The sequence below is a fragment of the Pinus tabuliformis genome, chromosome 8 (genome assembly GCF_031772625.1).
Source record: "Pinus tabuliformis cultivar Carrire ecotype Pingquan chromosome 8, CPIR1, whole genome shotgun sequence".
NCBI classification, from domain to species: domain Eukaryota; kingdom Viridiplantae; phylum Streptophyta; class Pinopsida; order Pinales; family Pinaceae; genus Pinus; species Pinus tabuliformis.
Window position 1 is genome coordinate 1,732,437,709 of NC_142294.1, and position 144,179 is coordinate 1,732,581,887.

A 144,179-nucleotide genomic window follows, 5' to 3' on the forward strand; every position below is an offset into this window, starting at 1 on the left:
ATTGATAATGAGCTGGGAGAAACGAGTGACTAAAGGTTGCGCTACGAAACTGCTGTAGGTGCAGTTTTTAATTTCCTGTTTTACACATCTTCTTCAAGGATCGATTCTGGGCAGCTGGAGTAAGGTTCCTTAAAACTAAAAGAGGTTTTTGTTCAGAACGGAATGGTTCACAAAAGCCTCCTTCAGTTATTTCAAATACGTTTTCTGTGTGAAGTTATGAGCTCTGTCCCAAGAGCTATTTTTTCAGGTAGAACAACAGTTTCGTAGCTGTAATGAAAGGTAGCAAAAGCTTTGCTAGTCAGGTAGATGCAGTGGCTGAGGTGTACACCTGGACGGTTTCAGCCATCAAACAAGCCAAACATGTCAGAAAGATGAACATAACCCTGAGAGCTAGAAACAAGGCTTTAAAGGAAGAAGTTAGCAGTTTAAAGAGGAAGCTAGGCAAACTAGCTGATTAATCCAAGGGGAAATTTGCTTTTCAAGTTTTGATAAATTTTGGCTGTCATCATTTCGAAACTTTTTGGAGCCCTTACACCTGTACAAAATAGCTGAAGAAATCACGGAGTTAAGTCATCAGTGCTTTAAGATTCATATGCTTTGTTTTGATTACCTACAGCAGTTTCGTAGCGCGCTACGAAACTGCTGTAGATGACTGTTTATGTGAAAAAATGAAATTGATGCTGAGGTCAGCAAATCTTAAAGGGATGACTCGAGGCCAGCATGGAGATTATACAAAGCTATTTAGATATTCAAAAGGTGACAGGTGTGAGTATTTAAGGAAAAGGTGAAATTTTTGTCTTTTGTTAAAGTCTTCCTAAAGTCACTTTATGACCGAATTATTAGGGTTTTGGTTATAGTCTTCGGTGATTTGGTTTGAACACATGTTCAGCTCAGAAGGCTTCCATCTCATTGAATAAGTATGATGATATGCGTTGTTTGGGAAGAATTAAAGAGCAGGGGACATGTGATTAAAGTGATGAAGAATAATGGGAGACAGAGACCGTAAAAATAGAGCACTTCTCTTGGTTAATTAAATGAGCCATCTACGCAACTAGAATCCAAAGCTAGCTCGTGCAGTATATTCTCCTTCAAGATACCTCAACCAAAACAGAAAGAGGACATGTGGCAGCATTCACAAAGGAATCAAGCATACGAGGAGAATGGAATTAGTGTTTTAGTTTGATTAGGATTGTGTGCAATTACAGTTCAGCACTTTGTAATTAATGCATTAGTTAAATAGCATGTAGGAGTAGTTAATAGGGCCTTCGAGCTCCCTCTAGAAAGGGAGGAATGTATTCCTATAAATGGATGAAATTAGGATGTAATAGGGGTTGGACATTTTATAGAAAAACAGAGTTGTTTTGGGCCATTGTAAGACTTTTTTGACAGTAATAGTAAAACAGTGTTGTTCTCTACTCAAGATTCTCGATGGATTGTTGTGTTCAAATATAATGATGGTGTTTTATATTTTATGTTCTTTTGTAGCCTTGTTGTAACACAATCACTCAGAATTCATAATCTTATGCTCTGACTTCCTGTGTGTTTGGCAAGCTATGTTTTGATGGAGTATGTTTGACATGTGATGCAAAGAGCCTTGACTTCCATGAGATGATTATGTTTTCCTTGTTTACTTAATATATGAGACTCCATAGCCCAATGAGAACCAGTTTGACATGTTTCCAACCAGCTTTGCTTTCATAAATGAATAAAGAGTTAGCCATCTATTGTAGTGAAGGATTTAATCAAGAGTTTGTGAGAGAGCCCTCTCTGATCAAAGAGGCTAATCTTTGGTCTAAAGATAGGTTGAAAGAGTTACATGAAATCTTGCTTAGTTGCAGCCCTCAGTAGTGATTTTGTGATAACACATGGGTTCCAAACTTAGTTCTTATCATAAAGAAGTTTGAGGATATTTTCCTATGCATTGATTTCTGAAATCTGAATCATGCCTCGGACAAAGGCAATCACCCTGCGTCGTCCATGGAACACATCTTGTAGACGGTATTTGGATTAGAAATGTTTTCTCTACTAGATGATTTTTCAATATATAATAGGGTTTTGGTAGCATAGCCTAATAGACTAAAAACAACTTTCCGTACCAAGTGGGGTACGTTCACTTATCAAAGAATGCCATTTGGGCTGGTAAACACAGGTGCAAATTTTAAGCGCGCAATGGACATCACCTTTTGTGGGCTCATCGAACAGAGCATGGTGGTTCACCTTGATGACGTAACATTTCTTTTTAAGAAAATGGTTAGACCACCTACGCCATCTCAAGAATATCTTTGAGCCATGTCACAAGTATGGGATATCCTTGAATCCCAAGAAGAGTGTCTTCACAGTATCTAAGGGGAACCTACTTGGGCACATCATTGCCAAGAGTAGGATCAAGGTAGATCCGGACCGAGTGTGGACCATCACATGGATTCCTCATCCCGTGAACAAGAAATTCATGCAATCCTTCCTAGGAAAGATCAACTTCCTTAGAAAGTTCATCTCTGATTATGCACAGATTTTCAAACCCATACAAAAGATGATCAAGAAGGATGCAGTTTACAAAAGGGGGAAGAAGGAAAAGCATGTATTCACCCATATTAATAAATAAATAACAGAAGCACCTGTTTTGTACAACCCATATTTTAATAAATATTTATTTCTCTACACATTCACTCCCGACACTTCACTCATTGCAGTGCTCACTTGAAAGGACAAGCTCAACAATGAATGTCCCATCTCCTTCATGAGTGCAAGCTTGCAGGGACCAGAGCTCAACTATCCCACCGTGGAAAAACAAGCATACATTGTATACAAGGTGGTGAAACACTTCAAACCCTACCTATTGAAGAATCATTGCATAGTCTTTGTGTCGCACCCAGCAGTTAGGTCACTACTTGTTCAGCAAGAGCTGGGTGAAAGGCGACCGAACTGGATGACAAGACTACAAGAGCATGATCTTGACATCAAGTGAGTTCACACCATCAAGGGTCATGGTCTTTGCAGACTATTAGTGGAAGTAGTGCACGTGCAAGAGGAAGAAGAAGAGCTTGCCAGTTAGGAGCAAGAAATTGACATGTACAACGTAGAGCAGGCAACCCCCACTTCGCACAGTAACTGTTGGTACGAAGAAATGTGTCAGTACCTTGTGCATGGAACCATGCCCTCTCACTTCTCTATGCGGCAAAAGAGGGCACTCCAACTGAAAGCCTTATCTTACCAGTTGGTGCACGAAAATATTTACATAAAGAACCATAATGGCATTTTTCTCAAGTGCTTGGAAGCACAGGATTCAGAGAGATTCTTACATGATCCGCATGACGGACCAGTTTGGGGTCACTTCACGGTTAACAAAACAACGCACAAAGTCATGAGAGCCATTTTCTACTGGCCCACATTGTTCAAATATGCACACGCTTATGCACACAAGTTCCCAGTTTGTCAGTGATGCGCCGATAGAAATCGAAGGTCAGCAACCCCACTACAGCCTATTGCAATGGAAGAACCATTCCAATAGTGGGGCTTGGAAATCATTGGGGACATTTTTTGACATTCATCAAAGAAGCATCGCTACATCCTAACTGTCATTGATTACTTCACGCAGCGGATACAAGCAGTTCCACTCAAACAAGTGAATGACCAGGAATTCATCAGCTTTCTATAATAGAACATCATCTCGAGGTTTGGAATTCCTGTATCACTTTCTTTTTACAATGTAACATACTTATTGTGTTAAATCATTAATCTAACCACTACTCGCAGGGAAATGGTATTGTTGAATCTACAAACAAAAATCTCATATGTATCATAAAAATGACCATTTACTCTGAACAACGAAACTAGCACTCCACTTTGGTTAATTCTCTATGGGCTGACCCAGTCACATCCAAACCCTCTCTAAACATATCTCCATACTTCCTGGTAGACTTAAAAGAAGCCATCCTCCCACCAAACATCTACTTGCCTGCTCTCCAATTGTCCCAAGAATCCCAAGGCAAGTTGTGTCTATTGGTTCAGCGTAAGATGGACACATTGCACAAGTTACAGAAAGAAAGGATGAAAGAAAAAGAAAAAATTTAACTCCACCAAACAGTATCAAGAGATGGTTCGATAGAAATTCTGTAGGGAACACCAACTTCTATGTGGGTGACTTGGTCTTGAGGCAGGATAAACCCCATGAAGACAAAGGAAAACATACAAAGTTTTAGTCCATGTGGATTGGCCCTTTCATAGTTCATGATAATATTGGTGAGCACACGTATTTCTTACACTCACTTGATGAGAAGATTAATACTCTCCATGTCAATGGCAAAGATTTCAAATATTAATTTCAATAATTTGGGGCCACACCCCGTACTATGTACATAGCATGTTTATTGCTTGTTTTATTGTTTTTCTTTATTGTTTTTGCTTCATCTATTCTTTTATTTGTTTTTATGTCTTTTCATTTTATTTTGTAAATAAGTTTTGTCCTACAGTGTGTTTTGGCTTTTCAATAAGTATGTGGCTAAAGTTCAGGAGTCTTGTTACACTGCAGCGCTTGACCAGTCCTGTGTCAGTCTTCTCTATTCTTGGTTGTAACTTTTGGCCAATGAAGTCTCAATGGAAAATATGATCCTTCTGAAAGGGAAGCTTTATTCAAATCATGAACCTGTGTCCAATCTGGGAAACCCCATGCATGCACTTAGTCTTTTGCTTTGTGTGTTCAAGCTTATCCAACTAGTATAAACAGAGAAGGGGGAAATTTAAATAAGACAACCTAAATGAGAGGTCTTACATGCTTCTCTAAAGGAACAAAATCTTCTACTCTCAATAATTTAGGATCCCTCTTCTACCCCAAAAATAAATAAGTGCCTATGCACAGTCCTCTTTCAAAAAAAATACAAAGGGAAAAGAAAATAAATTCTTCCTACACAGAGAGGTGAAGCAGGAAACTCCATTGGGGTACTGACTAGGCTTTCTGGCAATGGATCAATGCTTGTGTTCTTGCGTGAATTCAGCAGGGTACTATCCAAGCCTGTTGGCAATGGAGCAACATGAGAGATGAAAACTTATACTCTGAATATCTTAATCTCATGAGCCAAACTACTCTTCTCGATTTTGAAACACTGTGATTTTGATGAATATTTTGTTGTGTTCCACTAAGTTAGTACAAGGTGAACCATGTCTATTCATGGAGTAAGTGGGGTAGCCGAAGTGACATTCACAATGAATCAATACTCCTTGAAAGGCCAAGGCCCTGTGCTAAAAATGTACCAAAACAGAGAAGATGGTATTCAACCAGTGTGTCACCAAGTGTTGTAGTAGTTGCAAGACCCTTCAAAATTCTAGCCTGCATCCAAATTTCGGAGCCTTCCTTGGTTTTTCCACTAATGGTTGCAAACTATCGAGCTCATTCCATGAGCTCTTATAGAGTCTTTACACTTTTTTCTTGTCCAACCAGTGGTCATATTTTGGCATGTTGATTTCTTTTTCATACTCACGATCTTGTTCTAGTGATTTTGAAGGTTGTTCTTTGTATGCATGAGTTGTCTTTTCTCTGTGAACATTGGTCGTACTCACACATAAAGTTATAAGCTCTATCGCTCGTCATCACGATCATTCGAAGGTCTATCTCAAGTGTCGCACTTGTTGCTCTTAACCTTAAGACAGTCTCACTGAGAGCATGTTTGTCATATTGGTTTATGGTGTCCTATCTTTGAGTCATGCTAAGTGTCTGATCACAGTGTCACATCTACAAAAGTTCACTTGATCTCACACTTAGCCATTTTTCTTGAAAATCTATCGACCAGACAAACCCCTTCAACTGGACCCTGACTGAGTTTCACTACGTAGTCTCAAGTCTCAGTGACCCTTCTGCTACCCAGAATTGTGTAGTGCTTGAGGTTGTCCTCTGGGGTAGCTACACTGTGCAACCTTGGAAATGAGTAGGATTTCTATCTCCCACAACTATGCAGAAGTTGTCTCCAAGCCCAATCCCATCTGCTCTTCCTGCAAGATTAGTTATCAAGCCTCCCTCTGGTCTACTAGAAATTTGCACTACACTGTGACCTGGGGCTGCATTGATCTCCAAAATTGTGCAGACATGCCCAACTTCCTACCCTGTATTTCCTGCAGAAACTATGCAGTCATGTTGAGTCAAGCCTCTGTTGCCTTCCTCTACACTGTTCCTAAAAATTGCGTAATCCTAATTGGTACACCTTCTGCTGCCCCACTCTGCATTGTTTCCAGAAATTTTGTAGTCATGATGGGAAGGCCCCTTTTGCATGTCCTGCACTATCCCCCAAAATTGCACATTTGTGACCAACATCTCCCAGCAGGATGATCATGCCCTTCTCTAGAAAACTGTGCATAATTGTCTGCCAATGCCCTTTGTTTCCCAACTTTGTCTTCCTCCGAGACACTGCACAGATTCCCAGCTAGACCTCGAGTGGCCCACTTAGTCCTCATCTTGAAAATTGTGGAGAAATGTCCAGCAATTCCCCCCCGACACTTAGACTTGTCTTCCACCCAAGAATTGTATAGTTCTGCCCAGCTGAGTTCCACCTTGCAGTTGTCACTGTTGTCCCTGATTGCAAAATTTTTCCTCCTATTGACCTCTGCGTAGTTTTTCCTGGTAGTACTCTAGAGCCCCTCGTCCTAGACTGAGTTGTGCTTTCCATAGTTTCTGTGTCTTGTCCTCCCTCTTGGTCACCTGGACCCGAAACTGAAAACAATGCATCATGCTATGCTAGGAGATTTTTGGATTTGAAGTCATCCCGTCATGAGTGAATTGCAGGTACATGTACATTGATGGAACACGATGCAATGAAAAACAGGATGAAGAAGGAGTGCATGCTAGGAGACATGGTTGTATCTGAACGGACATACAAATCACATCAAGCAGTAAGTGAAAGGGATACTTGCACTGAACCATCAAGCAAAGACCGAGACCATTGAAAGCCCCGCAACACTTTGTCATGCGGAGGTGAAGACACAACACACACAGAGCACATCCATCACTCAACAACATATCATATTCGCATGGACACCACAGTCAGCCAGTAAATGTCAACAATGTCATATCAAGTTCTGTCATGAGTTATCTCGGCCACATCACTACTATGGTCCATACTTGTTTTAATCAAATTTAATGCAAAGGGAAAGTCCAATGAACGCACATATGAATTTGAAGAGTCAAGTCAGTTGAAAATTCATAGGAAGTTGAATGATCATGAGGGAAGTCCAAGAGTCACAAGGGTCAAGCATCACCCTTGGCTATATATACCCCCACATTGTATGAGCAAAGGACTTTTCACCTTGGCTCCTCCCACATAGTTGTTGGTGTCCAAGTATGAATCATGCAATTCACCCAATCCACATATAATTGTCAACCCGGGGTTCTACCAATTGTTTCAAGGCTATCGTGCACTATATGTGCAGGCCACAATTTCCCTACCTAGCATTAAACATTAACTATAAATTCATCAACATGTAACACAAGCAATATTGTAATACAAAATAAGAGTAACAACGAGTAATAATGGTAACAACAATAAGAGTAATAGCAACAATGACTCACAACAACACACTTATAAACATTCACAACAATAATAAACTCGCAAAAATAAACCTAACACACATCTAATCTAGTGACTGGTTAGGAGAGTGGGCCCAACTCCCTGATCAGGGTTGTGGCAAGATCAACGAATCACGATATGCTCAGAAGATGAACTTGTCATTAATAAAATAAATATTACAAGTATGTTGTTACAGACTCAAAGTTAGAGTATTTCTCCTGTAACCTTAACGACTCTTAACAGTGATGGATTTCACAGCCCGCAACTCTACTTTATACAATTTTTCAATAATACAACTCCTAGAATTACGACACTGTTTGCCTTTAATTACATGGTGGTTTTCAAAACGAAACAAAATGTTAAATGATAACAATATTTCAACCGAAAGATTGATTCACCATTGCAGCCAGTATTCAAGGATAGCACTGCCAACTTAGATAACATTGTTCAATGAATCATGGTCCTGGTCATTCTCGGCCCATGGTATTGGATGTTTCGTCATGTATAAATATGTATTGTAACATTGAAAGGAACATAATGAAAAATCAATCTGGTAGTCCCGGTTTTTGAATCCAGGGAAAAATCTCTGTGTATATGTGTTATGGTTTCACATTATTTAATTTCTGTGTTTTAGAATTCGTATGCAGGTAATTTATGTATGGGGTTAAAACCTACATTCGGGTGGCATGTGGAAGTCCTAAACCTAGTCAGATTTGCCTATGATTAAAAAAAGCTAAGTTCTCTTACTTTTGCACTTGTTTATATATGGATTTAATGGTTTTCATATTTCTGATATTTATATGGTTTTATGTTGGTTATAAGCATGGTTATATGACTGGTTTATGTCATGGTTATTCATGCATTTACTTGTAATTGTTAAATGGATGGATGCAAGACCTAATTGATGATGTAGTATTTCAATGGAGAAGGAGATGATCCTTCTGGTTATGTTTCATAAGTTGTTTCAGTCATTTATGCTCTGCCTTATTTCCTAGACCTGTAGTTTGCATTGATGCCAAGTGTTTGACAGAATGTCAATCTCGGTTGGGGATGCTCAGGCCTAGTCCTAAGGTTGATTTTGATTTATCATCATTGTTATCATTTCCTTAATGAATTCTAAAGGTTGTAGAAAGTTTTGGGCAGAGGTCAGGATTCTGGGATAGAAAAGTGGCTTAAATCCTGAGGTCGCTGGCACATAATTGGAAATTTTGGTCCACAGTCACTGGCAAACAGGCCCGTGAGAGCAAATTTAGGTTGATGGTTGTTCCCTTTCCCATACCATGTGAGCGACTATGGCCTAAGAGTTCCAGAATAGCAGTGAGATCCAAGGATAGGCTATCTGAGTGGCTCATTTGTATCCTGAGGGTTCTGTTGATGATGTTGGATGATTGTGTGTGATGTTCTATCGATTCCAATTCCTTAAGGTCACATAGGAGGTCGAATTTGATCATAGTATCCTCTCGTCTCATGTTTACCCCAGTTGGCACAGTTATTTTGGGTAGACCTAGGAGGGGGTATTACAGATTGGTATCAGAGCATGGTTCACCCTTGGACTAGATGGGCGGTGTGTGTTGGTCATGCATGCATGTTTGTTGCATGTGTGTCTCTTACACTTGTGTTCCATGTGCTTATTGCATTGCATCATGTAGATCATGGTAGTAGTAAGGTTATCATGAGGAGCTCGATGTAATTTTGTGGAATGTATCATCAGAAGTATATGGCTGGTTACTTGATTATATGCAACTTATATGCATCTTGACTACATCCTTGTATGTTAGGCTGCATTCTTAGTTGTTTGATTACATGTGTCAATATTGTTGGTTGGTTACAAGAATTGATTACTTATGCTCGACTAAATGTGATTATGTGTATGTGCAGTTGATTAGGCATTGCGTACGCATGTTGATAGCTGCATATGGAAATGTGTACAATGGAGTAATGTTTTTTTTTATGCATGAGGTCATAGATGAATTGTTGATATGGCCTTGCATTCATGACTAGACCCTACTTAGAATGATTTTTATGCGTTGATGCACTTATTCGATAGATGTCTATATGCTATTATGTTCATGTTATACATGTGTCACGCTGATTTGATGATATTGCAGACAAGGTGTCCTCCCTAAATTATGCTAAGGTACGTTGGTTTATTGTGATTTGGTTTAGTTGACATAGTATTCCTTGCAACAAAGAGATCAAATGACTAGCAAGGTGGTAGACTACATAGAATATCCCTACACATCAGATGAGCAACATGGTGTGGGGCACTCTTCAGACTTGGCAGACACCTTGAGAAGCCTAGAGGAAGAAATAAGGAGTTGCAATGCAGACAATGAAAAAATTAGGCACAAGAGAAACAAGTCTAGGTGAATGCGATGCTACTTAAGAGTTTGTCAGATTTGCAGCGATAGGGACCACTTTGGATCAGCCATGGACATGAGGAAATAACTAATGGGGTATATGGCAGTAGGTCTCCTAGTAGACACATGTCTTATGGTGGTCACAGGTCAGATATATCTGACACGATCAGAGATGGAAGATTATTGGACACTCTGGATAGGAGAGGTGATAGACACGGGTACTATTCTAGTTCTCGTGTTGACATGCATCATGATCGTCATCGTTATCGCCCTTACAGAAGGAGTAATAGGGAATACTTTTCAGATGAATTTAAGAAAGAAAAGCCACCTACTTTTGATGGAGAGACATAGAAATCACAAGATGCAAAGGCATGGTTTCTTGTTATGAGGAAATTCTTTAGATTGCATGATTATTCAGAAAACATGAAAGCAAGGATAGCCACTTTCAATCTCAAAGGTAAAGAAGATATTTGGTGGGAAGATGTGAAGAATGTTAAAGGTATTGATGAAGATAATTTGACTTGGCATGCATTTGAAAGGCTCTTCAAGAAGAAGTACTTGTCAGAGAGGTATTATGATGATAGGGCTAAGGATTTTTATGAGTTGAGATGGGTTCTATGACAAATGAGGAGTATACTAGCAGATGTTTGGAGATGTTGAGATATGTGCCTTACCTCAGGGAGGAGAAGGCCAAGGTTCAGAGATTCATCAGTGGAATTTCAATATCATACAAAGACTGGATTGAGTTCGATGAGCCTAGATCATTGGAGGAGGCCATCTGAAAGTTGAAGCATTATTCTAAGCAGTCGAAGCGCAAATTTGAGCCTAAGCATGACTTGAAAAGAAATGACCAAGATAGATGAAAATGGGCACCAAAGAGAGGAAGACCTCAAGATGCAGGTGAAAAATAAAATGCAATTCCTTACTAGAGATTTAATACAACTGAGAAGGGACATGGAGAGAAGCAAACTAGAGGCGATGGCAGGGAACCATTGTAGTGGTGGATATGTGGTAAGGATCATCGTAAGAAGGATTTTCTACAGTATCAGAGTGGTGGTAGACACCATATCTATAGTGCTCAAGAGGCGCATACAGTTTGTGATGTTGGTCATAGCATTCCCCGGATCTATGCATTTGTGGACAATAGGCAGGTAGATCATCAGGCATCGATCATTGAGATGGACAGTAGGCTTTGTGATCAAGTTGTTTCTAATTTGATTGATCTTGGATCTAACTATAGTTATATTAATCCTAACCCAGTGGATAAGTGTGGTTTGAGAAAAGAAGTGCATGCAGAATCTTGGTTGGTATAGTTGGCCACGGGTATAAAGAAGCGAGTTCGCCATTGGGTAAGAGCTTGTACATTTTAGTTAAATGGTATGCCTACAACAACACACTTGAATGTATTTCCATTAGGTTCATATAGTATGATTTTGGGTATGGACTGGTTATACCTTCACAGGACCAAAGTGGATTGCTTCGACAAGGCCATTGAGTGTGTGGATGATAGTGGGGAAAAGAGTACTTTGCAGGGGAAGAAGAAGCCTGCATCAGTGAGGATGGTTACCACTATGTAAGCTAAGCGTAGTTGCAGAAAATTTAGTGTGATGTTTGTAGTACAAATTTCTAGTGACAAGGATAAGGAGGTTGAGGATGCATATGTGTTGATCAGGTACCCAATTTTGCAGCAGTTTCAGGATGTATTCCCTGAGGAAATTACAGAGTTGCCACGTCACAAGGAGGTAAACATTTCTATTGAGTTAGTGTCAGGGGCGGATCTAGCATCGAAAGAACCTTACATGATGAGCACACCTAATTTCGTAGAGTTGAAGTTGCAGTTAAATGAAATGTTAGAAAAATGATACATCATACTCATTGTATCACCTTGGGGTGCACCAGTGTTGTTCATAAAGAAGAAAGATGGTACTCTTACATTGTGCATTGATTACTGGTAGCTGAACAAAGTAACGATTAAGAACAAATACCCTCTATCGAGGATTGATGATTTGTTTGATCAGTTGAAGGGAGCAGCAGTGTTCTCTAAGATCGACTTGAGATTGGGATATCATCAAGTACGAATAAAAGAAGAGGATATCTTCAAGATCATGTTCAGGACCAGGTATGGGCATTAAGAGTTTGTTGTTGTTCCATTCGGTTTGACTAATGCTCTAGCTACATTCATGTGTTTGATGAATAGTGTGTTGCGTCCTTATTTGGAAAATTTTGTTATTGTATTCATTGATGACATAATGGTATATTATAATAATGAGGAAGAACATGCTGAGCATTTAGCAGTAGTGTTGAGATTGCTAAGAGAGCATTAGTTATATGATAAACTTAGCAAGTGCATCTTCTTTCAAACTGAGGTACATTACTTGGGGCATGTTGTCTCCAAGGAAGGCATTGCAATAATCTAGAGAAGATAAGGGAAATCATGGAATGGGCAGCTCCTAAGAATGTGGATGAGGTGAGATCATTTATGGGATTGGTAGGTTACTACATGAGGTTCATTGGGAAATTATCACGCATTTCATATCCTATCAAATCATTCCAGAGGAAATGTAAGAAGTTTGAATGGATAGAGTGTGAGGATAGTTTTGAGCAGCTGAAGCAGTTGTTGACACATGCACCAGTGCTAAATATTGTGGATCCAGAAAAGGAGTTTGTAGCATGTACAAATGCTTGCAAGAGAGGACTAGATGGATTTCTCATGCAAGAAGGACATGTAGTGTGCTATGAGTCATGAAAATTGAATGAGAATGAGTAGAACTACCCGACACATGACCTTGAGTTAGCAGCAATTATACATGGATGGAGACATTACCTTCTTGGCATGATATTTGTACTAATGAGCGATCACAGTGGGTTGAGTTATTTGTTTGATCAACCGAATCTAAATTCTAGGAAATCTAGATGGTTGGATACCCTTAGTGATTTCGAGTTCAAGATTAGATATATTAAAGGGAAGGAGAATCCGGTTGCAGATGTTCCTAGCAAGAAGGTACAGGTAATTCATATAGAAGCTATGAGTTCTTATGGGACATAATTACAGGATATTATTTTGCAGGCAGGAAAGAAGGATTACAAATACATGGAGTTTATGAACATGTTTCATCAGGGTACAGGTACAAGTGACCGGGATGCATACTATCATCTCACGATATATGGTTTGGTGAGATTTAGAGATAGAATCTATGTTCTAAATTATAGTGAGCTCAAGAAGGTTATCTTGAGGGAGTTTCATGTCAATCCATACTTGGGTCATCCATGATATCATAAGACGTTGAAGGTGGTAAAGAAGTTCTATTATTGGCTGAATCTGAAGAAGGAAGTGGCAGATTTTGTGGCTATATTTTTAGATTGTCAGTGGGTGAAGGCAGAATGTAAGCATCCAGGTAGTCTACTACACCCTATAGCGATTTCAAAATGGAAATTGGAGGTCATTTCCATGGATTTCATTACAGATATTCCGAGGACAGTGAAGCAACATGATTCTATTATGGTCGTGGTTGACAGGTTGAGAAAGGTAGCTCACTTCATTCCAGTGAAGACTACATATTCATCCAGTGAGGTAGCACAAGTATTCATCAGAGTGATAGTGAGATTGTATGGTGTTGCAAAGAAGATTGTGTCAAACAGGAATGTAAAGTTCACTTCCAAGTTTTGGAAGGAGCTATTTGCAGGCTTGGGCATAGAGTTGACCTTCAGTATAGCTTATCATCTGCAAACAGATGGACAGATAAAGAGGGTCAAAATGATCTTGAAGGATATGTTGAGGATGTACGTGATGCACCAACGGAGGAAATGGGAGGAGTATCTTCCTTTGGTTGAGTTCACATACAACAACGGTTATCAAGAGTCATTTAGGATGAGTCCTTTCGAGGCATTGTATGGGTGGAGTTGTAATACCCCCATTGGCTGGAGTGATCCAGTGAAAATGGTACTTATTGGACCATATATGCTGGAAGACATGAAGTAGGAAATCCAGGTTATAAAGAAGAATATAAAGGAAACACAAGATAGGAAGAAGAGTTATGTGGATCAACACAGGGTATTTAAGGATTTTTAGGTTGGGGAGCATGTGTATTTGCACATCAATCCCAAGAAAATCCTTTGAGTATTGGTTCATGTGCCAAGTTGGAAACACGGTATTGCGAGCCTTTCGAGATCCTTGAGAGGATTGGACTAGTGGCATATCGACTTTCACTCCCTCCAACAATGGAATTTTATGATGTTTTGCATATTTAATTGCTTAAGACGTATGTAAAGGATGCTGATCATGTTATTGATTGGTCTGTATCGCAAGTGGAGCATGAAGGAGAGTTCCAGATGGAGCCTCAATGCATATTGCAGTGGAAGCATCTCATACTCAGAAGCAGAGCCATAGATCAAGTTAAAGTGCATTGGAAGCACTTTGGGCCTAAAGAAGATACATGGGAGATGGCGGATCAAATATATCCTTCATTGTTTTCTGGTTGAGGCAAAGAAGTTTTGTTTTGATGTTTGGTATATGGTTGGTATATATTTGCTGATGTTTTGATATTTATATCTGTATATGTATATTGATGTAAATACCGCCATGAGCTAAGTTATAAATCTCCAATAATCTGTATGGTTGTTATATTGTCACGTTATCATGATGTTTTTCTTTTGAGCAGGTTCTTCATTGTAAATACTGCAATGAGCTAAGTTAAAAGCTCCATAGGCAGTATGTTTTCTTTTCAGTGGTTTTGTTGAGGTCATGGTGTGGTTTATCACGAAGGAAGATGTTCCGCAATGGGGAGGGTTTTGTAACATCCCTGGTGAAAATTTTCATGTAATAAAAGTTAATAAAGGAAAAATAAGACCACAGTTAAGGGACACTTATTCCAAGTTGAATCCTAGGCAAAGATATCCTAGTGGAAATCATTGGATATGTGTTTTTGCTAAGGAAAATTGGAAAATGCTAAGGCAAAGGCATTGAAAGGAAAAAAAGGCATTTTTAGCACATTTATTTATGAAAATAAAGGAAATTAGGAGGAAAAGGAGGTGAAAGGTCACAGGTCGCATGTGAGGAGGAAATTGAAGGAAAATAATGGAAAATTAAGAAATTAGAGACCTCATTAATAAAAATGCTTATGAGGATCAGTGGGCAAGCTTTTGTCATTTCAAGTTTGGAGCTCTCTCATTATTATCTCTCCCTCTCTCACTCTTAGTCACTTAGAGTTTTCTTAGAGCACTCTAGTTTTGGAGCAAAGGAAGGAAACACAAGTAAAGGAAAGGAAAAGAAAGAAAAGTAAAGGAAAAGAAAGCAAAGTAAAGGAAAAACAAACAAGGATCAAGGAAGGAAAGCAGGATCAAGCAACTTCAGCAGGAATACTTGCAGGTAACCTTTTGTGTGTGTGATTTCCTAGTTGGTTTGGACATGCATGGATTTTCATGTTGGTGTATGGTTCTCTTGTTGTCGATGGCATGGTTTTGTCGGGTTATGACAGTGGTTTTCAGCCTAGCCTTGCCTTTTTCTGTATGCCATACTGTTGGGATGTTTATTTCGGTTTTTGAGCTTTGGTTTTCCAGATGGATTTCATAATTCGGGGCAGAGGTGGTCTCAATTTCCATTCCCTAAGGCCTAGGAACCCCTTGACCGATTTTGTTGGGATACATAGTAAAGCCCGAGGGAGATGTCTCAGTTTACGGCCTAGTGATCCGAGTTTGGATTGCAGTAATGCCTAAGAGACAAGAAGACGAAAAATTCCTCAAGGATAGTGATGGATTCTGGATGGCATTCCAAGTTCGATTCAATTTTGATTGGAGCACCAATTTTGGTGTGATCATGGTTTGGTGAGGGTGGAGTTGGTTTAACCTCTAGATTCCCTTGGTTTTTCTTGGATTGTTTTTTCTATGAGATCCCACATTCATGCTTGGAATATGGCACAGGGGTGGCTAGCTGAAAGAGAGATTTGGTTCAACCATGTCTATGGTCAGGTGGTACGTGGAAGTCTCGAACCTGGTTGGATTTTCCTATGAATAATAAAAGCTAAGTTCTCTTAATTTTTCACTTGTTTATATATGGCTTTAATGTCTTTCATATTTTTGATATGTATATGGTTTTATGTTTGTTATAAGCATGGTTATATGGATGGTTGATGTCATGGTTTTTCACGTATTTACTTGTAACTATTAAATGGAAGGATAAAAGATCTAATTGATGATATAGTAGTTCAATGGTGAAGGAGATGATCCTTCTGGTTATGTTTCATAAGTTTTTTCAGCCATTTATGCTTTGTCTTGTATCTTAGACATGTAGTTTGCATTGATGCAAAGTGTTTGACAGAATGTTAGTCTCAATTGGGGATGCTCAGGCCTAGTCCTAAGGTTGATTTTGATTTATCAACATTCTTATCATGTCGTTAATGAATTCTGAAGGTTGTAGCAAGTTATGGATAGAGGTCTGGATTTTGGGCTAGAAAAGTGGCTTCAATCCCAGGGTCGCTGACACATAACTGGAAATTTTGGTCTACAGTTGCTGGCAGGCATGCCTATGAGAGTGACTTTAGGTTGTTGGTCACTCCTTTGCCCATAGCATGAGAGTGAATATGACCTAAGAGATCCAGAATAGCAGTGGGACCCAGGGATAGGTTGTTTGAGTGGCTGACTTGTCTCCTGAGGGTTCTGTTGATTATGTTGGATGACTGTGTGTGATGTTCTGTCGATTCCACTTCCTTAAGGTCACATAGGAGATTGAATATAATCATAGTAGCCTCTCATCTCATGTTTCCCCCAGTTGGCATGGTTACTTTGGGTAGACTTGGGAGGGGGTGTTACAATATGGTTGATATATATGAATGTGTGAATAATGAGAAAGTAAGATAAAGGTATAATGATGTTGTCTGGTTGGATAGGTCACTAGCTGAGAACCATCATAGTAGTAAGATAACTAATTAATTTATAAAAATATTATAATTATATGAATGGTATGGTAATATAATTTGTTGCTTCCATGTTTCGGTAACAGAATGAGATTACTTAATGGATTCCATGTTATATGGAATACCTTTAGGCAAGTAGGCAGGAATGACTTGTTGTTGATAATTATCATTATTAATATGTTATGTTTATAATCCTAATACTTTTTGTGATCATGAATGAAAATAATAAAGATTGGAAATTGGCAAGTATGAATAGCATGAATGGGAACATGCTAAAATTGAATGCAAAAAAAAATTGCATGTATGAAAATTTCACTTAAATCGATGAATAACAGAATTGATAAAATTATGACTAATGTGTGATGCTAAGACCATTTCAATTATTGTTGAGCATCACAACAACAGGAATTGCATCAACTAGTTGGATACATAAAAAGGCTTCAGCTGAAAGCACTAGTAATGACAACCAAGATAAAAGGGGTAAGGAAAGGAATTGGGAGAGAATTCCTTCAGATGAATTCGAAAATTGTTGTTTCAATTTAATGCATACCTTGCATGGATTTAATGCACACCTTGCATGGATTCCAGAAATTTGTACGGTGAAGGAAGGGAGTCTTCAAGTAGAAATATTCCAATGAATTTTGAGTGGAATGGAGAATCAAATTTCCAATTAATTTAGAGATGTGTATGTCTCATTTCTTACTTATCAATCTATTGGAATTAATTTTTAATTTCATTTTTAAATTCTGGAATAAATATGTTGCACATGTATAGTGCAGTAACCACATCATTTCAATGTATTTGAATTTAATCGAAATGATATAATTGTTTTGGGTGTAACAATACTTTATATATATATATATATATATATATATATATAGATATATATATATATATATATATATATATATATATATATATGAACACTAGCCAATGTTGGCTAATTGAAATATCACCTTGCAGGAAAAGTGTTGGCATGGTGTGAGATCAAAGCCATCATGATAGGTCAAAAAAACTTCAAAAGGATCCCAACAACATGACTAAAAGTCTCATAATTATGAGATCAAGCTTCTGGATGAAGCAAGGGTTAGGAAACTAAAATTTTTGGTTTAAAATTTTGAGCATATCTCATGAAATAAATTAAATGTTGTGACACAAGTGGCATGATGGAGATAAGAGCTCAAGAAGAAGATTGTTAGGAAGGAATTGTGGACTATGGTACCTTGTTTATCTCATGAGAGAAAGTCATAATGAAAACCTTGACTATAAGACTCCATGATTAGTGCAGTGGATCACGCCAAACCATGACTTGGCCTTAAGACTCCATGTACATGTAATTAGAGAATGACATATGGATACTAGGATATAAGATACAAATGAATACCCCATGCAAGGAAGCCCTTGGATAGGTATAATTACATAAACAGGGGTTGTCTAGGTCCAAAAGGGTGAGTGATGATGGAAGCCCATGCAGGAAATAATTTGACCAAGTAAACTACTCAAAATGGAGGTTTCCTTGGCTTGTAAAAGCGAGTAGCTAGTGGGAAAAGAAATATGCCTATGCTCACTCCGAGGTGAACACGAGGAAGTGAAAAGACTATGTGGAGTAGAGTGACCACCATTGAGTTATTTGCTTGGGGCTTAGAACCACTCAGTGAGTTCGATTTGAGGATGGATTTGTACGAAAATATTGCATGGAGTAGTGTGAATGCCACTAAGTGCTTGCCTCGACTGATAAACCACTCAGTGAGATGGATTTGAAGAAAAAGTTGGATAAATATTGTCAACTGATAAACCACTCAATGTAAAATCAAAGAGGAATCCATAACGATAAGTATTAATTATTAGTTTAAAGAAATTTTGTTTAAGTTATAATCTAATACATTTAAAAAAAAATTATGATTGAATCTCGTAAGATTTGTTTTCCCTTTATGTAGAACTATTGGATTGTTCAGCACGAGTATATGAGGTTCCCTATAAGTAGCATCATCATGATAATATCAACATGTGCTACAACAATGTAATGGAGTTGAATACCTTAGGAACTAGGCCATTGTGATGACACTAGAACCCCGTGGCCATGAGTAATTCCATGATAAATGTGTTGTGTTATTAAAGAAAGGTAAGGGTATTCCTTTCTTGAGAAGACTCTTCCAATGTGAGTACGACTTGCGAAGGGATGTATCATTTGAGGGACTTAGGAAGCAGAGAAGGGCATGCCTAGAATTGGAAGGTGTGTGAATACAAGAAATAGGAACTCAATCACCCAAGGGATTGATGAAGCAAAGAAGGGGATGCTTGAATTGAGAAGTGAAATGGTTTCACAAGATCATGTGCATACTCCTTTGGATTAGAGATGCATTGGGTGTGTCTTGGGAAGTAATGATCTGAACTTGTTCCATGAAGGAGCATTGAGCATGTTGGCTTGTAGGGGCCTGACCCAGGTTCAGGGGTGATTTAGCCAAACAAATCTCGTTACCACTGGCCCATTCGGCAACAGTCCATGGAGCGTGGACTAAGGTCTCACCCGAAGTAGTATGGGAGGGTGCTAGAACCAGGTTTCCGCACCCTAGAGATGTCTGATGATTTTCGATGGTTCACGGTTTGACCCTGCACGCACGTCGCTAAGTGCACCTATCAATACCTCACAACCTGTGATGCTGCCTTCGTGCAGCCCTACTCGGGGCTCGATCCGCGTTATTACCCGATATTAGTTGATCCATTGTGTTTTACGAGACTAGCGCTCTATCTGGCAATGTTATCATATTGGCCATCTTTACGTGTAGCATCTATTCTGCTACCAACATGCCAGCTACGATGTGGGTAGACAAGGTACCCTCCTCCGGGGGTCACACCTGTAACTCTTGTGACTGTGCCCTTAGGGCCCCCAACACAGTCTGTTGCTCCGTCATAAATTCTTGGAGCGCTTCACTAGTGACATCGCAAACCGTCCCGCCGATGTCACGGAGATCACCTTCAGTTAAGGTGATCGGGTTGATGGCTAGCTTTGAGGCCTTGACCTTCTTTCTTGGACCCAATATTTCTGCAATGCGCGACTGTTTAAGCTGTACAGAGGCAGTCCCTGGGTCTATGCTCTCTTCTGCAAGTTCCTTGTCCTCTACCTCCTATCTTGCAGACGCTGTTTGGGCCTCCTCTACCTACACTGCGGCGACTTCTGTTGTCTGCGCTGTTGTGGCTGCTTCTGCCGCCTTCTTCTGCTCCGCGGCTACCTGTGCCACTTCACGGACTTCCCTAACCTTGGCTGCTGCTTTTTCATTGCACCTTTTCTTAGCCAGTTGGGTGATGCACAGCTTTGCATCATCCTTCTTTTTCTATGTTGTCGTCTTTTCCAGCTCCGCCAAATCTAGGGCACGCCACTCAGGAGGCCATGTCTCTAACACCGTAAATATCGCATCATCGGTGGATATGAATGGGAGCTTTGTCCACTTCTGCACTGGATCCTTTCGCACCCTGATGTATATGTTATGCATGTCCACCTTGAAGTCTACAAAACTCTGCAGACTGTTGTGCACCGTGGGGGACAGGCGTGACCTCCTATTAATCCACATTCGAATGCTTGACTCCATGAGCACCCAAAAAATCTTAGTATCGCGAATCCATTTTGTGTCTTTGGTAGCCCAGAGCGAAGCGTACTTTGCAACCTCTGGTAAATCTCAGTCGATGCTCGGGAACTGGCTATCCTCCGGCAGCTCTCCCACTACCAGCAAGATGGATAAGAGAAACCACGCATAGTGGAAGGTCTTACCCTGTTCCTAGGCCTCCTGACAGTTGAGCAAAAACTCTTCGCAGAGGAACTCAGCCCAGTTGAACTGGACCCCCTCCGCACACTGTTCAGCCAACGCAACCACCGGTGCTGGTACTTCATCGGCACAATATTTTCTCATTACCTTACCGGCTAGGAGTTGGGTGGCTACATGCACCCCTTTATCCTTGATATTGGTGATATCATAACCCCTATTTTTCTTCTCGAGCTTATATTTTGCCTTCATGGCCTCTGCGAGAACCAAAATACTGCTTTTCCTTGCTATCGTCGCAGGGTCCTTTCCCTTACAGGGAATGCGAGAAATTCAGTGGATGAGATCTGCCATGATGGGAATAGGCTCCTCCAGCCATAAGTACCCATCATGCACCAGGCAGAGCAGCTACCTAATGATGAAAATGGTGATGGGCGCATGGTGGAAATGTGGTATCCATAGCAGATGAAGCAACCCAGCCTTTTCCACACCGCGCAGCCATTTTCGTGGCTCTAGCGTTATCATTGGCCCCTTCGTATTCTATTTCATCAAGTTCGCCATTTCTAAGTGTGGGAAATTCTCGTTGTCCGCGAGGTCCCAGTCTTCAAATTTTAGGGTGGGCACGTCTCCTAGGAGCGAGCCCTCAAAGGTAATTCCATCAAGGAGGAGCAGGGTCTGGAGTGCACTCTTCGTTGCAACCAGATCCTTTAGCATTTCGGTTTTCCCTTTTCACGAAGGGACATACTCGGGACATTTCGCTACAGAGTGCAACGGTTGGATTTCTTCCTCCACCTCTTCTTCTTCCTCTACGGTGGTAATTAGAGTCTGCAAGTCTTCTTCTTCTTCATCTGTTTCAATGGTGACTGCCTTGCCTTTTTCTTCCATTGATAACTTAGTGTGCTGTGGATTCCTCGGGGACATGAGTACTGGTCCCATTGTCTACTTATCTTTCTTCGGCCTCGACGTTCGGGGTGATTTAGGGATTTCTGTCACAACCCTAGTGCCTTCGGGAACATCCTGGACCATGGGAGTCTGCGTGACCTCGCCAGCAGTTCCTTCTTCAATGCCCAACACATCCTTAGTGGTCATCATCATTTCTGTACTGTATATAGTCTTTTGTGAACTTAAGGGCTCTATTATCGCTCATCTCTCAACACTCTGCACTCTGTTCAACCGCTCAAATCTCAATTAACCAAGTGTTGTCTGCTAGCTAACCCTTGGAGTTTTATAGCACCTTTTGAATTCAAATTCAACTGTTCCCCCCAATTCCAGGCCATCAATGCTTTCTTGGCAACATATATTCCGAAATATTTCCCATAACTCCTATCTTAAATGCCCGCCACTCGCTCCATTTTTCCTCAAATCGGACATCCCGTTATGAACAATGACACCAACAGTCACTTCCCATCCCACCCGCGCGGCAGCGCATCCCTCCATGTGTGGGCATGAACCTTGTGACAGGTTGTTCCTGCATGCACCAGTCAGAGCACGCAGCTCCTAGGCAGAATAATTTATAGTCCCGCACTCCCTTTCAGCTGCCTGGAGTGCTAAGACTATTCTTCCTACAGCTAGTTAGGTGGTCACACCACCTATGCGAGGCTCCATCTCGCCCTTCAGTATAGTCTGCGGAAAATCCTCATCTGTCATCGTGGCGATCGACACCGCGTGATCTACTATTTTTAGTGCACTCCCCTGGTTACTACATTTGGTGATATGCGGTCCTAGCCATGGTAGTAGACTAATTAATTCTCAGCGATAGTCTTCTAATTCATTAGTATGATCATCTGCACCTTGCCTTGCCACCCTTGGTTTATCGATGAGACAGGCTCCCTTGATCTTGTTTCCAGCCTCTTGACCTCTGTGTCCATCAAAATGCTTTTCTTCCTTAGCCATACCCAGTCCTTTTCAAGTTCGTGAAGTCTAAGGTTCCCTTGCCGAATGGCTTCCTGAAGTCTTATGTGTTCTACTTCGCATAGTTGTGTGATTTCTTCGTCCTGGGCTTCGCGCACTATCGCACCTATGGGTGATATTACGTGTGGATTCATCTTTGCATGCTCCTTAGAGATTACAGTCCCTAGGTTATTCCACAACCTTGGAATTGTTTTCACGGTCAGGGATTTTCACATGGTCCTATAGGCCCATTGAACTGCTGGTACGCGCAAGTCCCAGTCAGTGTGTGTCACCTGGTGAACGCTATTCAGCACTTCGCACACCCTGTCGAATGCTTCTTCATGGATAATCTTTGGCACGCTTCGCCTTTCCTGCCACTGCGTTTGTTCTGATTCTCTATTATGGGAGTGGTGTGTTCTTGTGCGGGCTGCGTGTCATATGTCTGTACCCATCGGGAAAGGTGGACACGCAATTTGTTTCGTACCTCATAACCGGCTCTCATCCATAGTTAGGGTTTTCCAAATCATAGGTGCATCATCTTTCTGCATCCGCGCTAGTACTCAAAACTTCTATGATGTGTACCCCACCACCTTGTAGGCGTCACGTGCAGTGCCCATTTCAGAGCATCGAACCGCTGTTGTTCTAGCAATACGCTTTCAAATTTGCTCAGGAATTCATCCACTGCTGTCAACCTATCATACATAGGTAGATCCCTTACCTCTGTTGTCATGCATCACAGTGATCTAACCATCATGTTGCAATTTAGTGTGGTTACCTCGTGTAACTGGTTCTGCCATCATTCTATTTCCTCATCCGAATCTGATGTGCAGGAACTTTTGTGCTCCCACAAAATCCGGCCATCCGTTGTAGGATTCACCCAATCCTATTCCCGAGCAGTTATTTTATAGATACAGTCTAGCTCATCATCACTCTCGTCGTCTCGCACTAGCTCTGTGTAGCGTGCTCCTTCCCCAGGGTCTAAAGTCACCACTATGCATAATGACTTTTTCTCAAAAATAATTTTGCACTTCTTTAGGTTTATTACTCTGTTAATATTGGTGGCCCAATCTATTCCTAATAGTGCCAGATAGGTATTGCTATCATCGATAATCTCTATCACTTCAAAATCCATAAACGTGCTCGCACCTTCAATATCCATCGTTACTCCTTGCAATCTTCCCATGGGTAAGATCTTTTGATGGTTTTCCATTCGCAATTGAATAGGAGACCATTGTAGCATGGGTCTGCCCATGCATTCCCATGTTTGTTTTGGTAGTACATTCGCGTCCAATCCTAGATCTAGAATTACTTGATCCATTTCATACTCCCCAATTTGTGCAGTCAATCTCATTTCCCTTCCTATTCATGAAGTGTGCTTTCCAAGCTTCCGAACTACGCGCAGTTCTCTTGACCCAATGCACCTAGTGATAAGTTCCTACAACCCTTTCACAGCCTTGCTGTCGTGCAACATTTTCATACATGTCTCCAGAAAGGTAGTGATCATTGAAGGATCCATCTCCGGCTCTAGTTAATCCTTACTACTTGAAGTGGAGGCCTCCGTGAAGCTCTTCTTATGTTAGGGTCCCACCCTAACCCCCTCATTTATGTAATGGGATCGAGTCATAGTCAAGAGTCAATAAAGCCCACATTAATAATTGTAAGTGGTTAACCCGCAATTAATGACGGGACCACAGTTAGTTGCAAATGGGCCGTAGTATTAGATAGATGGTAGTAATAAAACCCATGGTATTGATCCTTGGTATTGCATGTATGAGTCATATATAACGGATAGAGACTCCCTGCGAGGAGCATCGTGTCTTATTTTTGTATCGAGCTCTACTCTATTGGAGGTTGCCCCCTCGAAGAGGCCAATGAACATTGCTTTCTGAATAATAAAGTATTTGTTGTTGTCTCTCACTGTTCTATGTTCTGGGTATCTTTCTTCACATATTCTGTATTTGGGTATCTTTTGCAGGTTAATAGCATAACAAGTGGTATCAGAGCACTTTCCAGGGCGGGTGGGATCTCCATTTTGTAGAAAAAAAAAAATTGGCTAGAGACGTGTTCCGACATCTTTAAACCACGGGATCTGTCGTTGAGCGCATAAACCTGCGGATTTGGGGAGGCATGCACGCAGGAAATACAAGAGGTGGTCACGCTTGTTGGACTCCCTTGTAACCCCTATGGGTACCCCTTCGAGTAGTAGCGCATTAGACAAAACCGCGTACGGACTGTCTTCCAAGTACCTTCTAGGTATATCGGAAGCCCCTTAGCTCCTCTGCAACCTCGCCATAGATAAACCTTCGGCCGTCTTGCTGCTACAGTACACCGAGAACAGCACTCGGAGAGATTACTCACCTGTACAATAGGGTAGTCGGGTTGTACGGCTAAGGGTACGGTTGATCCTCCTTAGTTAGAGCCCTGAAACATTGGGCCGAGTACTACTGTCAGACCCTTATGTATATTGCGATCTGTAGCACCTGACACTCCTCGAGACCATAGTTCCCTTTTCTATCTGGGGATCACGCATCACATCTGCCAAATCAGCGCGCAAAGAGGTGCAGCAGCAGCAGACATCAGTCCCACAGTTCTGAGTTAGCAAACCAACCATTCCGATCTATTAGATCCATCAGATCCGCAGCAGCAGTCTGTTTCGCCACCCAGAGCTATCTGATCCACCATTCAGATCTCTCAGATCCACCAGATCTGAGTCGTTATGAAGGGTTCCTATACCGGGGTATAATTTTTGCAGGACTTTTGGCTGCATTGACATTTTGAGGATTTGGCGACTGCAGTATTGATAAGGAAGGAGTAAAACTCTGTTAGGAGTTTTCAGAAAAGAAAGAAAAAAAAAAGTCTGAGATATCCCAGGGCGCTTGTTGCTGATCTAGCCTTGTCACACGGAAAGAGTCGTTAGTGCGGACACAACCGACCTCCCTAGAAGCCTAAGACTTTCTAGTGACAAACAAGACAAATAAGAGCAATCCTTCCCTAAATATGCTTTTACAATATGAGAAATCAAGTGTTTAGATCCTACCTGTAATCCAACGCTGTTGTAGTAGTCCAACCTCGTTGATCCGGATGAGCTCCTCCTTCTCTTCGAAACCTACATTCACTAACAATCAAACGATTAAATAGCACCTGAATATCACATAAAATAAAAAATATTTAACATATAGACCAAGGAGTATATGAAACAACTCATAAATAACAAATTGTTGAGAAGAATGGACTAATTTGTATTAAAAGGTAACGAAAGGAACCATTACAACCTGAGCCTTGGTGTTGTGCAAGTCCCTCCCAGGGTCCACAAGAGTTCTCCTTTACTCTGATCAGCTCACCCACTTCCAAATAGAACAAGCAAAGATGGTAACATCTCCTCACAAGCTTCTACAAGGAAGTCCTAATTCCAGCAGCATCTACCCTTAGGAATGTTCAGCTTTCAACCTCCCCTCCTTTTGGCCCAATGCCTGTATTTATAGTGCTCTAGAGGAAGTTATTCAGGTCCACCATCAATGGGATAAGCCCCTCTTTGGATGGGATAGCTCCCCTCTTGATGGGATAAGTTCCTCTTTGGTAGGGATACATGAACCATCTGGAGGTGCTTCATACACGTCAAACAAGCTTCTAGAAGACTCTAGAAATGACCACAAGTAACTTTTTTGGAGTGAAACTTGCGCCTTTTGACCTTTACAGGAGTACGCACCCATTGCTTTACATACAAAACGTACAAGTACGCAGGTATTATGAACTTGGGTTGCGTACATGCAGGTAAGGCTAAGAGAAACTGCGTACCAGAGATAATTGACTTTTAATGACTTTTCTCTCTTTCTTGACGTTTGACATGAAGAGCAGAGGCATGAGACTTGCCAAGGAGGATAGTATGACAGTGGATGGAGCCATACTAACTGCAAATAGTCATGGTGACATTTTTTAGTGTAACAGATTGCCCCCTAAAGTGCGAAGCCTGTAGTAGATTAGGGTTTTATATGATCTAGGAAGGGTGAAGTACTTTATCATTTCAAAGAGTATCTTACGGAGAGCCTGGTCAGAACCTGCAAATATTCAACACAAAATACATATATAAGGTGATATCATCGCTGAGGCAGGCATTCCCATACTCAGCTTGAAAACTTTAACTAACAATCTAACTACTGCTCTGATACAAGAATGATTTTGCAGTACATCACAATCATAGACTTTTGTAGACACAGTATGGACGCAGCCATCTGTTTATGAATAGTCTACTATATAATGAATACAAAACTCCTCGCAGCCTGGATGGTGGAAACTAGATCCAGGGTATTCATTTCTACTTCCCGAATTGGTACGATTATATCCATGCGAATAAATGAGTTGATGTCGAACACGTCACAGAACCCTTTGATCGAAAGTTAATGATGTAAACTGTCGTCAAAGGCAAGAAACCTGCCATTGATGCATGCAGACTTCAAGGTAATGACGATTTCTAAGTCATCTTTCTAGATAATGTGCTGATGTCGATAGAAAGTGACCCGTTGCAGGCAAGCCCGCAACACGAAATCATTGTTCAAGTTGAAGAAATGTTGCTGTAAGGACTGACTCAGGGATGGTCAAATGGATGACAAGTATTTTGCATATGAATGGTTTATTTGCAGAGACCTCTTGAACACATAACGACACGACAGATGGCTTGGTGACAATTGACCCAAAGTTAATACCCAGAAACGGTTGAAGACTTTCAAAGTGGTTTGATCAACTTTAAGGCAAAGGATTTCCCAACCCAGGTGAATGAAAAGTGTCGTGTTCAAGAGCGGTGATAAGGTTCTTCTGTAACAAAGGATAACAAATAGGTTCATTCTTCTCTCTTTTCCCCCACCATTTCTGGCAAGTACCTCTTTATTTTTTACAAGCTTGAGGAGGATAACATATGCTTGATTATAAGCTCATCCTTCGGATGAGTCCAACTTAGTTTAGATTCGGACCCTAAGAAGGAGTGGTCCGTTCCTGTCTGTAATCGAACAGGTCCTTTACTGTGAAATTTTAACGAGTCCAGTATAGGAGAAACTCGGCGTTTTTCAATTTTAGAGAGTCTGAAAAAACTAAAGGAGACTCCAAGGTGAACTTTTTCGTAAGTTTGTGTCTCCCAAGCCCGAAAAAGTATAAAATAATACCTGAGAGAACCGCTTGATCTTGCGACCAAGGAGTACTTTCATGATTAATGCCTTTGACCTGAAAAGTAAAAAGCGATCAGAGGCATGTCATTTTATTTCCAGTATCGAATTTGAAATGACAAAAATCCGGCAATCTTTCGTGTTTTTACGGTCAGAAAAGGGGTGTAAGAGGACCGTCTTTTAATTCCCTTTTAACGAGTGTAAAAGAAACGCTCAGCAATCTTTTCATGTTTTAGGAGTCAGAAAAGGGCTTAAAAGATGACTCTGATGTCTTGGTTCATAAAAAATGATGATTTTTCCCTAAAGTCCTTTTGTCCTGCACAAAAACAACACATTACTCATACCTGTTTAAGATGGGCAAAAATACATTGAAAAATATCTTTTCATGGTAAAAAATAAACAAACTTAGCATTCATTCATCCAAAAAACCTATAAAAAGACTTTTTACCATGTCATTTTTACCATTTTACTGTTGAGGTTGAGAAAAGGGCTTTTGACAAGAAACTTCCCATGGACTTTGCGGAGAATCCGACCGTCAGAATCGAGCGCCGTCTCTTTCAGGTATTTCATAACATCCTCCTCTTCAATTTCATCCATTTAGAATTTCATTTCAAGTCTTAGTTTGATTTTTTAGAGGGTTTTGGGTTTTAGGGTTCGCTTTTCGGGGGACGCAGGTGCCCCATGGGCGACCTGCGTACCCCGACATTTTCGTATATGGGAAAAAGGTCGGAGTACGCAGCCCACCTTCAGAACAGCTGCGTACCGTCGCTCTGTTTTCTGAACGCGGGGTGCATACTCTGCGTAAAGTGGATTTTCAAACCCCAAACACAAAAATCAACCATCAAATTTTTATTTTATGAATTCTAATCAACGTTTTTTGGTGTGTAGATTGCTCACCATGCTAGATTGGCATGAAAGAGAACACGAAGATGTCGATTTGGCTGCAATAGGTCATCAACCTTCCATTGATGCTTTAAAGACATGCGGTCTCTACAAGTACTGGGCCATACCTGGCATGAGGGCCCAGGTGCCATTCTTAGAGTGGTTGGTTGAAAGGTGGAATATTCAGGATCAATGTTTTTACATCGGAGAACACCAGCTCGAGATAGAGTCCTCCGACATATACTTTCTAACTGGCTTGCCTAACAGGGGCGAGCAACTCTCTCTATTTGGGACTAGGCCGGGTGGCCAATCCCTTGCTAGTCTCCGGCTAGAGTGGCGCAACAATCAAAACCAGGATAAGGGGATAGAAATCAAATACATATCCCGACTTGAACTTATGGTAATTTCCTTTACAGTTACCAAACTTTGCGGCGCTGCCGCTTTGCACATAGCCACTGGTTCCCAAATGCGGATGGCTATAGATTGCTTCCGAGGCACCATTTTCAACTGGTGCGATGCTGTGTTGGCCAATATGAAGGGCAAACTAACCAGTGCAAAGAACGGACAACTGAAGACCTTTGGATATGGGCCTTTAGTTGTGAGCTTTGCCCTAGAGAGAGTTCCAATGCTGATCCCCCAGCATCTTACAGTTCCAGTTGGGCCTCCCAAGAGCCTAAGTTGACGAGATGGGTTGCGGTAATGGCCCAGCATCCTGATGAGGGAGCAACAGTTGTTCGATTTCCTGATGGTTACTTTCACTGGCTGGAGGGCCAAGTCTTTGCGATCCAGGATTTTCCTTATGCCGGAATGGATTTTTGGAATGATCCGGACATGGTTCTTCCACAGGGAGAACAATGGGACGATAGAGGTACTTCATTTTTCACAAGTTTTTTAAATTATCTATTTTTTTTTTTTTTTTTTTATATCGTCTCAAAATTGACAGCAAAAAATTTTCAAAATGCAGATGTAGGCCCACGGCGTCCGGCCAATCCCCGGGCTTTTGAGAGAAGAGTACCAGTTGCACCAGCACCAGCCCCACAGGATGCGGCCGTAGAGACCTTAGCCGAGCTGGAACAGGACTTAGAGTGTCTCACGACAGGCATACCAGAGACGACTATAGACGACATTCCTATCCGACTTCAGCGCTATGTGGTCGCAGTCCTAGGACCTTTCAGGAGGTTCCTGTGTAGGGTAGCGCGGGCAGTGGTCTTGTATATAGAGCACCACCAGTGATTGGCTAGTCACTTTTGTAGACACATGTGACATTTTTGTTTTTTTGTACTTATCATTTTTTCCAATCATAAGGTGCTTTTCAACCTATGATCGAAGACGATGTATATTTTTTGACACACTCCTATCTATATATATCATTATTACCGGCTTATTTTGTTAAACATGTGTGATGAAATGTTTATAAATTTACATTTATGATTGTTACAAATGTCTATTTAACATTCGAGACGCCATTGCATCTGCTAATGTATTTAAAGACCTTGGAATATGCTGATATTCAATGTAATCAAATTCACGTTCCAAGAGACGCACCCTCAAAAACAATCTTAATAACACCGGATTTCTAATGGCATAGAATCTATTAAGCTGTAATACAATGAGTTCAGAATCTAACCTCACTATCAAACTCCGAATCCCAAATGAAATAGATTCAGATAATAGTTCAATCACTGCACTGTATTCTGCAATGTTGTTTGTTGTTTGACCGAGGCTCACCCCATGCATAGAAACTAACTCGTCAGAGGGCAAATAGATAACCCAAGCTGCGGAAGAGATATTCCGTGTACTACGACAAGCACCATCAGCAAATCCAATGTACGTTTGGAGAGGCGTCGACATCTGCAATATCAAGAGTAAAACCAAGATAAGCCAGAATAACGACGAAAAACACATTCTCTAAGCTAAGCACACTGTCTAAACTAAGCAAACATACCAGCTAGAAAGAAAAATTAACCTAACTAAACTAACTGAATCTCCATACCCACCATTTAAGCATAATACCTCTTTAGGTAAAGTCCATTTCTGGGCTTACCCAAAGAGTCCCCATCAAAATCTACCAGTTCATAGGCCCCTTTTGCTAGCTTTCGCTTGACAATGTAGGGCCCATGCCACATGGGAACGAATTTTCCAGCACCTAATTTATTTTTAGCTTGATCATATAATAGCACTAGGTCTCCTTCCGAAAAATTACGAGGGGTCACGTTGCGATCATACTGAGCTTTCATCATTTTTGCGTGAGTCTCGATTGCCAAAGCAGCATCACGTCGAGTCTCATCTAATTTAGCTAAGTATAACAGACGCTTCTCCTCTTCGGAAGTAGCTGGGAGTAATTCGATAGCCATTTGAAGTGATGGGATTTCACATTCAATGGGTAACACTGCTTCCAAACCATAAACTAGTTGGAAAGGAGTGAACCCTGTTGATGTTTTTACTGAGGTTCGGTACGCCCAAAGTGCTGAAAATAACATGTTATGCCAATTCGACCGATGAATACCAATGATTCGTCGGATCATGATAACTAGAACTTTGTTGATGGATTCAACCAAACCGTTTTCTTGAGGATAATGAGTAGAACTATCATGACATAAACCAAGCTGGCTTGTAAGTTCGGTCATCATAATGTTTCGAAAATGGCGTCCATGGTCAGTGATTATCGCTTGTGGGACACCAAACCTAGCAATAATATGATTGAATACGAAAATCGCAGTTGTCTTGCCATCTGTCTCGAATGTAGGCATCGCCTCGGCCCACTTAGTAAAATAATCAACCGCAAGGATGATATACGCATGCCCCCCGACCGAGTGAGGGTTACATGTAATAAAATCGATACCCCATTTAGCAAAAGGACCAACGGCAATTATAGGGTGGAGAGGAGTAGGTGGTGCGCGCATCTTGCGATCAAACACTTGACAGTTGTGGCATTTCCGGACCGCAATGATACAATCTTTAAACATGGACGGCCAGAAATAGCCAGCACGCAACACCTTCTGAGTTGTGGCATACCCAGACATATGACCGCCACATGCTCCAGAATGACAGTCATTCAGAACCCTTTCTGCCTCTTCATGAGTTAAGCAACGACGAAAAACCAAGTCCGCCCCACGACGATAAAGAGTATCTCCAATGATTTTATATTGTTGGGACTGGAATCGAATTTTCCGACGCTCCGACTTTGAGATTTCGGGCCGAAAGGATTGGTTTGGAGATAGACAATTATATCCCCATACCACGGATCTAAAGTGCTGATAAGAAACAAAGATTCGTCCGCAATGGGCTCCTCTGCCACTGTTTCTGTGTCAGCACGCGGGAAATCACACATTAACTCAGCAAAAAATAAGGATTTCTTAGACTTGGACTTTTCGAACTCCAAATCGAACTCCTGCAGGATAACAATCCATTTGGAGTACTTGCCCCCTAGCAATTGTTTAGTCAGAATATAGATCATAGGGTTGCAATCCGAAATCACTGTAGTTTTACGGAGAAGAATGTAGTGACGAAATCGCTGGACAACTTGAACGGCTGCCAGTGCCAACTTTTCCACATGCGAGTACTTTAGCTCGGTTGGATTCAACGTCCGACTGAGGTAATATATCACATGTTCCATTCCGAATTCGTCTTCCTGAACTAAGACCATTCCAATGGTGGAGTGGGAGGCGGCGAGATACAAAAAGTAGTCCTGGTTGTAGTTGGGAGGATGCAGCAACGGTGCATGGGTCAACGCGTGCTTAAGTGCATCAAAAGATTTCTGAGCTATCTCATCCCAAGAAAATTGAGCGTTTTGTTTCAACAACCGGGTGAAACCCTTTGTAACCTCGGCGTAGTTAGGAATGAATCGACGTAAAAAGTTTGCTTTCCCCTGCAAACTTTGGAGTTGGCGCAAACTCGAAGGAGGAGGCAATTTGATGATGGCTTCGACCTTCGAGGGATCGACGCGGATACCGGCTTTTGAAACGACAAATCCTAGCAATCGTCCCACTTCTATGCAGAAGACACATTTGTGTGGGTTCAACCGAATTCGATAATGCCGACACCTCATAAAAATAGCGTGTAAGTGGACGAGGTGATCAGCTCAATGTAAATAATGAGCAGGCAAATCATCGAGATACGGTTGCACAATGTATTTGATGTCGTGAAACGCGTAAGACATTGCTCGTTGGAAAGTGGCTCCGGCATTCTTAAGTCCAAAAGGTAATTTGCAGTAAGAAAATGTCCCCCAGGGACAAATGAAAGCCGTTTTTGGTTGATCGGCAGGTAGAATATTGATTTGGTTGTAACCGGAAAAACCATCCATAAAGGAAAATATTTCACTGTCGGCACAATCATCAATTATTTGATCGATATAGGGCGTGGGATAGTTGTCTTTTGGACAAGCACGATTTATATCCCTATAGTCGATACATATTCTTATTGTTCCTTGTTTCTTGTTAACCGGAACAATATTCGATACCCAATCCGTTAACGGGATCGGATAAATGAAACCTCCTTTCAACAGCTTCTCGACTTCTGCTTTAATCGCAGCCGCTTTCCTAGGGTGTATCTGACGTAGACATTGCCGAACGGGTTTAGCGTCCGGGTAGGTCTTGATTTCATGAACAACAATGGAGGGATCAATTCCTGGCATTTCCTCATAGGACCAGGCAAACACGTCGCGGAATTCTTGAAATAGGACCTTGTATGTTTGAATTTCGTCATCTGTACACGAGGCACCTATATGAATGTTTTCAATAACTCCGGTTTTAACTGAGATGTCAATGGCAATAGTTTGGGAAATGTTTCCCAAATTCAACTCTGAATCAGGATGTTTCGTGGGATTCTGAGCGTCCTTGACATATTCAGCTGTAAAAATTGATGAAAAATCATTTTCAAAGTCATCACCCTCAGGTAAAAATGAAGATCTATGATGAAGATCTTCCCATGGTAGATCGTCTACACTTAGGATTTCGCGAAGTTGTTTGTCAGATGACACGACTTCAGGAAACGTTATCCGTTCTGAGGTTGATGTGAAAAGTGATTCCTCATGGACCACATTCATTTGGTCGATTTGGGTTGAATGCGAGTCGGTAAAAGACTGCACGGCTTCATAAGCAATTTCATATGGACTCAAAGGCATGGCATCACCGAATGAGTCTATCTCAGATTCAGATGGGACAATCCAAGGATCATCGTAAATAATAGTGTCTGAAGTAATCATATGAATGGACGCGAATGAAGGGTCTGCATTGATCGAAGGGAAAGGAAAAGTTCCCAGTAAACCGGAATCTTTAACTAATCCTACACCAACATCCTTGTAAGGGATAGTCGTTTTACCGACATGCTGGATACTCTCTGAAGAGGCTGGGTCGGATGAAAAGTAAGCCAGCTGGTCTATCGTTACGATCTTACCATTGTGTGGAAACTTTATAACTCTGAAGACCGATGACACGACCGCTGTCATAGCGTAAGACCAACTGCGACCCAAAAGAAGGTTGTAGTCTAGAGGGGCATCAACCACCTCCACATCCAAACTAACGGTTTTTCCTTCAACCCCTATAGGCAAATCCTGTAGAATGCCAAACGGATGGAACCCACGGCCATCAAAGGCCTTAAGAATCGTCGGGGATTGGTTCAGTGAAGGAGAACCAAGCGATCTCCAACACTGAATCGACATAATACACGTAGAAGCTCCTTCATCAATTACAGTCCGATGAATAGGCCTATTTTTGACTATCACTGGAATCTGGAAAGCCATCTGATGAGGGAGACGCGGTGTACTATTTTCTAGATCAAAGATTATCAGGTTCGGGTCCTGAATATCAACAGCTCCTATAGCCGACAAGAGTAATTTTCGTTGTGCGGGACATGATTGCAGCACTTCCAAAGCCGACATTGCTGAGGGTGAAACAACTAAATCCTCAACAATGTTATAATTCTGAGCTGCTCTTGCATGTGGATTGAAAGCAAAATTTCGAAGTATACCCTTGGCGGGCGATTTGATTACCAAGTCTGGGTTAGGTTTCTCGATCTGTAGTGGATCGGAACCGAGAGCTGAGGTTGATGGATTAGAATGAGAATATTCTGCTTCTTTGCCATCAACAGGATTCTTACTACCATAATCTTGCGATCGAGTCACAATCTGTACATGAGACATCATCAATATGGGTTCTTCACTGGCACTCGAGGAAGAACCTATCATTTTACTCTCCTGCTTTGGAAATGGATCTTTCAAAACAACAGGAGTTGGGGAACCTTTAACGATTTTCACAACCTCTGCCCGATGAGGGCAATCTCTTGTGAAATGATCTTCTTCACAAATTAAACAAGGATAGCGAGGTTTGCGCTTTTCGTCGTGAGATTCAGACTTCTCTTTTTTCTCCTTTGGAGCCTTGTCTGCTTTATCCTTCTTCTTGCCTTTCTTCTTACCACCATTTTTTTATTTAGCCGTAGATGACTCTACAGCGTGAATGTCGGCGGTAATTTCAGGAGAAGACTCTCCTGTCGGGGAGTCTGGTAAGGTTATTATTGGAGAAGAATTCTTTGAGGATTTCTTCTTACTTTTAGTATTCACCGTACCAATCATGCCATCAGCAGCATGAGACCCCGAAGGAGCAGAAGCGATTTGATTTGACTTAGGAAGATCTGGGATCTTCTCATGCAACGTACCCGACTGAGTGTAAACTAAGTCAAGGTACTGGGCTTGAGCAATGACTTTCTCCTCAGTAACTACTCCGGCCTTAGCTACATCTTCAGTAATCTTTGGTAATAATGATTTTACAAACCATTCAGCTAAGATTTGGTCCGGGATAAAAACTTTCACTAAACGTCTTCGACGTCTCCATTCATGAATATGATCGGAAATATAAGTGGACGTCGATTGTTTTAATGAAGTTAATAACTCAGTACCATTATCGTATCTGACCGGCAACTGAAAATGAGTTAGGAACGAGGTAGCTAACTGGCTAAAATTGTAAAAAGAGGCCCGTGGTAACTCAATGTACCACTTGGCCGCGAGACCAATGAGCGTATGCTGGAAAAGACGTAAGCGGATCGAATCATCCGAGATGGAATTTGAAGCACACCAGAGGTGGTAAGTCATCACGTGATTGGACGGATCCTCTCCAGACTTACCTTCGAACTTGGGTATATCACTGGGCAACTTATTTGGCATTGGCGGCCAAAACGGAAGATATTGTATTGGATCGTTCGTTAGGCGCGTCAAGTCGGGTAAATCCAAATTTGCGATAAACGGTAATTGCCGGTTAGGATCTCTAAAACTCTGGGTCACAATACCAGTTCCAGGAGGAGGATATCCAGGATAACTAGGAATAGGAATCGCATTCGGGATATTATATCCTCCTGGAAAACCAGGATTAACCGGACCGTACTAGGGGTGCTGAGGTTGTTGATAAGTGTACCCAGGATACGGTTGATACTGGTAAACCGGTTGTTGGACAGCAAGACCGAATTGGTACTGTCCCTGGTACTGTTGATAAGTAAATTGAGGTTGACTTGTTACAACAGTACTTAAACCAGGCTGCCCTACAGGCATCTGGACCGTGGTTTGAATCGTAGATCCGGACAACGGTAAAGATGTCTGAGGAGTGGTTGCAGAGACAGTAGAAACCGGAGCTGTCGATACTCCAGAAGTAAGTGTGGTAGATGTTGCGATAGTTGCAGCATTCATTTGAGATGGAGTACTAGGTTCAATTGGCGGCTGAGTAACTACCGAAGTTATAGAAGTTTGAACATTTGACTGGACAGGTTGTGGTTGCTGGGGTGAACCAGAAACTACGAGTTGTCCAGTTTGAGGTAACAACTGTATACTTGGCTGCAACACCTGTTGACCTTGTGATGGATCCCACACTATCATCCCGGGGTATTGACCCGTAACAGGTTGAGGATACTGAGATCCATAACCAGATTGAGGATAGGATTGATAACTGAAAGGCACAGTTCCCATACCTTGAACATATGACTGACCTTGAGGTGGTTGATAACCTTGACTCGAGTATTGACCTTGAGGTTGATAACCTTGGGGTAAATACTGATACTGGGGTTGACCTTGACCTTGAGGTTGATACCCTTGAGGTAAATATTGATACTGAGGTTGACCATGGGGTACATATTGAGGTTGGGGTTGACCTTGAGGCATGTATTGTACTATGGGTACATACTGGCCTTGAGGTTTCCCCCCAGACACGATTTGTGTACCTTGAGGTTGCCCCCCAGGCGTTAACTGAGGCTGCCCCCCAGGCGGTAATTGGCCACCTTGAGGTTGAGAAACGGGAACTGAACCTGACATCATGTAAATGTCCCCTACACCCAACGGTTTATTACCATTGTTTCCAGCTAATAACCCATGATCAATGGGTTGAGGAGATGCCCCCGCAAAGGTACCAGAAAGTGACTGATACCCGGTGGGAACAGAAGGACCGCCATGTAAGAAAGATTCAGGAGATTGAGTGAACACGGACGACTGACCAGACATATTTACAGGAGTATAAATACCTCCAGGTGGAAAAGGAGTATGAGGTGGAGAAAAACCAAGTAGTACTTCTAGGAGGACTATAAAAGATAGATTCACGCTCCCTTAGATCAATAGTAGGTTGATCTTCAAGGATAGATACGCCTAATTCTTCCTCTGGAGCAAGTTCTTCAATAGCTATCAAACCAGTAGGAAGATTTTCGGTGATGACTCTTTCTACCCTAGGTGAATCTGGTACACTAGAAGTTGGAGTAACAGGTTCAGATACTTCAGGTTCTTCGCCTATATCACTAGTAGATGAAAAACTACCAGCAAGCTCGGAAACTGCAACTGCTTCAGGATTATAACCTGTTTCTAGACTTTGGTAATCTTGATGGACTACCAACGAAGACTCTCCTTCTTCAGGTGAACCTACTCTACTGCCACTAGGAGGAGTTACAAGGACCTTTCAAACCTTCGTAATGACTCGGGACGTCTTGAGGAGGTTCACCCCGAAGTCTACGGGATTTCCTCAACAATTCGGCCACAGAAACAACCTCAGGAGACTTGCCCCGAAGTCGACGGGACTGTCTCGGTAATTCCGCCACAGTTAAAAACTTTTAACTACTGCACACGCAAACAAAGTAAAATCTCAAAGAAAACCACCTAAAGTCTCTAAAGAACCAAACAAATTTGAATCACACGCCTAAAGAATCTAGGGCGTCAAACCAAGCACAAACAGTAGCCTTCCAGACCGAAAATGCTAGTTGGAGATGAAACCCAACATCGCCAGATTCAGTACAGAAGTGGCGGGTGGAACAGTTACCCCGGCAACCTGCTTAATGAATAGACCGGCACAAGTTCCTCCACTTTAACCGTCTCGAGTGAAGTGAACCCCCGGAAAATCCAAGTGAGTCTAGCCGACGTCTGCTCCAGGTACAGTGGGATCTTCCCTCCACCGTCACCTCAGTAGAATCCTAAAGATAATGGTCACTAAGGTTACCAACAGCAACAAATGCACCTGGGGGAACAGTCTACACTCCGACAGCACGCAAGGGCAGAGTATCAAGCTCAATCCCCTTGCCGGCTCCTTGACAATAATCCAAGGTTTACCGACAAGTGACCCCTGGCTCCTCGACAATGGTTAATCCGAGGTTTACCGTTTGTAATACGTGCGTGTCTGGCGTCGTTCCCAACGAGGGAGGATTGATCCCCTCACTGGTTCGGACACGAGCTCGTGCTTCTCCTTTAAGAGGAGCTTTCCCAGAGTACAAATGAAACAATTGGATTTATTCTATCACAAGATAAGCTACTTGTTTGGTTTTGTTGTCTTGGAGAGTTAATTACTCTTCTACTCCAAGACACTAGCCTGATCTAAATTGGTGTTTCAGAGCCCTAGTAAATAAAAGTTACTAAGTTGATTTTACTTTAAGCGTTAATTTTATGGTTTTTCTTAAAGACAAAAAGGTAGTGGAGATGAAACTGGTGGTGTGTAGACTCGACTCGCAACCACTAAAAAGATGCACCTAAGATGATTTACACTACTTTTCTTTTTCAATGAAACTCCTAACTAAGAGAGTTGGAAAATGCAAATTTTATAGAAAACAACTTTCTTAGTAAAGACAATCAAAGAAACAATCTCTTTATCTTTTCAAAACACACAACTCATGACCACTAATTACTCTACGAAATTTCCTTTTTCTCCCAAAAGTCTACAAATGCTACCAAAGCAAACTTTTTCCAAAAGAATTTTTGTGTTTTTTCTATATTAATAAAGCATGTAAAACTATTTTATCAAATCAAATTTAACAAATCTAAGACAATCAAATCAAATTCACTCAAAAGCAAATTAAAAGGAAAATTACCTAAAAGCAAAAATAATGAGGACAAAAGCCTACAAGGATAATTCCCGGATGTTTTACTCAGTCAAAATGAAACTAAGGATCAGTTCATGCAGAATCATAAACTAACGAAAAAACAAAATCGAAATCTTTTTGTTCTTTTTTCTCAAGAATGAAATTCAAGGTTTTAACAAACAAACTTTTCTAGATTCGCAAAGAGAAGACACAAAGGTAGGTCTCTCACAAGGGTGACTTCTATGACAGGCCCGACTCCTAAGAGGACTGACCAAAACCAAGGAGATCCAAAGTTTTACAACCTCTAACGCCATAGTCACTACAGGACCAGTTAAAAATCAAACCCTAAGGCAAAATCCCTATGAATTCCACCAAAACCCTCGACACTAACGGGATAAGTTCAGGTGAAGATCTCTGACAGTAAACTAATGGATCTGGGCAGTAAAAACAAAGTAAAAACAAAATCTAAAGAGCAAAAAGAGGAAAAATGAAATTTTCTCAAATTTGACAGGGGTACGCAGGTGATCTATTGACACAGGCACGGGTACACCCTGTGCACAAAGACGCAGTGCGTACAAGTACGCACTGTGCCTAACTCAGAGACTGCGTACTGCTGGCAAAGCTAAGAAAAATAAAAATCTAAATTGACTCTAAGCTAACCCACCCAAATACACAGCTAGACAGCCAAAAATCAGAAAACAAGCAATTTTTCTCAGAACAAAATATCAAATCAAAAAGAACTCAAACACATTCATGGAGTCCCCAGCGGAGTCGCCATTTTGTCACACGGAAAGAGTCGTTAGTGCAGACACAACCGACCTCCCTAGAAGCCTAAGACTTTCTAGTGACAAACAAGACAAATAAGAGCAATCCTTCCCTAAATATGCTTTTACAATATGAGAAATCAAGTGTTTAGATCCTACCTGTAATCCAACGCTGTTGTAGTAGTCCAGCCTCGTTGATCCAGATGAGCTCCTCCTTCTCTTCGAAACCTGCATTCACTAACAATCAAACGATTAAATAGCACCTGAATATCACATAAAATAAAACATATTTAACATATAGACCAAGGAGTATATGAAACAACTCATAAATAACAAATTTTTGAGAAGAATGGACTAATTTGTATTAAAAGGTAACAAAAGGAACCATTACAACCTGAGCCTTGGTGTTGTGCAAGTCCCTCCCAGGGTCCACAAGAGTTCTCCTTTACTCTGATCAGCTCACCCACTTCCAAATAGAACAAGCAAAGATGGTAATCTCTCCTCACAAGCTTCTATAAGGAAGTCCTAATTCCAGCAGCATCTACCCTTAGGAATGTTCAGCTTTCAACCTCCCCTCCTTTTGGCCCAATGCCTGTATTTATAGTGCTCTAGAGGAAGTTATTCAGGTCCACCATCAATGGGATAAGCCCCTCTTTGGATGGGATAGCTCCCCTCTTGATGGGATAAGTTCCTCTTTGGTAGGGATACATGAACCATCTGGAGGCGCTTCATACACGTCAAACAAGCTTCTAGAAGACTCTAGAAATGACCACAAGTAACTTTTTTGGAGTGAAACTTGCACCTTTTGACCTTTACAGGAGTACGTACCCATTTCTTTACATACAGAGCGTACAAGTACGCAGGTATTATGAACTTGGGTTGCGTACACGCAGGTAAGGCTAAGAGAAACTGCGTACCAGAGATAATTGACTTTTAATGACTTTTCTCTCTTTCTTGAAGTTTGACATGAAGAGCAGAGGCATGAGACTTGCCAAGGAGGATAGTATGACAGTGGATGGAGCCATACTAATTGCAAATAGTCATGGTGACATTTTTTAGTGTAACATATTGCCCCCTAAAGTGCGAAGCCTGTAGTAGATTAGGGTTTTATATGATCTAGGAAGGGTGAAGTACTTTATCATTTCAAGGAGTATCTTGCGGAGAGCCTGGTCAAAACCTGCAAATATTCAACACAAAATACATATATAAGGTGATATCATCGCTGAGGCAGGCATTCCCATACTCAGATTGAAAACTTTAACTAACAATCTAACTACTGCTCTGATACAAGAATGATTTTGCAGTACATCACAATCATAGACTTTTGTAGACACAGTATGGACGCAGCCATCTGTTTATGATTAGTCTACTATATAATGAATACAAAACTCCTCGCAGCCTAGATGGTGGAAACTAGATCCAGGGTCTTCATTTCTACTTCCCAAATTGGTACGATTCTATCCATGCGAATAAATGAGTTGATGTCGAACACGTCACGAAACCCTTTGATCGAAAGTTAATGATGTAAACTGTCGTCAAAGGCGAGAAACCTGCCATTGATGCATGCAGACTTGAAGGTACTGACGATTTCTAAGTCATCTTTCTAGATAATGTGCTGATGTCGATAGAAAGCGACCCGTTGCAGGCAAACCCACAACACGAAATCATTGTTCAAGTTGAAGAAATGTTGCTGTAAGGACTGACTCAGGGATGGTCAAATGGATGACAAGTATTTTGCATATGAATGGTTTATTTGCAGAGACCTCTTGAACACATAATGACACGACAGATGGCTTGGTGACGATTGACCCAAAGTTAATACCCGAAAACGGTTGAAGACTTTCAAAGTGGTTTGATCAACTTTAAGGCAAAGGATTTCCCAACCTAGGTGAATGAAAAGTGTCGTGTTCAAGAGCAGTGATAAGGTTCTTCTGTAACAAAGGATAACAAATAGGTTCATTCTTCTCTCTTTTCCCCCACCATTTCTGGCAAGTACCTCTTTATTTTTTACAAGCTTGAGGAGGATAACATATGCTTGATTATAAGCTCATCCTTCGGATGAGTCCAACTTAGTTTAGATTCGGACCCTAAGAAGGAGTGGTCTGTTCCTGTCTGTAATCGAACAGGTCCTTTACTGTGAAATTTTAACGAGTCCAGTATAGGAGAAACTCGGCGTTTTTCAATTTTAGAGAGTCTGAAAAAACTAAAGGAGACTCCAAGGTGAACTTTTTCGTAAGTTTGTGTCTCCCAAGCCTGAAAAAGTATAAAATAATACCTGAGAGAACCGCTTGATCTTGCGACCAAGGAGTACTTTCATGATTAATGCCTTTGACCTGAAAAGTAAAAAGCGATCAGAGGCATGTCGTTTTATTTCCAGTATCGAATTTGAAACAACAAAAATCTGGCAATCTTTTCGTGTTTTTACGGTCAGAAAAGGGGTGTAAGAGGACCGTCTTTTAATTCCATTTTAACGAGTGTAAAAGAAACGCTCGGCAATATTTTCATGTTTTAGGAGTCAGAAAAGGGCTTAAAATATGACTCTGATGTCTTGGTTCGTAAAAAATGATGATTTTTCCCTAAAGTCCTTTTGTCCTGCAAAAAAACAACACATTACTCATACCTGTTTAAGATGGGCAAAAATACATTGAAAAATATCTTTTCATGGTAAAAAATAAACAAACTTAGCATTCATTCATCCAAAAAACCTATCTAAAGACTTTTTACCATGTCATTTTTACCATTTTACTGTTGAGGTTGAGAAAAGGGCTTTTGACAAGAAACTTCCCGTGGACTTTACGGAGAATCCGACCGTCAGAATCGAGCGCCGTCTCTTTCAGGTATTTGACAACATCCTCCTCTTCAATTTCATCCGTTTAGAATTTCATTTCAAGTCTTAGTTTGATTTTTTAGAGGGTTTTGGGTTTTAGGGTCCGCTTTTCGGGGGACGCAGGCGCCCCATGGGTGACCTGCGTACCCCGACATTTTCGTATATGGGAAAAAGGTCGGAGTACGCAGCCCACCTTCAGAACAGTTGCGTACCGCCGCTCTGTTTTCTGAACGCGGGGTGCGTACTCTGCGTAAAGCGGATTTTCAAACCCCAAACACAAAAATCAACCATCAAATTTTTATTTTATGAATTCTAATCAACGTTTTTTGGTGTGTAGATTGCTCACCATGCTAGATTGGCGTGAAAGAGAACACGAAGATGTCGATTTGGCCGCAATAGGTCATCAACCTTCCATTGATGCTTTAAAGACATGCGGTCTCTACAAGTACTGGGCCATACCTGGCATGAGGGCCCAGGTGCCATTCTTAGAGTGGCTGGTTGAAAGGTGGAATATTCAGGATCAATGTTTTTACATCGGAGAACACCAGCTTGAGATAGAGTCCTCCGACATATACTTTCTCACTGGCTTACCTAACAGGGGCGAGAAACTCTCTCTATTCGAGACTAGGCCGGGTGGCCAATCCCTTGCTAGTCTCCGGCTAGAGTGGTGCAACAATCAAAACCAGGATAAGGGGATAGAAATCAAATACATATCCCAACCTGAACTTATGGTAATTTCCTTTACAGTTACCAGACTTTGCGGCGCTGCCGCTTTGCACATAGCCAGTGGTTCCCAAATGCGGATGGCTATAGATTGCTTCCGAGGCACCATTTTCAACTGGTGCGATGTTGTGTTGGCCAATATGAAGGGCCAACTAACTAGGGCAAAGAACAGACAACTGAAGACATTTGGATATGGGCCTTTAGTTGTGAGCTTTTCCCTAGAGAGAGTTCCAATGCTGATCCCCCAGCATCTTACAGTTCCAGTTGGGCCTCCCCGAGAGCCTAAGTTGACGAGATGGGTTGCGGTAATGGCCCGGCATCATGATGAGGGAGCAACAGTTGTTCGATTTCCTGATGGTTACTTTCACTGGCTGGAGGGCCAGGTCTTTGTGATCCAGGATTTTCCTTATTCCGGAATGGATTTTCGCAATGATCCAGACATGGTTCTTCCACAGAGAGAACAATTGGACGACAGAGGTACTTCATTTTTCACAAGTTTTTTAAATTATCTATTTTTTTTTTGTTTTTTATAAATCGTCTCAAAACTGACTGCAAATTTTTTTCAAAATGCAGATGTAGGCCCACGGCGTCCGGCCAATCCCCAGGCTTTTGAGAGAAGAGTACCAGTTGCACCAGCACCAGCCACAGGATGCGGCCGCAGAGACCTTAGCCGAGCTGGAACAGTACTTAGAGCATCTCACGACAGGCATACTAGAGACGACATTCCTATCCGACTTGGACCAAATTCACCAAAGCTCTTCAAGACCGCTTTGACCAGGAATCATATTTTTTGGGTCGTCTTACTAAGCTCTGACAGACTGGTACAGTGGATGAATATATTACAACTTTTTAATCCTTAGCCTTCCGCACTTGGGGTGTCTCAGATGTGTTCTACATAGAATGTTTTATCAGCGGTCTTAAAGAAGCCATCAAAGCCCAAGTCCTACTGCACCACCCTCCCACATGGACAAAGGCTTGCAAGGTAGCTCATAACGTGGAACATGCATTAGGAGCCCAATACAGTCGCCCAAATTTCTCCACTAAAGGTCAGCCCCCACAGGCTCACAACACGACTCAAACACTTAAGGTCCAAAAGGTGTCACATGCGTAAATGGCCGAAAGAAGAAAGCAAGGACTATGTTACTATTGTGATGAAAAATAATCCCCAGGTTATAAATGCAAGGAGCCCAAATTTTTTCAAATTGATGCCACTGACTATAGCTCAACAGAGGAAGATCCACCACTTGAGGAACATGAGGCTCTAGAAGAAGACAACCAAAAGGACAATGTCTCTGACGAACCAATTATTTCGCTTCATGCTTTGGCAGGGATTTCTTCACCTCAAACTCTCAAAATCAGAGGTTTTATTAAACATCGTCCAGTAGTAGTCTTGATTGATAGTGGAAGCACACATAATTTCATCCATCAAAAAGTCGCAGAAGCAGTGCATTGTTTTGTATGAGCAGTTTCTAACTTCCAAGTCCAAAGTGCGGATGGGGGCACAATGAAATGTGAAGGCCGCTGTGAAAATGTCAAACTTCAAATGGGGGATTATCAGTTGAAAACCCACATGTTTTCCATACACATGGGAGGTTGCGACATTGTCCTCAGCGCTGAATGGCTCTGCACTCTTGGGCTAATCACAATAGATTTCCAGGAGTTATATATGAGTTTTAAGCAGAACGACTACACACACACCCTCCGTGGACTCCAGGCGGGAGCCCCCTCTATCATCAGCTTGCATAGGATGGAAAAATTGTTAAAAAAGGGCAATCATGGAGTTATAGCTCAATTTAATGCCATCCAGGCAGTCGAAACCAAGTCTCTGCCAATTCATCCTGAGATGCAATAGATTTTAAATAACCATCTGTTGGTCTTTGACAAGCCTCATGAGGTTCCACCCTCGCGAGGGGAACATGATCATAGCATCACCTTGGTTCTAGGGGCCCAACCCCCAAATGTGTGCCCATACAGATATCCGTTCACCCAAAAGAATGAAATAGAAAAATTCATCAAGGAACTTTTGGAAGCAGGTGTCGTTCGTCCCAGCATTAGTCCTTACTCATCACCAGTGGTCATGGTGCTCAAGAAAGATGGGGAGTGGCGGATGTGTCCCAACTTCAGGGCCCTCAATAAGTTGACAATCAAAGATAAATTTCCCATCCCGGTGGTTGACGATTTGCTGGATGAACTCAATGGGGCTCAATTTTTCACTAAGTTGGATCTTCGCTCAGGCTACCACCAAATTCGCATGAAGGAAGTCGACATTCCAAAGACTGCTTTCAGAACTCATGAAGGCCATTATGAGTTCCTGGTCATGCCATTTGGTCTTTGTAATTCCCCCTCTACTTTTCAGAGCCTTATGAAGCACATTCTCAAACCATATCTCAGGAAATTTGTCCTTGTCTTCTTCGATGACATCCTCATCTATAGTTGCACTTGGGCCGCACATCTTCAGCATGTAGATCTACTCTTGAAACTGCTCCGCAAGCATAAATTATTTGTCAAGATGTCCAAGTGTTCGTTTGGCATGGAAGAAGTTGAGTATTTGGGCCACATTGTGGCGTGTCAAGGTGTCAAGGTGGATCCCAAAAAGATCCAGGCAATGCAGGATTGGCCTCAACCTAAGACCTTGAAGAGCTTGAGAGGTTTTTTGGGTTTCACAGGCTATTATCGTAAATTTTTCCGCAACTATGGTCGCATAGCGAAGCCCCTCACTCAACTCCTAAAGAAAAATTCATTCTTCTGGAATGAGGAAGCACAACAGGCATTTACAGCTCTAAAAAATTCCATGTGTTTCACTCCAGTCTTAGCACTACCTGACTTCACCAAATCTTTTGTCATTGAATGTGATGCTTCGGGTACATGTATTGGGGCAGTCTTAATGCAGGAAGGGAGACCTTTGGCCTTCACAAGCCAACAACTAAGTGGGAGGAATCTGGGCCAATCTACCTACGAGAAGGAAATGATGGCCATCTTACATGCAGTAGAGACCTGGCGGCCTTACTTATTGGGGCGACATTTCCAAATCTGCACAGATCATCACAGTCTTAAATATTTTTTGGAGCAACGCCTATCCTCCCCACAACAAAATAAATGGCTCTCCAAAATGCTAGGATATGATTATGAGATCATTTACAAGAAAGGGAAAGACAATAGTGTAGCAGATGCATTATCTCGCCAATTTGAGGAGGAAAGTACTCTGCTAGCAATTTCCCTCCCCATTCCAGAATGGATTGAAGAGGCTCACAGGGAATGGTTTTCACATCCCGGGCTCTCCCAACTCATTTCTCAATTGCAGGTAGATCCAAATTCCACCAAGGGCTACTCGTGGCAGGATGATATTCTTCGCTACAAGGACAGAGTCGTAATATCACCAACATCCACCCTCAAAAGGCGCATTTTGGCAGAATTGCACTCATCTCCGATTGCAGGACATTCGGGCTTTAAGAAGACGTATGCTCACACTAGAAGATCATTTTATTGGACAGGCATGAAAAAGGACATCCTTACTTTCGTAGCAGAATGCGATGTCTGTCAACGCCACAAAGGGGAAACCGTCAAGACACCAGGCACATTACAACCGTTGCCCATCCCGACATCAATTTGGACGGAGGTTTCTATGGATTTCATTACAGGTCTTCCAAAGTCAGGAAACAAGTCAGTCATCATGGTGGTTGTGGACAGACTTTCGAAGTATGCTCATTTCTGCGCCCTACCCCACCCGTTTACACCAACTTTGGTCGCTCAATCTTTCATGGATCAGATCTTCAAATTACATGGCATGCCCACTTCTATTATGTCCGATCGCGACCCGATCTTCAATAGTAATTTTTGGCAGGAACTCTTCAGGATACAAGGCACTCAACTAAAACTCAGTACTTCCTATCATCCGCAAACAGATGGTCAAACTGAAGCCGTCAACAAATGTCTGGAAACCTACCTTAGGTGTTTCACTTCAGAAAAGCAACATCTTTGGGTACAGTGGTTACCTCTGGCTGACTGGTGGTATAACACCAACTATCGTGCCACAACCAAAATGACTCCCTGTGAAGCAGTATATGGTCAACTCCCTCCTTCCCCTACTTCTTATCTCAAGGGGTGCTCAAAAGTACAAGCAGTGGATCAACTCCTACAACATCGCGCAACCATGCTCTCCCATCTTAGAGAGAATCTTCATCAAGCTCAGAATCGCATGAAGCAATAGGTAGACCAGCATCGCTCAGAGCACCAATTTCAAGAAGGGGATCAGGTCTTTTTGAGGCTACAACCATATAAGCAAACGTCACTCAAAGACAAGGGTTGTCAGAAACTATCTCCAAAATTCTACGGACCATACGAAGTACTTCAGCGCATTGGAGAAGTGGCTTACAAGTTGGCTTTGACACCTACTGCAAAAAACCATCCAGTTTTCCATGTATCATGCCTCAAGAAAGTGATTGGGAACAATTGCAGAATTCAAACCAGTCTACCTGAATTGGACGAAGAAGGGTCAATCTGGCTCCAACCTGAACAAGTCCTAGACACACGAGACATGCATTTGCGGGGCCGCATCATTAGGGAAGTCCTCGTCAAGTGGAAAGACACCTGTCCGGAAGATGCAACTTGGGAACCAACCACTATTCTTTAGCAGTTTCCGTAGCTTCAGCCTTGAGAACAAGGCTAGTCTTAAGGGGGAAGGCATGTTAGGGTCCCACCCTAACGCCCTTATTTATGTAATGGGATCGAGTCATAGTCAAGAGTCAATAAATCCCACATTAATAATTGTAAGTGGTTAACCCGCAATTAATGACGGGACCACAGTTAGTTGCAAATGGGCCGTAGTATTAGATAGATGGTAGTAATAAAACCCATGGTATTGATCCTTGGTATTGCATGTATGAGTCATATATAAAGGATAGAGACTCCCTGCGAGGAGCATCGTGTCTTATTTTTGTATCGAGCTCTACTCTATTGGAGGTTTCCCCCTCGAAGAGGCCAGTGAACATTGCTTTCTGAATAATAAAGTATTTGTTGTTGTCTCTCACTGTTCTATGTTCTGGGTATCTTTCTTCGCATATTCTATGGGTATCTTTTGCAGGTTAAGAGCATAACATCTTAGCTTCCATGAATGTCTCCTTCATGTGTTCTAAATCAAATTCAGGTTCCTTTGTAGGAGCCTTGAGAACCCATGCACTTTCTTCAAGTTTCTTACCTTTGTTATCTCCTGTCATGATACCGCTTCTGAGCACTATGTTTACATTCGGGTCGTCTTCGTGTGGCTCAAACCTCATCATTTGAAAATTCTGAGTCGAGGGAAGCTGGAGTACCCCTTTTTCATGAAGCCTCGCTATCAATGTTGGGCTTTTCTTCTACCTCATGATCAAACTGAGTACAATACAAACATGATGTTCTCGTTGCATTTGTACAATGGCGGGCATAGTGTCCTGGCCCTCCGCAATTATAACAAATTAGTTGTCTGTGACCCCTTCCTGGTCCCATTCCACCTCGACCTCGTTCGCGCCCCTGAAATCCAACGCGTGCCATTCCTCCATTCAGGTCGAGGGCTCGCGTTTCTATCTATACCCTGTAGGCAGGAGTCTGATACATCATTAGTTCGTAGCTTCTGTAGGTGCATTCATCATGGCCTACCGACCTGCAGAAATTGGAAAACAATTGTTGGGACGTCTGCGTATACTTCTGCAATAGATAACAGTTATTCATAGTGTTTTTTCCTTCGATCTGATAGACCATGCACCATAGTGCAAGCACTGCGCTTGTTCCTGCTTGTGCCTCAGGACTTAATGGCAGCGGCCGTCCTCCCGCCAAGTAATTCATGAAAACTGGACAGTGGTCCTTGTCATGTCCTTGGCCTTTGCATTTTATGCACCATACCTCCTCGTGCACCTCTAGCCGAGGTGTCCTATCTTGTTTCAAATTCTACATTTCCATACACAAATTTTTTAGTTGCGCGTCGATTTGTTGGACTCCCAGACCAGGATCTTGTATAGGGGTCTCATGCAATCTCATTGCCATCTCCAAAGCCTCGACCTGGGTGGAAAGTTTTTGTTGTGACAGCGTTGTCCTTAAATGCAGTGTTAATGATGCTACAAACCATGCACGGTGCTGCCCATCCGTCAAAGTCATGTTGGCTTCACGAATCATACTCTTCAGTCTCTGGTCTAGATCCCAGGGGGTCTCGTCGGAGAGAATCACGATCTCCTTAAACCCGATAATTGATTGTGTCTCCGACTTTGGTCTGCTAAATTCCCTGTTCAATGCGGCCTGGATTTTTGCGATTCCTGCATTTGGATGGTCATTAGAATGCTTAATGTACCATGTCAATGCGCGATCCTGCAATGCACTTACCAGCGTAGCCTTCTTTATATTGTCATCCACGACTCCTTGTGCTTCCCATACTTCCCTTACCACAGACTAGAATTGGCCCGAATCTTCATTCCCTACTCCTATGAATTCCGGTAGTTTAATCGCACTCGCCATACTGAACTACGGTGGTGGCATAGGTGGGGTGGGTGGAGATGGAAGTGAAGATGGTGAGACAGGTGGCAGTGTAGGTGGAGGTGGTAAGCGTGGAATTCGTTGCCTTATCAGACTGATTGTGCTTCTCGGAGAAACTTTTGTGAGCTCTTCCTCGCTTTCCTGTGAGGTTGAAATTAAGGGACTAGTTTCTTCTAATTTTTCACTACTTCCATTTCTGTAGATATTCCAATTTTGTGTAGTCCCAAACATTAATTTATTCGCATAACCCACTTTTCACACAATAGCATCTTAATCCAAGTGTTCAAAGATTTAATATACTTACCTCGCTGTCCTTTGAAGAAGCGTCGTTCAACCTCACTGTAGCTGACGATTGTATCTACCACGAACTCAGTGAATCCTCCTATATTTCAATCAACCCAATGGTCCAAAGCTTGTGTGATCTTATCTTCTAATGCTTCTAGTCTACACACTAATTCTGAAGTCCACACGATTGGTTTGTCGAGCCTACACCTTCTCTGACTGTTTCTTAGCTTCACGATCCACTCATACAGCTCAGAAGGAAATGATGTAAAGAAAATTTCATGGATTTCTGTATATAAGTATCGGTCCAACCATTTTTCCTTAGATACTTGTGGATTCATGTTTTCCTGTGTTGCAAACTCATGAATCTTCTTGTCTGACCACCCTTTAATTTCTTTCTTGGTTGGATTCCAGTGACACGACATCAGACATCCCTTATGCGAATCTCGGTCCTGGAAACGGAACCATTTGTTGGCTTGTAGGGGCCTGACCTAGGTTCAAAGGTGATTTAGCCAAATAAATCCCCGTACTACTGGCCCTTTCGGCAACAGTCTATAGAGCGTGGACTGAGGTCTCACCCGAAGTAGTATGTGTTACACTAAAAAATGTCACCTTGACTACTTACAGTCAGTATGGCTCAAAATCAACAGTCATGCTACCCACTTAGGCAAGTCTATGCCTCTGTTATCCATCTCAAACTCAAAGAAGAGAGAAAGTCTTGTAAAAACTATGTTTATCTCTGGGGTCGCAGGTTCTCTCTAGCCTTACCTGCGGGGACGCAGGCAATGTTCACAAAAGCTGCGTCCATGGACGCTCTGTATGTTAAGGAACAGGTGCGTCCCTCTGTAAAAGGCAAAATGCGCGAGTTTTATCTTGAAAAAGTTACTTGTGGTTACTTCTAGAACATTCTAGAGGTCGGTTTGATGAAATGGATGCGCCTCCAGTTGGTTCATGTATCTCTAATAAGGGGGAACTTATCCCATCAATAAGGGAGCTATCCCACCCATAGAGGGGGATGATCCCATTGATAGTGGACCTGAATAACCTCTTTACAACACTATAAATAAAGGCATTGAGCCACAAGGAGGAGAGGTTGGAGCTATACATTTTCTTTGGGTAAATGCTGCAGGATTTAGGTCTTCCATTAGAACCTTTGTGAGGAGAGATTGTCTTTACATGATTCTACTTGGAAGTGGGTGAGCTTTGTCAAAGTAGAGGAAGACACTTGATGGACCCTGGGAGGAACTTGCACAACACCAAGGCCAGGTTGTAAGAGTTTCTTTGTTTCGTTATTAATACAAACTGGTTTATTTTTCTCAATAGCTTATGTTAATGAGTTATTTCATGTGTTCCTTGGTCTGCATGTTGAATCTATGTTTTATTATATGAAATACAAGTGCTCGGTAATTGTTTGATTGTTTGTGGTTGCAGGAATTGACTTGAAGGAGGAGCTCATCCGGATTGGCAAGAACGAACTACAACAATAGCGTTTTGGAATAAGGTAAGCCTAAACACTTGTACTTTTCATGTTATAAAAGGTAGATTTAGAGAAAGATCATTCCATTTTGTCTTGTTTGTCGCTAGCGAGTTTATACTCCTAGGGAGGTCAGTTGTGTCAGCCCAAATGACTTTTTCCGCCACGACAAATTGGCGACCATACTGGGGATCCATTAATGGATAAGTCTTTTCCTTTATATGAACTTTGCTTTGTGAAAATCATTTTTTATTTTCTGGTTTTTGGCTGTGGGAATTAGTATTTGGGTGGTTTAGCTGTAGATTTAGTTGGCTTTAGTTTTTCTTCTTTTTTCCAGAAGGACGCAGTCTCTGTGTGCTTCACAGTGCGTCCTTGGACGCGCTGTTGTCGACTGCACAGTGCGGGGCCGCACCTGTGACAACGGGTGGCCTGCGTCTTCCTGTAAAAGTCAAGAAAATTCCATTTTTGCTTTAAACTACTTTTAGATTTTGTTTTTCCTTAGTGTTTTCTGCCCAGATCCTTTAGTACCCTGTCAAGAATTCTCACCTGAACTGGTTTTGTGAGCTTTGAGTGTTTTAGTGGATTTCAACGAAATTTAGACCTAGGGTTTGATTTTTGAATAGGTTCTGTAGTGACTTTGAGCTTAGAAAGTTGTCCAGCCTTAGATATCTCTGGTTAGTCAACCTTCTTAGAAGTTGAGCCTGTCGTAAAATCTCCTTGTCTGAGCAACTTATCATTTGAGTTGTTTTGGGTCAAATTTCGCATTGCTTGTTTTTAAAGTATTGATTTCCATTTTCAAAAAGGACAAAAAGATTAGAATTTTGTTTTGACTAGTTTTTGGTTCTGCGATAAGCTAGTCCTTGATTCGTTCATAATCAAGTAAAACACCTTAGAAATAATCATTGTTAGTTTTGGCCTCGTTAAGATTGCTTAGAGTAAATTTGCTTTTAGTTTGCTTATGAGTACATTTTCATAGATTTTAAGAGTTGTTAAGATTGATTTTTGGTTATATTAGATTTATTTCCTTTATTAAAAGAAAAATACAAAAACATCTTCTTTAAAAGTCTTGTTTCAAGTAGCTTTTTGTTTTTTGTTTCAAAGAAGAAAAGAGTTTTTCGTGCATGTAAAGAGAAGTTATGTTTTTATGCTTGGAAAAGAAAATCGAATTGTTTCTTTGATTGTCTTCAATTAAGAAGTTGTTTTTATAAAGATTGCATTCTCTCAACTTTTTAGTTAAAACAATTCATCGAAATAGCAAAGTAGTGGATAAATCATCCTAGGTGCATTTTGTAGTGGTTTTGAGTCGAGTCAACACACCACGAGTTTCACTTCCATCACCTTTTGACTTAAAGAACAACCTTAAAAGTAACGCTTAAATTAAAATTGATCTAGTAACTTTTATTTTTTAGGGTTCTGAAGCACCAACATAGCTTAGGCTAGGGTCTTGGAGTAGGTGAGTACTTAACTCTCCAAGACTACAAAACCAAACAGTTAGTCTATCTTGAGTAGAACAAATCCAATTATTTCAGTTACATTCTGGGAAAGCTCCTCTTAAAGGAGAAGCACGAGCTCGTGTCCGAACCAGTGAGGGGATCATTCCTCCCTCGTTGGGAACGACGCCAGGCAGTACGTATTAAAAACGGTAAACCTCGGATTAACCATTGTCGAGGAGCCAGGGGTCACTTATCGGTAAACCTTGGATTACTGTCAAGGAGCCGGTAAGGGGATTGGAGCTTGTTACTCTGCCCTTGCGTGCTGTCGGAGTTTAGACTGTTCCCCCAGGTGTAATTGTTGTGATTGGTAACCTTAGTGGCCATAATATCTAGGATTCTACCCAAGGTGACGGTGGAGGGAAGGTCCCACTGTACCTGGAGCAGACGTCGGCTATACTCACTTGGATTTTCTGGGGGGTTCGCTTCACTTCGAGACGGTTAAAGTGGAGGTACTTGGTCCAGTCTATTCATTAAGCAGGTTGTCGGCGTAACTGTTCCACCCGCCATTTCTGTACTGAATCCTGCGAGGTTGGGCCTAATCACCAACTAGCGCTTTTGGTCCGGAAGATACTGTTTGTGTGTGCTTTGACACTCTAGATTATTTAGGCGTATGCTTCAAATTGTTTGGTTCTTTAGAAGACTTAGGTGGTTTGATTTGAAATTTTTTACTTTGTTTTCGTGTGTTGTAATTAAAATCATTAATTGTGGCGGAATTACCGAGACGGTCCCGTCGCATTGCGGGCCAGTCTCCTGAAGTTGTTTCTGTGGCCGAATTGTTGAGAAGATCCCGTGAACTTAGGGGTTCACCTCCTCGAGACGTCCCCGGTGTTTTAGAGGGTTTAAAGGTCCTTGTAACTCCTAGTGGCAGTAAAGTAGGTTCACCTGAAGAAGGAGAGTCTTCCTTGGTAGTCCATCCAGATTACCAAAGTTTAGAAACAGGTTACAATCCCGAAGCTGTTACAGTTTCCGAGCTTGCTGGTAGTTTTTCATCTGCCAGTGAAACAGGCGAAGAACCTGAAATTTCCGAACCTGTTACTCCAACTCCTAGTGTTCCTGATTCACCAAGAATAGAAAGAATTATCACCGAAAATCTTCCTGTTGGGTTAATTGCTATAGAAGAACTTGTTCCAGAGGAAGAAATAGGCGTTTCTGATTCTGAAGATATAATTACCCTTGATTTAAGGGAGCGTGAATCCATCTTTTACAGTCCTCCTAGAAGTGAACCTTGGTACCTTGCTTTAACCAATTTTTTAGACAACTCAGTAGGTTTTTCCACACCTCGTACTCCTTTTCCACCCGGAGGAATTCATACTCCTGTAAATATGTCTGGTCCGTCATCTGTGTTTACACAAAGTCCTGAATCATTTTTACATGGTGGTCCTTCTGTTCCTGCTGGGTATCAATCACTTTCTGGTACTTTTTCAGGAGCATCTCCTCGACCCATTGATCATGGGTTATTAGTTGGAAACAGTGGTAATGTTCCATTGAGTATAGGTGATGTTTATATGATGTCAGGTTCAACTCCCGTTAACCAACCTCAAGGTGGCCAATTACCGCCTGGGGGGCAACCTTCGTTAATGCCTGGGGGGCAACCTCAAGGTACTTCATTCGTGTCTGGGGGGCAACCTCAAGGGTATCAACCCCAAGGGTATCAACCCCAGCCTCAATATGTACCCCAAAGTCAACCTCAGTATCAATATCAACCTCAAGGATGGCAACCTCAAGGATGGCAACCCCAAGGGTATCAACCCCAAGGGTATCAACCTCAAGGATACCAACCTCAAGGTCAAGGTCAACCCCAGTACTCGTATTTACCTCAAGGTTATCAACCTACGGGTCAATACCCTGGTCAAAGTTATCAACCACCTCAAGGGCAATCATATGGGACTGCACCTTACAGTTATCAACCCTATCCTCAATACGGCTATGGATCTCAGTATCCTCAACCTGTTACGAGTCAATACCCTGGAATGTTAACATGGGATCCGTCACAAGGTCAACAGATGTCGCAACCAAGTATACAGTCGGTACCTCAAGCAGGACAACCTGCAGTTCCTGGTCCACCCCAGCAACCGCAACCTGTCCAGTCAAGTGTTCAGACCCCTGTAACTTCGGTAGTTACTCAGCCGCCAATTGCACCTGGTACTCCACCTCACACGGCTGCAGCAACTACCGCTTCATCTACCATGCTTACTTCTGGAGTATCGGCAGCTCCGGTTTCTACAGTCCCTGTAACCACTCCTCAGACATCTGTTCCGTTGTCTGGACCTACAGTCCAAACCACAGTCCAGATGCCTGTAGGACCACCTGGTACAAGTACGGTTGTTACTACTCAACCTCAATTTGTTCAACCTCCGTACCAGGGACCGTATCAACCTGCGCAAGCTGCCCAACAACCGGCTTACCAGTATCAACCGTATCCTGGGTACACTTATCAACACCTCAGCAACCCCAGTACGGTCCGGTTAATCCTGGTTTTCCAGGAGGATATAATATCCCCAATGCGATTCCTGTTCCTAGTTATCCTGGATATCCTCCTCCTGGGGCTGGTATTGTGACTCAGAATTTTAGAGATCCTAACCGGCAGTTACCTTTTATTGCAACTTTAGATTTACCCGACTTGACGCGCCTAACGAACGATCCAATTCAATATCAACAGTTCTGGCCGCCAATGCCAAATAAGTTGCCCAGCGATATACCCAAGTTCGAAGGTAAGTCTGGAGAGGATCCATCCAATCACGTGATGACTTACCACCTCTGGTGTGCATCAAATTCCATCTCAGATGATTCCATCCGCTTACGTCTTTTCCAGCGTACACTCATTGGTCTCGCAGCCAAGTGGTACATTGAGTTACCACGGGCTTCTTTTTACAACTTTAGCCAGTTAGCTACTTCATTCTTAACTCATTTTCAGTTACCAGTCAGATACGATAATGGTACAGAATTATTAACTTCGCTAAAACAATCGACATCCACGTACATTTCTGATCACATCCATGAGTGGAGACGTCGAAGAAGATTAGTGAAAGTTTTTATCCCGGACCAAATCTTAGCTGAATGGTTTGTCAAATCATTATTACCAAGAATTACTGAAGATGTAGCTAAGGCCGGAGTAGTTACTGAGGAGCAAGTCATTGCTCAGGCACAGTACCTTGACTTAGTTTATACTCAGTCGGGTACTTTACACGAGAAAATACCGGATCTTCCCAAATCAAACCAAATCGCTGCTGCTCCTTCGGGATCTCATGCCGCTGATGGTATGATCGGTATCGTGACTACGAAGAGTAAGAAGAAGTCTTCCAAGACCTCCAATACTCCAATTATCACTTTGCCTGATTCTCCGACAGGAGAGTCTTCTCCTCCTGAACTTACCGCCGACATTCACGCTGTAGAGTCATCTACGGCCAAATCCAAAAACGGTGGAAAGAAGAAAGGAAAGAAGAAGGCTAAAGCAGACAAGGCTCCAAAGGAGAAAACAGAAAAGTCGGAAACCAATGACGAAAAGCGCAAACCTCGTTATCCTTGTCTCATTTGTGAAGAAGATCATTTTACGAGAGACTGCCCTCATCGGGCCGAGGTAGTGAAAATAGTTAAAGGTTCTCCCACTCCTGCTGTGTTAAAGAATCCATTTCCCGAGCAGGAAAATAAGATGATAGGTTCTTCTTCGAATGCCAGTGAAGAACCCATTTTGATGATGTCTCATGTCAGGATTGCGACTCGATCGCAAGATTATGGTAGTAAGGCTCCTGTTGATGGTAAAGAAGCAGAATCTTCTCACTCTAACCCATCAACCTCAACTCCTGGTTCCGATCCACTACAGATCGAAAAACCTAACCCAGACTTAGTGATTAAGCCGCCCGCCAAGGGTGTACTTCGAAGGTCTGCTTTCAATCCACATGCGAGAGCAGCCCAGAATTACAACATTGTTGAAGACTTAGCTGTTTCACCTTCAGCAATGTCGGCACTCGAAGTGCTGCAATCATGTCCAGCGCAACGAAAATTGCTTTTGTCGGCTATTGGAGCTGTCGATGTTCAGGACCCGAACCTAATGATCTTTGATCTAGAAAATAGTACACCACGTCTCCCCCATCAAATGGCTTTCCAAATCCCAGTGATAGTCAAAAACAGGCCTATTCATCGGACTGTGATTGATGAGGGAGCTTCTACGTGTATTATGTCGATTCAATGTTGGAGATCGCTTGGTTCTCCTTCGTTGAACCAATCCCCCACCATCCTTAAGGCCTTTGATGGCCGTGGGTTCCGTCCGTTTGGTATTCTACAAGAATTGCCTATAGGGGTCGAAGGTAAAACCGTTAGTCTGGATGTGGAAGTGGTTGATGCCCCTCTAGACTACAACCTTCTTTTGGGTCGAAGTTGGTCATATGCTATGACAGCGGTCGTTTCATCGGTCTTCAGAGTCATTAAGTTTCCACATAACGGTAAGATCGTGACTATTGATCAGCTGACATACTTTTCATCCGACCCAACCTCTTTAGAAACTATCCAGCATGTTGGTAAAACGACAATCCCTTATAGGGACATTGGTGTAGGTTTAGTTAAGGATTCCGGTTTACTGGGAACTTTTCCTCTCCCTCCACTCAATGCAGACCCTTCATTCGCAACAATTCATATGATCACGTCAGAAAACATTATTTATGATGATCCTTGGTATGTTCCCTCTGACTCTGAGCTAGACTCACTCGGTGATGTTATGCCGTTGAGTCCGTATGAGATTGCTTATGAAGCTCTTATGTCTTTTACCGATTTTCATTCAACCGACCAAATGAATGTGGTCAGTGAAGAGTCACTTTTCACCTCACCCTTAGAACGGATAACGTTTCCCGAAGAAGTGTCATCTGACGAACAACTTCGCGAAATCCTAAGTGTAGATGATCTACCATGGGAAGATCTCCATCACAGATCTTCGTTTTTACCTAAGGATGATGCATTTGAAAATGATTTTTCATCTATCTTTACCGCTGAATATGTCAAAGACGCTCAGGATCCAACGAAACATTCTGATTCAGAGCTGAATTTAGGGAATATTTCTCGTACTATTCCCATTGATATTTCAGTGAAGCCCGGAATCGAGGAGAACATTCATATAGGTGCCGCATGTACTGAAGAAGAAATCCAAACTTACAAGGCCCTATTCCAAGAATTCCGCGACGTGTTTGCCTGGTCCTACGAAGAAATGCCAGGAATCGATCCTGCCATTGTTGTTCATGAAATCAAAACCTACCCGGATGCTAAACCCATTCGGCAACGGTTGCGTCAGATTCACCCTCGAAAAGCAGCTGCAATCAAAGCCGAAGTCGAAAAGCTGTTGAAAGCAGGTTTCATTTATCCGATCCCGTTAACGGATTGGGTATCGAATATTGTTCCCGTCAATAAAAAACAAGGAACAATAAGAATCTGTATCGATTATAGGGATATCAATCGAGCTTGTCCAAAAGACAACTATCCTACGCCTTATATCGATCAAATATTGATGATTGTGCCGGAAGTGAGATGTTTTCCTTCATGGATGGTTTCTCAGGTTATAATCAAATCAATATTCTACCTGCCGATCAACCAAAAACGGCATTCATTTGTCCATGGGGGACATTTGCTTATTGCAAATTACCTTTTGGCCTTAAGAATGCCGGTGCTACTTTTCAACGGGCCATGTCTTATGCATTTCATGACATCAAGCACATTGTGCAACCCTATCTCGATGATTTGCCTGCTCATTCTTTACACCGAGCTGATCACCTTGTCCATTTACGAGCAATCTTTATGAGGTGTAGGCATTATCGAATTCGGTTGAATCCCCACAAGTGTGTTTTCTGTATAGAAACAGGTCGATTGCTGGGATTTGTTGTTTCCAAAACCGGCATTCGCGTCGATCCCTCGAAAGTCGAGGCTATCATCCAATTGCCTCCTCCTTCGAGTTTGCGCCAACTCCAAAGTTTGCAAGGGAAAGCGAACTTTTTACGCCGATTCATCCCTAACTACGCCGAGGTCACTAAAGGTTTTACACGGTTGTTGAAACAGAACGTACAATTCTTTTGGGACGAGATTGCTCAACAATCTTTTGATGCATTAAAACACGCGTTGACCCATGCACCGTTATTGCATCCTCCCAACTACAACCAGGACTACTTCTTATACCTCGCAGCTTCGCATTCCACCATTGGAATGGTGTTAGTTCAAGAAGATGAATTCAAGGCAGAGCATGTGATATATTACCTTAGCAGAACCTTAAATCCAACTGAGTTAAAATATTCACATGTGGAGAAATTGGCCCTGGCAGCCGTTCAAGCTGTCCAGCGTTTTCGTCACTACATTCTTCTCCGCAAAACTACTGTTATTTCGGATTGCAACCCTATGATTTATATCTTGACAAAACAACTGCTAGGGGGCAAGTACTCTAAATGGATCGTCATCCTGCAAGAGTTCGACTTGGAGTTTGAGAAGTCCAAGTCTAAGAAATCTTTAGTCTTCGCGGAATTGATGTGTGATTTCCCGAGTGCTGACACAGAGACTGTGGCAGAGGAGTCCATTGCGGACGAATCTTTGTTTCTTATTAGCACTGTAGATCCGTGGTATGGGGATATAATCATCTATCTCCAAACCCAAACCTTTCGGCCTGAAGCTTCCAAGGAAAACCGTCGAAAAATTCGGTTTCAATCCCAGCAATACAGAATTATTGGAGATACACTTTATCGCCTGGGGGCAGACTTAGTTTTTCGACGTTGTTTAACTCACGATGAGGCTGAGAGAGTTTTGAATGATTGTCACTCTGGAGCATGTGGCGGTCATATGTCTGGGTATGCCACAGCTCAGAAGGTGTTGCGCGCTGGCTATTTCTGGCCGTCTATGTTTAAAGATTGTATCCTTGCCGTCAGAAAATGCCACAACTGTCAAGTGTTTGATCGCAAGATGCGCGCTCCACCTGCTCCTCTCCACCCTATAATTGCCGCTGGTCCATTCGCCAAATGGGGCATTGACTTTATTACTTGTAACCCTCACTCGGCCGGGGGGCATGCGTATATCATCCTTGCGGTTGATTATTTTACTAAGTGGGCCGAGGCGATGCCTACATTCGACGCAAGCGGCAAGACAGCTGCACTTTTCGTATTCAATCATATCATAACTAGGTTTGGTGTCCCACAAGCAATCATTACGGACCATGGAAGCCATTTTCGAAATGTCATGATGACTGAGCTTACAAGCCAGCTTGGTTTGCGCCACGATAGCTCTACACCTTATTATCCGCAAGCCAACGGTTTGGTTGAGTCAATCAACAAAGTTCTAGTCGTCATGATTCGACGGATCATTGGTATCCATCGAACGAATTGGCATAACATGTTATTTTCGGCGCTATGGGCATATCGAACTTCAGTGAAAAATTCAACAGGTTTCACCCCTTTTCAGCTAGTTTATGGCTTAGAAGCTGTGTTACCTATTGAGTGCGAAATCCCATCACTTCAAATGGCTGTCGAATTACTTCCAGCTACTTCCGAAGAGGAGAAACGGTTGTTATACTTGGCTAAATTAGATGAGACTCGACGTGACGCTACTTTAGCCATCGAGACTCACGCGAAACGAATGAAAGCCCAGTACGATAAAAATGTAACTCCTCGAAGTTTTTCAGAAGGAGACCTAGTACTATTATATGATCAAGCGAACGATAAGCTAGGTGCTGGAAAATTCGTTCCCATGTGGCATGGGCCCTACATTGTAAAGCGAAAGCTAGCAAAAGGGGCTTATGAGTTAGTTGATTTTGATGGGGACTCTTTGGGCAAACCCAGAAATGGACTTTACCTAAAGAGGTATTATGCTTAAAATGATGGATGGAGAATTTTTTAGATAGGTTAGATTTCCTTTCTAGCTAGCAAGTGTGTTAGTTTAGTCAGTGTGCTTAGTTTAGCGAGTGTGTTTTTTCGTCATTATTTTGGCTCATCTTGGTTTTACTCTTGATATTGTAGATGTCGACGCCTCTCCAAACATACATTGGATTTGCTGATGGTGCTTGTCGTAGTACACGGAATATCTCTTCCGCAGCTTGGGTTATCTATTCACCCTCTGACGAGTTAGTTTCTATGCATGGGGTAAGCCTCGGTCAAACAACGAATAACATTGCAGAATACAGTGCAGTGGTTGAATTATTATCCGAATCTATTTCATTTGGAATTCGACGTTTGATAGTGAGGTTAGATTCTGAACTTGTTGTATTACAGCTTAATAGAGTTTATGCCATTAGAAATCCTGTGTTGTTAAGGTTGTTTTTGAGAGTGCGTCTCTTGGAACGTGAATTTGATTACATTGAATATCAACATATTCCAAGGTCTTTGAATACATTAGCAGATGCAATTGCTTCTCGAGTGTTGGACAGACATTTATAATAATCATGCAAGTAAATTTAAAGACATTTCATCATACATGTTAAACAAGATAAGCCGGTAATAGTGATATATAGATATAGATAGAAGTGTGTCCAAAAATATATACATCGTCTTCGATCATAGGTTTAACACACCTTATGATCGGCAAAATGATAGTACAAAAAGTCAAAAATGTCACATGTGACTACAAAAGTGACTAGTCAATCACTGGTGGTGCTCTCTGTACGACACCACTGCGCGCGCTACCTTACGCAAAAATCTCCTAAACGGTCCAGGGACCGCAACTACGAAGCGCTGAAGCCTCATAGGAATATCATCCATAGTAGTCTCAGGTATATCTGCCGTGAGACGCTCTAGATCATGCTCCAAATCAGCTAGTACTTCCGCAGCCGCGTCCTGTGGGGCCGGTGCCGGTGCAGCTGGATGTCGTCTGTCGTAAGGCCGGAGATTGGCTGGACGCTGTGGTCCAACATCTGCATTTTTAAAATTTTACTGTTACTTTGAGACGATATATATGAAAAATAAAAAAATACATAATTAGAAAACTTGTGAAAATGAAAGTACCTCTGTCATCCCATTGTTCTCCCTGTGGAAGAACCATGTCCGGATCACCTCTGAAATCCATTCCGGCATATGGAAAGTCTTGTATCACAAAAAGCTGGCCCTCTAGCCAGTCGAAGTAACTGTCTGAGAATCGAACCACTGCAGCACCCTCGTCAGGATGCCGGGCCATCACCGCTACCCATCGAACAAGCTTTGGCTCCCGAGGACCCAAGTCATCAACAGTGAGTTGCTGAGGGATCAGCATAGGAACTCTCTCCAAGGCAAAGCTCACGACTATAGGCCCATATCCAAAAGTCTTTAGTCGTCCGTTCTTTGCCTTGGTCAGTTGGCTCTTCATATGAGCCGACACAGCTTCGCACCAGTTGAAGATGGTGCCTTGGTAACAGTCAACTGCCATCCGCATTTGGGATCCGGAGGCAATGTGCAAGGCGGCCGCGCCACAAATCCTGGTGACCGTAAATGCAATAACTCTAAGTTCCGCCAGAGCGATGTGCTTTATCTCCACGCCTTTTTTATGGCGAGTCCCTGGTCTGCACCACTCCTCGCGGAGATCATCAAGGGATTGGCCACCCGGCCTGGTCCCCGCAAGGTTGAGTTGCTCACCTCTGTTTGGCAAGCCAGTGAGAAAGTATACATCCGAGGGCTCTATCTCGAGCTGGTGCCCTCCAATGTAAAAACATTGATCCTGAACGTTCCATCGCTCAACCAGCCATTCCAAAAATCTTACCTGGCCCCTCATGCCCGGTATGGTCCAATATTTGTACAATCCACATGTTCTTAAGGCATCCAGAGAGGGTTGGTGGTTAATCGCAGCTTCATCGTCCTCTACGTGCTCTCTCTCTCTCCAGTCTAACATGTTTAAGGTCCTGCACATCAAAAGAGTCAATTAGAAATTAATTTGAGCAAATTTGGTGGTTTTTTGAGAGAGTTGGGGTTTTGAAATGCGCCCTTTGCGGAGGACGCACCCCGGCTTTGTAGCACAGGGCGTCCGGACGCAGCTTGCCTGAAGGCGGGCTGCGTCCCCCGACCTTTTTCCCGTGTGAGAAAAAGTCGGGGGACGCAGGTCACCCGAAGGGCACCTGCGTCCGCCGAGGGGCGCATTTTGAACCCAAAACCCCCCCAAAAAATGAAACAGAGACCAAAAACTAAATTCTAAACGGATAGAAATGAAGAGTGGGATGTGTAAAATACCTCGGTGAAGCGGCGTTCGATTCCGACGGTCAGATTTTCCGCAGCGACCACGGGAAGTTTCTTGTCAAAAGCTCCTTTTTCAATCTTCAAAGTCAAACGGTAAAAATGACATGGTAAAAGGTCTTTTTATAGGTTTTTTGGGTGAATGAGTTCATTTTTTACCATGAAAAGATGTTTTTCAATGAATTTTTGCCTATTTTAAACAGGTATGAGTAATGTGTCGCTTTTGTGCAGGACAAAGGGATTTCGAGGGAAATTGTAATTTTCACTAATAAAAATATCAGAGTCATCTTTTAAGCCCTTTTCTGACTCCTAAAACATGAAAAGATCGCCGAGTGTTTCTTTTTCACTCGTTAAAACGGAATTAAAAGACGGTCCCCTTTTAGCTCTTTTCTGACCGTAAAATCAGGAAAAGATTGCCGGGTTTTTGTCGTTTCAAACTCGATAAGGAACTAAAACGACGTGTCTTTGATCGCTTTTTACTTTTCAGGTCAACGACACTATTATGAAAGTACTCCTTGGTCGCAAGATCAAGCGGTTCCCCCAGGTATTATTTTATACTTTTTCGGGCTTGAGGGACACAAACTTACGAAAAAGTTCAACGTGGAGTTTCCTTAAGTTTTTCAGACTCTCTAAAAATGAAAAACGCCGAGTTTCTCCTATACTGGGCTCGTTAAACTTTTACAGTAAAGGACCTGTTCAATTACAAACAGGAACGAACCACTCCTTCCTAGGGTTCGAATTTAAACTAGGTTGGACTCGTCCGAAGGATGAGCTTATAACCAAGCATATGTTATCCTCCTCAAGCTTGTTAAAAATAAAGAGGTACTTGCCAGAAATGGTGGGGGAAAAGAGAGAAGAATGAACCTATTTGTCACCTTTTGTCTCAAACGAAACTTTATTACCACTCTTGAACACGACACTTTTTCATTTCACCTGGGTTGGGAAATCTTTTACCTCACAGTTGACCAAATCACTTTGAAAATCTTTAACCGGGTTCAGGGATCAACTTTGAGTTATTCGTCACCAAACCATCTGTTGTGTCGTTATGTGTTCAAGAGGTCTGCAAGCAAAACTTTCATCTGCAAAATACTTGTCATCCATTTGACCATCCCTGAGTCAGTCCTTACAGCAACATTTCTTCAACTTGAACAATGATTTCGTGTTGCAGGCTTGCCTGCAACGAGTCGCTTTCTATCGACATCGACACATTATCTAGAAAGATGACTTAGGAATCGACAGTACCTTGAAGTCTGCATGCATCAATGGCAGGTTTCTCGCCTTTGACGACAGTTTACATCATTGACTTTCGATCAAAGGATTCCGTGAAGTGTTCGACATCAAAACATCTATTCACATTTCACGGGTTGTGCTTGGTACTTTGAGAACCATTGACATTACTGGTGGTCTCTCTCACGCTTGTTAACAGTTTACATCATCGACTGGTAATCAAGTGGTTTCTAACATGTTCGACATCAAATCATTTAATCACATGCTTAGAATCGTACCAATTCGGGAAGTAGAAGTGAAGACCCTGGATCTAGTTTCTACCATCCAGGCTGCGAGGAGTTTTGTATTCATTATCTATGTAGACTAATCATAAACAGATGGCTGCGTCCATACTGTGTCTACAAAAGTCTATAAAATGATGTACTGCAAGATCATTCCTGTATCAGAATAGTTAGTCCATTAGTTAAAGTTTTGAATCTGAGTATGGGAATGCCTACCTCAGTGATGATATAATCTTATACATGTATTTTGTGTTGAAAATTGCAGGTTCTAACCAGGTCATCCACAAGTCAATCCTTGAAATGATAAAGCGCTTCACCCTTCCTAGAATTACAAAATACCAATCTATTCCAGGCTTCGCACTTTAGGGGGCAATCTGTTACACTAAAAAATGTCACCTTGACTACTTACAGTTAGTATGGCTCAAAATCAACAGTCATGCTACCCTCTTAGGCAAGTCTATGCCTCTGTTATCCATCTCAAACTCAAAGAAGAGAGAAAGTCTTGTAAAAACTATGTTTATCTCTGGGGTCGCAGGTTCTCTCTAGCCTTACCTGCGGGGACGCAGGCCATGTTCACAAAAGCTGCGTCCATGGACGCTCTGTATGTTAAGGGACAGGTGCGTCCCTCTGTAAAAGGCAAAATGCGCGAGTTTTATCTTGAAAAAGTTACTTGTGGTTACTTCTAGAACATTCTAGAGGTCGGTTTGATGAAATGGATGCGCCTCCAGTTGGTTCATGTATCTCTATTAAGGGGGAACTTATCCCATCAATAAGGGAGCTATCCCACCCATAGAGGGGGATGATCCCATTGATAGTGGACCTGAATAACCTCTTTACAGCACTATAAATAAAGGCATTGAGCCAAGGAGGAGAGGTTGGAGCTATACATTTTCTTTGGGTAAATGCTGCAGGATTTAGGTCTTCCATTAGAACCTTTGTGAGGAGAGATTGTCTTTACATGATTCTACTTGGAAGTGGGTGAGCTTTGTCAAAGTAGAGGAAGACACTTGATGGACCCTGGGAGGAACTTGCACAACACCAAGGCCAGGTTGTAAGAGTTTCTTTGTTTCGTTATTAATACAAACTGGTTTATTTTTCTCAATAGCTTATGTTAATGAGTTATTTCATGTGTTCCTTGGTCTGCATGTTGAATCTATGTTTTATTATATGAAATACAAGTGCTCGGTAATTGTTTGATTGTTTGTGGTTGCAGGAATTGACTTGAAGGAGGAGCTCATCCGGATTGGCAAGAACGAACTACAACAATAACGTTTTGGAATAAGGTAAGCCTAAACACTTGTACTTTTCATGTTATAAAAGGTAGATTTAGAGAAAGATCATTCCATTTTGTCTTGTTTGTCGCTAGCGAGTTTATACTCCTAGGGAGGTCAGTTGTGTCAGCCCAAATGACTTTTTCCGCCACGACAGTATGGGAGGGTGCTAGAACTAGGTTTCCACACCCTAGAGATGTCTGATGATTTTCGGTGGTCTATGGTTTGACCCTGCATGCACGTCACTACATGCACCTATCAGTACCTCACAGCCTACGATGCTACCTTCGCACAGCCCTACTCGGGGCTCGATCCACGTTATTACCCGATATTATTTGATCCACGTTGAATTCACATAGTGTTGTATCCATGGATTGGTTGGTCTTTTGATCTGACAGTAGCTGGACTTCCACCTCTATGAGTGTATTTTATTGATGGTCAGCACTAGAGATATTTTTCTTGAATTAAGGAATTTGATATTATGTGTATGCACTTCAGGTAGAACCAAGTTCTCATGGGAAACTTGGCCCAATTCCTAAACCAATTGAAAAACCCAGAAAGTTGTTTTGGGAAGTTAAGGTGGAAAATATTTGTGTTCGAAGTATAGACACATGCTAGTCTAGACAAATCCAGGAGTCCAAGCATTTGGGAATAATGATGAGAGCTATATCATCATGGGACTAAATCCAGATGGGCTACACTTAGTTTGATGCAAGTGGAGAGTAGATCCAAATAAGGCATATACAATGTGGGGCCCTTCGAGGTTAATGTTAAATGAAGTTCGATCCAGACTCCATCGTGAGCCTAATTTAATTGAAGTATCGGGTGGGGTTCACATAGTATAAGGTGGTGTAGACCAAATCTAATTTGGATTAGTATGGACGTGTAAGACATCCATGGAAGGTGCAAGAAGACAAGGCTGGGAGACCCAAATGTGGGTCGATCCTAGACTTGTACACCAATGGAAGGTAGTCCGAGTGTCTAAGATTTCTATCAAGCATAAGTCTATAGATGTGGGTTGGGAAAGAGGTGTGTGTCAATAAGAGCTACTTTAGAGGTCCAGGGGTCTGGAAATTTTGTCAAGCACAAGTTCATGGAAAGGTTGGATCTCCAAGGAGCTATACTTAATGAGAGAGTAACACATTTTGCGTAGTGGGCACAAACTTGTGGGCCCATGTGTTAGGTTGTGTGGTAGATGCCCCTAGAGTTGATTCATATACATATTGGTGTCGAAGTGGTTTGAAACCACTTGAGTGAGGTGGGGTTGCCACGTCGGTGTCATGTGGGTGCCACTGTTAGGTCCTTTCCTATGTAGTGGGGTTTAAAGGTAAAAGTTTAAATGGGCGTATTGGATTGAGGTAAAATGTATATCTCCGAAAAGATGTTGATGATTTCAACACGATGGTGTTCTCTAAAGTTGATTTTTCTAAATTTGGAGAGGAAGGAAATATTTTAATCCCATTTCTGTGAAAATAAAATGGAGGTTGGGTTAAATTTTGATGTAACACCTTCCACAAAACCTAAGAAATTCCCAAGGGGGTGGAAGGGTGTGTCGCAATGGGACTTTGTAAGCATGGAATTGGTGCTAGGACTACCAAAAACTCCAAGAGGGAATGACTTAAACTCTATATTTGTTAACATATTTCCAAAAATGGTGTTAAAAAACATTATATATGACAGAGAAATGCAAGACATATAATATGCGGAAAAACACAAACACATAAAACTAGAGAGACACAGATATATGTGGTTCACCCAGTTTGGGCTACATCCACCCCGAACAGCCAATCCTTCCTTTCTATTATCCAACAAAATTAAGAGACACAACCTACAGCATATCCGCTGTAATATCCTCTGTTTTCTCTCACAATCTCACCTCTCTGTTTCTCGCTCGGAGAATACACATCTATTACATAGCCTCAATACAATACCCTCATACAAAGAGAGGGGGTTTCCTTATAGGGCAAAAAACCCTAAACTAAACATAAGTTCTACCGTCAGATCATAAGCCTAATGAACGGCCTAGATTGACTAGAAATTACTATACTTTTACAAGGAAATTTTACATCTGTTTTTAGCTTCGGGGGCATTGCCCCTGAAACCCCCGCCGGGGGACTGCTGGCCCCTGAACCCCCCAGCCGGGGGGGATTGGCCCCCCCGAACCCCTGCGGGGGGGACAAGTCCCCCCCGCACCCCTCCGCGTGGAGGGGTGTACAATCTTCATGGGGTATACATCCGGCTGAAACAAAAACCTCTAAATAATCATGCTCCACACCCAACAAATGGTACACTTTATATCTTGTTGGAAAATGAATAATGCAACCAACATTACAAATATGTTCTTCAAAAAAGTAGTTAAAATACATGGATTTCCAAGAAGTATTGTTTCTAATAAAGACACTAAATTTATGGGCCATTTTTGGAGGAATTTGTGGAAAAAATCATGAACCAACCTTAGCTTCAGTTCAACATACCATCCTCAAACAAGTGGCCAAATAAAGGTGGTAAATACGATTCTAGGAAATATCTTGAGAAGTTTGGTAAGTGAACACCCTAAGCAGTAGGATCAAGTACCTGCTCAAGCGTATTTTTCATAAAACGACTCACCTAATAGGATCACAAGATTAAGTTCATTTCAAATATTGTATGTTATGCACCTGATGGGAGTGTATGAGCTAAGAAATATTTGGAAACAAGAATTAAGAAGGGTCGATGGTGAATTTTTTGTAGTTAATATGCAGGAATTATATGACAGAGTGTTAGGTCTTTATAATACTAGTGTATCCCCTATATTGTTATTGTTGTTCCCGATAGAATCCCACTATTGTTATTTTTGTGCCCCATAGAATCCCACTATTATTATTATTTTTCCCTTATATTATTATTGTCATGTAGGCCCTAATTATATTTTGACCCTTTAGACTCCTATATATACCAAGGAAGCTTTGTTATTTGAATCGTCCAAGAATTGTTCATTTATGTGATGTAAAAGGAGGTTTCCCCCTTAAAGTGAGTTATCATAAAGGCATTGATCTGTATCTTCTTATTTTTTTGTGTTATTTTGATATAGGTACACAACATTTGGTATTGAAGCTCTGGATCCTAGGGTTTTTCTACTTTAAACAAGCCATCATTCCATTTTCGCTCTAAATTTTCTCTGTAAAACTTAATAAGGTGAAACTTTGACCACATCAAGTATAAATATTGATGAACATCTTGTCAAAATTTAAGATCTTGGTTCACTATATTTTTAGAGAAATGGTCCAAGGAAGTTAGGGTTTCTAAATGCTCCTAAATTTTGTCTCAAACAAGCGTCCCATGGAAAATAATCATAGCATTCTCTTCAAGCATTGGATTTGAACTTCATAAAAGGTGTGTTGAACTACATAGAATTTATTTTTTTGGGTACAAGTTTTAGGGCCAAAGGTTGAAACACTGACACGTGGCAACCCATCCAACATGAGATTCACCTTTGGGAACCTAATCCATTGGAAAATGCGTTTAGGGTGGTGAGAAACGTTGAAAGAAAAATTATGGAAAAATGGAGGTCTGCTACTCACAAATATAAATATGGAAGTGTTTTTGCTCCTAGCCTCCCACAACCCTACAAGGTTGAAACCACAACAAGTGGAGGAAAAAAGAGCAAAGGGGATTTGTTACATTTGTGATAGAAAATATAATAAAGGTCGTAAGTGCACTGAGTATAAATTATTTTACATACATTATGAAAAGGAGGAAGAAAAAGAACAAGAAACATCAAAAGAAGGACATCTACTCTAGGAACCAACTCCAGGTGTTGAAATAGAAGAAATCATTGAATTGAGGCTTCTGTGATCCATAATATTTGAAAGAATAACTTCGGCGAAAATCACATGTAGACGGACATTTTTCGACGCGTTTCGAACCAACTAGTGTGGTTCATTGTCAGGACAAGTTGAAGAAACAGATCTAGCTTATCATGATAAATAGTCTGAGCAGAGTCTCCAACGGCTAAATTGACTAACGGCTAGTTTTGACCTTAGGACCCAGGTCAACTTATTATTTATTAATTTAATATTATTTTTAATTTTATTATTATTTTTATGGAAATAAGTTAAATTAGGTAAAAATGGTTGGTTCTTAAAAAAGGAATTTATTTATTTATTTAAATTAAAATTAGTATATATATATATATATATATATATATATATATATATATATATATATATATATATATATATATATATATATATATAATTATAATTATAATATTAGGTTATTAAGATAAAAGTTAGGATTAATAATTTCAATGGTTAGTTTGAAAGGTAATCTATTTATTTATTCAAATTATTTAATAATAATTATTGATATTTATTATATATATATATATATATATATATATATTAAAATCATAATATTAGGTTGTTAAGTGACGAGTATTTTATTCAATAATAATTTAATGGTTAGTTTATTTTTATTATTATTATTTATGGAAAAATTAAAATAATTTTAAAAGTAGGTTAAAGAAGTAATTTATTTATTTATTTAAATTATTTAATAATTATATATATATATATATATATATAAATTAATCCTAATATTAGGTTGAGAATAATAATTGTTAATGGTTAGTTTTAAAAAAGTAATTTCATAATTTATTTATTAATAATCATATATATATATATATATGTTAAGGTTAGGATAAAATAAATAAATTAATCTATGGTTATTTTAAAAAGGTAATTTATTTATTTAATTAAATTATTTATTAAATATTGTTAATATTATATATATTATAATATTAGGATGTTAAAAAAAAACGAATAATAATAATAATAATAAATTCTATATATATAAAAAGAGCACAAAAAACAAGGAGGGGGCAGAAAAACTGACTAAGAAGAGAGTGTTGGAATCCAGCACCTACTGATTTTCCAACCATCATCTCTATTGAGATTTCTCGGCCTCTTCTCAATCTCAATAGCTTCCGTCAATTTACGATGGTGGAACTGAGCAACTTTGGCAAGACCATATCTTGTAATGCATTAGCTAGGATTACCACTACTCAAACTCTCAAGATATAAGGATATATACAGAACAAAAAGGTAATAATGTTAATTGATTCAAGTAGTACCCATAATTTTATTCATTGTAAGATAGAAAAGGATTTGAATTGATTTCTATATCTAGCACCAAAATTTCAAGTGATAGTTTTGTTGGGGCAATTATATGAATGATATATTGCCACAATATTAAATTATCAACCAGGGATTCGCAATCAGTAGAGTTGATACACTATATGTGTCGATAACAGATAAGTTCCTATGTCTGATGAGTATAGCATAAATAATAAGTACTTCAAAACTTCACCCCACAAATTTTAATCTAACTTCATCACACAATTTAAAGATCAGAAAGAAAAACTCATAAATAAAATCTTAACAAGACTGTGAGCTAAATTTTCTTACTCAGGTAACAAGTCTATCCATTTGAAAGCTTATGAAATGGAAAGATGGATCTAACTTTGTTTTCCTATAGCAACTGATCTCAATCACTACACTATAATCAATTCACTACATTCAAACATTAAACAAAGCAACCAAGACTAGTCCTGAAAGAAACTCTACATTCTAGTACAAGAAATGTATGACAAGAGTCTTCACTAACAACACATGTAGGTGAATGGTGAGATCTCTGATCTTAGCTTCCCTGTTCTTCAAAATAGAAATCAACAATTAAATGTGCAGCTTAAGAAATAAAGTTTGCATTCATAAAACTAATGAACTGTCACTCAAAAATTACTTACATGAAACAAGACTGAAATCACATCAAATACTTAACACTACATAAACAAAACTATATGCATAATAACTATAATAATAACTTTCCTTGATGGCTTCGGTGGGCCCTTACTGAGCTACCAAGGAAAGCTTGAAGAACATGAAAAACTAAGAAATTTATTTACACGAGGAACTCATCAATCGCTACTCATATCATTATTTCAAAGAGAAAGATTACAAAACTTAATGGTTCAATCACATATTTAGCATAACACTACTGGAAATCTCGATACTTCTCTAACTCTCTTTCTATGTCTGTGTCTAACTTATGTCTAATTGGATACCATCTACAAGCCTTCTCTTATAGATAAATGTAATTACATCAAGGCTTAATAGAATAGTAACAAATCACTAAAAAATATTACAATTTATCTCATTATACATATTTGGCTTCATCCTCATGACGCGTAGTGCATGAGGAGGAAAAATATCTCGATTTGTTGTAACAATTATATGATGCCTTTTACCAACAATTTCCTCAGCCCCATCAAAGACATTTCGCTCAACCATTGAACCTGGAAAGTAGGTCTGGTACCAGAAAAACACAGTTAATGCAAGCGGTAACAGATTAACACAGGTGTTGGATCACAAGTATCGGATGAACACAGGTGTCAAATTTCTGATGTTGGTGTTGTATTACCATGGTTGGTGTCAGATGAGTGCAGGTGTTGGACCACTATTGTTGGTACCGGATGAGCATAGGTACATGGGTGAACACGGGTATGCAGGAACATGGGTAAATGTTGTTGTGTGCTGATAGGAAAATGCATGGGTACCAGACAAGAACACGAGTACCAGATAGGAACATGAGCATCATATTGATAACGTTGGTATCAAATAAGTAGGAGCACTAGTACTGGAATGATAATGTTGGTACCGAATGAGTAGGAGCATGAGTATCGAATCAATACATTGGTACCAGACGAGTAGGAACACGGTCTAAACATCTATGTGAGCCAATCCTATTAATTAGAGAATATAGATAATCAATAATTCTATTTCTACTACAATAAAACATAAAAATCATGCTTTGAAATATAAACTACCTCATAGATACCTAAGGAGGCTAAAAGGTATATTATGGAAGAAGATAGGCAAGTAGTACATAGGTTTGAGGTGAAATTGGTCAAAAAAATAGAGCACAATATAAGGTATTCTAGGCATAAAAAATGAGACCCACATTCCTCCATGCCAGCTAAGTCATTGCTTTTCCTTATGAAAAAGGTGTTGAATCATTCCTCAAAATTTCAAAAATTGAGCCTTCATACAGCCCCTTGTTAATATTTACACCCTTAAAGTATTTCTCCCCTACAGTCAGTAATCATGTAGCCTCCACTATAGTAGCTTTTGTGATCTCTAACTACAAACCTCTAGTTGAACATGTTTTCCATCATAAATTTGAGTGAAGGTGTGAGAAACACCCTCATGGTATCATTTAAACTTTTTCAGAAATAGAATCTAGCCAACTTGCTCGATTTTTTCTTTACACAACTGATATTCCTATGTCTTTTGATAAAACTGGAACACTGGTTTGTGTCGATCTCCCCATGCCAATTTTAGGAATAGGTCTTGGACAATTTATAGGGATGGAGCTCAAAAGGGTTGAGTATCAGAAATGACAGAGTTCTGGAAATGCCAGAGTACTGGAATTGATGGGGTACCAGAATTTAGGTTATGGAAATAGTGCAATGGAGCTAGCGCTAGATGGATGAGTGGACTGAAGGTTGAATGGGATGCAAGAGAGAAATGATGCTCATCTGGATGGTGAAGCCATCTATAAGACATTTATAAATTGAGAGGAGATGGTAATGGTCAAGTGGTTTCCATAATTACAAGGTGAGTGTATATAGGATGATGGCGATAAGTTGTATGCAAAGCTCATTTAGATGTTCATATTTGTTTATGATGACAAATTCATTCAAGTGCAAGTTAGATACAATGGAGAGATCATGGTTAATTGGACTAATACATTAGTATGAGACAATCAATGTCATGGTTCCGTTGATCATTCATCATAATCATTTGATTTATGGTTATGGGGTAGTGGTAAAATTATTATTTAAACAACCCACGAAGGTAGAATCTCTATCATCATATAATATATTTTCTCAAATTATGATTTACATTCGCCTAATCACACCCATGATTATCTCACTATATCAAAAAAGGATTTTTGTCTTGTAAAATAGGGGAATAAAGGTGAGTAATTTAGAATTAGGATAGGAGCTTGACAACTAATGGTAATAAAATTCTATGAGGGTAATTATATATTCATTACATGATTAATATGAATCTTAATAGAAGAAAATAAAATAATGACATCATACCTATATTATCAGATTATCACAAGAAATATTTTTTTAGTACCAGATAAAAATTGTTTTCCAGTGCTGAATGAAAACTATTTTCCAGTATCGGATGAACATAGGAGATTGCTTTTCCAGTACTAGAAGAACACAGGAGACTTCATTTCCAGTATTGGATGCATAGTCTTCAAATTGGAATCTTATAGCTTCTCTTTGTAGCTAAGCATGTTCTGAGTGCCAAGTTGGAGTAGGTGCTATCGATTACTAATGCTACATGTGAATTTGTTCTGCTGCAAAAGCTACAAATAGCACACTGGTATAGGAACTTTGAGATTGCAGTGGAAGTGTCTAAAAATGAGGCAAAGTAAGGTTGAGGAATTTAAATGATCTGGAAGAGCTGGAGTTGATGAGTGCTAATATGATATGTTGAAGGAAGTTGAAAAGAATAAAATGAATATGTTGAAAATGGTCCCAACAACCACTCCCCCATGCCTAAGGTTTTGCATGTTCTCATGCAAGCACGGAGAGGTACTGAAGAAGTGAGGAGGGTTGTTGAGATGGCTCAGTGAAAAGGACCATGAGAAAACAAAACAATGGAGTTAATGAGATGAATATTGTGTTGGGTTGTGTTATATTCTTTCCATGACTAGCCCACGTAGTTAATTGGGGGGTTAGAAGGGGGGTGGAGCCCTCCCTTCGTTGCACTGATTGCGTAGCAGGGGGAGTCACAGGGGGTTTGAGGGGTGCAGGTAACCCCACTCTATGAGGTCCAAGGCAATACCCCGGAAAATTTTGGTTTTGGACCCCATATTAGGTTGGGCGGACCTACCTATGGTTTTGTGCATGTTTTTCGCACATGGTTTTGGACGCGATGTTTTTCGGTCCATGGTTTTGGACACGATGGTTTTCGGTCCATGGTATTGGATGCTTCAGCATGTATAAATATGTATTGTAACATTGAAAGGAACATAATGAAAATCAAGTTGGTAGTCCCGGTTTTGGGATCTAGGGGAAATCTCTGTGTATATGTGTTTTATGTGTTATGCTCTCGCATTGTTTATTTTCTATGTTTTAGAATTCATATGCAGGTAATTTCTATATGGGGTTAAAACCTACATTTGATATCGAAGTTCTTTTGGCTTCAAGGGGACACCTTTGTTGCTGAGGGGTTTCACTCGGGCCTATGGTAGACCCTGTTCAGTGGGAGCTCTGCGAGATCGATCCTGGTGGTGAAAGAAGATGGCGAGCAGTGGAAAGATAGAGATCGAGAAATTTAATGGTCAGAGTTTTGAGTTGTGGAAAATCAAGATGGAGGATCTGTTGGTGGATAAAGATTAGTGGATCGTAGTAGATACAGGTACTAAACCAACGAGAATGTCCGATGAAGAATGGAAGAAGTTGGATTGGAAGGCAAAGAGCACAATATGATTGTGTGTCTTAGATTCAGTATTGTTGAATGTATCAGGGGAAGCTACGACGAAGGCTTTGTGGGACAAGTTAGGGAATTTGTACCAATCTAAGTCTCTCATGAATAAACCGTTCCTACAAGAAAAGCTGTATAACCTGAGGATGAAAGATGGAGACTCGGTGATAGAGCATCTGAACGCATTTAATAATGTGGTAAGTCAGTTAGCATCTGTTGATATTAAAATTTCAGATGAAGATAAGTGCATCATTTTGTTGTGTTCTCTACCAGATTCGTGGGATAGTCTGGTTATTGCAATAGGTAGCAATGCAACTGCTTTGCAGTTTGATGAAATAGTCTCATCCTTGCTGACATAGGAGATGAGACGGAAAAATATGGAGAGCCAAAATGGTGATGCCATGTCTGTACGAGGATGGTCCCATAACAGAAACAAATATAATTCATCGAGTGGGAGATCTAAATCTAGAGGGAGATCTAAATATCCAAGAAAACCAGTAAAGGTGGTGTGCTGGAAATGAAGAAAGGAAGGGCACTACAAAAGGGACTATAAATCTAAAGATCCTGATAAAGGAAAGGGATCTAATGATGCTCCTTCTACAGAGGTGAAAACCACCTCAGATGAAGGTGGGGATGTGTACTTGGCTTCTTCAAGTACACATGTAGATCATGAGGCATGGTTGATTGACTCAAGTGCATCCTTTCACTTCACTCCCCATAGAGAGTGGTTCTGCGAGTATGAGAAATATGATGGTGGTGATTTCTTCTTAGGAGATGATAGGAAGGCTAGAATCGTTGGTCGCAGAAAAGTAAAGTTGAAGTTACAAGGTGGAAGGGTTAGAACACTTTCGGGTGTTCTGCATATTCCTGCATTAGCCAGAAATCTGATTTCTATAAGCAAGTTGGATGATGCAGGTGTAAAAGCAGTGTTCGATAAGGATACCTGGAAGATGGTTCGGGGAGCACTGGTATTGATGCAGGGAGTTTAGATTGAAACTCTATACAGGCTGCAAGGTAGCATGGTTGTTGCTGGGTGCAACAGTTCTGTGGTTCCTGAAAGTGGAGCAGAAAATCTAGTGGTCTCTGGAGAGAAGACCATGTTGTGGCATCAAAGGCTTGGACATATTGGAGAGAAAGGCCTTCGAATACTTCATGGTAAAGGTATGGTATAAGGTATGAGTAATAGCTCTTTGGATTTTGATTTTTGTAAAAATTGTGTATATGGGAAGCAGAATCGGGTGAGTTTCCCCTCTAGTGGTAAGAGGGCAAAACATATATTAGAGCTTGTGCATAGTGATGTGTTTGGACCTGTGAAGGTTCCATCACTGGGTAAGTCTATGCACTATGTATCATTTATAGATGACTTCTCAAGGAATGCATGGATATATCTCCTTAAGAAGAAACCTGAAGTCTTTGACAGGTTTAAAGAATTCAAGGCTCTGGTGGAAAACCAAACAGAGAAGAAGATAAATGTGCTGAGGACAGATAATGGTGGAGAGTTTTGCAGTAAGGAATTTTAAGAATTATTTAAGAAGTCTGGTATAGCACTGTAGAAGACTACTCCATATACACCTCAGCAAAATGGAGTCGTAGAAAGAATGAACAAGATGTTGATGGAAAGGGCAAGAAGCATGCTCAGTTGTGTCAGGTTAGGACAGGAATTCTAGGTAGAGGCAGTGGAGACAACATGTTACCTGGTCAACAGATCACCTTCATCAGCGTTGGAGGATAAAACTCCATAAGAGGTATGGACTGGTAAGAAACCCTCTCTTTCACATCTGAGGGTATTTGGATGTGATGCATATGTACATGTTCCAAAGGAGAAATGAACCAAGTTGGATAGTAAATATGAAAAGTGCATCTTTATTGGGTATAAGGATGGTTTAAAGGGTTATAAGCTTTGGAACCCAGTAACAAGGAAGGTTGTGTACAACTGAGATGTGGTGTTCAGAGAGGTGAAAGATGTTATTAAACATGAAGTTCAACCAAAGGAACCTAAGAAGATAGAGTTTGAGCTAAAGGAGGAAGAATCATACTCTACAGTAGAGGAGGAATCAGAAGATGAAGAGCCACAAACTTTGGATGTGAGAATATCAGTTCGAGAAAGAAGGCAGCCAGAAAGGTATAGTCCATCTACTTTCTATTCAAATTTGGCTTCATCTATTACTGATGATGATCCCAGAACTGTGAAGGAAGTAGTAGATTCAGAGGATGGAAAACTCTGGAAAGAGGCCATGGTTGATGAAATGGCATCTTTGCACAAAAATGATGCTTGGGATCTGGTGGAGTTGCTGGTTGGAAGGAAACCCATTGGCAACAAATGGGTGTTCAAGAAGAAGACAAATGTCAAAGGAAAGTTGGAGAAATATAAAGCTCGGTTGGTAGAAAAAGGTTATTCCCAGGTGTCAGGAATTGATTTTGGTGATATTTTTTCTCTTGTTGCCAAGGTAACCTCTATTAGATTACTTTTATCTGTTGCTACTGCTTTTGATTTTGAGGTAGAATAGATGGATGTGAAGACAACATTTCCTCACGGGGATCTGGAAGAGGAAATCTACATGAAGCAACTTGAAGGCTTTGCGGTGAAGGGTAAGAAAGAACTGGTATGCAAGTTAAAGAAGTCTTTGTATGGGTTAAAATAGTCACCAAGGATGTGGTATCAAAAATTTGATACATTTATACGGGGACTTGGCTTCACCATAAGCAAAGAAAATCACTATGTGTATTTTAAATTAGTTGGTGACCGTGTTATTTATTTGGTCTTGTATGTGGATGATATGTTGCTGGTTGGAAATGACAAAGAAATTATCTAGGATTTGAAGACCCAATTGTCCTCCAAATTCGACGTGAAAGATATTGGTGCTGCAAACTATATTTTGGGCATGGAAATTAAAAGAGATCGGGCAAAGAGGAAGCTCTGGTTAAACCAGAGGAAGTATGTCGAGACAATATTGCAGAGATTTAATATGCAGGATAGTAAACCGATGAAGGTTCCTATTCCTCTAGGTGTAAATTTATCTGCTGAACAGTGTCCCAAGACACAAGAAGAGGAAGAGGACATGTCCCGTGTTCCATATGCAAGTGCAGTCGGTAGCCTGATGTATGCAATGGTCTTTACTAGACCAGACATTGCACATGGAGTGGGAGTATTGAGTAGGTTTATGTCAAAACCAGGAAAGGAGCATTGGACAGTAGTGAAGCTGGTTTTCAGGTATTTGTGTGGCACTAGTGATTATGGTTTGTGCTACCAAAGAAGACCAAGATTGGACAAAGTTTTGGATATTCGTGGCTTTGTTGATGCAGACTGGGCTGGAGATCTGGATCAGAGAAGACCTACAAGTGGGTATGTCTTTAACCTATTTTGAAGTGCAGTCAGTTGGATAAGTAAGAAACAATCTGTAGTGGCACTATCAACTACAGAGGCAGAATACATGGCAGCCACTCATGCAAGCAAGGAAGAAGTTTTGTTGCAGAGATTTTGTTCAAGTATGGGGTTAGTATAGGGAGCTATAAGAATAGACTGTGACAGCCAAAGTGAAATTTTATTGGCAAAGAACCCTGCATATCATTCAAAGTCAAAGCACATTGATGTTCAATATCACTTTGTGAGGGATATGATAGAAGGCAAAAATGTGTTGCTGGTAAAGGTGGACACTTTGAAGAATACTGCAGATGCATTGAAAAAATCTGTGAGCTCTGATAAGTTCTCTTAGTGTAGAGAAAAAATGGGCATTTCAGGGCTGGATAAATGACTAATCTCTCTTGTGGCCCCCTGTGGAAAGAAAAAAACAAGTGGGAGAATGTTGGGTTGTGTTATATTCTTTCCATGACTAGCCCATGTAGTTAATCGGGGGGCAGCGCCCCCCCTTTGTTGCACTGATTGCATAGAAGGGGGAGTCACAGGGGGTTTGAGGGGTGTAGGTAACCCCACTCTATGGGTTCTAGGGCAATGCCCCAGAAAATTTTGGTTTTGGACCCTATATTATGTTGGGCGGACCTACCTATGGTTTTGTGCATGTTTTTCGCACATGGTTTTGGATGCGATGTTATTCAGTCCATGGTTTTGGACGCGATGGTTTTCGGTCCATGGTATTGGATGCTTCGGCATGTATACATATGTATTTTAACATTGAAAGGAACATAATGAAAAATCAAGCTGGTAGTCCAAGTTTTGGGACCCAGGGGAAAATCTCTGTGTATATGTGTTTTATGTGTTATGCTCTTGCATTGTTTATTTTCTGTGTTCTAGAATTCGTATGTAGGTAATTTCTATACGGGGTTAAAACCTACATATTGAACAAAAATAATTCATCTTAGATTTATTAAAATGATGCTAAATTAACACCAAGCATAAAAGAAATTTCAAATCACTCATTACATAATATTTCATCAATATTTAACCATTTAATGCTCAAGAAAATAAACCTTTTTATAAATTTAAGGGGCTCTCCTTCCTTGTAGGTAGGAGGCTTTTTATAATCATGAAAAATGATGAACCGGTGAAAAATCAGTTATTAATAACCGAATCCCCAAGCCTTATAGCAATCCAAGTATTACAAATAAGCTTTGCAGTTGAGTTTTATTAGTTCTTTGTGATCATAGGTCCCATTTCTAAGACAGTTAAATCTTAGATATAGTATTAAATACTAATGATAGAGGACTCAAAATTACCTTAAGGCCATTCTTCAACAGAAATTTTATGGAGTTGGTTTTTACCCTTGACTTCATGCACACATGCTTCCTTTTTATTGTAACGCTATAAAGTAACCATCATACATGTAGACAAAAGCCTTGGTTTTGTTGACACTTCTTTAGGGAAAATGCCCCATTGTTTGCAAGCATCCATAGCCTCGATGGGTTTGCCTAGTGGTATCATAGGTCAATACCCGCTGCCAGCAAGCATCCATAGCCTCATCGATTTAACCTCTTAAACCTATTTTACACTTAAGGCTCTAATACCATGTTTCCTACCATTTTAGATTTACCTTATGAACATTGCTTTTGCAATTGGTAAATGGGGGAGCAGCTTCAGAAAGCCCCTTAAAGGCATAGGATGATACCTTTCAGAGTGACTTAGATTACCTTCATAATGTCTTAGACACATAAGGTACTTACGGGCACTTCAAAGGACATAGCATGAATGATCCATTTTTTATGTGAGATGGATGAGGCTAACCAAAGAATAACCAAAATACACCTAAAGTCCCACTAGTCATAATTTTCATGTATTATTTCACTTTTAAAGTAGTGTTCCACTATGAACAAAGACTTCATTAACTCTCTTGCAAGGCTTAATAAATATGCTCAGATATCATGCTTTGGTGTTATGGTTATAGTATTCAAGTTTCTTTTTCATCGGTATCATTGTATGGACCTCTTAACTTTGTTTTAATCCCCTTTGTATACATTGGTAACTATATTTTGAGTGACTGTTTTGTATTGATAATTAGAAATATATATGAATAAGAAAAATGAAATTCAAAAACAGAAATAGAAACTATGAATAGTTTGGAATTATCCTTCAATTCAAATTTTATGAAAATGATTGCTTATATCATCTTTGTGAAATAGCGGTCTTAAAACAGATAAATCATGAATGCATCCTTTTTAATAACTTAAGGAAAAAGGAAATATATCATCAAATAATCCCCTAATTGTTCCATTCTGTTGATAAATATGTCTTTTCCACTTTTGACAACATTCTCCCAGTATTTAAGCATCCAAAATGAGCAATACCCTTAGATCCTGCTTTTTCTTGCAAAATAGAAAATTGGTATCAGAATTCTCAATATTAGTTAGATGAAATATGGTACTAAACAATTGGTATGCAATACAAGAAGATGTTGCTATGAAATCATTTCCAACTTTACCTACAATTCCAAACATAATGGTCATAGCTTGCTTTATTAAAAGGAAAAATTAGAAGCAGATCTAACTGAAAAGAAATAATACGTGGGAAAGCAAAGTAATATTTGAACCATGTTGCAGTTGGAAATAAAGTTGTGTGGAAATATTTATTAAAATAATATGCAGTTGAAAGAGACCCCAAAAAAAATATGCTAAGGGAACATAGATCTCATTTTTTTAGCTAATTATGTTTGGCTATTAGCATCCCTACTTATTGAAAACAAATTAGAAAGATGTTGCACTGTTATAACTAAACTAACCACTATATGCAACATTTATTTATTTATTTACTACTATACTTGAGAAAAACGAATTTCTCTCCTCAAGTATAGGAGTATTTCCAATGTCAGCATGTGCACAATAGGTGTAAAAATGCATTCATACTCAAGTATAAAATATAATCTTCAATGCATAGCTGAGTATGAAGAACCAGTTGTTTTAATGATGATGTCAAGAAGTAAAGAAGAATGGAGTGGTATGGCATTACAGTTGCTTGAAACTAATTTTCAATAAAATGAAAATGCACTTGGTTTACCTCGTTATTTGGCTCATTTTCCATATCCTCCTTTACCATGCCATGCAGATATTTTATTATGAGATGACTATCCACTTATGTGCTTAAAGGATTTGTAGATCGGCATGTCAAAATTTGTTCAATCTCAGGTTCTAATGGTTGCTCTCTATTGGATGCAATCCATGGTTCTTTAGTTTCCTCAACAATTTTGCAAGAGAAAATATCATCGTGTGGATGTGATTCATGGAGTTGTTGTTCTTCTATCACTTTTGGGAAGGCAGATAATTTCTTGACTGTTGTCAAGATTTTTTCTTCCTGAGAAGCAAAGATCCTAGTTGTTGCTAGTATTTGAGAGATTTCTCCCAAAATCTTGATCATCCTTGAATATTTCTTTGTTGGTTGCTAATCCTGTCATGCACATGGATTATTGCATGGTGTTTTTATTAAAAATCCTAAATAAATAAGAAGAAAACACACTTAAAACAAATGCAAGCAAACCAATCATGTACTTGAAGTGCCACCATGCTACTAGGATCCTGTTGTCACCAAGTTATCTGTTCACACAAGTTAGGCTTCTCTTCTTTTCATGAATCAATCTAAAGGAAAACATACTTACAAAGAAAAATAAAGAAAAATGAGGCTTTAGATCCTACCTTTAATTCTATGCATATGAAAAAGAAACTAGAGAATCAATTAGAGACAACCAAACTTTGGAGCAACCCCACCATAGTGGACATGTGGCTCTTCACTCACATCTTACCGTCTTCTCTCCTCCCTTAGGTTGTCCTCAATATCACTTAAAAACCATAAAGCAAAAAAAAATATTTACCTATTACTATTTACAGCTCCCTGGCAACGGCGCCAAAAATGTTGGGGCAATTATATGAATGATATATCACCAGGGATTTGTAATCAATAGAGCTGATACACTATATGTGTCGGTAATAGATAAGTTCCTATGTCTGATGAGTATAGCATAAATAAGAAGTACTTCAAAACTTCACTCCACAAATTTTAATCTAACGCCATCACACAATTTAAAGAGAAGAAAGCAAAACTCATAAATAAAATCTTAACAAGAATGTGAGCTAAATGTTCTTGCTCAGGTAACAAGTCTATCCATTTACAAGCTCATGAAGTAGAAAGATGGATCTAACTCTATTTTCCTGCAGCATCTAATATCAATCACTACACTAGAATAAATTCACTGCATTCAAACATTAAACAAAGCAACCAGGACTAGCCCTGAAAGAAACTTTACATTCTAGTACAGGACATGTATGACAAGAGTCTTCACTAACAACACATGTAGGTGAATGGTGAGATCTCTGATCTTAGCTTCCCCTTTCTTCAAAATAGCAATCAACAATTAAATGTGTAGCTTAAAAAATAAATCATAAAACTAATGAACTCTCACTCATAAATTACTTACATGAAACAGGACTGAAATCACATCAAATACTTAACACTACATAAATAAAACTATATGAATAATAACTATAATAAGAAATTTCCTTGATGGCTTCAATGGGCCCTTGCCGAGCTACCAGGGAAAGCTTGAAGAACTTACAAAATTAAGAAATTGATTTACACAAGGAACTTATCAATCGCTACTCTTATCATTAATTCAAAGAGAAAGATTACAAAACTTAATGGTTCAATCACATCTTCGGCATAACACTGCTCACAATCTAGATACTTCTCTAACTCCATGACTTTCTCTAACTATATTTATGTGTCTATGTATAACTTACGTCTAATTGGTTATCATCTACAAGCCTTCTCTTATAGAGAAATGATGTTACATCAAGGTTTAATAGAATATTAACAAATCACTACAAAATATTACATTTTAGCTCATTTTACATATTTGGCTTCATCCTCATGAAACACAGTGCATGAGGAGGAAGCATATCTCGATTCAATGTAACAAGATGATGCCTTTGACAAACAATTTCCTTGGCCTCATCTAATATAGTTCTCTCAACCACCAATCCTGGAAAGTAGGGTCTGGTACCGGAATAACACAGTCAATGCAGGTGGTACCAGATTAACATAGTTGTTGGATCATAGGTACTGAATGAAAACATGTATCAGATTGCTGATGTTGGTGTTGAATCATTGTGGTTGATGTCGGATGAGCGCAGGTGTTGGACCACTATTGTTGGTGTCGAATGAGCACATGTACACAGGTGAACACGAGTAAGCAGGAACATGGGTAACTATTGTCAGGTAGCTGATAGGAAAATGCATGGGTATCAGACAAGAACATGAGTACCGGATTGATAATGTTGGTACCAGATAAGTAGGAGCACCAGTAATAGACCGATAATGCTTGTACCATATGAGTAGGAACATGAGTACCAAATTAATACAATGGTATTGGATGAGTAGGAACATGGTATAAACATCTATGTGAGCCAATCCAATTAATTAGAGAGTATAAAGCATCAATAATTCTATTTATACCACAAGAAAACATAAAAATCATGCTTTGAAATATAAATTACCTCATAGATACCTAAGGAGGCTAAAAGGTATATTCTGGAAGAAGATAGGCGAGTAGTACATAGGTTTGAGGTGAAATTGGTAAAAAAAAATAGAGGACAATATAATGTATTATAGGCATAAAAAAGGAGACCCAATAGGTTTCAAAATGAGGGACTATAAACTTCTTATGTAAGTTCCATAATATCAATCTAACCATGGGGGAATATGTATTGAATTGTTCAATGATTTCCATTCCAATGGGTGGTGTTGATGTTGTATTAAGAGTTGAATGGTTACAATCATTGGGGAAAATAAAATTTAATTTTCAAGAACTTTTATTAAAAAAAAATTGGGAAGGAAAGGAATTCAAGTTAAGGGGTATTGCAAGGAAACCTGGTAAGGTAATCAAATCTAATGACATGAAAAAGATTTTTAAGAAGGAACAATGAGGGGAAATTGCATAATTATTCTCACTAGATGTTCAAACATCTAAGTCATCCATTTCTCCAGATATCCAAAGGGTCCTTGACAAACATTCCAAGGTATTTGAGACTCCCAAAGGTCTCCCACCTATTTGTGATCATGATCATTCGATTCAATTGATTCCATGAAGTGTTCCTCCAAACATTGGACGTTACAGACATCCATATGCCCAAAAAATTGAAATTTAATGTATGGTCACAAAAATTCTAGAGGCGAGTATAATTCAACCTAGCCAAAGTTTTTTCTCTTCTCCAGTAGTATTGGTGCACAATAAGGATAGATCATGGCATATGTGTCTAGATTATAGAGAGATCAACAAGCTGATTGTTAAAGATAAATTTCTCATTGTTGTCATTGATGAATTGTTGGATGAATTACATGGAGCAATTTAATTCACCAAGATAGATCTTCATTCAGGATATCATCAAATTAGAATGAAGACAGAAGACATTCCAAAAATAACATTAGGAATTCATGAAGGTCATTATGATTTTTTTAGTCATGCCTTTTGGCCTTACTAATGCAAAGTTCCACATTTCAAGGTTTGATGAATTCCACTTCCAAACCCTTAGAAAATTTGTGTTAGTATTTTTTAATGATATACTAATCTACAAGTCTTGGAAAGATCATGTTCAAGTTGTTGATAGGGTTCTCAAACTATTAGGGGAGAAACAATTGTATGCAAAACCCTCCAATTGTTTCTTTTGGGTACAAGTTTGGGTCATACTGTATATCATGAGGGTGTTAAGCTAGAGCCTAACAAAATTAAACCCATCAAGGAATGGAAAATCCCCAACCTTAAGGCATATTCAAGGATTTCTCAAGTTGACATGGTATTATCGCAAGTTTGTTATGAATTCTGGGAAAATAGCAGCACCTATAACAACATCACTGAAGAAAGATGCATTTTCTTGGACTCCAGAAGAAACTAAGGTTTTTGAACATCTTAAAGAGGAAATGTGTCAAGCTCTGGTCTTAGCTACACTCGACTTCGCAAAAACCTTTATTGTGGAATGTGATTCCTCAAGAAATGGCATTGGTGTTTTCTTAATGCAAGAAGGAAGACTCATTTCCTTTGAATGTCATCAAATCAAGGGAAAGAATTTACACAAACCTATTTATGAGAAGGAAATGCTGGAAATACTACATGCCTTGAAGCAATGGTACCCTTACCTAATGGGAAGACACTTCAAGGTAAAAACAGATCATGATAGCCTTAAATACTTCTTAGAACAAATATTATCTTTATAAGAGTAGCAAAAAAGGGTCACAAATATTTTGGGTTATGAATTTGAAATCATCTACAGAAAGGGGAAGAAAAATGTTGTTGTAGATGAATTCTCAAGGAAGGATGAGGATTTGGAGTCATTTCTTTGTGCCATATCTATTATCCAACCTGATTGGATAACTAAAGCAAGGGGTGAACAGAAGAATGATTAAGAGGTGTGGACACTCATTTAAAAGTTGTAGTAAGATCCTAGATCATATAATACTTTTATTTAGAAAAATGATCATTGTGGTACAAAGATCACTTATATCTATGTAAGAACTCCCAAATCAAACAAAAGGTTCTTTTGGAATTGCATACCTCTCCTAGAGGAGGGAACTCAAGATTGTTAAAAACCTACCATAGGGTCAAGAAGGAATTTTTTTGGGATGACCTTAAATCTAATCTTTAGAAGTTTTTGGTTGAATGTTTGGTTTGTCAATAAAATAAAGTCGATAAAATTAATACCCTAGGTATTTTACAACCATTGGTTATTCCAAGTCAGCATTAGGAGGAGGTCTCACTGGATTTTATCACACGTCTACCCAAGTCTGAATGAAAAAGTGTCATCATGGTGGTTGTTGATAGACTTACCAAGTATGCACACCTTTGTGCACTATCTCATCCTTTCAAAGCCAGTATAGTCGCTACTACATTTTTGGTAACAGTTCAAAAGATAAATGGAAACCCAAAGATTATTGTAAGTGACAAAGATACCATTTTGACTAGGAATTTTTGGACATAATGATTTTATTGACTTGGTACTCAATCAGCTCATAGGTAATATTATCATCCATAGTATGATGGAAAACTGATATAGAGAAAGAATGTTTGGAAGGATATCTTCATTTCTTTGTATCTGATAAAAAAACATAATGGGTCAAGTGGTTACCTCTAACAGAATGGTGGTATAAGACTTCCTTTCATATCGCAACAAAAATGACCCCATTTATGGCACTTTTGGATATCATCCATTGTCCATCACATTGTCTCTAAGCGACAATTATAAGGTTCAAGTAGTGGAATATCACATTGAGCATCAACAACAAGTACTCCAACTTGTAAAGGATAAACTGACTCTGGCGCAGAATTGAATGAAACAACAATCAGATCAACATCGTAGTGAAAGAAATTCTCAAGTGTGTGATTGGGTATTTTTATGACAACCATACAAAAAAATTTCCCTTGATCAAGCTACGAAGGATAATAAATTATCACCCAAGTATTATGGACCTTATAAGGTGTTGCAAAAGATTGGTACTATGGCATACAAATTGGAGCTACCTACATCTTTGCAAGTACACTCAATTTTCCATGTTTCATGCTTAACGAAGGTTATAAGTGACAAGCTCCCATTTCAAACTATATTTCTATAATTTGACTAGGAACGAAAAATCATATTGGATCTTGAAGCAATCACAGAAACAAGATTCTAACAACTACATAATCGATCAATTTCAGAGTATCTCATCAAGTGGAAGAACTTACTGGCTAAAGTTTCGTCATGGGAGGATGGTATTTTATATAGAAGCATTCATAACTACTCAAGCATTGAGGACAAGACTTTTTTGAAGGAGAGAAGCATGTTAGCTCTCTAGTGTAGCCCCTATATTTATATTGTTGTGCACCATAGAAGCCCACTATTTTATTGTTGTGCCCCATATAAGCACACTAATTTTATTGTTGTGCCCCATAGAAGCCCACGATTTTTATTGTTTTTCTCTTACATTATTATTTTTATGCAAGCCCTAATTATATTTTGACCCTTTAGACTTATATATATACCAAGAGGGTCTTTTCATTTAAATCATCCAAGAATTATTCATTTATGTGACATAAAAGGAGGTTTCCCCCTCGAAGAGGCCTATATGATCAAGGTGTTAATCTATCTCTTCTTCTATTTTTGTGTTATTTTGATCTAGGTACACAACATTATTAAGCAACAGTTACAAGAAAGTAGTAGCAGACAACCAAAGAGAAGAGTAAAAAAGAAATAGCTAGATTTTGAAGTTTGGGATTTGATTATGGCACACTTCCAAAAATAGACATTTCCTAATGGGGAGTATAATAAATTGAAACTCAAAAAGATTGGTCCTTGCAAAGTCTTTAGGAAATTATCATCAAATTCTTATGAATTATAATTGCCCAAAGATATTGGAATTTCTCCAATCTGTAATGTTTCAGATATGTACCCCTTTAAGGAACCAACAAATGTTTCAACTAATGTACTTGTAAAATAATGAAATTTAGACTATCGAATAGGAAAATCAAGTACTTTTCCATATTATTCCCGTGGATGTATGTCATGTTTCGTTAAGCATACCTTGGAAATATGAAAAAAATGCCATACATGCTAGAAGGAGAAACACCTACACTTTGAAATTAAAGGATGGAGAAAATAATACACTATTACCATTTAAAGATGAAAACGTATCAGAAGAAACAAATCCTAAAGTGCTACTACAAAGGAAATTTTTGCAAGGAATCAAACATGAGGAGGTAAATTTTTATTTAATTACTAAGCCTATAATAGTCATCAAAATTACAAATTTGAATGATTTTCTCAAAGTTAAAATTATGTTGGATGAGTTTCTTGATATTGTAGTTAATGAATTTCTAGATAAATTGCCTCCCTAAGGAGTATCATCCATCACATAGACTTTATTCCAGATGATATCCTTCCAAAAAAATAATCTTATGAGATGACTCTAGGGAAGAATGAGGAGATTAAAAATCAAGTGCAAGAATTTCTAGATAAGGTTCTTATCTTAGAAAGTTTAAGTCCATGTGTTGTTCCCTTAGTATTAACTCCAAAGAAGGATGGAGGATGCAGAATGTATACTAACTCTAGGGACATAAACAAGATAACAATCAGGTACATATTCCCATTACCTCATATTGATGATCTACTGGATCATTTAAGTGGTGCTAAATAGTTCTCTAAAATAGTTTTAAAAAGAAGGTATCATCAAATCTTAGCTAGGGAAGGAGATGAATTGAAAATGACCTTCAAAACTAATAATGGACTATATGAATAGTTAGTGATGCCTTTTGGATTGAAAAATATTCCTAGTACTTTCATGAAGTTGATGAATGAAGTCTTGAAATATCTCATAGATAAATTTGTTATTGATTACCTAGATGGTATTTTAATTTACAACCAGTCAGAAAGAATATCCTAGGCACCTTACGATAGTTTTGGGAAAATTGCAGCAAGAAAAATTATTAATTAATTTGAAGAAATGCAATTTCATGGAGATAGAATTATTGTACTCAGGTTTTGTGGTGTCAAAAGATGGCTTGAATATGGATCATGAGAATATCAAGTCCATAATCAATTGGCCTACCCCAGGGAATGTTTTCGAGATAAGAACCTTCCATGGTTTGGAACGTTTCTATAGAAAAATTATCAACAATTTCAGTGGTATCTATGCTCCAATTGTAGAGATTATGAAAGAAATTAAACAACCATTTTATTAGACAAAAGAAACTAATAAGACTTTTAAGTTGTTAAAGAAAAAAATAATAAAATATTTTATTTTATCATTACCATATTTTAACAAGCTCCTTCAGATTGAGTTAATGCCAGTGGAATTGTAATAGGATTTGTTTTGAGACGGGAAGGGGCGCAAGTTACTTATTTTAGTGAAAATCTCAATGAAGCCAAAAATAAGTATTATTCATATGATAAGGAGTTTTATAGTATTTATCAAACACTAAATAAATGGAGACACTACCTTATGCCTAAATAATTTATTCTTAATACTGACAACCATGCTTTGTAGTTTATGAACAATCAGACAAATTCAATCAAAGGAAACTTAAATTGATGGATTTTTTCCAAAACTTTACATTTGTTATTAAACATAGAAGTGGGAAATCAAATAAGGTAGTAGATGCATTAAGCAAAGTTATTCAATTGTTGCATGAATTTCAAGTAAATGTTTTATGGTTTGATTACAAGGAAGACATCTATATAAATGATCTATACTTCAAAGAAGTATGTGCAGCTTGTGAAAATCTAGTAAGCAAAAGAAAAACCCCGTGGCTAGATTATATGATACAAGAAGGAATATTGCTCAAAGGCTATAGATTATGCATTCGAAAATGTTCAATGAAGGAAATTTTGTTGAAATAAAAGCATAGTGGAGGACTAATAGGGAATTTTAGACATGAAAAAAACGTTTGCATAGTTACATGCATTCTATTTTTGGTCAGGCATGTAGGCATAAGTCAAAATATTTGTTGAGAGATGTATAATATGCCAATATGCAAAAGGAAGAAGTCATAGTACTAGATATTATCAACCATTACCAATTCCAAATAGACCATGGGAGGTTTCAAGCATGGAATTTGTGCTAGGACTATCAAAAACTCCAATAGGTAATGACTCAAGGTATGTTGTTATTGATAGATTTTCAAAAATGGCATACTTTATAGCTTGCATGAAAATGAATGATGCAACCAACATTAAAAATATGTTCTTCAATGAAGTAGTTAAAATGCATGGATTTACAAGAAGTATTGTTTCTAATAAATACACTAAATTTGTGGGTCAATTTTCAAGGACTTCATGGAAAATTTAGTAACCAACCTTAAATTCAGTTCAGCAGACCGTCCTTGGACTAAGGGCCGAACAGAGGTGATAAATAGGAGCATGGAAAATATATTGAAAATTTTGGTAAGTGAATACCCCAAGCAATGGGATCAAGTATGTTCTAGGGTGGAGTTTGCATATCATGAGCACATGATTCATTTTGTTTCGAAGGGAGTATATGAGCTAAGAAATATTGGGAAACATGAATCGAGAATTTATTATGGTGAATGTTTTACAATTAATATGCAAGAATTATAGGATAGAGTCAAGAAACCATTACATGAAAGCAATGGCATGTACACACATAGTAGACTCAAGAAGAAGACAATTGTATTTTTAAGTCGGGTATTAGGTTATGGCACACCTTTGGAAAGATATATTTCCTAAGGGAGGTTATAATAAATTGAAACTAAAAAATATTGGATCATGCAAAGTCTTTAGGAAATTCTGGTCAAATTCTTATGAATTACAACTACCAAAGATATTGGAATTTATTCAATATTTAATGTATCAAATTTGTACTCTTTTTCCAACCAATAAATGTTTCAATTGGTGCACCTGTCAATGATGAAATTGGGACTATTGAATGGGAAAAGAAAGTACATGTAGCACCAACAAAACAAATTGATTCAATACTAGAAAAAGGGTAGCTAAAAGGACATGGAACAAGGAGTACCTTCAATACTTGATCAAGTGTAAGAATCAACCAGTCAAAGATGCCACTTGGATGACACCAACCAAAGTTTCCAAATATGATACCAATATTGAAGAGCTCAAAAACAAATTTCATTAATATATCTTTTCCTCCTTAGGATTCTGATGCAAAAACATCTCACCATTATTAAAAAAATATATGTATTTGATTTTCCTAAGTCTAAGAAGTTCTAGAAATCCTAGATTATGTAAAATTCTAGAAAAACATGTAATCGAGATTGTTTGTGTTATTTATAATATAGTTTAGATAGGCTCATAATTTTGAGAAGATTCCTCTAAAATTCCTCCATGTTTATATGAGAGGAATTATCTCTTGGAATATTGAGATATTTCCTTCCTTCATAATAAACAGGGATGTAGTGCATGGGTTGGGGCTAGTAAGGAATGTCTTGAGCTTCATAATTAAATATAATTTTGTTTGTGAGTAATTTATGGTTTAGGTCTGAGTTGAGTTTAATGTTTTTATATTCCCATCAGCGAGGTTGTTATTATTCCAACCGAATGATTGGAAAGGGAATCTATGGGCTGGTGTAGAGTAGTTTGAGTAGTAGGTGCACAACACATGTGATTTTATGGAACGAGTGGAAGCAACCTAACGGGAGGTTCTTTACATTGATTTGGTGATTTGGTTAGGTGAACACAGGTGGGGTTCCAAGCTAAACTTTGTAAGAGCTGTAATTTTGTATCACAAATTAAATTTCTTTGGATCAAGGTCGTGGGCCACTCCATTTGAATATTTGGTGTATTTAACATGTGTGATTGGATGTGTATACATGTTTAATGTAGTTTATGATGTTTACAAATGACTATTAATTTTTCTTAATAATATTATGTTTGTGATGAGGTTTATGCTCTAAATTAACTTGTGAATGCACATGTATATGCATGTTTATGTGGATGACAAGAAACAAGGGTTTTAGATTGAATTTGAGAATCTACTATATAACTTGTCTAAGACATCTTTAAACAAGTGTCAATTTGTGAGGTGTAGTCTAGGTTAAGTATTGTCCAGGTGGTCAGGCCATTAGTGAGAGACATTCTAGTGCCACATGATTAGAGATCATGTGGTGCCTAAAATCGTGTGAAGTCTCTAGGGGCATGACATGTGGCATCAAAGCAATTCACCACTAGGGTGGTTTGAACGCATAGATTGAGAAATATTGTTAGAGGTATTGATGATTTGGTGTTGTTCACCATTATCCAAGATACATGGTATTAGACCAAGTTACTATTGAGGTGAAGACAGAACAATCGAGTTAGTGTTGTACAAAGGTTGAGATGGCAAACTCTAGGAAAAGTGGAAGTCATGACGGATCCAAATTGATGAAAAGAGTTGTTTCTATAGAATAATATATGGTCCAGATGACGGATTTTATGCATGCACATGGGGATGAATCTGAAGAGATAAAAGGGTCATGGCAACTATGAAGGAAGAATTTCTTCGTAGCATCAGTGAACTTGAGGATCTAGCACAAACAATGGAGAAAGCTCACAATGATGCATGGGGATATCATTTGAAGCACATAAATAATGAGGTGAATTCTCTTATAGCATTGACCTGAAAGTAGGCAGTCACAATTGAAGTGTTGAAGAAGAAAATAGGATAGGGAATGTCTAGTACTTCACTGAGAGTGAAGATTAAGGAACTTGAACCATATGATGGGACTACAAGTGCTAATATGTTGGGAAATTTCTACTAGGATGTGTAGCAATACTTAGATCAAATGAGTGGGTGCTCAGATGAGGCTAAGGTAAATTTTGTTGTTATGTATCTAGCAGGGACAACGAAGTTATGGTGGCAAACCAGGATGGAGTATTTGGTAGTTGGTTTTACAATGCAGAGGATTTCTACATGGGCATAAATAAAGGTCGCTTTGTATGTGTATTTCCATCCATGGATTCAAGCATGGATTTTCAGGGATAACCTTCATGCATTGAGCCACACAAGAAGGGTTCGTGATACATCAAGTATTTCTCCAGCCTTATCTTGGAGATCAGAGAGATGTTGGATGAAGATCAGTTGTACCATTTCATCAATGGATTGCAACCATGGGCACAGATTGAGTTAACGAGATAGAATGTCTAGAATCTTCCAAATGTTATCATTGTAGAAAAAAACTTTTGGATTTTTGGCGAGAAGGGAAGTTTGTAAGCAAAGAAGAATGAGGTTATGGTGATAAAAGAAAGAAGAAGAAGGAGCAATGGAAGGAGTCTTCCAAGGATGATGAGATGACATAAACATGTACTACAAAGGGAAAATTCCCCTTTCATCTTCAATATGTACAAAAGAGCATTTGGTGAAGAAATTCTCACTAAAGCAAAAGGTGGCTATTTGGAACAAGAGGAAGCACCAACATTTGGAGTATTGCAAGTTTTGGGACATGCTTCCTATTAAGAAGGCCACCACATAATAGGATCAGGATGGGACTTGAATTAACTTTGTGATTAGATTTTAATAGTGTTGAGATGGTGGCTATGATTGAAAATGGTCCCATGCATAATTTTATGAGGGAACATGTGTCGAGAAAGCTTGGATTGAAATTCAAGCCTATACAAACATCCTACAAGGAGTTAATTCACGAGAGATGCATGTGAGTGGGAAAATTGAGGATGCACCCATTCATATGCTCTACATTTTTCTTCGGAAACAGGCTAGATCGTTGGATGGGCTGGGTGGTTGCTCGTATCAATTGTCTAATAGCGTGTGAGGTTTTTGGGAATCTCTCTTATTGAGCAGAGAGGATCATTTTACAATCCAGTAAAATCCAGTATGAGGGGATGTATAAGTTTGCCTATCTGTCTATGGAGTTGACATATGCCTAGATGGATAAATCTTTCCATCTGTAAATAAAAAAATAATGTCTTCTATAATAATAAAAAATGAATATGTTGTAAAGTAATTATAAGTAAAAAAAATGTGAGAATAAAATGTTTAAACCTTACACTTTTCAAAAATATTTCAATAGAGGATTTCAATAAACTATTTGAAAATCTATGTTAACTAATTTATGCCCATATCAACTTCATATATAAATCGTTAAAATAAAATATTTTAATGTTGTATATAAAAAAAATTCAATATGGTTTATCAATAAAATATTTTAATACTAATTAATATTGGCATATACTGAAAGATATATTAATAATAAAAAAACTATTTTAATTTGCGAAATGTCTTGATGTATATGTTAGGTAAATTATTTTAGGGTCAATATATTATATATCATTTATAAAAATGTATGTATATATCATGAAAAAAAATGAATAAAAAAATTATATTATATGTCATTTATAAAAATTTATGTATATATCATGAAAAATAATATTTTTTTATGATTGAAAAGTTTATTTAATCTTATATATATTCTATATAATATTCAAAAATTAAATGAAAAATTACACATTGTATTTTTCACTTTAAAGAAGTTTGTACATGAAGAAATTTGATCTCTTTGCTCATGTTAGATCAATGCTTACGATAAATCTATAAAATTTATATTAATTTATATTCTAAATAAATAACAAATTGAGTTTGTCAATATCATCCCCACACATTTTTATTGACTTGAGCTCCAAATTCCACCCTTATGGTCCTCATAGATTCAGAAGACTTTTCCAAGTGAAGTTCTAAAGGGTGAACCTTTCTTTCTATTCAACATCTTGTCGACGCTTTAGCTTTTGTTTTATTGAACTTTTCCCTAAATGCGACGTTCTTTTTGGGTAGGTTATGGTAAAAGTCACTCTTATCGCTTTTCTTGGTAACATCATTTGCTTTTTCACGAAGCTCACTTAATCTTTCCTAGGCAAGTTGTCATTCGTAAACAAATTCTTATTCTTGCTAATGAATCTTGGCCTTCACTAAGTTTTCCAATATATTTGGGCTCCCTCTGCTAGGGGCATAGTCATATGAAGTAGAAAATATGTCATACATGGCTCTCGGAGGTATATTCCTTTATGGACCAAACCTTGTCATGAATCTTGGACACTGTTCAGGGGCTCTGGACCAAACCTTGCCATAAACCTTGGACACCTTTTATGGGTTCTGGACCAAATCATGAAACTTGGACACTGTTTATGGGTTTTGGAGATCATTGTGTCTAGAGGCACTCTACAATCTAGTATGGGGTAGATCTCACTTAAAAACGTAAACATGTAAATTTAATGTTTCACATTTAACATTTAACATTTTTAATCTAATGGCGGCCTTATTTAAAAATCAATTTAATTATTATTATGTATAAGCACAATATAAATTTAAAATATAAAGAGGTTTATTAACACTCAAAAAAATGATATGGTAAATAAATAAAAATATAAATAAACCAGAAATATGTTAAATGAATAAAACCTTTCTATATTTACTCTAGAGGTATGGTAAATAAATAAAAATAAAAAATAAACTAGATGTATGTTAAATAAATAAAACATCTTTTTATATTTACTCCATAAACCTCTTTATATTTATGAAAAACTCAAGAAAAAGTTTTATTTAGGTGAAGCCTGTGGGTCAAATATAATGAGACAAATAATTACTAATACCATGGGCCAAATACCATATTTATAAAGAGGTATAAAAAGGTATGGTTAATAAATAAAAATGAGTTGTCTTTAGTGAGATTTTTTGGAAGCTTTTACTGTGGGTTTTTCCGCTCTAATTTCTCTAAAATCCGGCAAGAATTTATTCAAATCACAATCGAAGTGCCCTAGGTCTCTAAAATCTGGCAAGAATTTATTGAAATAATAATCGAAGTGCCTAAAATCTACCAAGCATTTATTGAAATCATAATCGAAGTGCCCTAGTGGTTTTTCAGGGTGCTGAATCCATCTATACAATAAAAAATGAGTTTAACACAAATCAAGATAGTCCTAAGAGTTTTTCAAGGTGTTGAATCCATCTATATAGTCAAAAAACCAGTGGAATAACACAAATCATGATTTCACCTCAAATTTTTCTGAATTTATTGAAATCACAATCGAAGTGCCCTAGGAGCGTGGCAAAGTCCAAAAAGCACCAAAGATAACTCCAAATAAAAATATATCAAATAGTATTAGGAATCAACATCTAATTTATACCAAGCCTATGGACCAAATACCATGGTAAATAAAAGAGATATGATAAATAAGTTAAAATATAAATAAACTAGAAGTATGGTAAATAAATAAAACCTCTTTTTATATTTACTCCATAAACCTCATTATACTTACTAACACTCAAAAAAGAGGTTTTATTTAGGTGAAGCAAATAGGCCAAATACCATGGGTCAAATTATTATTAATACCATGCAAAAAAAATTATTAACCCTCATATTAATATTAAAATATTAATATTATTAAATTTAGTAACTTTGGACTAATACAATATTAGATTTGTTATATTATAATATATATTAATATATCATGATATATACTAACTCTAGATATATGTGGGAGGGAAGAACAAAAACATAGAGTGAAAGAGGTGGAGAGATACAGGGAGTGACAAGGGAGAGATGGACATAAACTGAAGGAGAAGGGAGAGGAGGAATGAAGAGAGAGAGGGGGAGAGGAATGAGAGAGCTAGAGAAGGGTAAGAGAGGGAGAGGAGGAATGAAGAGAGAGAGGGGGAGAGGAGTGAGAGAGCTAGACAAGGGTAAGAGAGGGAGAGGATGAATGAAGAGAGAGGGGGAGAGGAATGAGAGAGCTAGAGAAGGGTAAGAGAGGGAGAGGGAGACACAAAGACATAGGGGAGAGAGAGAAGGAGAGAGGGAGGGAGATAGTGAGAGGATCAGAGGGTAGAGAGAGAGAGAGAGAGAGAGAGAGAGAGAGAGATATGGAGAAGAGAGAGGAAGGTAGGAGAGAAAGGGAGAGAGAGGACTTGCAAGAGAGGAGGAGAGAGGGAGGGATAGAGATATGGAGTTGGACGGGGAGAGATGGAGGAAAGAAGAAAGACATAGAGAGTGAGAAGTGGAGAGAGAGAGAGGGAGGCAAGAAGAAAGACAGAGAGAGTGAGAAGTGGAGAGAGAGAGAGAGTGAAAAGGGAGAGATGGAGAGAGAGTGTGTATGTTTAGGGGTGAGATAAAGAGACAAAGAAGGATAGATAAAGAGAAGGGGGGAGAGAAACGGAGAGAAGGAGAGAGGGAGGGATATAGTAACATAGTTGGAGAGAGAGGGAGAGAGTGTGAGGTAGGAGAGAAAGGGAGAGAGAGGAAGAACGAGAGACAAGACTTGAGAGAGAAGAGGAGAGTGATGGGGGAATGGAGAGGATTGGAGAGCAGAGAGAGAGAGAGAGAGGAAGCACGAGAGAGTAGACTTAAGAGAGAGGAGGAGAGAGGGAGGGAGAGAGGAGGAGAAATGGAGGGATAGGTAGATGGATTTGGAGGGGGAGAGAAGAAGAAATACATAGAGAGTGAGAAGTGGAGAGAGAAAGGGAGTGAGAAGGGAGAGATTGAGAGAGAGTGTGTATCTTTGGGGCTAAGATAAAGAGAGAAATCGGGAGAGATAGAGAGAATGGGATAGATAATGAGAGAGGAGAGAGGAAGGGATATAGTAACATATTTGTAGGGTTGAGAGAGAGAGAGAGGGAGAAAGGAAGAGAGAGAGGATGTGAGAGAGTGGAGAGAGGGAGGGAAAGAGCATTGGAGTTGGAGGGGGAGAGAGAGGGAGGTAAGAAGAAAGAAATAGATAACGAAATGTGGAGAGAGGGGGGAGTGATAAGGAAGATGGAGAGAGAGGGAGAAAGTACATCAAGAGGGAAGAGAGATAGAAGCAATGGAGAGGGAGAGAAGGGGAAGAGAGAGAGAGGGTGGGAGATGAGGATGGAGGGATAAATAGATAGATTTTAGAAAGAGACTGTATGTTTTGGGGTGATATAGAAAGACATAGGGAGATAGAGATATATATGGAAAGTGAAGAGAGGGAAGAAGAGAGATATTGAGATAGGGAGGGAGGGACTGAGATATTGATAGATATGGAGTGAGAGAGCGTGTGTGTTTGGGGGGTTGAGATAGAGAGACAAAGAAGGAGATATGGACGGAGATATAGATATAGATGGAGGGTGGGAAGAGGAAGAAGAATTATTGCACTAAATACATTGTTTTCAGTGTATATGGTGATTTCTAATCCTATTAGATTACTTGCACTAGATGCATTGGTTTTAGTGTAGATGTTGATTTCTAATTATATTTGATTTCTTGCACTAGATGCATTGATTGGTGTAGATGATTTCTAATCCTATTTGATTGCTTGCACTAAATGCATTGATTTCAGTGAAAATGGTTATTTCTAATCCTATTTTATTTCTTGCACTAGATGCATTGATTTCAATGTAGATGTTTCTTTCTAATCATATTTGATTGCTTGCACTAGATGCATTGTTTTCAATGTAGATGATTTCTAATCCTATTTGATTGCTTGCACTAAATGCATTAATTTCAATGTAGATGGTGATTTCTAATCCTATTTGATTGCTTACACTAGATGCATTTATTTCAATGTAGATGTTGCTTTATAATCCTATTTGTTTACTTGCAATAGATGCATTGATTTTAGTGTAGATATTGGTTTATAACCCTATTTGCTTACTTTCACTAGATGCATTGATTTGAGTGAAAATGTTGATTTCTAATCCTATTTGATTGCTTACATTAGATGCATTGATTTCATTGTAATTGTTGTTTTCTAATATTATTTTATTTCTTGCATTAGATGCATTAATTTCATTGTAGATGTTGATTTCTGATTTGATGTAATTGGATGTATGATAGTACATTAATTTTAAAGTGATTGAATTAAGGTTGTGCACTAATTTCAGTGTAAGCACAAAAAATTATTGAGAATGTACAATGATTTTTGTGTTATCGTAATTCAACCTATTAATATTGGAGAGAAAGAGAGACAAGGTATGATGTTTACGACAATATCTCGAGCTAAATATTTAAAAGGTTTACGATTTAACCTGTCCTTTTCATATAATCGATATGAAAAGATGAAAATTGATATGAAAATATGAAAAAGGTAACAACGGTGACAATAATAATAGTAGAAGAAAATAATTTGAGATTAATCACAATGAAGACTATCTGTAATTGAGTATATTCTTATTATTCAAATTTCATATCATTCAACACTATTACAATGTCACTTTACATTCAAGATTTGTATTTCATCATTTTTCATCATTAAAGTTATTAACAATATTTATCATCTCAACAAACTAAGGTAACTAATCCAATTTAAAATTAAAATGACCAAATTAATCTAAGACATATTTACATATTTAAAATGATTATATTAATATTAGATGAAATTACATATTATTGATAAAATTAATCATATGTTATGTATATTTTCTTTGGCCACACACAGCTGAAACCAACCTAGATTCATCTTAACTACAAATATATCAAGTGCTGAGAGGAATCAAATCTCTCGAGGTGAAAAACTTTCCTCAAGTTTTGCACTCAAAAAAGAGGTTTTCACCTCGAGAGTTTTGATCCCTCTCGGCACTTGATAAATCTAGAGTTAAGATGGATCTAGGCTCATAGTTATAACACCAAAGAGATACATTCTCTATTTATACACGTATGTTACTCTTGTTAAAACATATTTGGATACATTTTTCAATTTCAACTCCAAAGAGTCTCCTTTTGTTTGTTTTTTTCTTAATAGAGCATTGACAATAGTGGAGATTATAATTATAACTGAAAGAGACACATTTTCTATTTATATATTTGTGTGTGTGTGTGTGTTTTAAATAGAGTATTGACAATAGTGGAGATTATAATTATAACAACAAATGGAGGTACATTTTATATTTATACACTTATGTTATTCTTGTTAAAACAATTTTGGACACATTTTTTCAATTTCAACTATGGAGATAATTTCCTTTTTCTTCAGAACTTAATGTAGTCTCCCTTTGTTTCTTTTTTAAAATAGAGTAGAGATCAAGTTCTTTTCCTTCTTGCTTTGGAGAAAGGGAAGGCATTCATTTCTTTTTTAAAATAGAGTAGAGATCAACTTCTTCTCCTTTTTGCATTGAAGAAAAGGAAGGAGTCCCTTTTACATCAATCACATAAAACCTATAAATGTGTCAAAGTATATTTATAAAATGTAGTTGAGAAACGTAGGTGTGCAAGAGTATTGAATGGTGCATAGGTGTGAATCGCAAGATTGGGTGCAAAATTTGAATGCTTGTAGGCGAGAGATCTTAGTCGACCACGAAGAAATCATGTTGATTAAAACTATCATCAACAAGTTTGTGACTTAAAAACAGTTATTTGTTAAGGACAATAATTATTATGAGTGGGGGAGGTTGTCAAGTCATTAGGATGAGAATACACATAATCAAAGAGATGTGGGAATGATGACATGGCCATCGCAAGAAATGCATTATAACTTACAATGTTTTGGAGGAAAATTGGGGTTTTTCTCTGACATTGTTGTCTTAGGCACACTATGGGTGTACAACGTAACTTAATTGAGACGATTAGGCACGATGATGAGAATGCACACCCAGCCGAGATAAGAAGCTTGGCATGTGTGGGGGCGCAACATGATGCACACACACCTGAGATAATTTAGCATGTGAGCATGTAGCTGAGATGAGTGGCATAACATTAAGCACATACCCCAACCTTGCAATGGTCGATTAGTGGAATAACTAATGGAATGAATTGGAATGGGTTATCTTGGACTATTATGGTAGAGTGTAACTGAAGTATGGGTTAGTTCATGCATGAATAGCTCCAACATGTGGTAGAATTCCAAGGGCCACATCCTTTGGCATTTCCCTCATACCATATAAATATGATGAGAGATTAACCAAATGGAAAAGCTACAAGCATAGACAACAAAACAAATAGAGAATAAGATAAAACAAAGGGAAGATGATCTGAAAAGCAAGGGAAAATTCACATAAAAATTTGTTGGCTTGATGGGGTCTAACCTAGGTTCGGAATTATTTAGCCAAACAATTCCCTGTACTACTGGCCCTTTTGGCAACAATCCGCGAAGCGCGAACTGAGGCCTCACCCGAAGCAATATGGGGGGATGCTGGAACCAAGTTTCTGCACCCTTGAGATGTCTGAGGGGTCAATTTAGTCCAACTGTGAATACCTTCACGCAGGTCACTTCGCACACTTTCCTGACCTGCGAGGCCTTCGTGCCCTATTATACTCAACTTGGCACAGCCCTAACCAGGGCTAAGGAGCTTCGCGCTACTAAAGCAGTGATCTGTGCTAGTTCCCCTAGTCACACCATGGATCTTATTTATCTTATTATAACAGTTAGTTATATTTGTGTAAACAGATACTTTATATTATATTCACTTATTCAGCACATTCATATATGTTCATGCAGCAAATAAACAGTAAACTTGCAATTCATACCCAATATACTTCAATGCATAAAACAGGAAAAGATACACAGAAATATTGTAAAACTTCTCTTTATTAATGCTTAAGTCGGTTATAGACTCAACTTGCCCTGCACACTCAACTACAGGGGTCCGCGCACTCAGCTGCAGACTACTGGGCCTTTGCACACACAGTTGTAGAGCCTTCTCCTACTTTACAACCCAAAGACACAACTCTACACTTAGACTCAAAGCTTCCTTATTAGATCTTCCATTGATTGATTCCTTCCTTTTACACTTAGAGCCTCACTCTATTTATACAATCCCATGGTCCGTGGACCATGGGTAGATCTCTCAAACCAACATTACATTACAAAAATGAGGGTAGACAACCCTCTGACTCATTTACCATCTTCGTGCTCCGCGCCCACAAATCGCGGAGTCTTTACATCGGACTTAGTCAAAACTTGGGCTTTAAGCCCTAAAACTTGTCTTGGGGGGATCCCACGCCCAACAGGCCTCCAACACAAACATCGTGACTTGCCCTTGAGTCACACTATCGGTGTGGAGATCTTTGCACGGAGACCTTCCAACGCTGCTCGGACTACTGCAAGGTCAGCAGCGCACTAAGCAGCTACCTACTGTATCTCCTGTACGCATTGTTCTGAGACCGCGATGTCATAATTTCTCCCCTATATTTGTTCCTATGTCCCCTGCATCTGCGTGAGCTTGCCTTAAATTGTTGCTATGATTACGAAGGCCTCATCGATCCAAGGCTGAACGCATGCCTTCAAAACCGCTTCTCTATGTCGCGTTGCATCTACTTGATCCTTAAGCTCTTTAGCATGTTGCATTTGTGCGAGCCTCTATGTGAGGGCCACCATTTGCACGGTCCCTTTGACATTGTCATACTATTGCTGTAGCTCACACACCTCTATTTCTAAGTGTTGTATGTTCGGGTCCTCCTGCATAGTGGTGAGGACCTCGAACAATTCTTCCAACATTTTGGTGCAGACCCTTACTACACTGCTAATCTCCTCCATCCCTAATGTAATGGTGATGGCATGCTATTTCCGTACCTCTAGAGGAGTTGAAGGTTGTGGCTTTTGTTAGCCTCCTATTGCAATAGGTGTTAATGTTTCATGATTGATAGTGGAAAATGCCAAATATGTCATATTTTCATGCTTTAAAGTTCCATATTTCCATCAAATTCCATTTTTGAAGAATCATACCATTTTTGAAGAGTTTCACAGTTAATGGAAGGCCAAACAGCTTAATCTTGGCTTCCCTAGGTTTAAATTGCTTGTTTTAGAAGATAGAGAATGAATATCTATCCAAACTGTTTAATCTTGGCAGATTTGTAGATAGGTAGAGAATCTTGGGTGCTCAACAGCTTAATCTGAGCCCCAGAAGAAATAAGGATCGATTTAGATAGGAGGACAGCAAAAAGAAAAGTTGAAAAGCTCGGTTTACTAGTTCAAGTGCACCCAAACCAAAAAGAAGAGAAAATTCTAGGTAAATACGCTGGGTAGGTAGTTTTGAGGTTGCAGAATCAATGATAGTGATCAGTTTTGTGTTTTCAAGTGTTATATCTATTCACATCAGAAGTATGAGGTAGTTTTCCATTTGGATCAGCTCAAGTGAGGCATGTCTAACTTCCCCTTCTTCCTCTTCCCCAAAACATTCACTAACTTCCCCTAAAGAGGTCAAGATCTGCTTGACATCTCTTAATTTCATCATTTTTCATATTATTTGCCTAAGTAAAGGTCTACTTTGCTTAGGAGTACTCTTATTCACTCTATGAGTCATTTTCCCCTTTAATAGCCTAAGATCTCTAAACTTAGCACTTTCTGATCAACATTCATATTAACCTCTAACTCTAATATGTAAATCCCTATCTATTCCCCCTCCCCCTACTAGAAAAGCAATAAATAGCTCCTCTATATACATATCCCCTCCCCCTGGTTGAAAAATAACCATAAGTATGCTTGGGAATTACTAAGTTTGCCTGAAACTTAGTAAGAACCCTCGTTTTGCTCATCTAGCCACCTTCCAATGCATAAAAACCCCTATTTGTTGTGGGGAAAAGTATCCGACTCGGAATGACCCTATCCCTACTTTAAGGGTGATAGTTCCTTAGCAACAACAGAAAGTAAAGCTTTGATATTTTCCTTTATGAAAGTACAGAGAAGGAAGAAAAGATTGACCAACCGGTGTCTTTCGCTTTTGTCAATCCTGTCTTCTCTCTTTGTCTCTTGTTCCCAGCTCCTTGCTCCCTTTGCCGGCCCAGCTACACAAAGATCCTGTAAAAACAAGAGAGGGAAACTACAAGAAACATGTACTCATAACTGATGCATGGATTAGAGTGAATCAGATATACAAGTAAAAACAATACATCAATGTAATACAAGTATATAGGAGAACATTCAAAGCTTTATTGATAGAAGTAAAAGGTTCTGAGAAGGTTACAACCATCAATGGCTCCAATCCAGCAGCACCTCCCCAGCAGCAGGAAAATCCCCTCTTCTCCTCTATAAAAGCAATCACCCAATAGCTCTAACTGTAAACCAACAACACTTCCTTGCTTTGCACAAAATTCCAGCCTCCTTAGACCTCATAGAAGAGCTCTATATATAGGAGATTTGGAGAAAGGATGAGTCAGCTTGAGACTGACCTAAAGCTGCCTTGTGTCCTCTCCCACTTTAGTTAATCTTCGGTTCTTGAGTCCACTTGGAGAATCTTGCTTCCACTTGGAGATCAAGACCTTCTTACTCATCACAGGGCGAATCCCTTGAACCAAGTGTCAGTTTGGAAGCTTCCTGGGCAGTTGACACCTTGCAGAATGACTGTGCCACTTGGCCAATCTCGCCCAGCGCAGGTAGCCTTCATTGGAGTTGACTTTCAGCGCAGGTACAAGGAGGAGCAGTTGACATTCAGCGCAGTTGCTCAGTGGAGCAGCTGACATGATCCAAAAATAGCCTATTTTTGAGTGTTTTCAGGTGGAGAACTGATGGGAAGTGCTGTGGTTTGCTGACCTTGTTCTTCTAGGGGTAAGAACAACATGTTTAGGGACTGAGGATCCCTGTAATTATTGACATTTCATGCTCCATGTTGCGAGGCACAAAAATGTCTATAACAGTTGCCCCCTAAAGTATGAGGCCGTTTATCGGGTGAAATGCTTTATCTGGAGGGTCCGAAGTTCATTCCAGTGCTGAGGAGGCGCCTTGTAATACAATACAATACAATACATTATTTTTCATTCTGTTTTCATGATCTAGCTGAGGCGGGCATTCCCATGCTCAGCTTTATAAATACATTTTGGTACATAGAACAGACGATCGTCTGATGGTAGACTGATAATTCTCTGCTGAAATTATCATCCTTTGAATAGGATGATCATCTGCTGCAATGATGTACATGACAAATGCTTTTATATTTCCTGAATATATATCGCAGCCCGGATGGATGAAACTAGATCCGCGGTCTTCAAACTCGCTCGATCTTCACTCTAAGTACAAGTCGATCCATGTGAGAATTACGCTGAAGTCGAACATGGAAAGACATCGCTTGATTACCGGCCAATAATGAAAACCGTTAACAAGCGCGAGAGGAATCACCGATAATGATAATGACCCTCAAGGTACTGCAGTACAATTCACGTGGTGTGAATAAAGGACTTGGCGTCGAACGCCACGCAAAATCTTCTGGTCAAAGGTCATTGATGTATACCTGTCGCCGGAAGTGAGAAACTTGCCATTGAGGCATGCAAGCTTCAAAGTACTGATGGGGGTGTTCCTAGATCAACTTCTTGGATAACGAGCTGAAGTCGACAAGAAGCGATCCGTTAAAGGAGGGCCTTAATGAATCCCACATCAATGACACGGAACGGAGCTAATGATTTTAGTGGAGGTGAAAACAAACTGTGACATATGATTCAGGGTGGCGATCATGAATGGATGAAGGATAATGTATGGCAGTGGATGGGACATGGTTGACACTTTCAGAATGACCTCTCTTGAACATATAACGACACTGATGCGATGGATCGGTAGCATTACCCCAAATGTGGACGGTTTGGCGAAGACCATGGTGATGAGACCGGTGAATGAAACAACCCAACCCGATGTGGTACGGAGGAAAAGTGTCATGTTCAAGAGCGACTTGCTACCATTAAACTTTGATGTTCTCCCAATTTTTCCCCAGTCATTTCTGACCAGTACCTCTTTATTTTTGTCAAGCTTGAGGAGGATAACATATGCTTGTTCTATAACCTGCCCTTCGGGCAAGCCCATCGCTATGATTTAACGAGCTTAGCGATAGGGAAACTCGTTCTCGTCTAAAGACAAGTTTGTCGCTATTTAATGAATTTAACGAGTCTAACGACAAGGATAACTCGGTCCTTTTCATTTTTAGAGAGTCTGAAAAGGTACATAAAGTCAACTCCAGAATTCCTTTTTCGTCATCTAATCCCTTAAGTCCGAAAAAGTATAAAACAATACAGAAGGGATGAATTTTCGTTTGCTTTAACGAGCCGAACAAAACAAGCGCTCGATCTTTTTGTGCAATAATCCCTCAGGTCCAAAAAGATTAAAATTTAGAGGAGGGATAGCTCTTCCGGTCGTTTAACGAGCTGGAAGGCCAAAACTCGGCAAACTTTTCATATTTTACGAGTCAGTGAAAAGAGCTCAAAGAAGACTCGTCTTTTGAGGAACGAGTGATAAACAGGGATAGCAGCACATTCCAGGTACAGGTTGGAATTTTCCAATCACGGCAGTGTCACAAGGATGGCTAGGTGAAATCACTCTTCGCAGCTGTTTCTCAAAAGAGGTAAACACACAAATGGAGGTGAATGATCGGCCAAATGAAAAGTGGAGGTGACGGTGCACAAACACGACCAAGGCTTTTATGGCTGATGAATTTACGATCTCAAAAGGTTATTTACTAGTTCATTTTTTCTGAATGAGCTTGAACTCTGAAGGGAAGCCTGCTCATAAAGTTATGTTTATTTTTTAACGAGCATGAACTATGCGCTAAAACTGCTCGGATCTTGCGTTTATTTTTTAACGAGCATGAACTATGTGCTAAAACTGCTCGATATACCAGTCATCGAATAAGAACGCCTCCTGTGAGATAGCTATTTTTTAAGGAGCTTTACCTCACGAAGCTATGCTCCAATTTTGGCAAGTTTTTACCTTTGCCCCACAGACTTTCTTCATGCAAGGTCGGAAACGGCTAATCCTACGAGTTTAAAGGGTTAGACCTACAGGTTTAAAGGGAGGACCTAAAAATTTAAAAAATAAATAGTCGACCCTCGCTCACATTCCAAAAGTTTGCATGCCCCCAGTTATAAAGTATAATTTCGAGATACCGCCATCTCTTACTTATTATCCGAAGAGGGTTCTATTTGCTGCCGCAAATCAATCTCTTTCTTCGGCGATGTATATCATTGGGTTACTCAAAGATGGTTACCCTCCGTCACAACAATAGAATCTCTTTCTTTGGAGGCTGCCCCTACTTATCCTTCAAAACATTTGTTTTAATGGGTGAGGCTTGCTTTTCCCCAAAGATGGTTACTACTTGTTGCAATAAGGGAATTCCTACTTGGGCATTGCCCACCTATTTAGACAAAGGTGAATGACTCCTTTGCCAAACACATAACTTTAACAAAAGAATACTATTCCAGAACAACCCCTCTTCCACCGCCGGACGGGGTACGGACTAGTCATATTCTTCTGCGGAAATTCTACCTTATACCCAGGGTTTCTTCCGCCCGAAGCAGACCAGGGTGCATGCCCCCTGGGTTCCAGTCTTTCTTTCCGAATCACTCGCACTCATCGGGAAGGAGGACTGGTGGTGGAGGTGAATCTTGAGTGAACAGACCATTTAGGAATGGTATTTGACTATTTGCGATGCGAGATCCCGGAAACGAAAGTTGGTCTACGAGCTTGACCACCCTTCCTTCGTGTGGAAAACACATTACTCTAAAGAGTGAGGAGACTATCGCTCCCATGAAATAAATATAGTCACGTCCAAGGAGTAGGTTATAATCCAAGGGTCCCTGGACGACCATCACGTTCAAATTGACGGTCTTCCCTTTCAATGTAACAGGTACATTGGGGAGGATTCCTAATGGTCGACTGGTTCCTTTATCAAAACCTGAGAGATTTCTTAACTCAGGTAAAAGCACCGGGGAACCCAGTGCTTTCCAAGCAACAGAGGAAAGGATACTCACAGACACCCCCTCATCAATGATAGTACCAGCCATAATCATTCTATAGATCTGGACAATGATTCTGAATGGTATACTGGCTGGTAACCGGGGTCTGCCTAGTTGATTCCAGTCAAAGGATACAACCAGGTTGCTTGGTGGTGGGACCGAATATACGGCCGGGTATGACCCTGATGATGTTCCTTCCTGCGATAAAGGAATGGGCGCATTGCCCTGACGCTCATCAGAGTCGGTGTTAATGAAAAGAACCTGGATGGTGTCATCCTTATTCTCTTCAGTGAGGGTGTCGCATGAAGATGACTCTTCGGCGACGGTGTCATTTGAAGATGGGTCTTCAATGACAGGGTCATTGGACGATGAAACCTCTGAAGGAAGAACCGGGTCAACTGCCGTTTCGACCTTTAGACTTTCGTCTGGTCTGGATTCAGTAGGTTCATTCTCAATGACCGACACTTCAGCTGACCACTTGGGCGGGTCAGCTGGATTTTCAACTACCAAGGGATTAGGCGCGAGTTTTTGGTATCCAGGAGGAAGTCGTAACGGTGAAACCGGACGATCTTCCAAAATTCTCTTTGCCTCATCTAAGAATGGACATTTGTGGATGGCATGCTTGCCTTCACACAATACACAGGGTGATCTTGGTCTCCCTCTTCGTCCTTCACTCTCGCTAGTTGACGGACTGCAATCAACATGACTATCAGAGGTTGATGCTACCGGATTGTGCAACCTTGGGGACCAGTCCCTTAGTATCCGGGGAATACAAGGACAATCACGATGGAAGTGGGTCCCTTTGCAAATGACACATGGCGATTTAGGCCCGGTCGGTGCAGTGTGTGGGTTTTTGTCAGTTGTCTCTTGCTTGCCCCCAGTCGCCTTCGCCATAGGCTCCTTCTGCTTCTTTTCTTTCTTCTTCTTTTCCTTCTTCTCCTTGGGAGGCTGACTTTTGCCAGCTCTACCTCGCGAAGATGAAGGACCAGAGGAAGTATTGTAAGAAGTGGAAGGCTGGTGGGTAGTTCTAGACTGTTCTGACTGTTGATTCGACTGCTCAGGATTAGTGGTGATCTGGACTACATTAGTTGAAAAGAGCCATACAGGGAGGCCAATTGTCAATCCTGGAAGTGACAATGTTGCCATATGAGGCGCACCAACATCTCCCCAAGAGGAGAAGGGATTTGGACTTCCGCCAAGGTTGCTTCCTTGGTTGGTGGGCTCCATACTTTTCAACTGAAAGATCAACGTGGGAATAACAAGTGATTATGTTCCGCTTAAAATAAATTTTATTAACGACGCTTTTAGACACAAACTTGCTTTTTCATGTTTTAAGAGTCGAGAAAAAGCTAAAGATGACTCTAGTCGCCTTCGATGTATTAACGAGCCCGAAGTGACAAATGCTCGGTTGGACTTTTTCAGTTATAGAGTTTGAAAAAGGCCAAAAGAAACTGCTCTGGAGATCTAGGCAGAGGGTGTGCCAAACCTTTCGCGAAACCACAGAATACGTTTTACGGTACGGGTGGTCGATCTTCGTGAATGCTGTGTTCACTGCATCGCGATCAGTAGGGCGGTCGACACGGCTTCCTATGGATAAAGGATAATTGCCTATAGGGGTCTCCCAATATACGCGACGGTACGCGGGAGCACAAGTCCGTATTAGTGCCACCGACTCTCAGGAGGAATCACCCACCTTCGTAGAGATCGACAGTCACTATGTTTAACGACGCCGGAACACGTCTCTACCTAGACCTCTAGATGTTTGCGTTATGTTACAAAGCGTTGTTATGTAAATTGGATTTATTTTAATGTTGATCTTGCTTAGCAGTTTGCCTTTAAGGATCACCACGAGATGTATATATACAACTTCCTAAATGCAATCTAAGATGAGAAGCAAAACTTTTCAATCTTTCAACTTTGAAAACCTTAATCTACTGAGGGAAAAGAGGATATCAACTTTTCTCACAGATCATAGAACACACACTAAATGCACTTTTCCTAAATCGTCAAGCACACAGTCAAATGCAAAATGCACAATGCAGATATTTCTTTTCTTTTTCCTTAATGTTGATGTAAGACAAAAAGGAAACTGTTGTATAACTTTGAATCTAATTTCAAGCGAAAGTAAACAAGCTTGTCCAAAATCAAAAGACACCTTAAGATCGACTTGTTTAGACACTGGAAATGTATAGATTCAAACCATAAAATGAAAAACAAACAAACTCAAACAACCATGAACAGTAACAAAACTAGCTCTTAAGATCACGAAGACACTTTTACAGTTCAGGATCTAAGAGGCCACAGCTATACTGGTTTGCTTTTCACAATGGGAAACTGTAACTGAAACAAGAAATACTGAAAGAACAATCACAGCTTCATCACACAACTGAGGCGGAATAATGTCAAGGAAAGTTGGTTTACAGCAAGTACAATGACAAGCAATCAGCAGCAAAATAACAGTGAAAACAGGGCTAAGATACAGTGGGAAACCTCAGGAAGACATAGCCTAACTGGATCAGCGCAGGCTCTGGTCTGTCAAATTGACTCTCAGCGCAGTTCCCGAAGGGAGTACCTCCGCTGAAACTGAGACACGAGAGTTGCGTTTACAAGGATTTCCGGGTCATAAAAAGCTCAAAAATTCACTGTTTTTGCTGAAATAAAAAGCTATAGGTCAAGTACAAGCTAAGGGATGATCAAGAGGATGAAAAGCTATCACAAAGAGCATAAGAGTCTTTTGTAGATCAGTTCTTCAAATCATGAATCTGCTCAGAAAATGAGCAAGAGTAGTAGCCCCTCTACTTCGCTTTTGATATAGTCAAAAGCTTTTCGATTTGGTACTCTTTTCTTCAGGAAATGAATAGAAAAGATACTACAAACACAAATCAAATGGATACGTCCCCAGTGGAGTCGCCAGTTTGTTGTGGGGAAAAGTATCCGACTCGGAATGACCCTATCCCTACTCTAAGGGTGATAGTTCCTTAGCAACAACAGAAAGTAAAGCTTTGATATTTTCCTTTATGAAAGTACAGAGAAGGAAGAAAAGATTGACCAACCGGTGTCTTTCGCTTTTGTCAATCCTGTCTTCTCTCTTTGTCTCTTGTTCCCAGCTCCTTGCTCCCTTTGCCGGCCCAGCTACACAAAGATCCTGCAAAAACAAGAGAGGGAAACTACAAGAAACATGTACTCATAACTGATGCATGGATTAGAGTGAATCAGATATACAAGTAAAAACAATACATCAATGTAATACAAGTATATAGGAGAACATTCAAAGCTTTATTGATAGAAGTAAAAGGTTCTGAGAAGGTTACAACCATCAATGGCTCCAATCCAGCAGCACCTCCCCAGCAGCAAGAAAATCCCCTCTTCTCCTCTATAAAAGCAATCACCCAATAGCTCTAACTGTAAACCAACAGCACTTCCTTGCTTTGCACAAAATTCCAGCCTCCTTAGACCTCATAGAAGAGCTCTATATATAGGAGATTTGGAGAAAGGATGAGTCAGCTTGAGACTGACCTAAAGCTGCCTTGTGTCCTCTCCCACTTTAGTTAATCTTTAGTTCTTGAGTCCACTTGGAGAATCTTGCTTCCACTTGGAGATCAAGACCTTCTTACTCATCACAGGGCGAATCCCTTGAACCAAGTGTCAGTTTGGAAGCTTCCTCGGCAGTTGACACCTTGCAGAATGACTGTGCCACTTGGCCAATCTCGCCCAGCGCAGGTAGCCTTCATTGGAGTTGACTTTCAGCGCATGTACAAGGAGGAGCAGTTGACATTCAGCGCAGTTGCTCAGTGGAGCAGCTGACATGATCCAAAAATAGCCTGTTTTTGAGTGTTTTCAGGTGGAGAACTGATGGGAAGTGTTGTGGTTTGCTGACCTTGTTCTTCTAGGGGTAAGAACAACATGTTTAGGGACTGAGGATCCCTGTAATTATTGACATTTCATGCTCCATGTTGCAAGGCACAAAAATGTCTATAACACTATTTCTTCGTAAAATCCCTCTTCCGATGAGAAAAACCCTCCATTAACCTTGTTTTTTCCTTTCTAAGGCATAAAAGCCCCTTATAATGCTTTCGGACTCCTTCCAAGCTTTAAAAACCCTCTTTACCATCGCTTCGGACTCCTTCCGATTGTAAAAAAGATGCCTCTGATCATATAAACCCACCTTCGATGCATTACAGGCCTTCTTTTTTGTTATCGGAACCCTCTGATACTGATAAGTCTTCCCCCGATCGCAATAACGCTTGCCAATTCCATATACATGCTTCCGATCAAAATTTTCCCCCTCCGACGCGATATCGCTGTCAGAGGTGGCAATGACATTGTTGGCCCTTTTACACATGCTTCGATATCACTCCGCCAACGTGATTTCGGCGATCGGCGTATCGCAATATTATATGCCCCCATTCATGTCACAGACCCATTCCTCCGATGCGATATCGCTATCGCATCCGAAGCGATATCGCATCGCAAAGCATTGCTATCGCATTCTCCCAATTATATCGTTTCTCTGCTTTTTGTCGTTAAAACCATGTTTTAACGAAAATCTCCCTTTATCGCAAAAACCCCAGTTTTCCGCAAAAGCATGGTTTATCGCAATCGCAAGCCTTATCGCTATTTCACATATTATCGCATCGCGATCGCGCGACCACCGTCCAATCTTCCTGCTCATCCAACGGCCCACATCATTTCGGCAATCGCCCATTTCGACGATCACATATATGTAAACCCCATGTCCCCGTCGATTACCAAAGCAACGACTTAATCACAGCCGCCCATTCAGGGCCCTCAGATCAACGGCCCATATTTAATCGCATCACTCCCATATAAAGCTCCGACTGGCCAGAGCCGAAATAATATAGAATGCAGTGTTAAAGGGTTTTGGGTCCGATGACCCATTTTTATTAAAATCCACCGATTTGGGTTCGCCGATGGGCCGGACCCGATTTCAATAAAGAAAGAGCCTATAAGCATTTTGGGTCCACGAGGTTCATCGCTCATCGGAGGCATTATGTGTTGGGATCCGGCGATCCGCCGATCACCGATTTAGCGCCAGCCGTTGGATCTGCCCTCGCACGATCGAACGGCCTGGATTTAATCTCTGCTACAGTGTCGCGCCCGCCCATGTTTTTCGCGATTTTTGTGTGTAAATGGGTTTTTTGCCTTGTAAAAGGAAAGGATGCCATTTCTTCGTTGTTTTCATAGCTGCGCCTGCGCGCGCCCAATCAAAGGAAAAGCATGCATTCTTAAGCCATTTTTGATCGCTCCAAGCCCAGATTTTACTCCGGACAACGAGCATGGCCCAACACAGTTATATTTTTGCAGATCCTCCTCCATTTTGCAATCATTTCTCCAATTTTGGCAATATTTTGATTGGCCAGCGCCGATAGCATTCTAGAGGCCACGAAAAGCATTTGCAGCAGTTATTTTTGCCTTGAAAGGGCAGAAAAGGGGCAATTTGACAGTTTCAAGCATATCAAGGGAGAGAAAGTGGCCCGATTCAAGTGTTAAAGAGTATCAGAGGAAAGATAAAGCCTAGATTCAATTAAAGAGTATTAGTGAAGCGGCAAAGGGTATCAGATCGACAAATCAAAGCAGGTGAACATTAAAAGCCTCCATCAAAGTCAAAGAAAGTGGTTAATGCCATTCAAGGCTCACCAGATCACAGTTAATGTGTGTTAAGGCCACCCAAGAGTAGCAGAGCCGAATATAAAGAAGCAGAACAAGTGTTAAGGCACAGTTATGATAAATTGGCCAGCGCAGAGCTCAAAGGACACCATATTTACTCATTTTGAATGTTGTTGCCTCCAGCGCAGCTTAGATAGATATTTCTTGCATTTATTGTAGTACAAATTAGGTTAATACACTTATTTCATGAGATCTGTCTCAGATCTGTTGTTTGTAGATATATTCTCTATATATACCGCCCTCAGTGATGTAGAAAGGGTTGGTTGGTTGAGTTGCATTACTCTAGACTTGCGTTGTATTTTTGTGAACTTCAATAATCAAATATCGCTGAAGAGCTTGTTGATGGACTTTCTGTTGGATGTTTTAATGGTTGAAGAGTGACTACAGGATTCTCGTTCTCCCACTTGGCTCAATAAGTCTTCCTTGTCTCTGTTTTTTCAATTCATATATGTTATACCATCTATATGTCATGATCCAAGTTGCAGAAAGAAAGATTAGCTTAGAATTTGCCTAGCAGCACTCTATGCTCAGTTTTTGTGATTTCCACATGTTTTCTTCTGATTTAGGCATAAATATGAATACCTCATGGCTCATATTTGCTCTATTTCATCCATGTATGACTGTTATTTAGGAATCCTTGACTGCTCCTAGATAAATTTCATTCACCTTTCCCTCTATTAGTTAGATGAAAGATTCTTAGTTGCCTTTCATTTCTGACTTCCATTTCACCCTTATTTCAGCTTGAATGTTGTTCTATGTGTAGCTATCATGCTCTGTATTCCTCTTGTGACCAAGAAAACGCAACAGCAAGCCCTAATCCATGACTCCATGCCCAATGGTTTGAACTTCTCACACTATGCATCCCAACTCTACTTGAAAGCATCATCCTTCCCACCAAAATCAAAACAAAACCCTTGTACATCATATCTAGCCTAAAATCACCCCTAAAACAAAGCTAAATCATAAAGAGAGAGCCCTCTCTGATTGCAGGTAGGCTAGGACCTGCAATCCAAAGATTGGTTTGTGGTTACCTCGGTCGTATCCCTTAAGGAGCCAAGGGAAAACCTGAGTGATAACAGCTTCAACTGCAGCTCTGCTATCTGAAGGTTCAGCTCTAGCTGAACCTTGGCCACTTCTTCTCGCGCCTTGCACACCCCTATTGCTAACTTATGGATGCGCGCCTCTGCTGGTGCTTCTACTGGGATGGCCAGCTCAGGGACCATCTGGTAGGATTCCTCAATTACCTGTATCATCTGCCTATTCTGAGACATGATCTCATCGCGCTGCAAGATCAACTACTCCATGTTGATCCTCTGTTCACTCAACACCTGCAGCATGCGACTCTCCCTAGCCCATAGTTCTACAACAATCCCATCTTGCAGAACATAGAGCGTCTTCCGAGGGAGCACAACCATGTTGATCCCTATTCCTTTCAATGTGTTGACCGTAGGCCTCTCGGCCTCATTTGCTGTAACTAGTGCCCCTTCTAGTAGCACTATTGTGTTGATCGTACAAGCGCGCAACATTTCCTTGGCTGTGATTGTTCCTACTGCGAGGCTGGTTAAGAGAGTACCAGCCTAAGGAGTGTGCGCCCGCAACTCCTGAATCTGTGCTCAGAGGGCCCCCAACATAATTTGATTCTCCTCCGCAAAGTTCTAGAGGGCCTCTGTAATGATGTCACACACTGTCTCTTTGATATTGTGCAGATCCCCCTCGGTAAGGGTGATCAGGTCAATAAACATCTTAGACGCTTTTATCTTCTTGCGCAACCCCATATTCTCTCTTGGGCACTGGCGCTTCAATTGTGTTGGCGTTTTCTGTGGGTCCGTGTCATCCTCCTCTATCTCTATTTCCATCTCTTGCTCCTACTCAGGTGAAGGCGACCTCCAGCCCTCGCTCTCTGTTGTTGCTGCCTTCTATGCTTCTGTTGCAGCCTTCTGTTATTCTTCTGCTATCTGTGCAGCATCCAGCGCCTCCTACACCTTTGCTGCTACTGCTTCTTTTCTTCTCTTTTCCACCAACTGTGCCACGTGCAGTTTTTCCTTCTCCTTTTTCTGTGCAGCAGACTTTTTCAACGCAGATATGTCTGGAGTGCGCCATTCCGGCGGCCACATCTCAAGTATGTCAAAGATCACATCATATGTGGCTATATAGGGTAGTTCATTCCACTTCTTTGTAGGGTCCTTGCGTGCTCTAAGGTAGATGTTATGAAAGTCTGCTTTAAACTCTGTGAAACATTGTATGCTGTTGTAGACTGTGGGTGATAACCACAACTTGCGTTTAATCCTCATTCTGACGTTCATCTCCATGAGCACCCAGAATATTTTACTGTCTCAGATCCTATGCACATCTTTAGTGGCCCACAACGAAGCATACTTTGCGACCTCCGGAATATCCCTTTCAATTGTGGAGAACTAGATGCCCTCAGGCAATTCCCCAGCCACCAGTACTATGGACAGCAAAAACCATGCATAGTGGAAGGTTTTCCCTTGTTCCTGTGCCTCGCGGCAATTCTCCAGGAACTCCTTGCACAAGAATTCAGACCAGTTAAACTAGACCCCCTCTGCGCACTGTTCAGTAAGTGAAACCACTGGCGTGGGCACCTCATCCATGCGGCACTTCCACATGACCTTACCTGCTAGTATCTGAGTCGCAACTCTGACTACCTTGTTTTTGATACTGGAGATTGCATAGCCCCTCTTTTTCTTCTCTAGCTTGTATTTCTTTTTCATGGCCTCCGCAATGGCAAAATCACTTCTTTTACCCTCCAAAATTTCTGCGGGGTCTTCTCCTTTACACAAAATTAGAATAATTCGATGGATCAAGTGGTCCACGATGGGGATGGGCTCCTCCAGCCACAAACACCCACCATGCACTAGGCAGAGAATTTGCCTGATGATGAAGATAGTTACTGGGGTACGATGGTAATGTGACACCCAGAGTAGGTTCAACAACACTTCCTTTTGGAACACAAGCAACCATTTTCACAGCTCCAACTCTATAAGTCCCACCACGACGTGTTTCTTTCACTTCATGAGGTGCACAGTCGCCAAGTGAGAAAATTTCTTGTGATCAGCAAGATCCCAGTCTTCGAACATTAAGCTCGAAACCCTTCCCAAGTGCGCTCCTTTGAAAATGATATCATCAGGTAACAATGGAGTCTACAAAGGGCTTTTACTATCATCTAGGTCCTTGGGCACCTTTGCCTTCCCTTTCCACGGAGGGACATATGCAGGAAACTTGGTTAGAGGGACCGCGCCCTCGATTTCTTCCTCCATGCCCTCATCCTCGTCCTCTTCTATTATGATATCCTCAAGGTCTTCTTCCTCCTCATCGATTTCCAGGTTAACCGCTTTCCCTTTTTCCTCCATTGTTAATCTAGTTCGTAGCGGGTTTCAAGGGGACACACACACCAGAATCATGGGTTGTTTATCTTTCTTCGAGCACAGTGATTTAGGGATTTCCACAACAATCCCGACACTCTCAGGGGAATATTCTATGGTCATGGCCTGCGCGGCTTCTTCGGTGGTCATTTCCGCGATTTCCCTAGCTTCTTCAGACGTCACCATAGTGTTCGTCCAGAAATCTCTCAACTGTTCAATTTGGTGCTCAAAAAACACTCTCCACAGGGAAAACAGGTCTCAGCTCAGAATACAACGCAGTTCTCAAATGACCAAGTGTTGTATGTTGGGCAATCCTTTTTATTTTATAGCACCTTTTGAATTCGAATTTGACTGTTCCCCCAAATCTAGTCCATTAATGCTCCCTTGGCAGCAAACTTTCCCAAATCTTGCCCATAAAACCCGCCTTAAATGCCTGCCACCCACTCCATTTGATCTCAAACCAAGAATCACATCGTGAATAGTGACTATAATGATCACTTTCCAGCCAACCCACATGGTAGCGCAGCTACCCTCATGCTGTCGCGGACCCTATGACACTTCTCTGCCATCACGAAGCTCTCGAGCAGAGTAGTTTATAGTATCGTGCCTCCTTTCAACTACCTGGAGTGCTAAAACTGTGCTTCCTACGGCTAGTCAGGTTGCCGCACCACCTGTATACGGCTTCAACCAACCATCCATCACTTTTCCTAGAAAAAATCCACCTTTTATTTTTACTCTCTGTGTTGCGCACTTCACCATTTGCATCATGCCATCATCATTGATCCCTCTAGAAATATACGGTCCAATCCAAGGCATCAAGTTGGTCAACTCTTGGCGGTAGTCCCCAAATTTGTCAACGTAATCGTGCGCACCTTATTTTATCATCCTAGTTTTCTTACCGAGAAAACCCTTCTTTATTTATTCCTTAAGCTTCATGACTTTCTCTTCCACCAGAGCGCTTTTCTCCCTTAACCGCACTCTTTCTTTCATGACCTCTTGGAGCCTAAGATCACCCTGTTGGATTTCTTCCTCAGGTCCCAAACATTATTCTTCGCTCAGCTGCACGACCCCTTCTTCCAAGGCTTCGCGAACCGTCATATCCACCGGTGCTGCTATGCGCGGACAAGGCATATTATACTCTATTGGGACTACAATGTTTGCTCCATAGGCTAACCTAGAAGGCGTCTGTATCGTCAGTTTCTTGCACGTTGTCCTATAAGCCCACAGAACTGCTAGTATGCATAGGTCCCAATCACTCTGTTGCGCATTATATACTATGTTCAGTGCTTCGCACACTTCGTTAAAGGCTTCTGCGTGGGTAAAATTTTGCACACTCGCTCTTTCCACACTCTGTCGTCCCAACTGGAGGGACCATTTGCACAATTGCCTCACCAACACATGCTTATTTACCGTGTTCCCCAACGTGAAGTCCATGTGCATCCACACAGGTTATTTAACATATTCCTGTACCCACGTAGACAGATGTGCATGCGAACCATCCCGTACATTATATCTATCTATTAGCCACATCTGAGGCTTCCTAAATTGCATGTGCATCATTCTCTTACATTCATACCAGTCCTCAAAGATTCCTTGGTACGTACCCCACCACCTCGCGTGCGTAGCGTGTAGTACCCATTTGAAAGCCTTGAAAGGTTGTTGTTCTGACACCTCCTTTTCAAATCTATTCAAGAAAGAATCTACCTCACTTAACCCATCATAAGTAGGCAGATCCCTCACTTCCATCGATACGCAGCGCAACGATCTTTTCATCATGTTACAGTTCAGTGTGGTTACCTCATGTAACCGGTTCTGGCATTGCTCTATCTCTTCATTCAAATATGATGTACAGGAGCTTTCGCACTCCCATGAGATCCATCCATCCGCAGTGGGATTTACCCAGTCTTGCTCTCGCGCAATTATCTTGTAGATGCAATCCAAATTGTCGTTGCTTGCATAGACACACACCAGCTCTGTGTAGCATGATCCTTCTGCAGGATCCAAAGGTATGACTACGCGTAGAGAATTTTTCTCAAAAATCATCTTGCACTTCTTTAGATTTATCACCCTGTTCATATTAGTGGCCCAATCGATTCCTAAGAGCGCGGGGTAGGGATTGTTGTCATCAAAAATCTCTATCACTTCAAAATCTTCTAGCGCGCTTGCCCCTTCAATATCCACGGTTATTCCCCGCAATCTCCCCAAAGGTATGATCTTTTTTTAGTCTTCCATTCACAGTTGGATAGGAGACCATTACAATGTAGGCCTTCCCATGCGCTCCAATGTCTACTTTGGCAGAACATTCACGTCTGACCCTAGGTTCAGAATTACTTGGTCCATCTCATATTCTCTAATATGCATGGTCAACCTCATTTCTCTTCCCGTCCTTGTCGCATGCTTTCTAATATTCCAGACTACGCGCGGCTTTCCTAGCGTAGTCCTAGCGCATCTATTAATGAGTTCCTGCAATCCCCTTACAGCCTTACTATCATGCAGTAGCTTCATGCATGTTTCTAGGAATGTCGTGAGCATCGATGGGTCCATTTCTAGCTCCGGTCTGCCTTTGCTTCCTGAAGTGGAGTCATCAATGAAGCTCTTCCTAGCTTCCATGAAGGTTCCCTTAGCGTGCTCCAAATAAAACTCTGGTTCTTTCGTCGGAGCCTTGCGAACCCAAGTATTATCTTCAAGCTGTTTTCCTTTATCATCTCCTATCATAATTCCACTTCGGAGCACAATGTTCACATTTGGGTCTTCCTCATGCAGCTCAGACCTCATCATCTGCAGGTTCTGAGTCGAGGGAGGTTGGAGCACTCCCTTGTCGCGCAGCCTAGCTATCAGTGTGGGACAATCCTCTGTCTCATGATCAAACAAGGTAAAATACAAACATGATGGACGTGTTGGATTCATACAATCATAGGCATAATTTCCTGGCCCCTCGCAATTGTAACATATCAGTTGTTCGCGACCTCTTCCAAGCCCTCCTCCACCTCAGCCTCATCCGTGCCCCTGAAATCCGGTTTGTACCACTCCTACGTTCTAGTCAAGGGGTCGTGTTTCGGCCTGAACTCTGTAGGTGGGAGTCTTATCCATCATCAACTCATAGCTTCTACAAGTGCGCTCATCGTGTCCAACCAATATAAAAAATTACAAAACAATTGTTGTGAATTTTGTGTACTTCTGTAACAAATGGAAATTGTCCATAGCATTCTTTCCTCCTATTTGAAAAATCGCACACCATAAAGCAGGTGTCGCGCTAGGTCCTTCTTGTGCCTTCGGTCTTAACGGCATCGACCCTCCTCCCGTGAGGTAATTCGCAAACACTAGGCAATGGTCTTTATCATGTCCCTGACCCTTGTATTTTACGCAACATACTTCCTCGAGCATTTCCAGGCGAGTTGTCCTGTCCTGTTTCAGACTCTACATCTCAAGGCATAAGTTTTTCAACTGCACATGGATCTGCTGAACTCCCAGGTTAGGATCCTGTATCGGGGTCTCATGTAGCCTCATCGCGATCTCCAAGGCCTTTGCCTGGGTTGTTAACCTCTGTTGTGACAGTACGTTCCTCAAATGCGGCGTTAGCGATTCTACAAATAATTCACGATGCTGTCCATCCGTCAAATTCATATTAGATTCACGAATTGTGCACTTCAGTCTTTGATCCAACTCCCAAGGAATCTTGCCTGGTAGCATTGTGATCTCCTTGAACCCAATGATCAACTGCGCCTCTGACTTCAACCTACTAAATTCTTTGTTCAGTGCAATTTGGATATCTGCGATCCCCGCATTTGGATTGACATTTGAATGCTTAATATTCCAGGTCAGCGTGCGATCTTGCAGGGCGCTGACTAGTGTCGCTTTCTTTATATTATCATCTATGACCCCCTGCGCTTCCCATACAGCCCTTATCACGAACCAAAACTGGTCTAGATCTTCATTTCCTACTCCCTTGAACACAAGCAATTTTATCGCGCTTGGCATATTGCCTTGTAGTGGTGGCAGAGGTGGTATGGGCGAAGATGGGGGTGAAGGTGGTGAAACTGGTGGTGGTGTGGGTAGGGGTGGTATGTGCAGAATCCTCTGCCTTATCAAATTGATCGTACTCCTCGGTGAGACCTTTTCAAGCTCTTCCTCATCCCCTCACAGAGGTGAAATCAAAGGGATATTCTCGCGTCCCTTACTTCCTTCTTTTCTGTAGGTTTTTCCACTTCGCGTGGCTCTGGACATCAAGGTAATTGCATAATCCTCTTTTCACAAAATAACATTTTAATCCAATTATTCAGAGACTTTAGATACTTACCTCGCAGTCCTTTGAGAAAGCGTCGCTCTGTCTCGCTATAGCTGACTAAAGCATCTACCGCAAACTCAGTAATGAATCCTCCTATAATCTGATCGAGCCAGTGGTCAACAGTGTGCACAATCTTATCCTCTGATGCTTCCAATCTACGCACCAACTCTAGGGTCCACACAATTGGATTATCAAGCTTCCACCTTCCTTGGCTATCTGCTAGCTTCACGATCCACTCCTATAGCTCAGTAGGGTAAGATGCGAAGAAAATTTTGTGGATCTTTGTGTACAGGTAGTATTCTAACCACGTTTCCTTTGATATTCATGGATTCATGTTCTCTTGCACCGTGAAGTCATGAATTATCCTATCCAACCACCCTTCAATTTATTTCTTAGTTGGATTCCAATGATATGACATCAAACATCGCCATGAAGATTCTAGTCCAGGCAACGGACCCATTTGTTGGCTTGATAGGGCCTGACCCAGGTTCAAAGTTATTTAGCCAAACAAATCCCTATACTACTGGCCCTTTCGACAACAACCCACGGAGCGCGAACTAAGGTCTCACCCGAAGTAGTATGGGAGGATGCTGGAACCAAGTTTCCGCACCCTTGAGATGTATGAGGGGTCGATTTAGTCCAATTGTAAATACCTTCGTGCAGGTCACTTCGCACACTTTCTTGACTTGCGAGGCCTTCACGATCAGTTATTATCTCCTTCGTGCAGCCCTAACCAAGGGCTGAGGTGATTTCGCGTTGCTAAAGCAGCGATCTGCACTAGTTCCCCCATTCACACCACGGATCTTAGTTATCTTCTTATAACAGTTAGTTATCTTCACGTAAACAGATGCCTTATATTATATTCACTTATTCAACACATTCATATAAGTTCACGCAGTAAATAAACAGTAAACTTGCAATTCATACCCAATATACTTCAATGCATAAAACAGGAAAAGATACACAAAAATATTGTAAGACTTCTCTTTATTAATGCTTCAATTGGTTACAGACTCAACCTGCCCTACGCACTCATCTACAAGGGTCTGAACACTCAACTACAGACTACTAGGCCTCTATGCACTCAGCTGCAAAGCCTTCTCCTACTCTACAACCCAAATACACGACTCTACACTTAGAATCAATGCTTCCTTATTATATCTTCCATTGATTGATTCCTTCCTTTTACACTTAGAGCCTTGCTCTATTTATACAATCCCATGGTCGGCGAACCGTGGGTAGATCTCTCAAACTGACATTACATTACAAAAATGAGGGCAAAAATCCCTCTCACTCATTTATCATCTTTGTGCTCTACGCTCACAAATCGTGGAGTTTTTACATCAGACTTAGTCAAAACTTGGGATTTAAGCCCAAAAAATTGTCTTGGGGGGGATCCCATGCCCAACACAATTGGAACGAGTCATACTACAATGTGAGACAAAGTAACTAGTAGAAGGGGTTCCTATTTATTGAGAAGGGTGGTATCTCTTCCAATCAAACAATTGGAAAGTGAATAGGTGGGTGGGTGTAAAGTAGTCCAAGTTGTAGGTGCATGACCACTATGAGTTCCTCAAACAAGTGGAATTGAACCAAGGGGATGTTCTTTACATTGTTTGGGTGATCTAGTCAGGTGGACTCACATGGGCTCTTGACCCAGCCTTTGTAACAGTTGTAATTTCACAACATTATATAAAATAACTTTGGAGTAAGTTCACACTTGTATTTTACATGTGTTATTGGATGTGTATATATGTTTAATGTGGTTTATGTTGTTTATACATGAATGTAAATGGTTTTAAAGAAAATTACATTGTGATGAGGTTAATGCCATAAATTAACTTATGAATGCACATGTAAATGGATGTTTAAGTGGAGGACAAAGATACGCTTAGGTTTTATATTGAGTTTGATATTTTGTTATATAACTTGTCTAAGACATATTAAAACAAGTTTTGATTTGTGAGGCACAGTTTGGGTGAAGTATTACCAAGGCGGTTAGGCCATTGGTGACAAACATTCTAGTGTTGCATGACTAGAGTTGACGGGGTGCATAAAACCATGTGAAATATCTAGGGACATGGCAATACCCTTTGGTATATATTTTTCCCCACAGATGGCTCCCACCCTTAGCTAGTCCCATTAGGTTTGATATGTGGACTAAACCCCACACAAACATCTAATAATTTTTATCTCATTCTTGATTATCCTTCCATCATTTTTTTTTAGAAAGACATATCTCATGGCTCAATCTCTCATATCACAAAGTGATATTTGTATGCTACATTTTGTTTGGATCCTTTAATGCACTTAATTATCATTAGAATAACTATTCTTAATTATCATTAGAGTAGTTATTAGTAAAAACAATTTTAACCAAAATATTGAAGGCATGAATGTCTACTATAAAAACATTACTTGAGAAGGAGAAAAACAAAAACAAAAATCCATTTCCAATTTTAGATTTGCATAATTTGTTTGATATGTATAGAGGTTATGGAACTCCTATGAACTTTTAGTCATGTACAAAATATATTGATGTCTTGTGTGTGGTAACCAAATAGATAGGGAAACCATATGAAGCAACTGCATGTCCTCATGCATATTCCCCATCCATGCACATTTCCAGTGAATGCATTTAATGATAACGAATTTACAACAATTGTTGTAGCAATGCACAATACATTTTCAGGTTGTGTAAGCCTATGGTACATCAACAAAATAATTATATTACTATGCATAGGTATACTAGTTTTTCCAATTTGAATAGTCCCTACCCAAATCATTTGCAATGCACTAGGCATGCTTAGGATATAAAAGAAATTAAAATTGTATTCATACACAATGAGGCGTCATGTTCATCAAAGGGCATATTGGAAAATTAAGGCACTTAATATGAAGGAAAGGCTTAGAGTTTTTATCTTCCCCATATCCTACCATAAATTCATTTTCTAGGCTCATGATTATCAATAAATTCACTTCTACTACAATTTAATTGAATGGGTGGAACCTTGAAATCGATTAATTCACATCTTTTATTGACTACATAGATCTATTTTTTCATTTCCAAAACCATATGGCTAAAGGGTATCCAAAGGAAATCATGTTGACAATACATATAGGTGTAGTTTAAAAGGCCAATGGTTTGGAGTTATTTCGCTGGTTTTTCTCAACATTTTGGATGGCACCAATGAGTAGAAAAGTATAGATTCATAGGTTTCCTTTCAAATTCTACAACTTTTACAGTTTTCACCTATAAGTTACATCAAATCCAATTCATGGATTAATTTTTGAGCAATATGAATGGCTATAAAATAATTTATATATAATATGTATACCAATCATATCTCGTGTTCATTACGAAATCATGTTCTTTGTCTCTAATAAAGTGATTTGGAATTTCTAAGGCAGGATGGCATCAAGCTCCAGGGGTCATATGCCTTGCCACCCCCCATCGACTCCAAACATTGAGGCCTTCAACAATATTGTTGTAACAACCCTCATGAAAATTCTATGTAATAATGTAAATAAAGGAAAAAAATAAGACCACAATTAAGGTACACTTATTCCAAGATGAATGTTGGGCAAACATATCCTAGTGGGCATCACTGGATGTGTGTTTTGGCTAAGGAAAAGTGGCAAAGGCTAAGGTGAAGGTATTAAAAGGAAAAATGGCATTTTTGGCACATTTATTTATGAAAATAAAGGAAAATAGGAGAAAAGTAAGGTGAAAGGTCACAAGTTGCATGTGAGGAAGAAATTGAAGGAAAGTAATGGAAAATGATTAAATTAGAGGCCTCATCAATAAAAAGGCTTTTGAGGACAAATCCATGGCTTTTGTTAGGTTAATCTTGGGATCTCTCTCATTATTCACTCTCTCTCTCTCACTCACTCTTGGTCACTTAGAGTCTTGGAGCACTCTAGCTTTGGAATAAGGAAGGAAAAACAAGGAAAGGAAAGGAAAGAAAGCAAGGATCAAGGAAAGGAAAGTAGGATCAAGCAGTTTCAATAGGAATACTTGTAGGTAACCTTCTGCATGCGTGATTTCCTAACTAGTTTGGACATGCATGGCTTTTCATGTTGGTGTATGGTTCTCTTACTGTCAGTGGCATGGTTTTGGCGGCTTATGACAGTGGATTTTAGCCTATCCTATCCTTTTTCTGGATGCCATGGTATGTTGGGATTTTTATTTAGATTTTTGATTGTTGGTTTATCGAATGGATTTCGGAATCTGGAGCAGGCGTGATCTCAAGTTCCATTCCCAAAGGCCTAGGAATCCCTTGACCGGTTTTGGCAGGATACACGGTAAAGTCTATGGGGGCAATCTCAGTTTAGGACCTATTGATCAGGGTTTGGATTGCATCAAAGCCTAGCGACAAGGAGATGGAAAATTCATCAAGGATAGAGATGGATTCCGGATGGAATTCCAAGTTCATTTCGGTTGTGATCGAAGCACCGATTTTCATGTGATAACGGTTTGATGAGGGTGGGGGCAGTTTAACCTCTGGATTCCCTTGGTTGTTCTTGGATTGTTTGTTCCATGAGATCCCACATTCATGCTTGGAATATGGCATGGGGGTGACTAGATGAAAGACCAATTTGGTTCAGCCATGTCTATGGTTGGGTGGTACATGGAAGTCCCGAACCTGGTCAAATTTTCCAATGAATAATAAAAGCTAAGTTCTCTTAATTTTGCATTGATTTATATGTGGATTTAATGGTTGTCTTATCTCTTATATTTATATGGTTTTATGTTGGTTATAAGCATGGTTAAATTATTCATTCATGTCATGGTTGTTTCATGTATTTACTTGTAACTGTAAAATGGATGGATGTAAGACCTAATTGATGATGTAGTAGTTCAATGGAGAAGGAATTTACCCTTCTGGTTATGCTTCATAAGTTATTTCAGTCATTTATGCTTTGTCTTGTATCCTAGACCTGTAGGTTGCATTGATGCCAAGTGTTTGACAGAATGGTAGTCTTGGTTGGGGATGTTCAGGCCTAGTCCTGAGGTTGATTTTTGATTGATCAACATTATTATCATGTCTTTAATGAATTCTGAAAGTTACAACAATTTATGGGCAAAGGGTAGGATTATGGGCTAGAAAAGTGGCTTCGTTGGCATGTAACTGGAAATTTTGGTCCACAATGACTGGAAGGGAGACCTGTGAGAGCAACTTTAGGTTGTTGGTTGGTGGGCTCCAGTATTGCAGCAATAATGTTGCAACTCCTGGGACTCCTGTCTTTACTTTTATCAACCCGGTAGTTCATAACAAACTTGGAAGCGACGGTGCTGTATGCACAAGTACTAGCTCTTGCCGCATCTGTCACTTGGTCAGTTGGCACAAGTCCGCTAGGGGCTTAAGCCAACTTCTATGAGCTCTTAGAAGAAGCTTTTTAACTGATGGATGAAAGCTAACTCAAAGGAGGCTAATCTACTTGTGGAAAGAAATTGAAAGCCAAAAAGTAAAGCAAACCCTAGCAAACCCTAATTCTGCCAACTAGTCCTACTGATGCAAAGGAAAGAATGCAAACTACTGAATGAGATGCCATTACTTCTATGAAGGTAAAATACATGTGTCTAGACTACCTCTATCTGAAGAAAACATCTTTTTGTAATTTTGAATAAGTTATTAGAATTATCATGCATGTGCTTTTAACTGGCTTTTTACTGTGCAGGGGTGGATCAAGGAGGAGAAATGCTTGGAAAAGGTTGGGAAGGTTCAGAGAGGGTCTAAGGAGTCCCTAACACCCTTCCAAAGAGTTTCACAGAGTTTGGCTATCAAGAAACCTCATTCATGAGCTTCTACAGGAAGTCTATAGGGGTTCTACAGGATGTTTCAAGAATTTCTACAGGATGTTCAGAAATTTCTACAGGATGTTTAAGAATTGGATTTTGGAGGATGGGTGAGTGAAGGAAGATGCATGGATGGATATGGAGGTAGGATAGGGGTCTGAAGTGGCACAGGGATCGGTGGATGGAGTGGTGAGGAGGTGTAGATGGCTAAATTTGCTCAAGGAAGGCTGAAACAATGATTGCACAAAAAGGTAGGGTTACGTGGGCAAGAGGACAGATGTGAGACGAGGAACCTAGCTAGGAGATGGATCAGATGGCTCTGATGAAGCTTAGGCGGATGAGAGAGTGGTAGAGATGCCCTGCACAATGTACACTTAACCGAATCAACGAAATCCTACAAATAATCAAAGTCCTAGCTAATCTAATCTAACTGTCAGTGAGACAAACGAACAGCAGCTTTATTTGGAAAGAAAACCATGTACATCAATCATGCAAAGAAACATTTCAGAGATCTGAACCCATAACTAACTTCTGCAAATGAAAACAGTACACTAAGGATTGCATGGTCAAGCAAACTAGTGTTTTTGTTGGGGCAGCATTGTTTCTTCAATTCCAGCCCCTGATCCAATAAGGACGAGGTGAAACTGAGAGTGTTGTTGACCCTTTTCTTGGAGCTTCTTTCTGTTATTATCCTACCAATCTATTTTAAACATCTGAAGAAATTATATTCATAACCAGTGACCTATTTAACCAACACAACTAAATCTACCCAACAGAAATACGTTCAAATGCATAACAGGGAAACAACGATGCATAAAGGAAAGGTAACAATACATCTTAGAAAATTATATATTACGGAGCAATGGAACACATAAAATATTGCAGAAATATAAACACAGAAAACGCACAAAACAAGAGAGACATAGATATACGTGGTTCACCCAGTTTGGGCTACGTCCACCCCGAACAGCCAGCCCTTCCTTTTTATTATCCAGCAAAAGGAAGAGACACAACCTATAGCAAATCCGCTATAATATCCTCTGTTTTCTCTCACAGTCTCACCTCTCTGTTTCTCGCTCACAGAATACACATCTATCTCACAGCCTCAAATACAATACCCTCATACAAAGAGAGGGGTTGCCTTCTAGGGCAAAAAACCCTAAACTAAACATAAGTTCTACCGTCAGATCATCTGCCTAATGAACGGCCCAGATTGACTAGAAATTATTATACTTTTACAAGGCAATTTTACAGCTGTTTTTAGCTTCGGGGGCGCTGCCCCGAAACCCCCCGCCAGGGGGGGGCTCCCAAAGGTCGCAGCCGCCCCCCCCCCCCCCCCCTGGACCCCCCCTGCAGCGAATATTTTATGGGCGGCGTTGCGGCCCCCATTTCGAACTGGGGTCCTATGTGGCGATACCTTTGAATATAGAAGATAATCAGGCTCCACACCCAACAGTACAAAGAAGGAGGACCTAGGATCTCAGGTTGGGCCCAACCCTGAGAGCTATGGATCCTATAGAAAACTCAGAGCTGATATCAAATCGGACTGCTTCTCATTATCAAAAAATAATCATAAGTCAAGAGTTATGCAAAAAATGGCTACAAGATAACAAAATAGAGCTAGCAGCACTGTAGTGAAAAATATGCAAGAGTTTCCAAAAGTCCCTCACGAAGGCTGAGGCCTTAACATTTATACACCACGAGGGCCCTAGCTGGCCTCCTAAATCTATGGGACTTGGCTACCCAAACTGTGAGTAGACAACTCCTTCCAAAATCTGTTTGGCTGCCTTCTAGATCCGGTTTTGGTGGCCTTTGGAACTCGGAGTTGGGGGTGAGGATCCCAAGGAAGGCTATTTAATGCCATATACAACCCCCCTATGAATCTTCAACCCAAGCTTGGCTGTCTTCTAGCCCATGATTGCTCGGTTTTACTCCAACATGTGTCAAAAAACCTGAAATGAGCACATGTTAGCCACCTAGGACGAGTGACTACCCTTATTCGTACAAATGACATAAACATACTAAAAAATAATGCATAAGCTATGAAAAATGAAGGATTGAACAAGGATAATTAGGCCAAATGAGCCCAAAATGTTACCAAATTTGGGGCTCATCATCACCCCCCTGCTAAAATGATTGTTCATCCTTGAGAAACTAGTCCAGCTCCTCGTTTTTCATTGCTTTAATCGCCACCCTCACATCCCAGGCTTCTGAAGTAGTATCTTCCTCACTGCCATGGAATCCGGCCTTCCTTTCCACCTCTTCCCAGTGCTCATGCTCTTCTTTTTCTGTGCTTCCTTCTAACAACCCCAAAAGCAAAGGTGGACTTAGCTTGAGGCCGATCCAGCTGGCCTGGAGGTTCTGCATAACTTCTTGTAGAGAGGCACCCGTGCCAAGGCCTCCCTCATTCTAGTTGGAGTGTGATATTCCCTGATTTTGAGGCTGTGGGACAATGTGTTCCACCTACAGGTGCAAGCATGAACACAATTGTCCCCTACTAATCGCTCCGTATCCTCGAAGTGTGCTATGGCTTGAGCCTACTGATCGATGTATTCTAATAAAGCCTGAGAGTTGGTTGCTAGGTGCTGGTGGGCTGATATCAATGTTGTGGGGTCCCCTGGCTCTGCTCTAATCAGCAGTGGTTCATGTAGTTCTCAGTTCATGAAATTTTTAACCTCTGCCGCTCTCTTTTCTTTGTGGTTTAACCATGAGGTCATTGCCATCAGCTGCATATCCCCTACTGCTGTGTTGGGGTCCCATGAGGTTACATTTTGAAGGGCCAAATTATGAAGGTAGAACTCTGATAGCTTGGCCTTGTCCTCTAATGAACTGTTGTTACATAAATACATGAACTGCTGGGGGTTTTCGATTTGGGAGATACCCCTCTGTGCCAATGTATTAATTTGGAATTTCAGCCACTGATCCCTGAGGTATAGGCCATAGGATTTGGCCAGCTGCCTACATTGCAGAGCGTCCATTGCCCAATTGGCCATGCAGGCCAGTTGTGCCTCCTTTTCTTGCACCTGTTGTTTTAGAGATTGTATCTCTATGCCTGCCTGCAATTCTCTCTCCTGTAGTTGCTGGTTTAGTTCCTCAAGATCAGCTTGCATTCCTTCTTTTTCTTGAGGTTCTGCTGTGGTGTCCTCTGCTGCTGTGTCCTCTTCTTTCCTCTGTCCTTGTAGCTGTAGCTGTTGTTTGTGCTTCTCATTTTCTTCCTATAAAAATACTCGCTGGCAGTTTCCCACATGTTTTGCCATAGCCAATTCTCTTCTTGCCTCCTTGAGTTGTTCCTCCAAGGGGCCTATATCTGCTACTCCTTTAGACTTGGCTATTCTCATCCATGTGTGGGTCCTCACTCTTTCTTCCTCTAGTGCAAAGAAAAGCAGCACTGTGAATTTCTATGGAATGATTTTTCCGGCCTCCAAGAAGTTTTAATAAGATCCCAAGCTGGGCTGGGGGCTAGGTTCCATATTGTGCTCTACCTTGTCTTCCTTTTGTGGTGATTTGGCCGCCTCCCCTTCCATTCTTTCGGCCTCCTTGAGCCTGGCCAATGTTTCCTGTAGAACAGCTTCAGCATCCTGTAGAGAGGCTTTTGAATCCAATTTTTCCATTCTCTCCCTCCAGGTAGATGTATTCGGGCTCCCCCGCTCATAAGTGACTGATGCTTTGGAGGGGGACTTCTCCTTTGGTGAGGTAGGGGTGTCTTCAATGGTAATCAGGTCTTTTGATGGAGGTTGGGGCCTGCCGGTTTTAATTCTTACACTTCTTCTCGCTTTGAAATACAGAGGAGTCTCCCTCTTTCGTTTTTCCTTTGGCTTGGGAGAGGTACCTAGGGTGGCCAGCACAGCTACTGCCTCCCTAGCTAGAATTTCGGCCGATTCTCCTTCTGCTTTCCTTTGTCCGGACTTCCTGTAGAAAGTCCTGTAGTGGTTGGTTTCTGGCTTCCTGTAGAAGCAGACGGCACTGTTTTAGCCTTCTTGGCTGAGGATGCTTATTCTTTTAGCTTGGCTGAGGCTGCCTTAGGGGTGCCCTCACTAGCTTGGACTTTCTCAACCCTTTCTACCCTGCTCTGTAGTTTTTCTCCCTGGGTGTTGGTGTAATTTTACCACCCCTGTTTTGGCAGCTTGGTTTTATTCTAGTGTTTTGTTCTGTTCTTTCTTTGGTGTTTTGCCCAGGGTTTCTTGTCCTTTAACTTTCTTCTCTGCTTGAGTGTGCTCCTTCCCCTCGCTGCTGGAGGAAGTGAGCTCCTCGGCCAAAATTCGGATGTCATCATCCTTAGACAGATTCCGAAAAGTTTCCCAGGAGAGAGGGACGGTGTAAGTGTGGAGTGCATCTTCCACGAGGAGCTTGATAAGCCCATGATGGGCTAGTTGGTCTGGCGTCCCCTCTCTCAGTTTGGTGGCACACTGAATCATGGATTGCAGGAGGAAGTAAGGAATGCTCAACTTTTGCTCTAAGGGTAGGTCCATTTGGTGCCTGAGTTCTGTGAGCAACTGAAAATGATAGCCATACATGATGCTAAATCGCCCCTCACACGTAATATACTTCATAATCTGGAGGCTAACTTCACTCCATAGCGGCTGTAGGCTAGTTCTTCGAACTCCATTCTTGTCCTCTGAAAATTGTTCCTCTGGCAAGAAGAACTCTTTTTTAGATTTCTGACCCAATTTTCTCTCCTCCTTATCCCAGGGTACCCCCATCGGTAGATCAGTTACTCTGCTAATGAGCTGTGGGGTGAGTTTGAGGGTCAATCCTCTGAAGTTGACAACGGCCAATGTCTGTGACTTCGGCTTTAAAGACCTTAGGAATTCTTCTGTAATTTCGTCATCGTGACCTTGCAGCTTGTCACAGAATGACATCCATTGTGCACGGGAAAACAAGTCCACCACCTCAGGGGTTTCCCGTAATTTCTTGGAGTCCCAAGGCTCTTTTCGAATGAACCCTCCCGGCATGGTAAAAAACTGTTTTTGGTTGTTCTGAGCTTGCCTGCTCGTGTACAGAAGGAGAATTTCAGGGTTTTTCTACATAGAGCATAGAGATATGTCTCTGTTATGCACACAGTCATATAAACTTCACAATTTTCCACCGGTGACCCCTGACAGTGGCTCAATTTTAACTCAAAACCCTGGAGAAAATCCCGCATGCAGACTACGACGACAATTTCATGTAGCGATAAAAACGGCTTTTGAATTCATCAACAGACTTCATTCACCTTTTTCCTACGTCGAACTCACCACCTTTCCAATCAATTTCATGGGAGATTTATGTTCAGGCCTACCTTACTAAGAATTTCCACCCTTGACGTGAACAGTCCAAGCTTCTTCGTAATGCCAGGCTCCCTGTAGTGCAGCTTCCTGTAGAAATCATGCACGGCTTCTGGAGAACGTTACAGTGGTTCTGGGCTTTTCTAAGCAGCAACAGGACATTAGAATAGGCCGAGAACTCGGCCTAACAACCTTCAGGGGATTGAGGACGCGTACTCGGCTGCAAAACGGTTGCGAGTAAATTACTGCAGTGCGTCATAAGTGATTCAGCCGGTCGATTTTGAATTGCTGCGGAATCCATGGCGCGGGTGTGAGCTGTCCCAGCTGATCTGTTGGCTTACGTCACCGCTATCATTCCACGGCATATCCCTGACCGCTGAATTCTCCCTTCTGCATTCACCGCTGCCATTCCTGCTAGACTGCCGCTTCTCTCCGACTGGACGCTTCCCACGTGTCAATTTCCTGTCTTTTCGACATAACCAAAGCCATTCGGAGCCGACGAGGCCATCAGACTGGTTGTGGTGGCCAGTTGAATGGCTACCCGACTTGTTCAATCTGTTCATTCTCACAGTCATGCACATTTAGAGTAACGCTTATGTAATTTGACGAAATAAGGTTAGGCACTTACCTGTGCGGCCGTGGACGTGGTTTTCTCAGGCTTCAGGACGAGGAATGCTGGATCTGCTTGCTGTTTCTTCGTGCACGGGCGCTGGAGCTCCTCTTCCTTGGTTGCTGCTAGCTACGAGACCTTGAGAGATGATTTCCTGGTGGTGAATGCTGCATGCACCAGCTTCATGAGCTGCTGGTGTCTCCATGGTATGCGCTCTAGCCGGATTAGCTGCTACAGGATTCCTGTAGGACATCCTGTAGTCGTTTCTCCTCCTGGGGTGCATGCCGAAATAATTGAGTCGCATTCACAGGTGCAGGGTCCTAAGATTTCCTTGGCAGGTAAAGCGTTGAGCCTCTGCATGCTTCATTTCCCACTTAAAAAATATTTTTTTCTGAGAAACCAAAGTTGTGGTATGACTGTGCAGGTATTTCGACCATATGGAAACAATGGTGGTGAAAGGAGGTGACACAAGTGGAGGATGGAGGAAAAGAGTGGTTGCATGCCTCCTCAACGGTCTTCAAGCTTCAAATTCTTCTTCATAATCAGTCCTGGCCCGCTCAAAGGCTCTACAGGATGTTTCCTGTAGAAACACAAAACTTCCTGTAGAAAGTCCTATAGCTTCCTGTAGAAGGCTGAACCATGACCAGATTGTGTCCAAACCTTGGAAGAAATGAGTGCTCATGGAGGGAGTGCATGTGAGGTTGCCCGGTAGCTTGGTAGAGACTCTTGTCCTTGAGTTGAGAGGCCTCCTTTTTGCATTGTGTTCCTGCAACCTGCAACAATTTCCAGAGATTAAACCTGTTTTTTCTGTCTCTTCTTTTTTCTCTTTTTCTTTTTCTCTTTTTTCTTTTTTTTTTAAGAGATAGCAGGGGCGCCTCAATGAGGTTTTCACCCCTACTATCTGCCTTGGGTGCCTCAGAAAGGTTTTCACCCAAGGGTATTTTTATTCCAATTCTTTTTTCAGAGAGACAGCAGGGGCACCTCAATGAGGTTTTCACCCCTACCATCTACCTTGGGCACCTCAAAGAGGTTTTCACCCAAGGATCTTTTTTATTTGCAAATTTTTTTTATTTTTATTTTATTTTTTATTTTCTTTTCTTTTATAATGATGCTCAGGGTATGCCCAAAACAAAGGCAGAACCCTTCTCTATGACCAACACTGATTTTTCCACAGTTTTGATGAACTCTTGCCTCGAAAGAGGTTTCCTGTAGATCTTTAGTCGATTCCCATTGACGAGCATAGGGATGGCTTCTTCATCAATGGTCCGGATAAGGACAAAACCATTGTCATTACACTTCTCCACTACATATGGTCCTAGCCATCTTGTTCTCGGCTTCCCCTTGAAATCCTTATGTCTGGAATCATACAGCAGCGCCCAATCTCCCGGCTGGAACTATTTGTCATTGAGGTGCCGGTCATGCCATATCTTCATCTGAAGTTGAACCACTTTTGAGTGGAGAAGGGCCTGCATTTGGTGTTCATCTAACCCATTCAGCTGCAATAATCTTTCTTGTTGGGCATGGCTGAGATCTAGGTCCAGCTGAGCTGCCATCCTCAATGTGTTGTACTCGAACTTAATTGACAGCAAAGTTCTCTTCCCATAGACCAGCTCATAAGGTGTGAAGCCGGTTGTGATCTTACAAGTGGTGTTGTAAGCCCAAGTGGCCTCAACCAGGCGATCTGCCCAATCCTTTCTGCTATTGCTCACCACCTTAGTCAAAATCCCTTCTAATGCTCTATTGGTGACTTCCACCTGCCCATTTGCTTGGGGATGATAGGGGGTGGAAGTCCTATGCTTGATCTTGTGATGAGTGAGCAAGTCTTCAATTAAGTTGGAGGTGAACTTGCTTCCTTGATCGGTGACTAACTCTCTTGGGTAGCCAAATTTGTAGAAGATGTTTTCTCTTAAAAACTCAGCCACCTTTTCTTCTATCGTTGCTTTGATTGCCTTGGTTTCTGCCCACTTTGTCAGATAGTCTGTGCACACAATGATGTAAGACCTTTGCCTTGAAGGAGGGTTTATAGGACCCACAAAATCCATACCCCACTTCTCAAATGGCTCAAGAGTCACTTGAGGTTGGAGAGGCATTTTGTCCCTTGGAGTTGGTTTCCCCATCCTTTGGCATCGGTCACATTGGCTGATATATCTTCTGACATCTTGATGAAGCGTGGGCCAATAGTAGCCTGCCTGTAAAATTTTGAAGGCAATCCTCTTGGCTACAAAGTGTCCTCCACAAGGCCCATCGTGACAGGTTAGGAGGATGTCAAAGACTTCCTCCTCCCTTAAACAACGCCTTAAGATCTGATCAGGGCCAAGTTTGAACAGGTTTCTCCCAATCCAAGTGAATGAGGCACTTTTCCTCACGATTCTGCTCTTCTCCTTTGAGGATAGATGCAAAGGGAACTATGCTCAGGCCAGGTAGTTTGCTATGTCAGCAAACCAGTGAGAGAGTACTGAGATAGCAAACAGATGTTCATCTGGCATCTGGTCATCCACTGTTCCTTCTTCACCTACAAGTAAATCCAATCTAGACAAGAAGTCAGCAACAAAATTTTCTTTACCTGGTTTGTCAACGATAGTCAAATCAAACTGCTGCAACAAAAGTAACCATCTAATAATACGAGCATTCACATTAGGTTTATTCATTAAATATCTAATTGCAACATGATCAGTATGTACAAATGTTTGATAGCCAGTGATGTAGTGTCGGAACTTATTCAGGGAATGGACCACAGCTAAGAATTCCTTCTCAGTTACAGTATAATTCATTTCTGCCTTGGATAAGTTTTTGCTGACAAAGTATATGGCATATGGAAGTTTTTGTTCAACTTGTCCTAAGGCTACCCCTATGGCTTTGTTCAAGGCATCAGTGTGGATGTGGAGAGGTAGGGCCCAGCTTGGACCTCTCAAGATCGGGGCAGACACCAACTTATCCTTTAATTCATTCAAAGCCCTCTGACAGTCGTCGGTCCATTTAAACTCAACATCTTTTTCTAAGAGGCCAAACAATGGCAAGGCTAGCTTACTGAAGTCTTTAATGAATCTTTTGTAATATCCTGATAAGCCCAAGAAACTCCGAACATCTCTTACCTTCTGAGGAGGTGGAACCTTTTTGATGAGAGCAATTTTGTTAGGATCCACCTGTAACCCTTGGCAAGAAATGGTATGTCCTAGCACGGTCCCTTCAGTCATCAGGAATTCACATTTTTCAGGACTGAGGGACAGGTTCATCTCAATGCACTTGGTTAGAAATTTTCCCAGATTGGACAATGCTTCCTGGAAGTTGGACCCATAAGGAGTGAAGTCATCCATATAGATTTCCACCGAATCATGGACCAGCTCAGAAAAGATGCTCAATACTGCTCTCTGGAAAGTGGCAGGAGTGTTGCATAGCCCAAAGGGAAGGACTTGATAAGCAAAGGTACCCCAGGGACAAGTGAAGGTGGTCTTATCCTGGTCTTCCGGGCTGATTTGGATCTGATTATACCCGCTAAACCCATCTAGGAAAGAGAAAAACTTCTTTCCTACCAGTCCATCAAACACTTGATCTATGAAGGGTAGAGGGAAGTGGTCTTTCTTGGTGGCTTTGTTCAGTTCTCTGTAGTCCACACAGATTCTCCACTTCCCATTTTTCTTGGGAACCAACACCAGAGGGGAAACCCATTCGCTGTCCGAGATGGGGTAGATGAATCCTACATCCAACAATTTTTGCAATTATTCTTTGACAATGTCCTTAAGGGCTGGATTCATTCTCCTCTGAGGTTTCCTGACCAGTTTACATTCTTCTTTAATGTAGATTTGATGGGTACAGACCGAAGGATGGACTCCTTTCATCTCCTTATAGCTCCAAGCAAAAGCATCTACATGACTCGCTAGCAAGCTACACAGCTCCTTTTCCTGGGAAGGAGATAGGGAGGAGATGATCTTTAAAGTTCTCTCAGGGGCAAACTCCACATTCTTAATTCTGGGAGAGGTTGGATCAGTCACACAGAGGTCCACTAAGGTACTGGCTTGAGAATCCTCCACCAATTTCTCTAAGGACAATGCACTGGGAGGCGGATTCTGAATCAAGGTCTCAATCAAATCATCCTTGGTTTGAGGACCTCCCCTGGTGGTTTCCAAGGTGCACAAGGGTGTAGAGTACACCTCATCCTCTTATCCTTCTTCCAACCAAAGTGGCAAGTCATGCTCTAACAAAGGTTGGGAAGGAGGGTATAGGACTAGCTGCTTGGACATAGGACCATTTTTGATGGTCATGTTTCCCACTCGGCAGCTTATGTAAGCATCCGCAGTGGCTAACCAGGGCCTTCCCAAAATAAGGGGGTATCGAGTAAGCTTTGCCTTTGGTTGAAGAACCAAGAAGTCCGCAAGATACTCCCAAGAGTCAACAGAGACGAAGACATCCCCCATAATCCCTTCGGGAGTCACGGTGGAGCGATCTGCCAGCTGCAGGACTGTCAAGGTCTTCCTTGAGGAAACCTGAAGGTTGAGTTTGAGCATGGTGTCCCTGGTCATCACCTTAATGGCAGCCCCTAAGTCAATCAAGGTGTGGGGTATGATGGTTCCATTGATGTGGACATCAACTACAGGACTCCCAGGATCCAAATACTTTGAATAGATTACTTGCCCCAACATAATATCAGACAGTTGTCCTATGACATTGATAGTTGAGGCATCTCTTTTTCGCCTGCCTGGGTGCCTAAAACACTTTTCCTTAACCAATTTTTTGTATATCGGTACAACTTTGATGGCCTAGAGAAGTGGTATTCTCACACACAACTGTTTGAGTTCTCCCAGAAGCTCATTCTCTTCTGGGTTGGGTTGTGTGGTTACTGTTAGTCTCTCAGGAAAGGGGGGAATGACTTTGGGTTCACTTTCCTGTTTGTCTTCCTCGTCCTCTGGGGGAGGAGGTTGGCGATCTGGGAGAGTCTTCCTGGATCACAGGTTGATCTCCTGGATCTCCACAGCATAGGTAGGGCATGTTGTTTCCCCAGTATATACCTGTTGGGCCTGTCGGTTGTTGGGGTTCGGGTTCGATTGAGCAAGCATTTGGGGTTGTCTTGGAGGAGCAGGAGATAATGGTTGTGGTTGAGCTGGTGGTGGAGGCAAAATGGTGGGAGGCGTGTTGTACTGGGGCCTCCACCCCAGTTGAGGTGCATTCCACTGAGGCTGTGGCTGGACATGTGAGTGAAACGAATGAGTAGTGGGTTGAGGATGGTATTGAGGTGGGTAAGACCATGGAGGAGGTGCATACCAGGAAGGATGAGTAGGGGGACCCCAAGAAGGCATATGAGCAGATTGGTTGGGGCTATAATAAGCTTGGGATGTCCCCTGCAGCCCCTGCTGGTAAGGTCTAGATCCATGCGGCCTCCTTTGGTTGAGGAAGTAGAGAGGTTCAGTGGGTGCCTCAGTCCCTTGGTATAAGGCTTTAAATTCGGGTAAGGTTTAGCATTGGTTTGTGGGGTGGTCCTCCTCACAAACGAAGCATACCTCTACCGAGTGTAATGGACACTCGTTCTTAGGGTGCTTCCTCGTACACCTAGGACAGAAGATGGCCAAAGCCCTCTCAGCTTCCTCTTTCTTTTGCTGGATTCGGAATGTATCAAGTTGCATGGAAATGGTCTGTCTCACCTCACTTTTGAGGTCCTCCAGCTAATTAGCAAACTCATGCTTGGAGAAAGTAGTACTAGCTGAAAGTGGGTTTCCCCTACCTCTTTTACGGGCTGCCCTAGAGTGGTTTCTAAACACAGTATTTATATCCTCATAAGGTAATTGGTAAATATCTCCTCTAGCTAGCATGTGAAGGGTATCTAGAAGGTCTTCAGGGACTCCTCGGAGTAGGACCAACTTGAGAGATTCAGGGTCAAGTGTGCACCTTGCCCATTTATAGCTAAGTTGGAACCTTTCCTCGTAATCTTCTAAAGACTCATCGTTTCCCATGGTCATCCGAAATATTTCTCCCTTGGCTTCCTTGGACCTACAGTAGTCTCGGTATTTGGTATTGAAAGCTTGCTGCATCTGAGCCCAAGTGGTGATACTATTTCCAGGTAACCCCATGAACCAGCGTAATGCTGCATCCTTGAGGGTAGAGGGAAAGAGTTTCAATTTTTGCTCATCTTCTGTATAATCATAGGTTCGACAAAGGACAGCAAACTCAAACAGGAAGTCATCAGGGTCTTCAGTAGTCAATCCATGGAAGTGAGGTAAAGCGGAGGGGCTTATGTTTTTCATTTTCATCTCTCCATTGGTCTCTCGGATGGGAAAGGCACCTTCTATTCTCTCATCTTCTCTTCTACCGTTTCGGTTTTCAGCCATGGCTTCAGATGGAGTGTTCTCTAACTCTTCTTCTGTTATAGGATCTTCGTATATCTCAGGAGGTTCACCTATAGGTTCTTTTGGATCACTGTCACCAAAGAAGAGAGAAGGGTGACTCAGTGAAGTGGTGGGGGTGTTGGGTAAGAATTTGCCGGTTTTACCTCTATTCCTACGAGGCATGAAATGGAAAGTCTTTTGATTGCTTTTGTTTTTTTTTTTTTTTCTTCTAGTACCTGCAAAACTAAACTAGATTGAACTGCAACTAATCTATCTTGCTGAAATGGAAATGCGGAATTAAAATGAAAGCATGAAAGGACTAATCTATTTTTCTAAAATGAAATTGCAGGAATTGAAATGCTAATCTACACTTGCAGAATTTAAATGCTAATCTACGCTTGCAGAATTGAAATTGCGGAATTGAAATGCTAATCTATGAAAGCAAGAAATATCTACTCTACTTTTGCGGAAATGAAATGAAATGAAATTGTGGGAAAAAATAGAAGAAAAGCAACAATCACCAATACTCTGACGCTTCCCTGGCAACGTCGCCAAAAATATGGTGGCCTCCAGTATTGCAGCAATAATGTTGCAACTCCTGGGACTCCCGTCTTTACTTTTATCAACACGGTAGTTCGTAACAAACTTAGAAGCGACAATGTTGTATGCACAAGTACTAGCTCTTGCCGCAGCTGTCACTTGGTCAGCTGGCACAAGTTCGCTAGGGGCTTAAGCCAACTTCTATGATCTCTTAGAAGAAGCTTTTTAACTAATGGATGAAAGCTAACTCAAAGGAGGCTAATCTACTTGCAGAAAGAAACTGAAAGCCAAAAAGTAACGCAAACCCTAGCAAACCCTAATTCTGCCAGCTAGTCCTACTGATGCAAAGGAAAGAATGCAAACTACTGAATGAGATGCCATTACTTCTATGAAGGTAAAATACATGTGTCTATACTATCTCTATCTAAAGAAAACATCTTTTTGTATTTTTGAATAAGTTATTAGAATTATCATGCATGTGCTTTTAACTGGCTTTTTACTGTGCAAGGGTGGATCAAGGAGGAGAAATGCTTGGAAAAGGTTGGGAAGGTTCAGAGAGGGTCTAAGGAGTCCCTAACACCCTTCCAGAGAGTTTCACAGAGTTTGGCTATCAAGAAACCTCATTCGTGAGCTTCTACAGGAAGTCTGCAGGGGTTCTACAGGATGTTTCAGGAATTTCTACAGGATGTTCAGAAATTTCTACAGGATGTTTAAGAATTGGATTTTGGAGGATGGGTGAGTGAAGGAAGATGCATGGATGGATATGGAGGTAGGATAGGGGTCTGAAGTGGCACAGGGACCAGTGGATGGAGTGGTGAGGAGGTGTAGATGGCTAAATTGGCTCAAGGAAGGCTGAAACAATGATTGCACAAAAAGGTAGGGTTATGTGGGCAAGAGGACAGATGTGAGACGAGGAATCTAGCTAGGAGATGGATCAGATGGCTCTAATGAAGCTTAGGTGGATGAGAGAGTGGTAGAGATGCCCTACACAATGTACACTTAACCGAATCAACAAAATCCTTCAAGTAATTAAAGTCCTAGCTAATATAATCTAACTGTTAGTGAGACAAACGAACAACAGCTTTATTTGGAAAGAAAACCATGTACATCAATCATGCAAAGAAACATTTCAGAGATCTGAACCCATAACTAACTTCTGCAAATGAAAACAGTACACTAAGGATTGCATGGTCAAGCAAACTAGTGTTTTTGTTGGGGCAGCACTGTTTCTTCAATTCCAGCCCCTGATCCAATAAGGACGAGGTGAAACTGAGAGTGTTGTTGACCCTTTTCTTGGAGCTTCTTTCTGTTATTATCCTACCAATCTATTTTAAACATCTGAAGCAATTCTATTCATAACCAGTGACCTATTTAACCAACACAACTAAATCTGCCCAACAGAAATACGTTCAAATGCATAACAGGGAAACAACGATGCATAAAGGAAAGGTAACAGTACAAAGAAGGAGGCCCTAGGCTCTCAGGTTGGGCCCAACCCCGAGAGCTATGGCTCCTATAGAAAACTCAGAGCTGATATCAAATCGGACTGCTTCTCATTATCAAAAAATAATCATAAGTCAAGAGTTATGCCAAAAATGGCTACAAGATAACAAAATAGAGCTAGCAGCACTGTAGTGCAAAATATGCAAGAGTTTCCAAAAGTCCCTCACGAAGGCTAAGGCCTTAACATTTATACACCATGAGGGCCCTAGCTGGCCTCCTAAATCTATGGGACTTGTCTGCCCAAACTATGAGTAAACAGCTCCTTCCAAAATCTGTTTGGCTGCCTTCTAGATCCGGTTTTGGTGGCCTTTGGAGCTCAGAGTTGGGGGTGAGGATCCCGAGGAAGGCTATTTAATGCCATAGACAACCCCCATATGAATCCTCAACCCAAGCTTGGTTGTCTTCTAACCCATGATTGCTCGGTTTTGCTCCAACATGTGTCAAAAAACCTGAAATGAGCACGTGTTAGCCACCTAGGCAGAGTGACTACCCTTATTCGTACAAATGACATAAACATACTGAAAAATAATGCATAAGCTATGAAAAATGAAGGATTGAACAAGGATAATTAGGCCAAATAAGCCCAAAATGTTACCAAATTTGGGGCTCATCATTGGTCACTCCCTTGTCCATAGCATGAGATCGACTATGGCCTAAGAGGTCCAGAACAACAGTGGGACCTAGGGACAGGCTGTCTCAGTGGGTGACTTGTCTTATGAGGGTTCTGTTGATGATGTTGGATGACTATATGTGATGTTTCATCGATTCCACTTCCTTAAGGTCACATAGGAGGTCTAATTTGATCATAGTAGCCTCTCTTCTCATGTTGACATCGGTTGGCATGGTTACTTTGGGGAGACCTAGGAGATGGTGTTACAGGGTGGTATTAGAGCATGGTTACGTTCTCCTTGGGTGAATGTGTTGGTCATGCATGCATTTCATTTGCATGTGTGTCTCTTACACTTGCACTCCATGTTCTTGTTGCATTATATAATGATTGATCATGGTTGTAGTAAGGTTTTCATGAGGAACTTGATGTTCATTTTGTGGAATGCATCATCAGAAGTATATGACTAGTTACATGATTATATGTCACTTGCTTACATCCTTGTATGTTAGGTTTCATTCTTGGTATGTTTTATTACATGTATCAGTCTTGTAGGTTGGTTATAAGAATTTGTCGCTTATGCTCAAATACATGTGTTCATGTGTATGTGTAGTTGATTAGGCATTTCTTATGCATGTTGATAATTCCATGAGGCAATGTGTACAATGGAGTAATGGTTGTCATCATGCATGAGGTCATGGTTTGTGAATTTGATATGGTCATGCATTGATGACTAGACTCTAGCTAGAATGATGTGAATATGGTTGGCTCTTCATGTGATATATGTCTATATGCAGTTGTTATGAATGTATGGTCTTGGTTATAGTCATGCATGAATAGTAGGTCAAACATGCCTTGTGAAGTCATGGTATGCAATTTAGGTCATCATGGTGCTATTGGTTGTTATGATTATAATGTGTTGGCTAAGATAGAGTGCAAGATGCAGATTGTCTAATGAGGTTGCATCATTAGACTTTGGGGTAAGAGCAGATCATCATACATGTATTGTATGTTTGGCATGAAGGTATGTAAGTCAAGGATTATTTTTGTGCATTAGTTTTATATACATTATGTTTATGTACATGTCTTCTGATGTTGTGGTTACATTCATGCAAGCGTTAGTTGATTAGTGTAGTTATATGCACATGTGTCAGATAGTCAAGAATGATGGTAACTTATGGTCGTGTGCATTTCTATTGTTGTTTTATGTTAGATAACTTGATGATTAGGTTATATGTTGTTTATGAGCATGATATATAGCTTATTGTTGTTATATTTTAGTAACTTGATGATTAGGGTTATTGCATTTAAGATATTGATGTTATATGTATCATACTAAGTTGGATTGGCCTATGCAGATGGTTATGGTTACGATATTCAGGTATGAGCCGACATATTTATGATATGGTGTTGTACTAATCTAGATTGACTTTGCATATGTGTGAATGATAATTGTGTATGAGTTATGATGTAAACATGTTAGCTAGCGACTATTTTGGATATCATGGTCTTATTTATGTTTGGGTTGATATGTTGTGAAGTGATATCATGCTAAATAGATTGATTGTACAGACAAGACAACCTCCCGTGAGATACACTAAGGTATGAGTTTGCTTATGTAGTATACTTGGTGCTTCATTGTTGAGTGTTTGGCGTCTATTAGGTCATCTAGTTGATTTATGTAACATGGTATTCTTGCAAGTTGGTTACATGTTTGATGAATTGCATAATATGATAATGTGTTCCAATGATTTTGTTTTAAGATGATTGTACCAACACATATGTGTTGAGATAGTTGATATGTACTTGAATGTAGTTGATAGTTGTAGCATTATGTCTAATGAATATGAGTTGACTATGGATTATGACATGATTGTTAGTCTTAATAAATGTTGATTTCAAATTGATAGATATGATTGTCGTGATATTTGGAACATGTGGTTTACATGTGTGAGTAGTTGCAGAGAGCATGTTGGTATTAGCCTGGAAAGGTAACAGTTGATGTGTTTATATCACTAATAGTCGGTGATGTGGTAGTGCATAGTAACACTTAATTGCAGCAAGGAAAAGGTCAAAGAAAGGAATTGGGAAATAATTGCTTTGGTTATATTTTGAAACCCTAATTCCAAACGAATGAGTTCTTTGGATGCAGGAAGTATTCTTAACCTTGATTTTGTTTGACATTATATGGATATGTGCTAGATTCATGAAAATGTAATTGACAGGTATATTAGCTAGTCTCTAATTACGGGTGGATTTGTCAAGATAATTGGAGTCCCTTGAGAGATGGCATCGATGGGATCAGATACAAGGCAGCGTGC